We start from the raw sequence: 129,064 nt of genomic DNA on the forward strand, positions 1-129,064 counted from the left end.
AATTCTTCTCAGTTTGCAAACTTGGCTGGGGGAGGAGAAGGGGGAGGCTGTCATTATAATCTGGTGTTTATTCAGCCCCCATTGTGGTGGGCTTTGGGTCAGAGGGAGGGTCACTGCTGCGGTGGTGACACGGAAGGTGAATAATTGGTGACAACGGCGCGAGCAGGCTGACACGCGGGCGAGAGGCGACAGATGGTGCACAAAACAAGTTCCTGCTGCTGGAGAGAAAGAGATCTGTTCAAATCTGTAGGGTTTGTTGTCTAAGGGTAAATAATATGTTTTTACCTTGGGGCAATGAGTTCTGGCAGGATAGCAAGTGCTGTGTGATCGTGTCTCTGGTGTTAAGTGGGGTTCCTTGGACGTTTAATCCTTTTCATTTTTCAGTGGTCCAACTCCAGAGAGGTTTTCTGACTGAGCAAGCACTCTGACTCCTGTTTAGCATGATGACCTGTCCAACCATCAGCTCTCCAGCTCTGCTCATGTCCCTGTCATGCATCTGCCAGCTTTCCAAGGCTCTGTTGCAGGGAGCACAGACCTCAGGGGTACAGCTCTACTTTGTGAGCAGGTTTTCATCAGCAGCCCACTTTAAGGATAAAACACGAGCTGTGTCCTGGCTTTGCTTGGTTTGCTTCTTGACATGACTGATTTTGCCCAGTTCCGTGCTACTTAATTAAGAAGTAACTTAATTAATAAGTAAAAGCACAAAAGTGTAACAGCTCACACTGCAGGAGCCAGGCACTGGCAGAATGCTCCCCAGCTTTTTTTAGATATCGATGACCAAACATCCTGTAGCTCTCTCGATTTACTTGAAGATATTTCCTGACCATATACAATGCTCATTAACATCCTTATTTGCAAAAAAAAAAAAAACAACCAAAAAACCAAAAAACCACAACCAAAAAACCAACCCAAAAAACCAGCAGCAACTAAAAAAGATGGGGCTGAAGCTGATCAGTTTAATGAAGGCCACAGCAAGGAGCAATCATGAATTAAAATAACCCAAATCTTGATTATCAAAGCCAAGAACAAATGAGTGCCAGCTTTTCTATAAAGCCGGAAGTACAAAATTTAAATAGCTAGAGGCTCAGAATGAAAATGGATGGACTTTTAAATTTAGTTGTTGATGCAATGGACATACCAGAAACTTAGAAAGCAATGGGCCATGGGATAGCACAGCTGTAGGCTGCAACTGATAAAGAAATTGCAGATTATGTTGTGCTATTCTGTGCTAAAAAAAAGGCTTGGCATCAAACCAGGTAAATAAGTCATCTGTGGCACACAGGTAATGAAGAATCCCTGCAGTTTGAAATTCTGTGTCTAAGAGGGAGGACAGAGGCATGCTCTCAGCCACCTGGCCAGGCAAGTGACCTTGACTGAGAAATGGCAAGGACAATGAGAAAGTGGGAAATGGCAGAAAACAAAGCAGATTGGAGGTCTCAGTGAGGCCCTGCAGAGTGGGTGAAGCTTATGAGAAAGGATGAGGCAGAGATTATATTGGCAGATGCCATAAAAAAGTGCTTTTTGCAGCACCTGAACAGGGAACACAGCTGAGATAAACCAGTGCCTGGTTCTGACTGAGCCATGAGCAGAAAATTGCTGTGGGCAGGTGTCACCCAAACCTCTGAGCAGGCTGACCACAGCACACTCAAAATGCAGCATGCCTATAGGAAACAAAAAATCCCACAAAGACCCCAGTGCAGAGCTTCAGAAATGACAAAAATGGGGAAATGAGAAAACATTTTAGAGATCAACAGCACAGTTAAAAAAGGTAAATTGCATGCAGGTGCCATAGACACGCTTACTGACATTGGAAGTTCAGAGTAGGGATGTACGTTGTGTTCAAAAAATACTTTCAAAGTTAAAAGCAAAGTAAAAGAAACCACAGGAAAAGAGTTACTTTACAAAATAGAGGGGAAGGTTCAAATGACTAAAATAGAAAAGAATACACGTTCTGGGAAAGGAAATGTAAAAGCATAAAAAAGCAATGGGTAATGGAAAGGTTCTTGCTAGCAGCACACTAAATGCATTTAAGTAATAATAAGAAAATTTTCAAACATGTCAGAAACAGAAGGTCACAGTCAGAAACTCAGTATAGCTGATAAATGATCAAAGTGCAAAAGGAAGGCAAAGCAATAGCAGGAATGCCAAATGGGTTATTTGTCCTGGTGTTTGTTCCCATTTAGGAGGTCAATGGAGTTGCCACACTGGAAACTTTAATTGGGCAAGTCTGATGAAAGGTCTCAAACTGAAATGACATTAAAAGCCTTTTTAAAACAAACCACTAAAACAGATAACAACAGATCAACAGGACCAGATGGCGCTCATGCAGGAGCTTCAGAGCAGCTCTGATATGAAATTGCCAAACTATTAACTGTGGTGAATAACCTACTGCTGAAATTGGCTTTGCTTAAATTAGCCTCAAGGTCAGAGGAAGTGGGACACATGATGCCCACTCCTAAAAAGGTCCCTAGAAGAGCCCAAACAACTTCACAGACATAACCTTGATTTGCATTTTAAAAAAGAATTTATTTTTTAATTTGTGAGAAGAATTATGAAAATGAAAATTAGTGGGCATATGGAGAAACACAAAATAATGGACAAGCGTCAGCACAGCTTGGAAACCATGGCTCATAAATCTGTTGTTAAGGGGTTTTTTTTTGAGAATCAGCATGCACGTGGATGAAGTTGATGCAGTAAACTCCATGTACTTGGATACCTCAAAGCTTCTGATGAAGTCCCTTCCTTAAATAAACTAAGTCTTCACTAGGATGAAGGTTGTCTTGTGGACTAGCAACCAGTTTAAAGACAAGAAGCTAAGGGCAGGAAGACCTGTCAGCTGCACAACAGGACAATGTCACCACCCAGGGTCACTCAGGGATGTGTGGCGGCCACATGGCAGCTCCATGTACTCAGAAGGGGCCTGAAAAAAATATTGGAGGTGACGAAACTTGCCCAAAACTTTCAGTGAGTTGGAGTAATCAAAATGAAAACTAATTGTAAAGAGTTACAGAAAGATCTCACGGTGCTGAATAGCTTGAGAATCAAATAATGGTTGTCACTGTTATCAAGTGCAGAGGAGTGGATTTAATTTAGTGCATGTAACTCTACATGCACAGTGGTGGGCCCTGAAGAATTGCCACTGAAGGAAACCCTCTTGGTGCTCAAGAAAGTTTCAGCCAAACCCACAGCAGCTGTCAGAAAGGTAAATGGATAATTAAAAAGCAGCAGGAAAGAAATGAGGGAGTGAAGCGGGATGTTTTGTAGACCCACAATGTGCTATCACTTTGAAAGGTTCACATTGGGCTGCTCGTGGCTCTGCAGGAAAGATGTCAGGAGAACCAGACAAATCAGAGAAAAAAGGGGCAGAGCTGGCGAGAGCTTTGATGCAATTGCTGCAGGAGTAGAAATGAAAAAGACAGAGTTCAGCCTGACAGAGACAGCTGGAGAGAGAAGCCATCACAGGGACGGGAAATCAAACACAGAGAAGTGATAAGGAGCCATCACCTGCTCTGCCTGCACTTGGCAGCTGAATCACTCAGTGCTGCTGCCCCTTCCCAGGGTGTGGGTGGGTTTGTCAGCCCTGTGCCCTGAACGAGGGGAGCAGCCACTCCTGTCCCTGCACTCAGAGCATCCCACCCCGACAAATTTACACCGTCATTCCCAGCAGCACTGCAAAGGTAATTTTATTTTTCCTCTCTTCTTTTTTTTTTCCTCTTCTTGCAGTTCAGTGGTGCTTTAACTGGGGCTGTTGAGCTATGAAGAGCGCTGTGACCACCACAAAGTCATGGCTCACTAGGTCACCACTGATTTTCCTGCATATTTTCAGTGTGATTTCTGCCCAGTGAGGAGAGAACACATTTTCTAAGGAAAAGATTTCAACTACTATTTCTACTACTATTTCCATTACAATATTTGCTGCAGCTTGTCTCCAGAATGGGAGATACTTTTATTTGTTCTGTTAAGGTTCAGTGATTTATAACTCTTATTAAGCAGGAACAGTAATCTGAAATCTAGTTTAAGCAGAGTGTCTGATGGCATTTGTGCTCATTAGATGCTACCTTGTGTAGTCTTGAAGTCAGTGTTTCTTTTTTGACACTTTGGGGGCTTTTTTCATGCTGCATTTTTGTTCCCCATTCAGTAACATTTTATTTGTGCTGCTTCAGCCTCCTGAAACTAGAAGAAGGTTTCCATAGCTGGAAGGGATGAAGCATTGTTGTGTGAACAAAACAGATTTGAGTGGCCTGCTCTAGTGGAAGGTGTCCCTGCCCGTGGCAGCAGGGTGGAATGAGATGATCTTTAAGGTCCCTTCTAACCTAAATCATCCCCTCTCTGTCCTTATTTCCATTTACTCTGAAAAGGGCCTTACTCATTCAGGATTCCATTCAGATCAGCACAGCTCTGTGAGGGTTGAGACTCAGTTCAGCTCAAGGAAAGGCAGATTTGTGCCACTTAGAAATCATGTCCAGGTCCCAGACTCAGATTTTCAGGCACTGAGTGATGCTCACGCTTTTGAATGAGGCAAATCTTGGGCACACAGAGGGCTGTGTGCATGGTGAGAGGAGTAAGGAGCAGTCAGAAGCAGATGGGCTCCCAAGATACCCTGCAGGTTATCCTTTTAACCAATTTTGGTTGGAATTCTCAAATTTCAGTGCAGCCTCTTAAGAGCTCTGTGACTTCAGATGTAAAAATTGTGGGATGCCCAGAATCAAAAATAAGTTCTGACAAAGATTTTCCTCCAATAATTCTGTGAGTGGATGACACACTCACACACTGAATGTGAGTGTGTAATTCCACACTGATCTTTGTTGCTTGTATGATTTCCTCTCAAAGAAGTTATGGCTCATTATAACGTATTAATATGATAAGAAATGGAACTAGAGGATCTTAAATCTAATATGTAAAACATAGAGAACTCTGAATAAAAAGTAGTTTTGGAGAAAAGGGGCAAACAGTTCAGTTTCAGATTAAGCCATATCACTTTAGGGATGCAGGGAAGTGTTAGAATAATTTCTGGGGCTTTGCTGGAGAAGTTCCAAGGAATAAATATCCCCAGGTTTAGACCTGGATGAAGCCAATTGTTTCCCTAGGATTGTATGGATTAATACTGCTGAGAGCTGTTGCTAACCTGACAGATTAAGGTACATGTTGGTAATTGTAGTAGGATCCAGATATTCTGGGAAGTGAGAATCAATCTATTATTTCCCACACAGCTACTAAACAAATTGTGTGGATACCTTGAAATTTTGATTTGGTGAAAAATAAGAATATCATAATGCATTAGTTTTAGAAAATAACTTTGGATCAAGTGATTCAGTCAAATTAGACGAAAGGAGTAACAGGCTTATCAACAATGCTTTTGATTTTAAAGGGCAAATCTTGGTGAAGTTGGCTGTCATGGTGTGCTCAAAAGCTCAGCTGAAGAGTGGGCTTCGAAAGTTTTTGCATCTTTTATTTCATGACAATGGGGACTTTGGATCTGAGTAGATGGGGAAAGGTGTTTAGGAAAAGGCTCAGGTCAGCAGGACAGAATAACAGCCAAAAGGCCAAGAACCAAGCTGAGATAGACACTGCAAAGGATATTAATAAAAATAGTAAAAAACCCCAAACAAATAACAAGCCAACCAAACAAAACTCAGAAAAAAACCCCAATATTAAATACTTTTTGCATCAGAAAAGTGAAGAAGTGGGTCTGTCACATGGTGAGGGCAGGACAGAAATGAATACAGCCACTTTGTCACCAAAATGAGACAAATCTTTTGCTTTTGTTCTCAGAAGAACCAGTGAGGTATACAGAGAAGAATAAAGCAGGGTCACTAGAGGGAATGGGAGCAGAAGAATGACATTTCTCAGATGAAAGCCAGTTAGAAGTTCCTCAGCATGCCTATTTCCAAAAAATGCAGGCAACAGTGGTGTCTGAGGTAGGTGAAGAAATTGCACAAACTCTGAACATCCCACCCCAAGGCAAAGACAAACAAAAAGAAATTATCTGACCTTACAGTGCTCGGGACCTGAGGTGGCTCAATCCAGCAATGGGCAGGGTGGAAGGGGGAGCTGGGATGCTGATGCTTTTAGAAGTGGTTTTGGAGGCTGGAAGAATTTCTTCCAAGAGCCATAGTTTTTGAGAGCCTGATGCTCCAGCAATCCTCTTTGCAAGAGTCTAAAAACTTTGAAGAAATGTTTTACCATTGCTTCACATTTGACTTTTTTTTTTTTTTCCCAGCACTTTGAGACAACTCTGGAGAATAAATAGCTGTCAGAACAGGGGCCACACCACAGGGGTCACCACCAATCCCTAAGAGCATTTATTTACAGCATGAGGCTCTATGGTTTGCAATCACCTTGGCAAATGTGATAGCAGAGCTTTTTCCTTTCCCAGAGGGGAGGAAAGCAGTCCCAGTGTTTTGCTTTGACTGGATCAGGCTGATCCTGCTGGGTCTCAAGGTTCCTGCCTGGTGTCCCTCTCACTGGCTGTTACCCAGCTCAGCAGGATCTTGAAATGTTTCTGCTGTTCCATAATATGCAGCAATACCATACATGATTTGTCTCTGCTCTGTTGTTTGAGTTGTTTTTTTTTTTAATCTAAATGATAAGACTAGTCCCTCTGCCCAATGCCAAAGGTGTTCATCTTCTAGGCTTTAATCAATTCCTGATGCATTTTAAAGAAGACAAAAATATCTGTAATGGAGAAAACACTCAGAGGTTATGTAATGAGTCTCTCCTAATTTTCCTTTACCTGAAAAAAACCCCTTATCTTCTCTACAGAGAATATAATTTTGCAAAAAAATAGTGACTTTTCTGAGGTGCCAGTTTAACTGATCACAGAGGAAACCCAGCTGGTGTAAGGGGAAGCTTTCTGTGAGGGTGTTGAGAGCTGGAGCAGCCCACTACTCATTTTCTTCAGAGAATTGTGCGTGGCTTGCACAGATTCATTCTGAGAAATATTCTGATCGTCTCAAAGTTCAAACTGTGAAATGGCCAAATTGTATAAATCAGTGGTTTCAGACCAGGTCACTGGTGGGTGATAAAAGGTGCTGAGATTGAATGGGTTTGGTTTACTTAAAGTCAAATAAAGCATGTACACACACCCCCATGTCTTTTAGTAAGTGTAAAAAAACAGTGGGGAAAAGAGAAATAGGCACATTTTAGTTTTGTTGGAAATGAAAGATCCTGCCCAGGTGCTTGTTTGGTTTTTCGTTGTTTGGTTGGGTTTTTTCTTCCCAGAAAGTGAAGAAGACTTTTAATTAAAAAATATTGAGCGACACCTGTGTGGGTCTCCACTGAAAGAAAACTGATTTGGTTTGCAAATTAATGTGGAATATTCTGTTGCTCAGTGTAGCACACGGAGAGCAGGGAGGCAGACCATGTTTGTGTTCTGGATTTTTAATGTCACTGACCCTCTGCTGTACAGATTTTCCTGCAGACCACCTGTGATTTCTACAATAGCAAAGCCACCAACAACTCAGCTGCAGAAAACATTTCTGTCTAGACTTCTTCCATTTAGCATCCAAATGTTGCTTGGCAGTTAAAAAAAAAAAAAAAAAGAAGAAAAAGAAAGAAACCAAAAACAACCCCTCAGACACAGAAGATGTATCTCATTGTATCAGCAAGCCCACATTGTGTCTCTGATATTTTGAACAAGCAACTTCCTCTTGTGTGGGTTTGCTCACGCATGGTGTGAAACAGTTGCAAGAAATTAAATATCTGTGCTATTATTCCAGAAATGTGAGGGCTGAAAGGATGATTCTCTCTTTTGTGGTTCAGAGGAGTTCTCACCTTCTAAAAATTATTGGAGAAGCACAAAGATTTTATTTTTGCCTTCCATGCAACATGAATAATATGTGAGGGAAAAATATCTCACTTTAGCCAGAAGCATAATAGCTACCAGAGATGATTGCCTGGTCCAGAGTGATAATATGGATGATGAGAACTCAGTAACTTTATTGTGTAGCTGAACTATTCCATAATTTACACAGGTTCAGATAAAAGGAGGTAGAAGTGCCTTCAGTTTGCTGATGCATTATTGGCCAAGTTGAGCACTTGCCATACCCTGGCTTTATAATATTTATCAACTTTTCTTCTGAAGTGATGTATTATTACACATACATATAAATATTTGAGATGAAATGTGAAAGTTGCCATTTTTTCAGGAATGTCTATCATTGTTGTGATAGAAATACTCCTCTTCTTCTTTGCAGAGACAGGAATTTTCAAGGCCAGAACTTGTTCCTACAAAGCCCCTGGCAAGTAAAGCCATAAACCATTTCTTGCTGACTACTGTGAACCAGAAGTTTGCACTTACACAACCTTTCCCTCAACCAGGCTGCTCACATTTCTGCAAGCTCATGCTGGTTGCAGACCAAACAGCAGCTGAATTATTTGTCTCTTCTCACCAAAGAGGTGGCAGAAGGGTGTGATTCTACACAACCACAAAGTAAATCTGGGAAATAAAGGTGGGATCAAATCAGGAGGCTTTTCCCCTGCTCCTAGTATTTTTATTTTAATTTTAATGAAGCTGCAGCACAGATGTAGAGCTTAATATCCCCCAGCAGGAACACAAATAAGGATTTGCACAGGTGATTTTCTGCCTGGACTTTGGCTCGTCTCCTCGCTGTTGTACTCCACTGGGCAGCAAGAGGAACCCTCAGCTTAAGTTCACAGGTAGGGCAGGAAACTGCAAGGTCCCAGATTAGTCATGGAAGCCTTCAAGAGGACAGGCAGGGATGGGGAGATGGCATAGTTCCAGCAAAAAAAAAGGAGAAAGATGGTAAATTTTGGATCATCCAGGGGCAGGAGGGAAGAGGGAAAGAGCCATGAAGAACCCAGGGAGCTGTGGGTGAGCAGCAGGGCACTGCACAGTGGATTTTTACAGTTTTGAGCTCTGCTAAATCCCTTTGCCCTGCTCCAGCAATGCCATGACTCTGCTTTAACTCCTTCATTGTAAAAATCCTTTCATGCCTTGCATTAAGATATGGGGGGATGCCCAGCAAGATGGAAGTTGTGTCTCCAAAGGCTTTGAATTTCCACTTCCTGAAGAACAGAGAAGGGCCACTGAATCTATGATTACACTGTACCCATTAAGTGGAGGAAAATGACTGATAACCAAATAAATGGGATTCATGTCTCATATGAATGGAATATTGGAAGTGACATTAATCATTAGTAACAGTCAGGTCAAAGCAGAGAAGGAACTGAACATAAGAAGGGGCTCTGCAGAAGTGCTTGTTTTGAAGACAATGAGAGAAGGTTCCTGAGGGATTTGACAGGTCACAGATGGAATTCTGGCTTCTTGCTGCTCTGTTTTTTTGCTGCTGCCACCAGATGAAGGCAGGAATGGGAAGTGCTTAGGAGAAAAGGATCGGTTAGGGGAGAAGGATCAATTAAGAGAAAAGGATCAGTTACCCCATTTCTGTGACACTTCCCCAGCACAGTGGTCTGTCTGTAGCTGGGATCAGGGAAGAGAAGCAGTAACAGGGGACACAGCTCACCCATTCCAGTAAAGCAGCAGGAGGAGAAGGAAGAGAAGACCTGGAAGATGAGAGAGATGGATTTGGAAAGGCACCAACTGTTAAACACTCTCCACCTGCTCAGCTACTTCAGATAAAGGTAAGTGCTAATGAAAAAAATCAGCTGATAAGTGCAATCCTTTCAGGAGCTCATAAAACTATGAGTGAGGGGGCTGAGCTGTGAGCAGATCAGGTCTCAGAGCTATGAACCTTTTTATTTGTTTGTCTCCACGCTTTCAGGTGCAGGAAACCAGAGCAGCAGAGCCCAGAGTGATGTCTGAGGGAGATGAGAGACACAGGCAGCTCGTCTTCATTGGTGATGGCCAGTTGGGTCTGAATGGGCCTTTAATACCTTTTAGAAGCCAGAAATTATGGCTAGCAATTACTTGCCTCAGAATTTTGCTCATTTCATCCTTCGTGGCTGTTAGCAAAACCTGCTGTGCTTTGTCTGTGCTTCCCTCTTTTGGGATTCTCAGAGGTATCTGTAATCTTGTTGCCCTCCTCCTGTGGGATCTGCTGTTGAGGAACCATCCCAGCTGTGCCTTTCTCTGAGCACAGACCTTCTGGTCTTGGCATAAACATCTTCATTAATGTATCATAGCTATCTGTCTGACCTTGGCAGAGGCTGCTCTTTTAACCCTTGTTTTGCTGTTTTTTTGTTGTTTTGTTGGTTTTTTTTTTTTTTTTTTAATTTCAGGAACTCATTTCCATTCTTGCTTTGTTCCAACCAGACTTATTTCTGTTACAAATCTCCATGTAGGAATAACTTTTCCTTGGTGGCAGACATGCTGTGTACACTTGGTTTCCCTACCACTTCCCAGCAGATCTTTTAAGATGTGCGTGGGCTTCCTGTAGGTTGTGTGGGGTTTTGGGTTTTAATTGTTTGTTTGTTTTGTTGGTTCATTGGTTGATTCTTTTCCCCTGGTCAAGGGTTATCACCTCAGTTTCAAGCAGTGATTGCAGTCCCCCTACTCTGAATTCAGGGCCTGTCAGACAAATGTCTTCCTAGAAGTGGTGCTGGTTTAAGCATTACTGCCACGAGCTCTAATGCTGCCATGCCTACCCACATTTTGTCTTTTTTTTTCCCCCTGCAGTCAGATCAGTTTGCAGTTTCTGTCTCTCACGAGGCTGTGAGGACACTTGAGTCAGCCCTGCCTGAGGGGCTGCTCCAAAAGGACAGACAGCACATCGAGGGCAGCTTGTGCAGCCATGGCCTCAGAGGTCTGGCAGTTTTTTGGTATGGACACTGGAGTTTTATAGCAAAGAGGTGAACAAGAGAGGCAAAAGGAAGCCAGAGAGATTGGCTCCATGATGTCCCACAGCCCTGGGCCTTGGTGCTGCCCAGCTGTACCACCACAACAGCAAAAACCTTACTGCTTTCTCCACAGGTCTCCCAAAGACCACGAGATCACACTTGTCTGCCAATATCGCCCTCAAAACCAACCAGTTTTGCCCAAATTTGAGAGGTGAGTTGAAGACATGGAGATAGTGAAGTTCCCATGTGTGTCCTCCTCTGGGAAAGACTGCAGCCTGGGCTGGCAGCCACTGGGTCTGTTGGACCTGGGGAGGGTCAGTCTGGGGTCAGATGGCCAAACAACAGCACAGCTGTGGCCACCACAGAAACTGCCCCTGCCTTGGTACACGGGGACAGGTTGGAGGTAGGATGAGCACATCCCTGGGATGCAGGGATGAGGAGATTGTGAGGGATGCTGGAGAAATCAGAGAGAAAGTGTTCACCTTTTCAGGAGATAAAGGAAGGTAGAAGGGGACACTGTGTGAAGAGTAGAGAGAAAAGATGCAGGATGCAAGGCCATAGAAAACTGAGCTTCCTCAGCTCTGCTTCTCTCAGAGCAGGGTTCATTTTCCTTACTGTCAGCTCAGGGAACTGCAGCCACACAGCCTGTGCCTCATCGAGGATGGCGACTCAGAAACACATTAAAATGGAGCTGTTTGGTCTCTAACATCACCAAGGTTTGTCCAAATGTGTGGAGGCACCATTTGAGCTCCTGCAGAGGAGTGCTTGTCCTGCTTGCAGTAGGATGGCAGGCTTGGAAACAAGTTCCTGCATTTTCATCTTTCTGAGGACACTTTGCTACCTTAGGAAAAAGAGACTGACTTGTCAGGGCTTGTGCAGGACAGGGTGGGTATAGAACTACCACTACACACCTTTATAAGAAGGGAGTGATGAGATTATGGTGTGTGTTGAAGAGCACAAATTATCTTAAGGAGAGCAGCCTTAGAGCCTGCCAAGAAAGCTGGAGAGGGATTTTTCACAAGAGCATGGAGTGATAGGACAAGTGGGCATGAATTTGAGATGAAAGAGGGAAGTTTAGATCAGGTATCAGGAAGAAATTATTTGCTGTGAGGGTGGGGAGGCCCTGGCACAGGTTGCCCAGACAGGTTCTGGACAGGTCATTTTTGCAAAGGTTGTGAGTGTCACTGTGTGTTGTCACCCAGCCTCCACTCAAACATTTCCAGTGTTGGTAGTTGTTTTCTTCGATGAGTTATTGATTCACTATTAGCAGCACAAATTAATGCTGCCATTTTGGAGATGAGTGACCTGCTGAGAGTTAGAGTCAAGTTTTCTGCAGTTCAAAGTTTCTTGCTGCCAACAAGATGCACAGAGAGAAATATTACAAATATATAGAACATGATACATTGCCTGCACAGATTAACTGGTCTCCAGGCATCAAAAATACTTACATTTCTTATTGGCACTGTTGTGTTTTTATGACATCCTGCTCAATCTTTATAGTCTCACAGCAATTACTGTCGCTGCTTTAGACTTGAGGCTAATGAAATTCTTGTGGTGGCCTCCACCACATATAACTCACCACAAAATTAAGCTGGACATTTATGGAGTTATACCATCAGGGCTGTAAATAAGCAGAAATTGGAATGTGCATGCATGTTTTGCCAAACCAGGTGAATTAACTCATTAGAAAAAGAAAAAAAGCAGTTAACCAGTTAGAGAAATTAATGCAAAATTATTTTGATGCAAAACAGGCAAAGTGTAGAAATATAATCTTACTAATTACTGCAATCCTTGCAGTTCAGAATGGGTTTGTAGTTTGTTACTCAGATTTGGGAGTATCTGCCACCAGGAAGTCACCATCACAGGTGAGCAAAAGACCAACACATATCATCCTGACATCCATCAGTTTTGCAGTTTGATAACTTTGGTGCCCTCGGGAGTCCTCTGATTTCAACAGTCCTTTAGTATCTGTTGGCACAAGGATGAACTATATATACTATATATATATATGTATATTATATATAGTATATATACTATATAAAACTCCCTGATGGAGTATTTCATTTCTAGTCCCAGTGCAAGATCTTTTTGGATTAACAAAGTCCTGTACGGTTTTTACTCTCAGTGAATTATAAAACCTCCTCCTCAACATAACAGTGTGATAGCAGGGGGGAGTCTCGTTTCCTGGGCATCAGAGATAAGACACCAGATGTACTTGTGGGAAGAGTCCAATGTTTTTAGAAGCAGGTCCACGTGCAGCCTAAACAAAACTGAGACTTGTGACCTTCAAGCATAAAACCAAAAGTCAAGCCAAGGTTTGTTTGGATTTGGGTTGAGTAGTATCTCTGGAAAAGAGGAGACACCAACAATATCCCACCATTGGATTGCTTTCCCTTCACTCAGTCCCACAGAGGTAGTGGAGAGTTATTATTGACTTCTGTCAGGCTATGGTTGTACCTGGAAAATTTATCCAAATTATAAGCTCTCTGCAGTAAATAATAATACTAAAAAAAAAAAAAAAAAAAAAAAAAAAAAAAAAAAAAAAAAAGTTCCCTGCCCTTTTTAGCTAGTGTATTTCAAAGCTACTTTGCAAAGGAGGGAAATAATATGCAGCTATAGCAAAACTAAAGAAAAAAAAATCCCACAGCAGTGAAATTGTTCAGATATGTTTTTCCTTTCCTCTTGTGACTGCATTTGAAAAGCAAAGCAAGGAAATTCTCTGAAGAGCCTTGAATAAAAGCCAGTTTTAAAGCAGAATCCTCCATATGGATCTACTGAGTTGTAGGCAGTGAAACCCATATTACCTTCAGAAGAAATGTCAGAGTAACCCCTTCTTAGCTATTTAGCCCTCCCAATTCCACCCTCTGCAAGACTATGAGTGAGCAACCTTATGCCAGGCATGTTAAACTCGAATGTGTGACTCTGCAACCCAACAGCAGGCTTACATGAATATTATTAAATTATTATTTACATTGCAGTAATTCCCAGGTACTCCAGTCGAGAGCAGAGCCCCCGTAGTGCTGCTCAATTGTAGACTGAAGTTCAATTTAAGCCCTGGAGAGCAGCTTTCTAAAGCTAAAAAGAGAATCCCTGCTGGGGTACAGAAGGAAGTTTAATTGCCTTCTGCTTGGGTGTGCTGCATTGTCCCTGCTGAGGGAACAGCCCAGAGGAGCAGGGACAGAGCAGGGATAAATCCAAGGGCTTGGGCTGCTTCTGGGCACCAGCCATGTGCATTTCCCCATCCTTTTTAACATGCCACAGCAATCTCCTCCCACATCAGCCCCCATTCCTCTGTGTCCTCCTTGGACCTCCCTCCTGGGGGTTCAGGTTGACCTTTAGAGGTCCCTTTCCACCCAAACTGCTCTGTGATCCTGCAGCTGCCCCTCGTGGGTTCATGGGCTGCCCTCTTCTTATCCACCAGCTCCCAAAGGCAGGATGTCCTACCAAGGCCTCCTCCAAACAGGTCTCTGTGCCTTGCCCACTGTGGGAACCCTCCCCAGCCAATCCCTTTCCCACCAGAGCTCCTTCCAGCTGGGATTTTCTGCCAGCTGGGGCAGAGGTTCCCAAATCCCTGAGAAAGAATGGCTCATACCCTAACAGCAGCATGCTCTAGGGACATCCAAGAGACAGGGATGGTGCTTGGGGCAAGATTTGGGGCAGTGAGCAGGGAGGAACTTGCCCTCATCAGCAGGGATTGCTGCAAATCACCTATTAATTGTGCTGAATGAAAAGCAAATGCCACGAAGGAGTTGCCCAACAGGCTCTCACCCTGGGAATCACAGCATTTTTAATTGAGACAGAAAAAGGGGAGTTTGACTTCACTTTCCCCCATCCCCTCAAATTCCAGAGAGCTCAGACATGACTGCTTCCACAAGCAGTAACCCCACTGTTTCAATGACAAGTTAAAGCTCCAGGGCTCAGCAGTCAAGGGCTGCTTAGAAGCACCACAGTGCTTGATTTTCATTCATGTGAGCCTTGCAAATGGAGCTGGTAGAAATGTCTTATTCCCTCCTCTCTCCTTGGCTGTTGATGTGTAATGCTGACTGGTTTGATGCAATTCTGGGAGATGAGGAAAAAAAGATATGTTAGAAAATATCCCAAAATACAGCAGAGTGTACTAGGGTAGAAAACGAGCTTCAGTCTGATACAATGTTCCTTCTCAAAATCTGACTGCGATCACATTTTTTGTTTGAATTTGTGAAAAGTGCATCATTTTTATTTTCCTAGGTGACACAACAGCAGTTTCACTACTGTCCCAGCAACCCTGCAAAATCCTAGCTATGCTTCTGGCACGGCTGCTGCTTGCTGTGGCTCACACAAGAGCTCTTCCACCAGTGTTCTTCATTATCAAAGTCAAAAATAATTCTCTCTAAAGAGGAAAAGATGTTGTCACATAGGAAAAGATTTGATTAAGCAATGGGGATTTATTTTGTTTTGTTTCCTTTTTTTTTTTTTTTTTTTTTACTGTAGAGATTTGCTTGGAGAAACATCTTTTGTACACAGTTTTCCTGGGGGCAAATTACTGCATTTAATTTGATTTTAAAGCCTTGCTACACAATCAATAATGCCTCAAGTCTGGAAGCAAATCTCATGAAGAGTGACTTCAACCTGAGATTTCAGATCAGTTTCCCTAAAATTCAGGTGTGAAATCCTTCTCCCCCCTCAGAAAACCCCAAATAAAAGCAGTTTGCTTTCGACCTAAACCATGTTAAGAAGAAGGCTATTTATGTTTGTTAGAAGTGACCAAACTCTGCTGCTGTTCTGAAAAGCTGCAAAAATAGGGAGTGGAAATAACACGAAAAATTCTCTCCATGTCCTGGTAGTCTATTTTTACATGTGGACATGTAACTCATATCCCAGTGATGGTCACTCATGTTTGCCCAAACCCTTGGGCTCCAGACTCTGTAGCAAAGTTCTTCTACCTGCCTTGAGTGGAGAGGGAGAATAGGAGCAGAAATGGTCTTTTATTGGATCTCTGTCCTGATTTTTTAGAAATTGAGGCAGATCCCAGAGAGGTTCCCACTGTGAGTGGGCAGCGCTATTGCTCCATCCCAGAGTGCGACTGCATCATCCACAGGAGTCCAAAGTTGTGCTCACTTGTACCAGGACTGGACCAAGCTTCCTTCCTCTGAAATTCTCTTCTTCTAAACCACCGGATGTGGAGCTTTTAGAATTCTCTTCACTCTTTGCCCAATTTCATCAGAATTCTCTTAGCACTCTCATTATGGTCTGTTTAGCCCAGACTGTCAATTCGTGACTGGTGGAAATCTGGAAGCAATTCTTGCTTAGTGTAAAGTGCCAGGCTTAAATCCAAGATTTGATGGATGTGACAGTTAATTTCAACTGCAGATATTTCCCTTTGTCATGTGAATCATTTCAGTTCCTTTCTGTTTAGATATACTTGGGAAAAAAATCTCTCCAGAACGTTGTCGTTTTACTGGTGCTGCTCTGCGTAGCTCTGGGTCTTTTTCTCACACACATTTGTGATTTCAAAGTGAAGATTCCATGAGGATGCCATGGTAGGGGGCTACCAATGTTTTGACAAGCAGTTCCCACCAAAATTTACTCCTTTATCCTTGTGATTCATCCTGCTAAGCACCTTGAAAAAGTAAGTTTGCAGAAAAGAGGTATTTGCAGATTATAAATAACATGGAGTTTTGATTATGTAGGGTAATCATCTCTACAACACAATCCACCTTCCCAAAAATCTTGTTAAAACCACATATTTTGGGGAAAGCCCCACTTTAAAACCCCAACAAAGCAACAAAGAAATGTAACCTTTTATTTTTTTAGTTTAAAGATTATCAGAAGTAGGAAATCCACTATTCCATTGCTATAGCTTCACTATGGATTCAAGAAATGAGAATTCAGCATTAGTACAGCTTGGTGATAGTTACCTATCCTCACATTTCAGACTTTGCATGTCATTTTTAGTTTGAGTTTATAGCTTCATCTAGACAATTGGACTTTTTTGTTTGGTAGGTGGAAGAGCCTTCACTGATCAGATCTCTGCTCCCCTGTAGGTAGATATTTACAGCCTATGATACAATTATCACTCTCTCCTTATTAAGCTAAACAGGCTGAGCTACTTAAGAAATCCCAAATCTCATTTATTACCCACTCATCAAGAGCTGATTTATAGAAAATGAGACATTCTTCCTGTCATGTCCTTGGTGCCTTGATTAAATTTCTCTTCAGACATGAATTTATGCTGACCCAATGCCTGTTTGGTGGTTCTTCTTTGCCATTACTTGGTACCATGTTGCCCTCCTAAACAGTTCAGGCAGGTTTACTTCCTCTGGGGACAGGTTCTCCTTCAGCTGCAGTGAAGCCACTCTGCACAGGTTTTCTGTCTGCAACTGAATCCTTCACTTGCTAGGTGTGCATGGCTTCCAGAGCTTGTGGCTGTCTGCACTCCAGTTCCTGATTCAGAAATGATTTTTATTCAGTGCCTCTAAAATGGTCAAAAGTCTCAAAATTTTGTAAATGTCCTCTGAGACTGCACAGTGCAACTTGGGAGGCTGTATGGAAGAGTTACCCCATGAGGCTCAGCCCCAGGAGAGGGACAGCAGGACTTCTGTGGTCCCTGTGTTTGTCTTGGGAAGGAAATTGGTTTCCTGATTCAGATAGTGAGCTTTGCAACACCACTCACCCCTCTTGGGTGGTCAGATTGCTGTTTGGAAAGGAGTTGTGACTGCCTCAAGGTTTCCCTTGAGCAATCAACAGCTTTATCCCATACCACCCTCCCCTCTTCTTGATCAAATGTGTAATCAGTTTTTATTTGCTTCCTAATCATGACTTCTGTGCAGAATTCCCCAGACCACCTCAGCATGTGGGCCTCTGGTCACCCCCACCACACAAAACACCCCCTTGTCCCCTTGGCTGCCAAGGCCACCTCCCTGCCCTCCTCTCTTTGTGATTCATTCCTCTGCACCTTGAATTTGGGAAGACATTGGTGCTTAGAAAGGATCTTCTGCCCTTCCATTTAATGGAGATTTTATCTTGATTTTAACTAGTGGGCAAATTTAGGGAAATGGCAACAAAACTGCCATATACTGTGTAGATTTACTGTAAATATTTTTGCATATTTTCTGACGTGTTATAGGATATAACACTACCATGCAAAGTGCTCAATGTAGGCAAAATGGAGAAGAAAGAAAGGGAGAAGGTGTAAAATTTTCAGTGGAGTGAATTGTACTGGAGAGTTCCTTGGAGCTGCCTCCTGCACAGCCTGTGCTGTGTCATGGCAAGGCAGAGATTAGAGCTGCCTGCTTGACACAGCTGCACAAACACAGCCAAATCAGAGCCCTGATTGCATCAGTTTCACCTAATTCCATTTCTTGATTTAGGGGAAGAGGAAGCAACATGAACATGACATTCCCTTCCTCTCTCTGACAAGGCAATTACACTGAACTAAGCTTTCTTAAGACCTGTCTTAATCGTTTTCTGGCTGTATTGCTGGGGTTTAGTTGCTTTGTTTTGTTTGTTTCTTTTTTTCTGGACAGTAGCTGCCCTTAAACCCTTGACTTAATAAATTCAGACTGCTTTGAACAGCACATTTTGCAAGCAGCAGCTGTAAAATTTAATGCTGCAAAGGCAATAGTTAAGTGTGTCTATTATGATCATAAATGCTTATGATCTTGAGACAGTGAGGATAAAAACCCTTTAATTCAAGACTGCAGGAATTTTCCCTTATCTTGGTGACATTTAAAAGCATAACTTGAGGAAAACTTCTCTCATCTCTGATGGTGATGGCCAGAAACTCCTGACACAGGTACAGCACTTGATAGTCCAACATTGATGCTGAACCTTTGAAAACCTATTAAAAACCCAAGCCCAAGCCACAATGCTGCACCTCAATGCCAAGGAGCAAGTTGGGGTAAAAACCAGCTAAAGGAAGGGGGAAAAAAAACCCCTTCCATGCAGACATCCATGGTTAGAGTGTCTGTATCCCCCCTTCCCAATAAACAAGGGCTGTCTGTATGGACTGGAGACAGGACCAAGGCTGTGGGGCACTGCTGGGGGACACAAGGCAGCTGGCAGCAGCTAGAAATGAAAGGCAGGGTGGCTTCAGCACTCTGAACATCCTTCAGTTGATGTCTTGTGAAGGCTGACCTAGAACAGAGACTGGACAGAGCTAAAGAATAAAGCAGGGATTTATCAAAAAGCCTCAATAGATCCACCTTGGGCAGCACAACCCAAAATGGTCACAAAATGGACAACAGGTCATGGGGTCTCTCCCTTGGATCAGTTCTGCTCCATTTGCACCTTGCAGTTCATTGTCCAGTTCCAGCTTTAGCCCAGGCACTCCCACCCTGCTTGTTTTTCTCTCTCCAGCCCACGCTGTTTGTGCTCCTGGGCTGAGCTTTGGATCATTTGTCCTTGGTGCCCAGCTGGAGCAGGAATTGTTTTGTCTCCCTGCTCTGTGCAGAGAGCTCAGCATCCCATAATGTGAGGCTCAGACCCACAGAACAGAATCTGAAAAATATAAAAACTAAAGCAGAGGCATCAGAGTGAATTTAGGATTGCCTCTCCATTTAACCAGTGAGGCTGCCCCACCAGGGAGACGTGGGAGGACTTGGTGAGCAGCCACTCAAAAGGAACAGGAGGCATTTTTTCAGGCACAGACCCTCACTGTGCTTTACAATCAAATAATTAACACCCACTAAAACCTAGAAAGATTTTTTACCTTCCTCTGACCAAGTTCAGAGGTAGGTAAATAAACATTGACATGTTGGTGAGCATCAGTCACTGATTTAGAGACTGCTACCACAGCAGAACCCCAGAGTCCTGAGCAATTAAATCCAAGGAAAAATTACAGAAAGCAGAGTAGATTTATTTTTAAAGTCTCCAAGGAGTAACAGAAAACATTTCCTTTGTTAAATAAGTCTTAAATTTAAAGCAAGGCAAGTGATCCATACTTATAATAGCCTACCTTGGGATCTTTTTTCCTTCTTCTTTCTCCCTCTTGGCATAATTTGAGCTGATCTCATGCCTTCTAATGAGTTGTCTCCCAGTTGGAAATGGCAACTTTTATAGTTTTTCCCAAAAACCCATGTTCAGACTGTCTTATGAAACACTCTAATCATCAGTACTTGTTCTGTAAGCTGCGTGGTGGATGGGATGTATTGTAAGGAGGTAATATCTTGTTGATTGGAAAAAAAGAAAAATCAAGATATGAATTTCTGCTCTCTTCCTTTCCCATACTTTCAGTTAGTTCCATGACTGGAAAGCTGGTCTGTACATTCAGGCACCAAATGCATGCTGATCTATGACATAAGGATTTATTTTTGTTTCAGGTTCCAAACCAGAAGGATTTCCTTCTCCTTTGTGTTTTGTTGCCACTGAAATACATATTTTTCCTCTCTTGAACAGTAACTGGGCAGCTGAGAGTCAGGCAGAATGTACCTGCATATTTTCAGCACTCTGTGCATGTCCGTATCCTATCTTTACATTTCAACAGCTAGAGTTTTAAAAGCTCTGCTGTGGGGAATATTCCCTTTTCAAATTCTGGATGAGGAAAACAAAACCCTTTCTTATAGGTAAAAGTTTATCATGGATTGGAAACTGTAGTACCCAAGAATTCTAATTTTGCATCCATAGTCACTTCAATCATCACTTAAGTGGTTGGATATTCACTGATTTATATACTCAATCTTAAACTTTTTTTTTTTTTTGGCCCTTCATCCTTTTGCTATTTTCATTTGGAGAAGTTGGTTATTATTGCATTAAAGTCGTTAAAGCAGGTTGCTTTGCAATCATACATAATTTTACACTGTCAGACATTTCTCTTGTAAACAAGATCTGTGTATGTACTTACTAAATTAATTACCTGCTCTAACATACATTTATCCAAATGCTTAATTTTTGCATTCCTAATGTGCTGAGTGATATAATGACAGTAAAAAAAAAGAAATTTATTTTGATATGAATTCATGCCAAGCACTTTTGATAAAGAATTAAACTGAAAAATATGTGGGAATTCAATATTTCACAGCTGTGATTTATTTGCCTAGAACCTTCTCTGGTACCTGCCTGCACTTAAATTATTAGACAAACAAATGATTACTCACTCTCTTCCTCTAACTTAAAATCTTTAGAAAGTATTTTTCAGATATTCTGATTGCTCAAGTAATTGAACTTCTTCATATTTTTAGAATTTTCCAAGACTTTATTCAGCTACTGGGTAAGAAAATCTTTCAACTACACTTATTCTAGAGCTGAACAGCTGCTGATTTTAATATTTTCCACCTTTTTTACCTGTTTCATGTTTTGATGACATGGAATTCTGTTGAGATGGCAACACATCTGCAGCAAAGTCAGACCACGCTGCTTCTTTCACTCTTAAAAGGTCATGCAGCCAGTGAGACGAGTTTGGAAATATCAGCTCTTGGTATCACTAAAGGCAGCAAATTCTAGAGATGCTTTTTGGAGACATCTATACTTTTAGGCTTGTTTTAGATATAACCACCTTCTCTTTGTAGCAGTCTATCAGTTAGTAATTAATGCATTTATGGCAACCTCCTCCCGGCACTGACAAATGTATTTGGTGCAAAAATGCTTCAGCTTCACACAGTCATAGCTAGAAGATAAAGTTGCAGTACAAGTACCAATATTCATTGCTTAAATGCACCACAAACAAATGAAATATTACTCTTTCTTGATGAATGCCCATGATGTACACTGAAAGACACTACTATGACACAAGATGCATAATTCCAGCAATATTATTGATTTTCTTCTCCTCCAAACCTTAACTGGAAATGCACAGTGCACTCACTACACAGCTGTCTCCAGATTCTCACTTCCAAGCACCCATTCCAGGCACGCTGGTGACTGCTGTGGGGCAAAAGGTGTCTGGAGTTAATCCCTGTCTCCTGGCTCTCCCTGCAGCCACATTTGGCACAGATGTGGGAATGCCACAGTTCCTAGTGGGAGCTGCCCTGATAGCCAAACCTGCCAGAGCCTGTCAGTAGCAGGGCTCCCGAGGCTCTGCTGACTGCAGAAACACCTACAAGCTGTGTCTCATCCCAAAAGCCACTCACCAGGTACTTGTATTGCTGTTGTTGTTATTGTTGTCAGGGAGTCTTGCCCAAGACTACGTTTCAGAAAACCAAGAAGAAAGCAGCAGCAGTTTCCCAATATTCCAGTGCAGCACAGCACTGCTGAATCCAAGGCTTCTGTGCCTTTAGTGAGGCTTGGTTTGGTCCCTCATCCTGGAGAACGTGTGAAGCAGCACATCTGTGAGTGTCCTGTGCTGCTTTTGGAAGCTCAGTTTCCACTCAGTGGTTTCTGGTGAGGTTCCATGTCTGGGACAGTGGTCTTTGCCATGCAGCTTCTCACTGGGATCTTCTCCATTCTCAAGTGATAATTTGATAAATCTGGATTGTAACTAGGGCTATACAACAAAGGTCTCTGTTCTCAGACCATGTGTCTTGCAGCAGAGGAATTTCCTTTGCTTCTTGCAGTGCCTTTATTGGTATCTCCTGGCAGATATCAAAAGCCATGTGAAATCTCTCACTTCCCTTCTGGAGTGCTAATACACTTCTGGAAGGTCTGAACCTATCCACTCATGCTTTTGATTTGATTCAGTTTGTACTGCACAGAGATTTCCTGGGATGGTTTCAGCTGGCCTCCTGTTCTCTTCTCCTCACAGTGATTCACAGGCTGTTACTAGAGAAGTCAGCTCTTTGCCGTGATGCTGCTCTGCTCAAAATCTATTGCCTCTGTGTTGCTTTGTGTTTGCTTGGTTTGAGCTCTGAAATGTCAGCTCTGTTTTTACCAACAGATTTATCCATAGCAAACATTTTCCAAACAAGTTACCTGAAGGGAATTTTTTTTTTTTCTGTCTTAACAAGGATGTTTGGTAGTTCCTCAAATTCATTCTCTCAATTACAATGGGAAGTGTTTCTCCCATGAATTCTCTAAATACTGACATATATATATATATATATATATATATGATTTCACAGAGGCATAAGTCCCGTTGTGAAGTCAGTCACAGTTCTTCACTTGGATTAATGGATATCCTATTTCTGACCCGTAAATGTTTGCATTAAGGGGCATATTCTAATCTAGACTCCAGACTAACAGTCCCACTCTTAGTTTTAGCAAACTAATCATCACCTCTTCATTCTCAGTGTATACATGGGAGAAAGTAAAATCATAGCAGGCTTTTACAGCCCCAGTCTCTCACAGGAAACTTGGGAAGCACCAATTGTTCCTTTCCTTGCCAGCTGATTCCTTTACTTGGGCATTTGGTCACTGTGCATTACATTCACCAGCACTTGAATAATCCCTGGCTCTTTCAAATATGGTTGCTTTTTTTTTTTTTCTTTTTTTTTCTTTTTTTTTTTTCTTTCCTTTGAGAGGAGACAGGCTGCTTCATGTGATGATGCACTTGGATGTGCCTCAGAGACTCCCTGTCAGTAATTGCTGCTTTTCTCTTCTGACACAAATACATCCAAACATTTCTTCCCAGCTGTAGATTGCTGAAGCACTGCTGGTGACACCAAATCTGCCATTCCCAGCTCTGGCAATCCAGGCTGTAACGTGATGGTGGAACTGGCATTTCTCCAAACTTGCATTTTGTGAGTGTAGATTTTTCAAGCAGCAACACATCAGCCATGGGGTTTCTAAGGCTGTGTGAATTACAAATGCCTGCCATGCTCTTGCAGGGAGGGATGTCCACTGGCTCTTTTCTCTTCTCCTCTTAGCCTCAGAAATGTGACAATGATGCTGAAATCTGCAATAAAATATGTAGATAAATGCACCATTCCGCAAAACAGAGCACCAGTAACAGATGTACAGACCCAACAGACAGTGTGACTTTCAATTTTAATTTGATTGTGTGGGGAAAATTACTCATGCATAGAGATTAACACATAGAGAAAACCATACAAACAAGCCTGACTAAGAGAAATGTTGCCACAACCTGGTTTTGTGGAAACTTAATGTAATAACTAGTTCCCACCTGAGCTTGGGGGCTTATCTATACCTGTACCTACAACATTAATTGATGGCAGAAATAGGGGCTGGTTTTCCTCTTGGGTGTTTTGTCTCAATGCCAGTCTGACTCCAGAAGCATCATCAAACCACACCTGACAAGGAGTCAGGCCCATAAATCAGGGATTGTAAACAATGATGGCAGATAATATTGGACAATCATCTCTGGCCTCATTCATTCATTAATAAATCAACAGAGATTTATGGTGCAGACTGCAGCACCACTAAATCTTTGCCCTTTTAAAACCATGTTTATTGAGTTTCAGGCTGGCAAAGCAATCGATTACTCCAGAAAAGCATTTTGAAGTGAATCAAAACCATGATGGGAAAGCACATCCCCTTCCATGCAACAGCAGCTCACTGAACTGCAAATGCTTCCAAAAACTGGAAAAAAAGCAACTTCTTCCTCACGGAGGTAAGCAATCAAGTTTTCATCTATATTAGGGATCTGGCACGATGAAGCCTTTTATCTTTTTGTGGTTTACATGTTTATACATAGCAGGGCAGCCTGCCAGCAGCTCTGGCCAAAAGAGAAGAGACAGCTGAGCTCTGAGTGAGGAGGCTTTTATTGGAGCAGTGCATGGAATAGGTGTGCTGGTTTGTCAACACTCAGCTGTCAATCTGGAGGCTCTGCCTGCAGTGCTGACCAGCACCATAAACACAGCAGAACCCAGCAGTGTGGGAGTGCCTCTAGAGAGCAAGGTACTGTGGCTGGCAGAGAACCTCTCCTGATGCATGCCCAAAGCTGAGGGACCTAATTTGCACTCACATTCTGGCCCAGGTCCACATTCTGGCAATGCGAAGGGAAATCAATTGACTAAGCTTCCAGAATGACTTCAGAGACTCAAACAGTGTCAAATCAATTTCCTGTGTCTGTGGCAAACATCAGGAAATTCAGAATTAAGAATCCCCAGTGAACTCCCCTCTGTTTCCTTGACCCCATGTGTGTAGTGGGGTTTTCATTACCCCATCCTACTTCTCTGTATAGATGTTTTCCACAGATGAGCTCTGTTTTACTCTGTGATCTGGGGACTGTGCACAGCTCAGAAGGTGGGTGATGGAACAGGACACTAAAACTCAGGATCAAACCTACATGCATGCAAGCAAGAAAACCAGCTCATTAAAGGAAACCAAGTAAAGAGTCACTCAAAGCTGAACCCAAGGCTTTCTATTGATAAATGAAAACCTTCATGGGTGCATTTCAAGACTCCTTAATTTTATCTGAAGTGGTTATGTAGCTCCTGGACCAGATAAATGAGCACTGGGCTAAGTGATCTCCAGGGTCCCTTCCAGACCCAGGCTTCTGCAGCCACACAACACAGCATGTGCTGGATTCATTTCCCATTCAGCAGCCAAAGTACAGCTGTTTGCACTCCCTGGGCTGCCTGTGTTATCAGTGGGAAACAGGCCTGGCTGGGACAGTGAGCCCTGCTCAGGCTCCTGAGGCTGAAAATAAACTGCTAAGAGAGGGGGTGAATAAATACAGCTAAGAGGGGTTAAACCAAAATAGTGCTTTTCCAGTATTTCCTCAGGTTCAATGACATATAGGATTGTGACTCTGCTTCCTTTGTACAGAAAAGCTCCTACTAACATTAATGAGTACTCTTTTTTTCCTTAAAAAGATGTACAAAACACAGTCCCTAGACTACAGGCAAAAATATGCAATTTCAGTATAAATCAAGAGTGCTTGGTTCAGCTCCAAGTGCTGTGTGAGAAGAACAGAACTAAAATTCACCTCAGGGCATCCAAACGCAACAAATGAAATTTTGAGAGAAAGTGTAGGGATTGTAGTTACAGCAAAATGTGCATTGTGTGTTTGTATTGTGCAAGGTTTTGTTCTTCCCTGAGCAGCATGACCTATTTCCCAGCATCATGTGATTTTTGTATTGGAAGACTCTTCTGTAAAGAAGTAGAGTTAATTTTCCAGTGGAAAAGAGACAATACTGATTATCCTTAGTTCTGCCCAATGAAACAGTTTAACATTACATTACTTTTTATTTACCTTTCTAAACTTCATCACCCTTTTAAAAGATACAAACAAGTAAAGCATATGCACATACTTATCTGTTGCTGGCAATATATATTTTCATTAAGATTTCATTCAAAGAAATGTACAAGGCATCGGGACAATCCAAATTAAAGTACACTAGGATTTAATATGATTTACAATCCATTTCCAACCACAACAGCAGCTAAACATTAGGCCTTTAAAGTGCACAAAAGGAATTTAAGCTGCCTTCCACACCTCCCACCTCACAGAGGGGCCTCAGTTTCCTGCTTAAATTCTGCTTAGTTGCCTGAAGTGTTTTAAACTCTGTACATGGAGATGGAAATCTAGGGATGTCACCTCTGGCTAAAATCATCTGGCATTCCTAAAACAGGAATTCCTGTGTTCCAGTCTCATAAGCAACTCTATCAGACTTTCTGAGTTCATTCCTAATTGAGCTAACACTCAATCTGAGAGGAGAGAGAGAGAAAAAAAACAAGCATATATATAAGAGACATCTGGAAGGGAACTGTTTATACAAACTCAACAGCTTTTGAAAAGCTGGGCCCTTGAAGTGTACACAGGCACTCCAAATCAGCAGTCCCTTCTGAAATGCCCTCTATATATGTATTTTTAGCTTGCAGCTTCTTTATTTCTAGTCATTTCTATTACCATTCTGGAAGCCTTTGTAATTATGGTGAGAGGACTTTTTTTAATGTTTGTGTAACTCAAAAATGGCCAAATGAAAGCTGACTACACCTTCCCAAAGGAAAAAAAAAAGTTTTATGCATTAAGAAATTTCAGCTCTGACAGCAATGAGTTTTCAGGTAACTGGTAGAAAGCTGTGCTCATGTACAGATTTCTGTTCATTTGTCATTAACAACAGCACAACCCTGCCAGGAACACAGCAAAACAGGGAATTTTGCAGCAACGAGTGGAAGGCAACGCTGAACATTTGGCAAGCTAAGCAGATATTGAGTTAGGTTGGATTTAAAGCACTAACCACTTCGGGAGATGAATTCTGGCTTTCACCATCTTTTGTCTCACATGCACATTCATGCATTGTGTCAGCATGTGCTTTTTCTTGAGACCTCAGATTAATTCCAGCTTAAATGTAGGGCAGGATGTGTCAACACTAGAAAATGAGTGCTGTTGCTGTTGTGCTTCACACGTGTGACCAAAGCTGGGCATCTGTGCTTGCTGGAGCACCCTTGAATTTTTAAGAATAGATGAGCCCCAGTCCAGTGCCAGCTTTAAGTCTCCTTGACCCTTCAGCAGCTCGTGCAGGACCTGCTGTACCAATATTCAAGTGGTTGTCTGGATTCTGCTCACTCCAGATGGGAACTGGGGCTTCTCTGCACTTGACTGGAAATAAGGAGCTGCCTTTGCACCAGGGTGTTGAACATGCCTTAGACACAGCTCAGGACTGAAAACTAATATGAAAACCTTCTCTAGTGATTTCTAACCAATGGTTTGAGAAGCCAGAATGAGATCTGGGAAGGGAGGGGCTCTCGCAGGTGAAATGGGTACTAAGAGAGTCTCTTCAGGTGGAAAGAAAATTTGATTCTGATTATATTCACACTTTCAGAAAAATTGACAAGTGAAGATAAGTGGAGGAGAATTTCTTTCCAGGATACCCTGCAGACTTGTTGGGGTTCTCTGAAATAGCTGCTTCACTCATGCTCTTAAGTAGATTTTAACTGCTTTGATGTGTTAAGGGGATTTTGCTCAATTGAAAAGGTTAGCAGTGCTTTATTTGAAATCTTGCTTCATACACACAGCAAACTCCTCTGTGGAAGAGTTTATTTTAATCCTGGAGATGATAATGGATGAATATCAGGACAGCTGCTCTCAGCTTCACCCCAGAGGTAATGGGCAGAACTTCAGAGAGCTCTCTTAAGTGCTGAGAAAGAGAAGATGTCATTTGCCAGGAGATGTCATAACACAGCAGAGCAGGAATATGGCAACTCATTTCTTGGCAAACTTTGTAAGTGCTACCTTTGGGGATTTTAAAAAAGCTGTTAAAGCTGTTTCTGTGTTCACCATTTTTATTTCTAAGCTTTAAAAGTACTTTTTTTTTTTTTCCCTTCTCTGTCTTATGCTAAAATACCCCGTGAATGCATTATTCTTTCAGGTTTTAGTTTTGATCATTTGATTTTTAAGTGCACAACACTCTCACTGGACACAATAAGCACTGCAAAGCAGGACTGCCAGTATGTAATAATATAGGGAATTTATACTTTGCTGTAGTTAAAATTTGGGCAGACCAGAAACAGGTCAGGCAAGCTTAATTGTCATCCTGTTGGTGATACAATCTGAGTATTTTTCTGACTGAAGAATTACATCATGCTCCCTTTCTGCACTCAAAACTGCCATGAGCCACTTCCATGAGATCATTTCTCTGAATGAGCTACTTCTTATCTGGAAAAGGATTTGTGAGGTACACTAAAATTCACACAGAGAAAAAAAAAAAAAAAATTGAAGCACTACTCCATGAGCATCCTTCTCCAAACACAAAAGTTGCAGGAAAAAATGAGCTGCAAATACCTGTGTGGAAAATAAAGACAAAGAGGAGGCTCAGCACCTCAGAGGAACCTCAGAGGACTTGCCTTTGTCCTGTCTCCATTCCATGGGAGGACTGAAATACACCTGTGATGTTCTCCAGGAAGCCAGGGAGGATTTCATGGCAGCCTCCTAGAGAGCCACATCAGCACAGGAGATCAGCCAAAGGGTTTGTGGTTGGCCAAGGCAGCGTGGGCTGAGCAGCATTACATGAGACTGAGCAGAACTGCCAGGGGGAGGCTGTGCTGGAGCACAGAGAGGGAAGGAAAAGCAACACACCCACCCGACCTAAGGGCAGAAATCTCTGCCTCCAACTACAACTGGAAACCAGTTGAGAGCTCTGGGATGGCAGTAAAGGCACAGCAATAAAGGGATTTAATGGCACTTCAAGTAAACACAGAACATAAACAGTTAGATATTCCTTGTGTGTACTTTTCTAAAGTAGGTCGAGTTATGATATTCTGTATGTCATATATCACAGGCAAAAGAGGGAGAACATTTGGAACCTAAACCACAGTTAAATCCAATTTTTTTTTCTTTTTTTTTTTAATATAGGTCTGCCACAGCTGCTGAGGGTAATATTTGCTTTATTGTGAAGATTCACAAAACATTATGACTCTTTCCATGTTACTGCCTAATGTTAATCTCAAAATCTGTATTCTGGAACTATCTTTTAGTGGTAGTGAACACATGTCATCTTGAAGAAAAAGCTTTAAGAGCTACAAGCACTCACCATCTTGGAGATTACACCTAATTATTTAGTGGAATCAGTAAGGCGTTTAAAGGGTAACACTAGGAACTGGTATTTAAAAATGTTGTTCTGATTCAAGTTTCATTTTTCTTTTCTTTCCTTTTGTTCTTTTCTTGTTTTCTTCTTCCCCCCCCCCCCCCCTTTTTTTTTTCCTAAAGGGAAGGTTTTGGCTTCCAAGCTTTGACACTTGCCATGCTGCATCCAAGAAAGCAGAGGAAGACTTCCCTATCTCATCATTGCCCATAAAAACCTCTTCATGCTGAATTTCTCTGACCAGGACAGACCCTACAGGCAATGCCGTCACACCCTGAGGAGCACGAGTATGAGTCCAAACAAAACCATCATCTTTTAAAACTTACTCTGCAAAACGGAACGAACGTGTACAGCCTTTGATGCGTTCAGACCTGCTCCTTTGTGTTTATGTGTGGGAACAAAAGGACGCCGTCAGTCGCTGGTGTCACACTGGCACCAATCAAACAGCCCAGGTGAGGTCCTGCTCCTCTCACGGAGCGCTTCCACCACGCCCGGGTCTCGGCAGGGCACGGATTCACAGCGCGTGGAGCGCCCGCAACCGAGCGCCCATCCCTCCATCCGCGCCGGGACTGTGCCATTTATTAACACCGCTCCGTGCCCCTTTCCTGCCTTACTGCGACTTTCCTCATCGATCCTCCACGGCTCCATCTCCGCCTTTCCCCACTCGCATCCCCCTCGCCCGGGAGCTTCGCCCCCGCCAGCCGGGCGCCGCCCGCTCCCTCCCAGCCCCGCGGGGCGGCTGCGGCGGGGCCGGGCCCTTGGGCACCTCCCTCCCCGCCTGCCCGCATCCCTCCCTCCCTCCCTGCGTGCCGCGGGATGCGCTGCCGGCCGGGCGGGCGGGCGCACACGGACCGCGCTCCGCGGGGGCAGCGGCGGGAGCCAGAGCCATGTCTCCGGTGAGCGGCGGGGCTGCGGGGGAGCCGCTCTCCCGTGCCCAGGGCTGGGTAATCTCCCCACGGCCGCCACCGGCACGGCGGAGCGCGGGGCGCGGGCGGGGCGGCTCCGCCGCATCGCGTCCCGCTGCGGCGCGGGCAGCGCGGAGCCCCGGCCGGGCGCTGCGGGGCGGAGCCGCGCCGGGCGGGAGGAGCGGCGGCGGCGGCGGCGGCCGCTGCCGCCCCCGCTATCTGACCCGACCTTCCCCCTCTCCTCCTCCTCCTCCTCCTCCTCCGCCCCCCGGCTCTCCTGCCCCCAGCGGCCCGGGAGGAACTGAACCATCGCCGCACAGGAAGTAGCGGCTGCGGGGAGCGGCGGCAGCGACAGCCGGGGCTGCCGCACTCAATGAGCGACGCTCCCGCAGCCGCCCGCCCCGCTCGCCCCTTCCCCGCCTCCCGAGGGCAGCGGCGCCGAGCCAGCCCGCCGCCGCCGGGGGCTGGAGGCTGAAGCGGGCAGAGGCAGCTCCGGCTCTTCCCGAGGAAGAGGAGGAGGAGGCGGAGGAGGCGGCGGCGGGGACTGCAGGTTGGTGCCGCTCCGCCGGCGAGGCGCGGGTACCGGGATGCGGGGGGAGGCGGGCGGCGGACTCTCGGCGGCCGGCGCAGCATCCCCGCCCGGCGCTGCCGACCGCCGGGGGCTCGGCCGGGAACCCCTTCGGAAAGGCCCCGGCGCGCCGCCCCCGCTGCGGCGGCCCGGGAGGAGCCGCGGCGGGCCCAGCCCGGCTCGGTCCGGCGGTGCCGGTGCCGCCGGCGGGGGCAGCGCTTTGTGCGCCGGCGGGCGGTACCCGGGGCGGGGGCACGGCGGCGGTGCGGGGAAGGGCACAATGGTCTCGGCCGGAGCGCATCCTGCCCATCCCGGGTGAGATGGACGCCGTCCCGGGAGGCGCAGGCTGGCCGCTCGCTGCCGGGAGGAGGGCAGCTGGGATCCCCGCCGAGTGCGATGGATGGATGGACGGACGGATGGACGGATGGATGGATGGATGGATGGGCAAGAAGTGGGGGAGCGGTTTCAAACAAAAAGAAAGAAAGAAGGATAGCCCGTTTCGGAAGAGCCGGGCTGTGCCTTGGTGCACAGCTTGCGAGTGCAAAATGGAGAAGAGCAAACCCTATTGATCTGAGAGAGGCAACCAAATGGGATGCTGTTGTGCCTGGATGCTGCTCAGAGGATGCTGATGGATATCTTAAGGTCTTAGCCTAACGTGTAGGCATCTAAATAAATAAGCACGCTGATTATCCCCTTATTTAATACACTGTATTCTGATGGAAATTTTTTGTGTTGAGGTGGTTACCTGTTTGGTGCCACACTTGTATGTTCTTCCCTTCCAATATTTTTTCCTCTTTTAGTTTTCATATTTCCTCATTGATTAGGCAGAGAGCCTGTGTGGTATGAGAAAGGAAAGTGTCAGAGTTTCCAAGAGTTTCCAGTCTTGCTGCTTATTCAAAGCAGCATCATATAATCTCATTAGCTCATCATGTTATCTTACTCATTAATTTCAAGGCCAAAATAAACTTCATGGCCTTTCCCCCTCTCCTGCTCTGAGGGAAACAGGCTGGAGTCCAAGATGGCATGTTTGCTGTCAGTGAATTGCTGATGTGCCAAGCGTGTTTGGGAGCAGAGTGGTAAAGCTCTCCTCTTGACTTGGCACTGTTTCTCTTGTGATGACGCTCTTCACTTGAGACTGTGCTTGAACCACAGGTAATTTAGGTGAAGTTCAGTGTAAGCTCAGATAGATGTGGTTTTTATTTCAAGTTTGATTCTACAAGCAGTAGGGCCTGTACAGTTTCCATTAATTTTCTTGCAAGGCTGCAGCTGTGTAGGAGATGATGAAGTTGAGTTGTAGTTGAGCACTGGGCTGTTACAGGACTCCTTGTGCTGCGAACAGTTCTGACCCTTGGATTTTAAACGTAAATGTTCTAATATTTCCTGTAACTTGCACAGGAGCCTTGGCTTTTGGTTCCCTTCTGTGTACTCTAGTCCTCTTTCCCTTTCACATCTATTGTTACTGAGCCTTAATGACTGAGATGATGCTCATTACTTTTCAGTATGGTTTTCAGCCTTTTCTAAGAGCAGTTTTATGTACTCTTAAGAAAGTCTCGTTATCTCTTTCTTGCCTGATTCCCACCTTCACCTCTCCACCCTTATACACACAGTTAATTGGAGAAAGCAGGACAGAGAACAGTTGGTCTCCAAATATAGCTGGAATTCAACAGGCACAGGAAAAACACCTGACCAGATTGTCCCCGCTGAGCATGATAAAAATGGCAGGACCACTTATCAAAACTTTGTGGTGCAGTTTAACAATGCATTGCAGATAGCTCTGCTGAGAGTGCTCAAGTTGTGCCTGACAAGGGCTGAAATCAGAATGGGCTTTAGTAATGAGGTAATGTTAGACAGAAAAAAAAGAACTTCCTCTTCCCCTTGTGGTTTCTTTTATCTCTGAAGAGGTGCATTAGCAAACTGGACAAAATTCCACTTACAGGGAGCTCTACTAGCACAAAGTATACGTTCTTTTCCCAGCCAGAGCTAGAGCTTTCTGCTTTGTGTTAATCTTCTTACAAAATGATATTATTGCACAGTCTTGTGCTGGCTTCATTTTTTTTTTCCTTTCTGCCTCTGTTAGCAGAAAGATGCATTGTTTTCAAATCCTAAATGGTGTTTTGTTTACTTACAAAACTATTACAGAATAATTGGATTTGAGGCTTACATTTTGTGGGGAACCAGTGTGAATAAAGTATTGCTGTTAACTGTAATGAGTTCACCTGTTCTAAATTCATGATAGCCATAAATTTTGGGAGGCTGCTTCTACACTGCAAATTAAAAAAAAAAAAAAAAAGGTCGCATTCAGTGTTGCTGCTTTGGCTTATGAGAACATAATTCTTCATAAGAATGGCCAGAGTACTGATGAAGAAACTTAATTATCATCTGCAGTGGTTAAAAATGTCCTGTTCTTTCACTGGGTTTTTTAGTGTTCATCCCTGGCTAGTGCATGAGTAGCTTGGTTATAGTCGGTGCCTGAACAAAGACCAGGTGTCTTGGCAATTGGTACCCAGAGTGCTGGGAGATAAAGAACAAAAGAGATGACAAAACCCAAAGATAACCTAGGACTTGATTGTTTCTCAGACTGTTCTACCTTCTGGTGCAGAGACATCAGTAATAAGTACTCTCTGTCTACTCTTGCATTCCACATTAGGGCCAGGGAGCTTTTTTTTGTGGGTAGCTCTTAACAAGTAATTGATAACATTTTTTATTACCAAAATGAAAAGGAAGGGCATAGAGAGGTATTTGAAGGCATTATCCAAATTTTTTCTCTACCATGATATTAACGAAGATAAAATAAGAAAAAGGAACACTAATCCCCAGGCCTGTGCTGCATGCTTGATGAAGATACTCTTAAATGTGTTGCATGAAAATCAGCTTGCCATCTGATGCAGGATCCTGGTAGGATTCCAGGCGTGAGTCAGCACCTAAGTTAGGGACTGATTATCACTAGGACACAGGCACCTGTGGGAAAAATCAAGATCTCTAGGAAGTGTTTATTTTGCTGGTGTACCAAACTTGGTTTATTAATTCCAGAGGTCCAAATTTCAGATGGTTAAAAAGGAAGTGAACTCTTGCTTATGTATTTTTTTTGATGCCTCCAAAGTCAGTATACATTTATGATTTATCTGCAACATTTCCTTGTGCCTGTGAGTCTGGACACATGCAGGAGTATGCAAGACGTGACAGTGATAAGAAGATGAACACTTAGGCGTGTGACACACAAGTCATAGCAAAGATGAAAGAAATATTTGTCTTTTTTGCAAACACCAATCTGCAAGTGCTGCCTTTGGTTCCAGTCCTTTGCAGCAGCTCTGCCTTCTGCTGTGCATGTATTTGCAGCTGTCTGACCAGCATAACTGTGCTGGGTGGGACATTTGGCTTGGGAAGCAGGAGACTTGGGTTTTGTTCTTGTCCAAATGAGTATTCAGTGTTACAAGAAAGAACTGAGAGCCCATGGGGCTCTTTTTTTGCAGGTAAACCCAAGTAAAACCCAAATAGCTTTAGGAGTTCAGTGCATTGACCGAGGAAGTGCTGGATGGCAATTACGATGAAGCTTTCCTGGCCTTTTCCCTGGAAGGTATTGAAATAATTCACACTCAGGGTACCTGAGGATACTTTGCACTGGACTGATGGGCAGAGGAGACAATCAGAGTGACTTTTCTGTTTCGTGCCTGTTTTGTGAAGGGGTCAGTGTTGTCTTGCACATTGAACTTTCCAAAGTTGTTGATCTTTACAAGACAAACCTGGGGAAAGCAGGAATCGGTAGTACAATCTCCTTGCTGTTGGCAAAACAGCCCAGTTTCTCCTGTTGCTTTTTTCTCTCTATTTTTTAAATTTTTTCTTTCTTTCCCCCCAGCCCTTGTAGCTATTCTGAGGCATGCAACTTTAGGGACAGCAAGCATGTAGCTTTGGGCTTGTTCCTCCCCTGGGAATTGGGGAACTTGGGAGCTGGGCTCTGTGAGGCTTGCTACTGCAATGCTGCATTTTTTGTGCACCCATAGGTGTCAGTTCCTCTGTAGGGAGCCAGCATGAAATAATGAGAACAAGCTTTCTGTTCCCTCTTGGATGGGGAATGAAAGCTGGTGTGCTGACTAGTCTTAATACTGTCATTTATCTTGCAGTAGTATCAATAATGTGGTGTTTGCTTTCCAAACAAAAGATGTGGTTTGTGTCCCAAAGAGTTGAGAGATCGTTTGAAGCTTGGTGTAGTGGAAATCCTTCGTTTTCCCTGCCAAAATGGGCTGTGCCCTGGGTTGCAACCTTGTTGCCTAATTGTGTGATAACTGCTGGAGTTTCAGACTGCTCAGGAAAAAAAAAGAAAAAAAGAAAATGTTTCTCCTTGAAGTAGATGTTGATTTCCCTGTATTTTATGAGAAAGAAAAGGCGTATAGATTCCTTATACATTTGGACTGAAATGGTGAAAGTTTTCCATACCAATGAGGTGGATCCGAGTGTATTGCAGAACGTTTAGAATCCAACAGCTCCTGTGTATTCAGGAAGAAAAAAAACACTTTTTAAAACTGCTACAATGTTCTGCATCAATGCTAAGAGCTATTTAATGGTCAGGCGTAAGCAGTATGTGACTCTGTGTGTAGCAGCTCTTCTCCATGCAGACTTTCTCATTTGCTGTAAATGAAATGAGATTTCAGTGACATTTTTAGTTCCTTTTCTTCTCCTCTTGTTGTTCTTGTGTGTTAGCATTGCTTAGGTAATTATAGTGTGCTCGCTGGAAGCCCTGACAGCCTAAACTGAGTTCTTTGCAAAAAACCACGGTGTTTCCCTTAATTAGGAGAGACTAGAAACAGCACCTGAATCTATTAATTAAATAGTCAGAGTTGATCTCTATTTAGGGTATATTAACAAGCAAAACAAAATACATTTCTGACTGAAATGTTGCTCAGAGTAAATGAGCTACTGTGAGATGCTTTTTTTTTTTCTTTTGGCGAAGAAAAATAATCTATTGGTGCTGCAACTGTCACACATGCACAGTCATGCAAAATTCATGTGAGATAGTTCCCAATTCTATGGTACTGAGAACAATAGCCACTATTTCTTCTTCAAAGCTCTTCAGAGATGTTAAATAATCCTTGTGACAGCCCTATGAAGTGAGTATTGTAGTAATTTTGTATGGATGGCAAAACAATTAATCGGCATTGTCTCCAGCTGTACTGAGAAAGTGGAATTTGCAGCGTGCCCGGGGCTTGGCCTGCTGCTGGACCTCCTGCTTGTGGGAGCAAAGGGTGGGTGAGCTGTCCTGCTGCCTCTTCTTCTGTCTCTATCTGTGCTGATGAAAACAATCTGCAGAAGCTGTGGTCAGCAGCATGAAGATGTGTAGGTCAGGGTGGAGCGTGCATGTGCTGATAAAGGATGGATTTAGCTCGCTCTAAATTATTCTGACCACGTCACTGGCATCACTTCTTGGAGGAGAGGAGGTGTGTGGAGCTGTTGGCTGTGCTGTGATCTGGAATGTCCATCTGGATGTGGAAGTTGGGTTGCTCAGACTGGCTCCAGAGCACGAGTTCCCTCATTCGTGGGATGAGATTCTGGCCAGACACTTCCCACTGGGGTCTTGCCAGCCTGGGCTTGCTTCGTGTGACTTGAGGGTGGTCTCCTGATTTCCTTTGACCTGGAAAGGGTGCAGATCCCACTGTTCCCTCTGCTGCATGAACACCAGCTGTGTCTGCCAGCTGAAGGAGAGGAGGTCTGGATAACCAGGACATCAGTTCCTTTTGGGTCAGCCCAGTGTCACAGCTTTCCTGTGGCTGCTGAGATACTCGTGTCTCCTCTTCTCCTCCACCAGCTCTGCCTGCTGCCCTTCCAGGAGTTATAAATGCCACAGCAGATGGCTTGGGGAGGCAGTGTCTGTAATTACTGCTGCAAGATTCCTGAAGCTTGACTCTGCACAAAGAATGCTTTTTTTCCCCCTGGAGATTCAAGGTTGTGGTACTTCAAATGCAGATTTGGTCTTTTCAGGGGAACACGATGGAAGAAATGTGTGATTTATGTGCTGGCTCAAAAGAAGCCTGTCTTTCCTCTTGACATAATTCATATCGTGCTTTAGTTTGATATGAATTTTTCCAGTTTTCAGTCTTCTCTTGCTAGCTTTCATGTTCCTGGTAGTGATATGGGCTAGAGTGCTTATGGACCCAAGTTTTGATAACAGCTGACATACTGCTAAATAACACAACCATGATCAGTTTATTTGGTAGGTAGGTAACCTTCCAGCAGGTTTCAAGTGGATGTTGCTCTCCCATCTGAGCAGGGATGTGCAGCTCGAGGTTTGACACCTTTTTAATGCCCAATGCAAGAGCTCATCTCCCAGCTGTGATTGATTGACCCAAGGTTATGCTGCACAGTGTCTTCTTCTCTGTGGGCTCCTTGCTCCAAATACCTTTCTGAAGTCTTGACCTCCTTACCAGTGTGTCTGAGCTGAATTTTCTCCTCTTGCATCTCCCCGATCCTGATGGCCCTTGGGTTATTAACTATGTAGCTAGTCAGGAGTCAGGTTTGAATTATAAGAGGGCTGAAGCAAAAGGGAAAGAAAGGTTTTCATTTCCTGAGGTCAGTGAAGAGGCTGTGACCCAAATCACCCCCTGAGCAATGTTTTTTCCTTCTGGTGGTCACAGCAGAGGTGGCGCCTCTGGTTCCTCAGGCAGCTTGCTGTGGTTACTCATAGTACAGAGGGTTGGAGCCCCTCTCTTTCTAGGGACCACAGGAGTCTCCTCTCTATTTGAGTTTGTTTTTTGGTTTGGTTTTTTTTTTAAACTTGCTTTGTTTGTAAAGTACATTTGGCTAAATGTATAAGTAGCAATGGGACTTTGGGCCAGACTGCAGATTGTTATTGATCTCTGTTTTCAGTGAGATGTCATCACTGGGATCATGGGATTGAGGTGGCTTTTGTGTTTTGAGGTTTTTGTCTTGTCTGTTGCTTTCCTGGCTACCCCATGGCAAGGGGACAGGGCCATGCCTTTTTGCAGTCTCTGCTCACAACTAGCTCTTCTGAAACTTGTAAATGGTTTTCATGTTGAATTTGCCTGTGGTATTGCTCTTACTTGTGGAAAGGACAACTACTTGCAAACAGATGTAGATCATATTTAGCTAGCACTGTAGCAATTATATAATCTTCTAGGAATTGAGATGGCTAATCTGAAACAGGGTGTACTTTTAAACTTGGTTTGCTTTTTATTGTCTCAAGTTGAGTTGTTTCTGTCAGCGGGAGCTGAACTGGCTGGCCTAACACTCCAGCTGCATTTTCCCCCAGCGTCTCCTGTGTTGGTACAAGACCTATTGCTGCCAAACACTGCTGATTCCTTTCAAGCCTTCCTGCCCAAATATTCATTAGAAAACACTCCGTGAGCCCTCTGCCTGCTCTGCAAAGACCGAGTTTGCATTCGTTGCCTAACAGCAGTGGTGCCTTAAGCTGAGCTTAGAGGGCAGCAGCAGAGAAGCGCCTTGGCTGCAGATCCCTGGATGCTGGGCAGCAGCAGCAGGGTCACAGTGTGCTTGCCCTGGTCCTCTGCTCTTCCCTGGCCATCAGTGGCTGTCTGCTGCCAGGGATGTGTCATGAGGTGGGCTGGACCTTGGCTCTGACCTGCTACAGATGTGCTTGTTTGCTGCCTGGGTCCAGCTGCTGCCTGCTCAGCCCCCAGAAAAGGCATTCAGCCTCACCTTTAAAAACGGGTTAAAAATGGCATTGCTTCAGCTTGTCTGCTGCAGCTGGAGCTGCGAACTGAGGACCATAACTTATGGTAAAGGTTTTTTGGAGCATAGAGTCTAAGAATGAAGACATGTCCATTAAAAATGTATGTTTATTGTGTTAGATGTGTACTGCTGCTGGCAAGCTCTCCTGGGTGCAGCTCTGCCTGTACCAAAACCCTCTTGATGGTAATTCTTTTTTTTTTTTTAAACTTTGAAGCTTTTGCCAACAACTTTCCAATAAGAAGTTTCATTTTTGTCTGTATACTGTAAGTTTTCTCTGGTGTATTCCAGTGCACTGCTGGAGTGGTGTGTTGGCTTTTCAGAAGCAATACCATGCTGGAGAGCAAGAGCTGACCCAAGTGGTGGTGATGAGTCCAGGGGCACTCACAACATCACCTCAGTTATACGTCACAGTAAAAACCAGGTAGACACTGTTTATCCTTGAAAAAACAGGACTGCTGTATGCAACCCACTGTGAGCCTTACTTCATTCAGGTAATGAGCATTTACCTTTCTCTACAGCAAAAGCAAGTGGTATAATCCTTTCTTACCTTTCTTTTGTCTCGCACTGTTTGTATTTCGTCATTTTTTAATGTCCTAAACCTTAAACTTTTTCTGTTTCTGCAGTGATCTCAATGTTTGTTGGTAGATCTGGTCTGGAGGTTGAACCTTTGCTTTTCAAAACTTCAAGGCACTGAAGGATGCAAAGGCTGTACTTTACATCCATCTACACTCCTCCAATGCTAAACCTGTCCTGATGCTCCCAAAGGAAGCTATAAACTGCTGTGAAGGGTTATCTGTGGGTAACTTGGCTTGCTGGGCCTGAGAGGAGGAGGATGTGGTTTTGTACGAGGGAAGCCAGCAGAAGCTTTACTGCACTTGGCATTTTCATTGCATATGAAACTAGCACTGGTTGCTCTTCACACCGTTGCTGCTGTGAAGGAAGGCACATCCTTTGAGAACATGATTGGGTTGATAATGGCAGTGAAGACTTCCTTCTCAGTGAAAGAGCATCCAAAAGAATGTGGTTTCACATTGGTTTAACAGGCATTTCCTCTGTTGATTTATTTTAATAAAATTTTGCCTAGATGGCTTTTTTAATTGAATGTTTAAGCAAGCTGAAAGCAGGCATTTTACTGCCTCTCTTTAATTTGTGCTGATACATGGTTTAGCATAATTATTTTTTAATGCCCTTTTTTAAAGTGTAGTGCCCTCATCCTCCTGACCCCTCTTCATTCAAGAAGAAGTGGATTTAATTTGGAGAGAAGTGTCTGTTGTATCTCTGCCCTGTGGCAGGGAGGTATGTGGGAGGGGTGGGCTTGGTTAAAAAAAAATAAAAAAAAATTGCTGGCTTTTAAAGAGATGGGTTCAGGCCAAAAAGCAATAAGAATGGTCTGAGGCATACTGTGGTGTTTGCAAGCTGCCTTTCTGAACCTCGTTAATTAGTTCTAAATGTGAACCTTGCAGCATTGCACAGAGGCCTTGGTTTTACTGGGTGACCTAAAACAACCAACTTGCAGTTTTTCTCCTTTTTTTTCCTCCCCCATTCCTCTCACAGGCCTGTCCTTTCTTGTTGGCCAGCATTAACTGTCCTGGATCCTTAAAGAGCCATGTTCCTCTCTTTTGAGGTTTCTGCCTGATCCAGTGTGTGGAGTGGTGGAGTTCTCCTGGGCAGGAGGGTTTTGTCACTGAGCAGATAAAACTGGCTACCTCCTGTCTAGTTAGCTCCTTGCTCTTCCCCAGTGCAGTATGAATACCAACACTGGAAAAAAAAAAAAAGGTTGGCACCATCATTTGTAGTGGGATTGCCATTTAGTCTGGAATGTAGGAGTCTGCTGGTAGTCTTGAACCCTCTCTTTGATTAAAATTAGTCACAACAGCCTCAGTTTTTGGTGATACCATTGCCTACATTCATTTGTGCCTCTGTGTTTGCTCTGGAGGCTTTTCTTCAACGCTGTTCATTAACACAGCAAGGTTGGCAAAACTTCTAAAGGGGAAAAAAAAGCTCTAGGCTGTCTTGTATTCCTACCAAATACCTGTTTTGATAGTAACCAAAAATGCAGTGCATCCACTTAGCAGTTTGAAACTTGAATGTGGGTCAAGATGCCCAAGAACCCCAAACCCTTCCTTTCTCTCTGACTCCAAAAGAAAAAAGCCAAGCCCCCCATATGAGGGTGCACACACACACACACACACACACACACTTGCAAAATGGTTCTCCTTGGCATGAGCTGGACTGTGTCATGCAGCTGACGACACCTTTTCCTGTGGACCAAGCTGTAAGAAAAACTGAGTGGGAAAAAAAAATCATAGAGATGTCTAGAAACATTAATAAAGGGATGGTTCTATGTAGAGAACACCTGAAAGCCTGCTGCAGGAGCAGAAGGAAGTGAACTGCTGTCTGTGCCTGCTGTAGAGAGCAGAAGTTAGGGATTTAAGATGCAGAACGGAGAGCTGCAAAACTTTGGAAGAAGCTTTCTGTTGCCAAGCAGGAGTTGTAAAATCGATGTTGCCGGAAGCGACTCAAAAAGAAAAGATCCTGGCAGATGCTGGAGAAGAGTTGGAGTTTGGTGTTTCTGGGTACTGGATTGACAGGTCACTGCTGGGAAATGAGCCCTTATGAGATGTGGCAAGGGGCAGGGGAGATCCAAAGAATGTAAGAATGTGAGTTCTGGCCTTCCCTACTCATCCCTTATGTTGCTGTGCAAAAAAAAAAAAAAAAAAAAAAAAAAGCTAGGAGGGAGTGGGGGCAAAAAATTAGTAGTCATGGTGAAGAGAAGTAAAAAGATGAAGAGAAGTAAAAGGTGATGGAGAAGCTTTGCTGTCAAAGGTTGGGGACAGCTGGGTTAGGTGACTTTTGGAAATCTCCTTTAGCTGCACGCTCTGAAATTTTATACTGGGAGAGACTCGTGTTCCAGCCCTGCTCCACTCTTGGAGCCTCACGTGCTGTGGATTCCAGCACAGGGCAACACTGCCCTGACTGTCCGATCAAATGACCCTGGGAAGGATATTGGTATTTTTACTTTGCTGTCAAGTGCTCCTTTCAGATAGGGGCTGCTTCTTACCTTCCTCTCTGAGAACGTGAAGCAATTCACTTGCAGTCCGTGTGTGTTCATGGAGAAGGTGGAGCAAAGCCTTGGAGGTGGTGACCTTAGAGATCAGCCTCAAAACAGGTGCACCAGGAAGACCATGGTGCCTTCAGCTTGCTATTTTTTTTCCAGCCTTTGGGCTCTCAGTAAGTTTCTGTGGCCACAATGAATTCCTGATGACCAGCCAAAGGAGAGTGGTAACTACCAGGAATGCATGGAGGTCATTAAACAAAAGCTGAAAGGCCGGGGAAGTGCCCACAGAATTTAAATGCAGGTGCTGGTTCTCTCTACAGCACAGTCCTGCTTGCCTTTTTGGTATTGCAGCCATTGCACCGAGCTGGTGGGTGCTGAAGGAGTTTTGCAGAACCGTAAGCACTGAATTAAAATCTGAGTCAAGTTCCTGGCTCCCTGCACCAGCGAACGCTTCGCCAGCAAGCATCTGAGATGAAGTACCAGAAAATTTATGGACTGTGATGGTCTGTCACTCTGTGTGAGCAGAGGAGAAATACCATCCAGCTTCCTGAATTGATTTCTTTGGTGCGTGGTGAGCCTAAAATTATTTGGCAGGACATATGGTCTTGGTGTGTTGGTGAAACACAGGCGATCTGGGAGGCTCCATGCAAGAAGTGCAAGTGGAGCATCTTGTTCTTGGAGTTCTCTTCCCAGCAATGACCAGCATGTCACCTTGGCAGTGCTCCCATCAGCTGTGTCTTAATAAAGCATCAAAAATGTGTGTATCTCTAATGTAAATGAGGCCCAGCTTGGCTCCTGACCACAAGGAAATTCAGTTTTCCTGTTGCTGGCTATGGGGCCTGTGCCTACAGAGAGCAGGCAGAACTAAGATTAACTGAGCCTCCATTTAATAACTCAGTAGCTGTTGGGGGAATCTGTAATTTGCTGGTTTTCAAAATACCAGATGCTCTTCTGTGAGGGGAGCCCTGCTATGTTTCTACCATAATTCCAGGACAACGTTAAGATGGGATTCTGTCCACTGGAAGCATTTTGGATGTTATTGTGAGGTAAATGGACCCTCCACCTTGGAAGAATGCCTTTTGCAGATAATGTAGTGTTTGGAGTTCACAAATCTCGTGGAATGACATGTATGAGAGAGGGTATGAGCAGCAGAAAGCCAGTGCTTCTAAACCTGCAAATGGTTGTTACACAAATTAAAGTCCCCACTACACTGGTACGGGTCCCCTCTGCAGGGGTGTGTGGCTGACAATAGTATTTAACAAGTTCCAACAGCATCAGGAAGATACAACCTGATTACAAAGTGGCGATTTTTTTTTCCTGCGCTGAGCTTTTTTTGCTTGAAATTGTAACTTGCATGTCTTCCAGAGAGGGGTGGATCTTCTCAGACAGGTGAAATTGTGCATCTCAAACTTATCTTGGTATAATTTTCTCTTGTTCACCTCCTCCTCCTTCTCTTCCTTGCTTCATCCCACTTATTGTGGGTTTCGTCAGGGCCCTTTTTTAGGCATTTAGAATCAGTTGCCAAACTGCAGTAACAAGCAGGTAAGTCTAATGCTGTGCAGCATGGCACATGCAGTAATTGTACTAGCAATGCTTCATCTCTGTGGGCTTCATTTCTGTGCTTCCAGTATACTCTGATCGGGTTTTCTTTCCTGCACCTCTGACCATTTTTTGGTACAAGCTGTGTGTGGGGGAAAGAGGAGGAGCACGAAGAGGGTGAAAATGGCCTTTATTCCTGGTTTTTCTTGGATTTAACATTTATGTTGCTGTGGGGTGGGGGCTGCTGTTCTCTGTCGAGTCCATCTGTAGGCATCCTGAGTGTAGCAGGTCCACATTTGGGCAGCCACTGCTGTTTTTTCAGCTGTGAACTAAGCCAGCAGGTCTAGGGAGTGGTCTGAGTTGGAGGAGAGGAATGTGTCAGGGAGATGCTGTAGGGCCTGTGCAGCATCATCTGTTCAACCTGTTGCTTTCTGGGACTCCTTATTCTAAATTCCTGTGGCACATCTCTCCTGGCCTTGCTTCCTTGGGATCTGTCACATCTTGAACGTGCTGTTTGTCAAATTCTTAGTTTTCTCCACTAGGAACTCATGAAGTTGTTTCTGCTGCTGCTTCCCCCTGTGTCCCACCAGGGCACTTGGTGCTGCTTTGTCAGAGGCTCAGACTGCTCCCTGGAGGGCCCTTACAGCCATTTAAGAGCTGCTGCCCATTTTTTTAGGATACATTATCTCTTCCTTTTTTTTTGGGAGTCCTAGTTTTCTGCCTTGGGTCTGGACACAGTCCTAATTTATGTAGAAATCTTATCTTGAAACTTGTTCAGTTGTTAACTTATCACAGGCAGCTTTGCAGTTCTTGTGATGGAAGTGAGAGTTTCTGCATGTGGAGGGGGCTGTGCTAACCACTAAAGATTTTGGTTATGTTGGCCAGTTCTTGACTGCTGCTTTTTTAGCTCTTTAATGAGAGGTTATTTTGGGAGGAAGAATGTAATCGGGTCAAAAATCAAATTTCAGTCAGGGCTGATTTATTTTGTATGGGCATGTTTTGGTTGCTGGGCACTGCTCACAATAGAAATCAGAAGAATTGGAGTGTTCAAACTAATTTTTACTTGGTCTTTCCCATTGGAGTGATTGGCTTTCCTGACATGGTTTCATTTCAGACTTCAGAACACTAATTTCTGTTTTGTATTAAATGTACTTTTGACTAACAGAAATGTGTTGAGGAAAGTAATAAAGCCCAAAGGGGAACAAAACCATTTCCTCTTGGCATAGTGTTTTTTCTTTAGATCAGACATGGACATATTTTGTTTTGACCAGTTTCATTGCTAGCATGAACTTTAAATTTCAAGTTCTTACCACTGAGCAGAGTAAACTTCTAAAGCATTCAAGTAAATTAAGGCAGAGTATTTGGAGTCTGACAAGATGTCACCTTTGTTCACCATATCGTGGTGGTTCCCATTAGCAATCATTGTGGCCTCGGAGAGCAGGATGGCTCTGTGAAGTTAGAAAACACTTTGCAAGAGCATGAAGTGTGCATATCAGGTAGTTAATATCTGTAATGTCTGATATCTAAAACCTGGAGGGCATTTGAGTTCATAATGTATGCTTTTTCATATTGGAGCTTGATTGCTTTTCTTTTTTTTTTTTAAGAGAAACTGCTATGATCTCTCACAAAGTAATAGAGGGAAATAATGTTATAAATCCCTTGATGTGTTGTGAAAGCTTAGACCTTTCCTGTTGCTACTTTCTATTTTCCCCCTGTGCAGCTCAGGTTTTTATTATGTGCTCTCTCTCTCATGATCACTATTCTCAAAAGTGTATTCAGACAGACTGATATCAGGCAAAATATTAAAAATATTTACACTAAGACAGCAGCTTTTTTCCTGCACACCGAAATCATATGTCCATCCACCAAATGAACTGTCTGGAAGGGAACAGGATGGAGGGACCAGGCTGGTTTAAACTGTTATCTCTGCTTTAATTAGATGTTGTAGATACTTGTGGAACAGCTCGTCTAGCTGAGCATCTCCCTTTAGGTAGTTTGGGGTATTTCTCCTGGCCTGGAGCCACGACTCTCAAAGGGCATTGGTTTCCCAATGTTCTAGTGTGGCATCTGCCTGCGTGGATGTTGTGGATGTGTGCTGGAAACATCTAAAAACGTCTCTTGGTGCTATGTTTAGAAACCCAGATCCCTTCCATAAATGTTGGTTACAAGTTCAAGGAGCAGCTTTTCTCTGGCCTTTAACCTAGGAGCCTTTTCCTCAAACCTCAGCCACCTTTTCATCTTCCTGCCTCCCTGTGTGTGTTCAAAGCCAAATGCTTCATGTTCCAATATGCAAATACACCCATGGGTCAGTGCATGAATTCAGTTTGAGATTATTTGACTGTCTTGGAGATGTGATTTCATGGCTGTAAGACTCTAAAACCACTCTGAAATTAAGGTCTCTGAGTAATCTATTATAAAGGAACATTGCAAAAATGCAGGTGCACAGGAGTAGGAGTACTCTGCCTTGAAAGATAGATACTTATGGAACTGCAAGCACTGTAAGCCTGAGTATTTTCATTATTGCGGTGATCAAGTTTTTTATTATGCATGAAACAGTTTATAGGCAGCTGAGCAATGCCTATAAAGTGCTTGCTTGCTGTCTCCCCTGTTTCTGGCCCCCAGTGTTATCCCCATTTCAGTGGAATATAATTCCTCTGCTATGATCAAGGCAGGAGGAATAAAGCAGTGATTGGTATGGTGAGTTCTTTTTTCCCCCTACTTTCCCATTGTCTTTTAACACAGTACTTCCAAACTAAACACTGTGTGATAGCTTTGGGGTAGCTCTGATGGTCTGAAGAAACAAAATAAAACAACTGTAGTGATTAGCAGCTTTGGAATAATATTTGTCCTGTGAAGAGAGAAGTCATTCCCTAGCAAAAATTACTTGCACCTCTGTGCTTTCCAATCCTCTGTTAGCCAGAGGACAACTCTCTGATAAATGTTGAAGTCCTTTTGATTTCAGGATTCCTATGTGTCCTGAATGAAGTTGCTTTTTTATTTTTAATTGTATCACCATTCCTAAAGAGTGATTTGGACTTACAAAAGGGGCTGTTGTTGCAAACTGCCTTAGAGCAAAAAAATATGACAACCATCCTGAGCTGTGGAAAGAAAGATGAGTGTAGATAGTAGGGGAAATTGGGGTAAGGTTCAAGGAGTCTCTGAATGTTGTTCTTTTTGTCTGAATACCTCTCAGATGTTAAGGTGGTGCAGGTTACTTGGTCACAAAGACTCTGTTTTTGTTATGACTCCTCTTATATAGGTCTGTATAGATTCAGTTGTTTAGTATTTTGAGTGTTTCCTATTTTTGAATACCCTTCTGGGAGGCAAGGCATAGAATGGAAGGGGAGAAGTTGCAGGAGGGAGGCAGTTTACGTATATATTCCTTTTCTCTTAGTTTTTTTTCTATGTCCAAGAGAAGGACAGGAGCAGAGTTGGCTGTTTTTAAGAATCAATTGCTAAGCAGAGCTTTAAACCTAGAAATTAGTAACTAGAAATCTTCCCTGCAGATCAGTAACTCATGCCCATCTCTCTAGTGACCAGCATTTAAAATGATGCTTCATCCAGGTCATTGCACTGTTGGAAGTAAACATTCTTTCCTTTGAAGTGCATCAAATGCTCATTGCAGTAGTGGTTAATGGAAAAAAATTCACACTTTATTTTAAATAGGTTTATATGTTAAGTATGTTATTGAATTATTAGTGAATCCAGCCTAAGTGTTTACTTCTGTATATGTAAAAATATAGACATATGCTTTAAAAGGAGACAAGATTTTTAAAAGTCATCTAGTCTAAACCCCTGATTCCCAAACATTAGAGGGGACTTTTGTGTTTGAAAAACACTTGCCAGAAGATAATGATTACTTCTGACTTGTTTTATCTTAAAAGGGAAAATATCATTCCTCAGATGCCTGAGATGGACTGAAACATCTCTCTATGTCCCCTGCATGTGATTTGTGTGATTTGTGCCTGATTTCAGAAAGCATTCTGCTTATTTTCACCTCGTTTTCTTTGTCTAAAATTCAGCCACTACTTTGAATATGAGTCAAAATATATTCTGTTTGCCAGTATCTACATTGAAAAGAGTCTCACAGCAGTGTGTTATAGAATTATAGTGGGTAAGTAATACTGTGGTTCGTGCTTTCTAAATATTTCAAATGATGTTTGAGGGTTGTAATGAAATGCTGCTTTGTGGTGTGACAAATCACTGGCAGCAGGGCTGGTAAAGTTTGCAGGGGGTGGATTTAGCTTGGGAAGGGGGTGACAGCAGAGCCTGCAGGGCTGTGGTCAGGGCTGGGCAGCGGGGCAGGATTCAGGGTTGAAAAGCCAATTCTGGCTCTTGGCAAAATGCACTCGTGAGGAATCATAACCCTTCCTTGTGACCATAAAAAAAAAACCTGTCAGAGGTCCAGAGGGCGGCTGTGTGTTTGCTCTACCTGTGCCCTTTGCCCTGGTTGTGTGCCTTTTCCGAGGGGTATTTATATTTTAAGCAACGTGAGATTGTGGCTGGGCCCCTGAAGGACGTGAGGGGTGGTTTGCACGTGTGGGCAGAACTCGCTGGCTGCAGCGGGGCCGTCCCAGCAGTGCCTCCCCCATCTCCTGACGTGCAGCTGGACACATCTGGAGGGAGCAGGGTGTGCAAACACGCAGGCAGCCGTACCTTGTGCTGGGGATACTGTGGGGCGCTTCCTCGGAGGAAAAAAATCCCTGGATTTGGGAGAGGGCTTGAAGGTGGAGCCGGCCATCCCTCTGTGGCACTGAAGCTGAGGGGAGCTCTGAGCTCTGGCGAGCTGTGTGAGCAGAAGGTGTTGCTGAGGCCAGGGAAGCTGCTCCTCTGGCTGTGCCTGAATTCCTCCTGTGGTTCCTCTCTCCTGCAGTGGGTAAGCCAGGGGTGGTTTCTGTGGATCTCATCATAGCAGGACTTTGGTGGGAAGAACGGGGCAACCTCATTTCTCAGCTTGCTAGAGGTGGTTTGGGGTTTGATATTTCAAGGTGATGGTTGTGCTGGAGGGCAAAGTGAAGTCGGGAACTTGTTAAAGAAGAGCTGTGATCACAGAGTCATAGAATGTCCAGGGGCTGGAAGGGACCTTAAAGATGGGACCTTAAAGGGACCTCTTGTTCCAAACCTTCCTGCCATGGGCAGGGACACCTGCTGCTAGGCCAGGTTGCTCCAAGCCCCATCCAACCTGGCTTTGAACACTTCCAGGGCATCCACAACCTTCCCGGGCAACCTGTTCCAGTGTCTGACCAACCTGACAGTACTGAATCTCTGCCTAACATCTAACCTAAATTTCTCCTCTTTCAGTTTGTACTGGTTACTCCTTGTCCTGTCACTACAATTCCCTTACGTGTCACCTCTGGAGTGTGTATGAGGTCTTAATCTGTTTACCACTGAATGTGCTATACTTGGGATGCTCTGTCAGCATGGAATTCTGTTTTCCATGTGCCAGTAAATATTTGAACCTTTTGTTACTAATACTGTTTTATGGATTCCATATTCCAGAAACAGCCATTACTTTTTAAATTTCTCATCTACTTAAGAAAAGTTGTCTTTACTCATATGTTTCTGTTCCCTCTGAGGATAATAAGGAGACATCTATTGCTTCCTGTATGGAAATAAATGAATGTGATGGATGTGGAGAGGCACCTCACTTCTTTTTGATTTCTTTGTGTAGGAAGTGGCTGTACCGTTCCATTTTAGCCTCTTGTGGCACCTGAAAAATGAGAATCAGGGAAAGCTTAACCCTGTACTCAGGCTCACAAGGAGGTGTGAAAAGAGGCCACTGATATGTGGGTGCAGTTGAGTCTTTTTGGTGAGCTTGAAGGCAGTCAGTCTTACTGCAGGACCCAGATCTGTCAAATTTAAATGACAAGGAGAAATCTGGTTTCTTGGGATTTGACTGTTGATTTATCTTTTTTTCCCATTGCCTTTCTTTGTATTTAGAAATTCTATACAAAGAAAGGGGAAAAAAAACCCCAACTTGCTTATTTGGGTAGTGTTAGTTTCCTATGGTCAAATGTTGCGGTTTCTTTTTTTTTTTTCCTTTGATTTTAAAACTTTAAAATCCATGTTGTGAAATGAGTCTGGAAAGCAGTAGGTAGATTAAAAAGGAGTACCCTTCAACACAAATAATGGAGCTCCCAGGAGCAGAGAGACTGGAAGCACAGGGAGACAGGCACACGCAAGAAGGAATAAATCTCTTTGACTGTGCTGCTGAATGCTCAGAAGTCTTTCTGCATGTGGTGTGAGTAAATTGCCAGCTGTCTGTAGTGCTCAGGAATAATTATTCCCTTCTCCTTGAGTCATTCTGGAGTCTTTCAAGTCTATCTGTACATGAGCAGAGATTTTTCTGCTTCTTCTGATACCGCCAGAGTGAGCACTGCTTGGCACCACCCCGTGCAGTGTGAGGCTCACTGAGCTGATCCAGGCTAGTATTGCACCAGTTGCAAAGAGACTCTGTAGGATTGATGGGAGGGAAAACACATTTTTGAATATCTCTGCCTATTGCAGGGGTTTTTGTCTTTTGGGTGGGTTTTTTTTTTATTTTGTGTTTTGTTTTTCTCAGTTTCAGGTAGAAGTTGTGTAGATGAAACATATAGGTGGAAGCAAAAGAGGATGTAGTAAAGCTGCCTGGTTTTACTTCCCTTAGACTTTTAGCAGACTTATTTTCCCTGAGTTAGTTTTTGCCTATGGCTTTTTGTGTGCATGTGATGCCGTGTGCATTTTCTGCCTAAGACAGGGCTCAGCTGCTGTTAGCTTTTATGTAGGGTTTATCCACTTGGAAGTTTTTGTGTTTTGCTGGATGTGATTTTTAGAGCAAAGATAGGAGTAAACTTGAATCTGGTGAGGGAATTGATCCCTCTGTCCAGCACCCTTGGAAGTTGCCATCCCATGCCTGGCAGAGGTGAGAGGAGCCTGCTGTGCTGCCCTAAATAAACTTTCTTGCTGTGTTCAGGGAGGCTGATTGGTTTCATTGATAGAGCTGTAAACGAGACAAACCAGCCTGCTTTGAAGCCTCTGTGCCTAATGAATCAGGCAGGATGTTTTGATCTGTCCTGTACAGTTTTCCACCTGAGCTGCTGTTGACTATAAAGACCTGAACATCCACCATTATGTGGCAAACCCTTTTAATTTGGTTGTTGTTACTGGATCCTGTAGCTGTTGCTTAAAGAAGGCAGCAGAAAGAGCTTGGCTGGGCAGTCCCTTGCTTTTGTGTCCCTGTTCCTGGTGTCCCCTTTCCCTCTGCATAGATCACAATGCCTGCACACATCTGATCCCCCCCAGAGCTGGTGTCCAGGTAAAGTTTCGCTGCTTTCCCTTGTCGTGGAGCTTAAAAAAAGTAAATGAACAACAGCTGTATTGATCAGAGTGGCATGGAAAGGAATAAAGTGAGTTTGAAGGAGCGTCTGCTCCCACATTTTGCTTGGAACAGGGGATTTGTCACCCAGAAGAGTCAGGGTGAGTGCAGGTGAATATGTAGCATTTTTCTGGCCCATTGTCATGTGGCATTGTGTACTGACTGCTCAGCTCAACACTGCTCAGTGTGTTGCATGGCCAGCTGGACCCAGGCTCCCTGTCTCTGGTGCAGGAAATTTTGTGCTTGGAAAAGTCATCCTTGAAATACTCAGTGATCTGAGAGAAAAAGCAAATAAAGTTGTCATTTTTTTCCTTCATGGCCCCTTCTTGCTCTGCTCCAGCCCCAAAACTGTTTCCTGCACAGAATTGTTTTCTCTTATTCCATTTATTTTCTCCCACACATCTTCTAAAAGAAATCCACTTACTGCATACATACTTTTAGTGTATCTTTTTAGGCCGCTTTTACTTATTCTTCTTCATGATCAGTATGGTTTCTTTGTTTCCCTTTGTATCTTTTCTGTACTTGCTCATTCTTTCTTTTCCTTCCCGTTTTTCAGTCCCTGATCCCTTTGCAGAGCCACCCCTTGGCTTCTCAAGTCACAAGCCAAAATTAGAGGGTGCAGGAATTACCCCAGGTATGAACCCATGTCTCATAAATCTGTGTGCAAACTGTAATTTCTCTCCAAGGAAAGCTTCCAAACTTGATTTAAAAAATTTTTGGTTACAAAGACTATCCTGGCCCTTGGGAATTTGTTCCAGGGGATGCTGCTCTTTGCTGAAGTATGTGGCTTGTGACCTCTTTATTTTTTAGTTTCATTCAGCATCTTTGTTCACTCCCATTGCTTCTCCTACCTCTCTGATGGAGTTTCCTTTATCTGCTTTTCCTCCCCTCACTCAAGAACTGTCCCAAAACCTCATGTGTCTGTTTTTTTTCTTTACCATTTCTTCAGGAGTTAATTTTTATGCCTTTTGGGTAAAGTTACTGACTGGTTTGAAAGCTATTGAATGAATACTAGAAGACTGTTAGTGTGGTTCTACTCTTGAGGCTGACTTTGGAGGAAGCAATCATCTCAAGTCCTGAGTCTCACCAGGCTCAGGAATTTGCTGTGCATGTAGAGCCCTCCCTTAATTTTCAGTGGCTCAGAATTTAAAATTTTTAATAAATCTGCTGCTTTGCTTTTTTACATTCCTGTCAAGGCTTTTGTGGGGGAAAGTAGACCTTTTGGTGACATGGAAAGAAACGCATGAAAAAACCAGCAGGACTCCTACAGTGGACTCTGTATTTTTACAATCCTGATAGGCAGTGTCACAGTTGTATTTGTATTACAACAGCCAGGCCCTGTTTGCTTTAAGCCCTGTGTTTTGCAGGACTGGAAATAAGTCCTTGAGGCTGTTGGTTTCTCAATTCATGAAGGTAGTGCTGGGAGATATTTGAGGAGAACAAGTGGTTTTTTTACCACCCTTCAGTGTGACAGTCAGATCAAGGCTTTTCTGTGGAAAACTGGTGCTTGCCTTGGAAAGGTCAAATATGTGTTCAAATAACAGTGTGCAGGAACAGAAAACCCTTTCAGAGCAGGTGTCCAGAGATGCAATAGAAGTTATCTGCTTGTCTCTTATTATACTTGTCACCAGAGAAATCTGGTGAATGAGTCTCCAGTTTCCAGCAGGAGAAATAAGTTACAGTGAACAATAAGAGGGCCCATGGGGAGTGCCCACGGCATCGTCTTTCACACAGACTGAAAGCTCTTTTCTTCTGTGCAGGGAAAGAACAAATAAGGAAAACGTTAGTCTGCTACTGATGGGACACATGTGAAGCATTAGGAGAAATTAAAAGGTCGAGTTACTTGCAGTTCTCTGAAGTTAGATCCTTATCTCAGTGCTGACAGAATTGAGAGAAGGTTTTTTTTTTACTTCCAAGAAAAAGGAGAGGACCAGTCAGTCTGGCGCAGCAATATAAACCCACTTCTGTTCCTCACAGTATAAAAATTGCTTGGTGGAACAGATTGAGTTGTGTGAAGAGCTCTTGGAGTACGTGTACATTTGCAGTTGTAATTTTCTGTTACGTGCTTCTTAGAATCATCAGTAGCATCTTGGAATGGGAGGAATTGGAAGGGGACCTTGAAGATCATCTCATTCCTACACCTCTGCCATGAACAAGGACACCTTCCACTAGACCAGGTTGTTCAGAACCCCCTCCAACCTGGCCTTGAACACTTCCAGGGATGGCTTTTGCCTTCACACGGAGAGGAGGAAATTGAACTGCTGATTCTGCATCCCTTACCTGTAGAAGCCTCTCCTGGAGATGTTTTTTGCCGATGAAAGTAAGGATGTAGAGGGTATAGAGGCCCTACCTGGCGCTTCATACTCTTCTTTTATTCTGAGGATTTTTAAGAGTTTTATAAAATAATTTTATAGAAAAGACTTGAAGTTCATTTTGCATTTAGCCTTATGAAAGGTTAGTGAGTGAAGTTAATAGTACAGACCTAAGGCCAGTGGACCTCAAGGTGCTGTAAAAACTATCCTCAAACTTGTACAGGTTTCACGAAATACAGATGTGGGCATGTGACAAGCTCATCACTTTTGGGTGCACACAACTGCAGTCCTTTCAAGGATAGAATCACGGATATGTGTTTCCCTTGATATCTGCCATGTGTTACAGAATATTTTCTGTCTTGTTATTACTTGCATGTGCAGTACCAAGAGCCTTGGGTTTTGCTGTGCCAGCACTTTGGAGCTGGAACGCCTGTGAATTTCCTAGGGGAATGTGCTTGTTCCTTTCATGCTGGAGGATGTGCTTGGCTGGGGATGAGGATTTTGGCCAAGAACACTGCACCAAAATGTTCCCCACATGATGGGCTGCTTCTGCATCAAATTCAGCAGCTGTTTCCTTGTATTGCTGTCTTCTGCAGTGCTGTCCTCTGCCAATTCTCCCTTTTCTCCCTAAGGAGAATGCACACTGGAGAGCTGATTCACCAGCCCAGTGAAGAGCCGTGCTCAAATTAGTCCTTTCCCCAGGCTTCAGAGTATTGTCCAGACATGAACAGGAATGGATGGCACTAGGTATGAGTGTACAGCTCTGGTAAGGATTTATCTGTCCTGTGTGTTTCCGAGGGTCCTGTTATCCCATTTGGAAGTAGAGCTGTTTCTGTCCCCTTTTGCAGGCAGCTGCAGATCTGCTTAGTCTGTTCCCTACCCTGACCTTTTTTATTCTTTTCATCCCTGTCTCCCCAGTTTGGCTGTTCTCTGCTGTCCAACCCCTGCAAGAGAAGTGAACTGCCTGATAAAGAGATATATTCCTTTTGTTCTGCAGCTGGTTCTTCTCTAATTGGGGAGCCAACACTGAGGATTTACATCTAGGTGCCAATAATGTGAGTACCTGAGAGATCTGCTTTCTCTCAGATTTCAGTGGCTCAGTGCTTACAGCTGGAGAATGGGCCAGCATCTATTATATACAGAGCAGGAGCAGAGAAAGCAAGGAAACAGAGCAAGAAATTACTGAAAAATTATTTCAGTCTCGAATATCTTCATGAAGATTTGGGATTTCCCACACACATCTGAGATAAAATATTCCTTCTCACGTTGCTCGTGTCAGGATGAGCCTGGATGTAAGGAAACCTTCCCTCTCTCCTTTGATATCTCCTTTCTGTAGGTTCTGGGTACTCATCTAGAATAGTGAAGACAGGGAGGGTCAGGGTAGGAGACACCTTCAGAGCATTTCTGGAGCAGTGGGAATTGGTGGTGCTTCATGGCAAGCTGTGGAAGGGAGATGTTTGGAAAGCAGTGGTTCAATGAAGCTCTTGGTGGTGTTACTTGCTGCAGCGCTCTGGTTGCTCTGGGACACAAGAAGGCAACTCTGAAAAAAAAAACCCAGTCAGAAAATGATAGTAAGGACTGGCCCCTTGTCATCCACCCTGCTTAGACCCTTTTAGGTTACCCCCTGACTTATTTTTGACCAAATTTGGCCTTCTGGCCTTTCTTGTAGCAGCACAGGTCAAGCGTAAGAGTAGAACTTCCAGGAGCAGTGGCTGCACTGCCTGGCAGGGTGCCTGCCAAAGTGGAGTCCTGCCCTTGCCTTGAGCTCTTCATGTGCCTTGTGAATCAGCACAGAGTCCACTGAAGAAGAAACAGGCTTCTACAGCAATTTGCCCTGAGCCCATGGCATTCATATCCTGAGAGGCTGGTTAATGCTAGCTCTGTGTGTGATAACCTCTGGGTGTTTGAGTGTCGTGGTTGGAGGAGGAAGGGGGGAAAATACACCCATGTGAAATGTTCAGACTCAGGATATTGCTCAAACTGGACATCAAAGGACTCGTGTGGTGTGCTTTTCTGTCTTTATCAGTAGTTCAAATAGACATGCTAATCCCTGGTTTGTTTTTTTTTCTAGTAGCTGTGGGGATTATAACCACAGTGAGAAAGGTACATATTGTAAGGAAGATTGAAAAAGAAAATTGAAAATTTACCTGTCCATCTGAAGCAAAAGTTTATAAAGACATACAAACCCCCAAGCAACCAAACTGGACTGCAGTAGGGCACATAATTCTCATAATGCTTTTTAGCAGAAGTCCTCTCCTCCCCTCAGTGCCAATGCTGGGCTTTGGCTGGGATTTTGGAGCTGTTCTCAGTGGTTTTTTCTCCACACAGGAGAAAAAACCTTTGCTAGTGGAACTGAGTGGCTGCATCTGCTTTGATCCCATGTGCAGTGCAGTATGAGGAGGCCAGGAGAGCAGATTTCAGTTTTACTTGCTTTATCTTCTTCATGTTCTTCACATTGGAGGTATCCTACTCCCTTGACTGCCCATCCTTCCTGTGCATGTGCTGCAGAGCTCTCTGGAGGAAACCTGTCCCCTGGATCTCTGCTCCTTGGACTGTTGCTCCAGGAGGTGTCAAATTATGCTCTTCCCTGTTTCACAGGGATGAAGCTAGAGTGTCATTTCCCTGACAGTGGTGTGAGCCCCTTCTGGGAACAAACTTTATTTCTCTTCCTGCTCACTTGAGTGACGTATGGAGCCTGCTGCCCGAATTCTCGCTTGATTTCTGAGATTAGGGTGGTGTCAGGGGCTGGGTGTTTTTCACCATCAGCTCTCCACAAGCCCACCCAAAAGACCAGGGTCTCACCTTTCTGCACATCCTGTTGTTTGGGGAAGACAGAAAAGGAGCTTTCCCTCCAGTTTTGCAGCTGCTTTTTTTCTTGCCCGGTGAAGAAGCTTGATCCAGTTGGATGCCATTCCTCTCAATGTGTGGAATGATAAGGAGCAGGCACAGAGTTTTGCTGTGAGAAGAAGCCCAGTGAAAGCCTTCTTCTACCCTGTGGTACAGCATCTCTGCTGTCCTTGAATGGAATTTTAGCAGCTCAGGCCTTGCTCAAGAGAGTGACTGTCACCTGTAAAGTCTTGTGAACCTCAGTCCCTAGAAGTTGTAAGCTGATGTGGGGTAGGTATAGTTATGGTCAAGGTTTCCAAGGATGTCTTCCAGACTTTTTCCACCATGTAGTGGGAGTTATCAACAAGGTAACCTGGGCCTTTGCCTTCTGTGGATCCCCAGGCAGCGTGAGCAGTATTGATTCCAGCCTGGTGCCTTGACCAGGACCGCTGTCAAATGAAGAGTGGGGGTAGTTCTTTGCTAGCCCTGCTGACTGCAGGCCATGGAAAGGTATTTCCAGGCCAGGACCTCATGTCCTGCTTGATGGAGGTGGCACCTTCTGCCTGGTTCTGCTGGCACAAAAGGCTGGATGCAAATATCTGCAGGGCCCTGGGAGTCACAGGTGGCTGCTGTGGACACTGAGGATGTAATTTGCTCCAAAAAGTTGGAGTCCCAGCATGGGTCTCATCTAAGACACTTGACACAGAGGGAAAGCCATTGTGATCAGTGTCTTGGAATGGACATAGTGGAACAGGGGAACAAAACTTTGTACAATGACTTAAGTGTGTGAGCACTGATGAATAAAAAGCAAGAGGTGGATCCTGAATCTACTCAACCTGCCCTCCCCATGTTTTCATGCCTGTGCATGCACGTGTGTGTGCACACTCCCCTTTTTTCCCTTTTGATTATCCTATACAGCATTTTTGCTGGGCTTCCAACCCTTCGGATCTTCCTCATTTCCAGATTTGTGCCTCTGCCTCCTGTCCCCTTCCTTGAGGAGACCTCAGGGGGAGTGGGCTTCAGGGCATTGAGACACTGCGCTTGGAGTGGGGTCTCTGCTTTGCTGGGCTGGGGAAGGGAAGGCAAATTTAGCAAAACCTCTGTTAGCATCTCGAGGGAAGGAGTTGCTGAGGGAAGGCAGTGGTGCCTGGAGTTTTTAGGACTAGGATAAGCAGTGAATATAACAAAGCAGCCAGGTGTGCCATACCCCAGGTGTGCCTATGGGGGATTTAGGCCAGGCTTATTTGGAAGGCAGTATAAACCAACAGACCATGCTTCTGTGCTCATAAAGGGGATTGATCTTTGTCTTGGGAAAGGACATTTTGAAGCAGAATGATACCAAATAAAGCTGAAAATAGTGGTGGTGTTCAGCAATGATGAGGAAGATGACAGAAGGCAGGGCAAATATTGAGGAAAGAACAGTGGCACAAGATGCTGGAGGGGTTTCAGCAGAAGGCAAAGCTGATCTCAGAGGATTGAGAGCTGCAGAAATGGTGGTTAACATCAAACATAAAAGTGCATTACTTATAAAAGTGCAAAGGGAGCTACTTAGCCCTGTGTTTAGCTACTGCCTTTGATGCTGGCTGTGTCTTGGGACTTGGATGTGTTCTTGCTGGACTTCCCTTGTTGCTTTTTCCACCTTCTCATAGCAGGGGCCAGAGGTCATGTTGCAGTCTTAATTCCTCTGAAATACGTTATTTTTGTCCCTTGTGTGCTCATGGCTGGTCCAGGGAGTGACTCCTGAGTTTTTTGTGTCCTTGGGAGCTTTGTGTTTGTGACCTGTGTTGAGGAACCAGCTCAGATCTGGAGGGTGTCTGCTCAGAGGAGCACATCAGGGCGCTGAGCATGATGTGTGAGCAACTGTAATTACAAATGGCCTATACCTGTGTGTTGGCTTTTCAGTGCACAGGTTGTATGTGGTCACTTTGACACCCAAATGCTAAAAAAAAATCCACAGAACAGCTAATTGGGGCGTTAAGTAATAGAGGAAAAGTGAAGATTGCCAAGAGGCAAACCCCATTTCATTCACAGGGCAGGTTTCTGAACAAACTTCTCCTGACGTGCTTATTCTGGGATTTAATCCATTTTGAAAAAGGGATTATCTAATTCACAAAAGATAGACAAACTGCCTCAGAATTTTCATGTGAACTAAACAGCTTTTAATCTAGGAAATAAGAATAAATCAGATGTGCTCCTTCTGCCACAGATGAACTTTCCCTAAGCAAAACTAACTTGATTTTGCTTAGTGTATGTGTTTTGTTGTTTGTTTTTAATAATCAGAGAGGATAAAAAGCTTCTGATTTCTCTCTAAGGTTTTGCATGCTTCTGCTTTCTTGCTTTGGGATACTTTACAGTGATAAAGAAACTTTTCTTTTGTTAGTAGAGGAGGAGTAACAGTGAGAGAATTGCCTTTTTTGGTGAATTTTATGTTGCTATGAGAAGACGGTCCTTGAATTCAAACTAGATATTTTCTTGTCTTCAGTTTTCTGCAGAAGACTAAAATGAAATCACAGCTACATGGCAAACATTTCAATCAGCAGGGAAAATACTTCACAACAAGATAGAGTTAGGTGGGTTTGCTCAGTTAAAAGCTTTCAGAACAGCTTGTTTTTACATTAACTTGGAGTCATTCTGGCTTCCATAGTGCAACAGTTAAGTAGTGCAAGGTCTTTGTAGGCAAATATACAAAGGTCAGTCTGAGCTTGAGGTAATTAGGGCATGTATGTTTTTAACTCCCAAAGTGTATTACTTTTTGAAGATCCACACTTTTACCAAATCTCTGACTTGGGTGATTTGCACTGCATGAAGGTAGCAATAACCAGCCACTGACCAAATCTTTTTGTCTGATATCAGAGTGTGTGCTGAGCATGGTTTCAATACTCTGGAGTCCCTCAAACATTTGTGGTTACCCTGGGGTCAGAGAGCTGTCAGTGTGTAGGTAATGCCAGTTGGTAAAATACTTACAGGGCACAGCTGAGTGATGGGACATGTCTGTCTTATAGGTAGGGAGTGCCTGGAAGGAAAACAGAGTTCTTGAAGGTCAGAGGAGAGAGAGGTTTCAAGTTAACACACAGAGGTATGTATTGTCTTTACCCACCTCATCCCAACTCCTGCAGTTTCAATGAATGTGTTGAGAGATCTAGCATAATGCAAAAATCTAAAACAGCTGTGGCTAGATAACAGCTATCTTTCTAGAGCAGCAAATTAAAATACTGTTAGCTTCAAAATGCAAGTTTTCTTCCCAGTTTTGTTAATGTAAGACCCTGTCTTAAACGGTTTTCTTCTTTTTGTGAAAGTTTGCTGCAACTAGCAGAAAGTTCCTTGACACAGCTCTGCTTTTCCTGTTCATTTGACATATCCCTTCCCACACAAATAAGCCACACCACACCTTTGATTAACTGTACCTTGTCCTTGAAAATAAATCTTCAGCTAATTTGCATAAGATCAGAGGCACAAGGTTATTGGGGAAAATATACTGGAGGTGGAGGGCTAGGAGTCTTCAGGGCAAGAAGGTAAAAGCTGTAAGGGAAGAGGATAAGGAAGAAATTAAGTAGTCTTTTGTAGTTTGAGTATTTGTATGAGCTGAGCTGCTGCTGTTCCTGCTACCTTAAGGGTTTGTTGAAGTATGGTGTGCCCTGGAGTTTGGGGTTTTGGGTTGTGTTGTTTTTAACAGGTAACTGACAAGGTGTCTTGAGGGTTTTTTTGGGGGGGATTAGACAATTAGAAATACATAAAAGTGGCAGTTTTTAAGCCTGAGTCTGAAGAGAGCATCTCATCAGAATGACAGATTATACTGAGGAGTTTGCTTTCTGTGTGGATGGGTTGGCTTGGTTTTTGGGTTTGGGTTGTTTTAAGCACTTCTGTGGAACTGAAGGAGCATTGTTCTGTGTGCAGCCTTAATCCTGTGTGGTTGAATGGGTGGTGTGATGTACTTGTTGCAGTGCTCAGTAGCCAGGAGTCATGAAGCAGACTTCCCAGTAGGGTGTATTTTATGGTAATACTTCATCAGAGATTGTGCTTCTTTTAGAAAGACATAAAGGAATAAATATAGAACAACTCAGATGCTAAAAATAACCACTTGCATTGACGTCTACTTTTTTTTTTTTCTCCTTTAGAAGAGACCTTTTGGATATTTAGCAAGATGCATCATATCTGCTCAGAATCCTTTTGGCTCAGGTGATGTCTTGAGGGACAGACAAGTCAGCTGATCTTAGAAAATAGCTTATCTCGATTTGATTGAAGAGTGCAGTGTGGGAATAGAGCAGATGCTGAGGAAGAGACTTGATGTGGGTAATGGAATGAGAAGTTGGTTTAATTACTGCAGCTGTGGAAGCTGGGCATTTATGATCTCAAAGATTAGAAGACTGCTCAGCTCTTGTGTTTATGGGGAAAAAAAAGGATACTAAATACTTCAGTCAAACCCTGAGATATGTAATGGATCTCACTGGAAAGATGGTCCCTTGATAGGAAAGCTGCTTTCACTGAATGGCTTCAGCTACAGTCTGGGATATAGTAATTCTGGCATCCTTTTAACTGTGAGATGAGGGAATGAATAATCTTCCAAAAGGTTTCTAATCCTAGAAGCTGAGATTTTTGTTGCAGGAGGATGACTTACTTGAAGTGGATTTTCAAGTAATTCTCAATTTGCGGATGAACTGTGGGCACGATTCCTTGCACATACCTGGCCACTTGATTCTGTTCCAAATAGGGAACTCTGAGATCTGTAGTGTGAGAGTGAACTGGTGAATCAGTTAACACTTGTAAATCAGTTTAAGATTAGATTATTACTTCAGTGCCCTTTGAAATGTATGAATTCAGTGCCACTCTCCTTTATTTACAAACTGTGCAGACATTTCAGTATCCACTCACCCTGAGATCAGCTCAGGCTCACCCCCATTTCATGGTGCTGTCAGGGGTGGGTGCTGTGGTGCAGGGGGATGAGGGCTCAGGGATTTTGGGCATCTCACAGGTTGTGCAGCATCAGACAGATGCTGGTTTATGATGGTTGGAGCAGCCCATTCCTGCAGACCATTCCAGGGCTCATCCACAGCCCCCTTCCTCCATGGCTGAGCCGGGAGCTCATCCCTCTGCATTCCCAGGGGGGGTTGCTGTGGCTGCTTCTCCCTTTGAACTTGGGAACAGGGCAGATGTAAAGTGCAGTTTAGACATAAAAATAGCCAGCACCTGCTTCAGTTGGGCTGGGCTGGGCTGAGCTGGGGCCCGTGCCAGCCCTGGCTGGCCAGGCAGAGCGGTCTGGTGGGGATTTCTCTGCCTGTCACAGGTGGAGTGGGGTGGCATGGGGAGGAGCGTGGACAGACCCTTGGCAGAGCTGCTCCCTGGGCTCTGCAAGATTAATAAAACACCCATGCTGTGTCACCCTTTGATCACAAGTATTTTTGTCTCCTCAGCTGCATGCTCTTCTGTTTGACTTGGTTCCTTTCCCCCCCACTCCCTGCTCTTAACCAAATTTACTCTCTCGTTGTGTTTGACCAAGGAAGGGCAGTGTAAAGACAATGCTTCCTCCTAGGAATTAATTACTTTGTTATTTTAGATGGCAAGCCTCATCAGGCTTCTGGAAATCTATTATTTATGTATATTTCTGGTTAATTAAAAATGCTATTAAGATCGTATTAAAAAACTTTCCTTGTGTAAACATGGGGAAAAAAGATGGTTCAAAACTCCAGTGTACAGGTCCCCCCACAGAAGATGAGCTTGGCCTTCTCTCCCTCCACTGTTAGCTCTATTGAAGATTGTATTTTGAATTTTTTATCATCATTTTATTGTTAGACACTGTTCCCTGGTATGAGTATGAATATCTATAGTATGAGTATGCAGATGTATAATTTTTCTGAGAAGCCTGAACAGGTGATGCATTCACAATTACCATCTCATTCACTATGAAATGACTTCACTCATAACAAAGAATAATACTATTTTTCTCAGGATTGAGGTGTATTAAACTGTTTTTTCTTTGTTTCATCCTGAAATGAGATATGATAGTAAATGCAGCTTGTTTCACTGTTGCCTCTTCAGATCTTACCTGTGGCAGTTCAGAATTTTAAAGGTTTCTTTAAAAGACTTTTACCTTCTTAGTGCAGAGTGCTAAGGACAGGGAGCAACCTTCTTTAGTTTAAGTGCTTTATAATAGATTTTATATCTAAAGTGCACTTCATTAAAGTTCTTAACTAGATTGCCATTCTAGAGCCTTTTAATTTCACTCGAACTTGAATTATGACTAGTGACTAAACAAATATTGCGAGTTAGTTCAATCTAACCAGGGGCAGTAAAGTAATTCCTGAGGAGGAGGAGGAGGATCCCTGAGCTTCACGGCGGTTTGTGCCCAGTGCTGGGATGTGAGTGTCTCTTGGATGATGTCCAGGGTGAGGTGGATGACAGTGAGGCAGACCAGGGACACTGCTGGGGGATATTTTTAGCCAAGCCTGCTTGACTTGTGACCCTGGTGACAGCCTCTTGCTAAAGGGGGCTGAAAGTAGGCTGGAAAAGGGTGTGGGAAGGCTCAAGGTGATGTGAGTCTGGCATGCTGGGATGTACAGGTGGCTGAGAGTTTTAATCCTGATGTCACTGCCACGTCACCTGCAGATTTTCATTTTGGAACCTTGCGGATTCAAAGCTGGTAAAGGAAAGGTATTTCTGCCAAAGATTGCCTGCAGTTCTCAAATCCCATGAGACAGCTCCTTCCTGTTACCTTTGCCTGGGAGTTCCTAAGGAAATGATTAATTTGGAGTAACTGGAAAGTCTGCTCGTGGAAGATCAGAGCATGAAAGTTAATGATCAATTGCTTCTTGTTACTGGGTAATTATGAAGAATAATCTTATTCTTTTCCTGACTGAAGTCCACTTAAAGACCTACAGCCCTAAAAGCTACCTATAAATCTATTGCACACCAAAGAAAACATCACAGCATTAGGAGAAAAGCTGATGCAGCACCTGGGGGCAGTCCAGGGACCCTCAGCCCCAGGGTTTGAGGCAGGGCACAAAATGAAGCTGGCAGAGGACCACTGTGCTGAAAGAGATGTGCTGGTGAGCCAGAGGAAATGATGAGGAAGGATGGAAGCCAGAGGAAGGATGTTTGCAACTGATTTTTTTTGTTTGTTATTTAAGACAAAGTGAAAGAGTGGGAGAAATTAGCAAGTTAAGCTTATCCCTTACTCTGCAGATCACTCCTGTGTATGTGTCCCACGCTCACTCCACTCAGGTCTTGCTCAGTAGTATTTCAGTGCTGATTACAACACCTCTGCTTGATTCTGTGGAAGGCTTTCCATAGCTGTGGTGCTTTACATAGCTCTGTGTTCTGCTATTAAAACATTTTCTATAATGGGCTTATTCTAAGGAAAAGAATATTCCAGTGTTTAAAAGAAAAAAAGTGATTCTTGGAATTACTCTGGAAGTGACAGACTATATATTGCAATAAGAAGAAAAAAAATTGTACGATTAGTGGTCATTTAAAAAAATAATTTAGGTCCTGTCTCAGAGTGTACTTCTTCCCAGAAGTCAGTTTAGGCAACTTATGGATGAGCTTGCATCAACATTCAAGATTTATTCACTATTTAAATTTCATTAATAAACCCATCTGAACCCCCAAGCATTCCCAAACACAAGGAAATGCAGGAACCTTGGCTAAGCCTGCTCAAATTCCCCTCTTACACTTACTCTCTTATGCTGTTTGTCATGTAGGCCTTTAATCTGGGGTAAGTCATGGGAAAACCTCAGAGGTAACCAGGCTGAAAGAAATTGCCAGGCTGTAAGAATTTACTCTTGGGACTAAATCTGTCTGGACTGAACCTGGGATTCGATTTCCCAGGACAGGGCACACTTCCCCTGGTTCAAAGATGTTCTGCCCTGGTGCTTAGGGCAGCTGTGTGTTTCCCAGCTTCATTTTCACATGGCCATGGTTTCCTGTCCTGTATTTGAAATTCTGTCCCATTTCAAACTCGGAGTGAGATGAAAGTTTCCAGCACTGTAGGTGCTCTACTGAGTTAACCTGCTCAGGACTTACCCTGATTCTGGGCTCTAGCAACGGGAGGATTACAGCCTCCTTCACCAAGAATAATTCAACCTCTTTCAAGCTGGACCTGAGTTGTATCAAACCTGCTGCAGTGACCTCAGACATCACCTCCTCCAGGTGTTGCCAACCACTGCAGAGAGGACCATGTGCAGCCGCTTCAGCCCCTGCAGTTCACAGCTGGAAAATAACACAGCAGTTTCCCTCTAAAAAATGAATGATGGTAAGAACCCACCTTCATCAGGGGGTTAAAGTGACACTCTGTGCTGTGGATCGGCGCGGCTGAGGTGGGTGCTGTGGAGCAGTGATCCCTGGCAGAAGGCTGGGATGGATGAGAGGGGGCAGTAATGTTTTAGGCTGCCACAGCCGAACCTGCTCCAGGATGGTTATCCATCACAACCCTGGCTCCACATGGTTAGGGACAGAGTTGGATGAAACTGATGGGCTGCTGGTGCTCAGGTTTTCCTGATGAGTGAACACAGAACTTTGTGGAATTATGAGGCTGCAGATACATTCACCCATTTCATTCTTGCTTGTCTTTGAGAGGAGCTCAAAAATGAAGGGTTTTGTTGCAAGTTGCAATGGAAAATGAATAGCTTTTTTTGCTGAAGAAGACTAATTTCCATCTTGGGAAGGAGAGAATTTGTCTGCCATTGGTCCATCTAGGTCAGTAGCCTGGCTTACAATGGATTTCCCTACTGAAGGATTTACAGTCAACAGACTGGCTGGTATTTGCTCTGTCATTTCTGTGTCATTCAGGATTCCAGTTCTCTTTTCTCTCTATGTACACTACCTCTGACAGCTGTGGCAAGAAGGTTCATAGGTCAGTTATGGATTATGAGGGGGGGAAACCACTTCTGATTGTTGTTGTACACCCATCATAACTTACTGACCTTCTCTCTGATTTTCGTGCTGTGAGTGAAGACTTCTTTTTCTGAAAGCACCTTCCAGTCAATCATTTCCAGTTATCTTTAGGGCAGTGTTTTGTTTTTAGGGGCTCTCTTTCTGAGAGGTGATGGTCATAGTTGTAGGATGGTAGCAGGAAGGAATTTGTTGAAGTCATTCTGTCAGTGATGGATGATTCCATAAGACATTGAGAAAGGGGCATGCCATGAAATCAGCTTTGCTATCTAGGGAGAAATTCAGCTTGTGATTAAAAATACATTATCATTTCTCCCCCTTTTCCCCCTGACATTAGTCCATCAATATCAGGTTATTATGTAGAATATATGGCCTTTGGGAACCAGGAGGGTAACCAAGCTGTGGAACTAGGGGAACCAGGGATTTAAAGATATTGATGCTTCCTGTAGTGAGGAAGAAAGCTGACCAGAAAATACTTTCAGTAGTTTTAATGAATTATTTAAGAATAAGAAAAGAAAGGGTGGAGGAAATAGAAAGGAATGAAATGTTCTCCTTGTGAGATGATGCTGAAGATAGAGTTGTGAATGGCCACTTTAGAGTCTTGTATGCCTTGATTGTTGGAGCACTGAGAATATTTTCAGAGCTGTGGTATCACAAAGTAGCTAATGGAAACATGGGTTTGAAGGTTATATTGAATTCAGTACAAGGTACTGTGCAAGAAAGAAACTGTGTTTAAGTGCATGCACATTTATATTTAATTGCAGGACTGTTTTGAAATGGAAAAATACTTGTGCGTGTATGCTTAAATGTGACTCTCATCCTCAATGTACTGCCTAAATCTGTTTGTTCCATTTTAGAAGACATCAGAAAAGCAATTTGATGCAGCTTGCAGTGTCCAGTACATAGTGTTTTATATATATATATATATGTGTGTGTGTGTGTGTGTGTGTGTGTGTGTGTGTATATATATATATATATATATATCAATACATTTTTTTTCCCAAGTGAGAAAGGTGAGGCTCTCAAATGGGAAGAGCTTCTTTCTCATTCTTTGGGGCTCAGGAACCTCTTAGCCAGCAGCAGTACAATAAACAGTGCCAGATCAAAGCTTGCTTTCAGATCCTGTTCTCTTGCATAACATTGCTGTGCTTCAGTCTTGAACCAGAAATTATTCTCTTACCAGTTGCACTCTTTAATTCTGGGAACTTTGACCTCAGTTTTATCAGTTTAACTAAAATGTCTGCATGAGACTTGCTGTGCACAGGCAGTGAAAATGGCAAAGATCCTTTTGATAGCCCATGGAGGAAGTTTTCAAGAATTGCTTCAGGACCAGGGAATGTGCTTGCTCCAAGGAGCAGCTCAGCTTGTGTTGCATTGATTTTAGGGATCCCTTTGTTGTGGGATAATGGGAGGCAGGATGAGATGCTGCTCGTGACTTGCTGAGCTCTTTTAATGAACACTTTTTATTGCCATACTTGTGATTTTAATGAAAACAAAATGGCTAATGTTGTTATTTTAAATTTAACAGTATTTGTCATACAGGTATGCAGGAATATTATGGTAATTTTTTATCGTTTAGCCTATAAGCTAGCTTCCCCCCAGCTCTGTAATTCACAGTATCACCTTCCCCACCAGCACTGACAGCTGAACCACCTGCTTTTGGTGATACTTTCATAGACCCTTTGATGAATATTTAGATGGAACAGCTACAAAACCAGTCAGAGCTAAGGAAAGCTGGCAATGTGTCATAATAGGGCTTCCTTAAGCATGCTGGTTTATTGTCCCCAAAAGCTTCTCCCAGAGATTTGCTGTTCTCAAGGGTTCAAGGCTGAACTTAACTCTGGACCAGCTGATACCTGTTTGTTCTGGTTTCAGCAGCCTTTTTTGCTTGAAGTGGTTTATTTCCCTTCCTAGTTGTTGTTTTTACTGTCTTAGGAGGAGCAATTGCATCCCAGTCCTGTGGCTCCATTCTTCATGGCCACGGTGCCTGTGGTGTTAACACCTCAATGCACCCTCATGTTCAGGTTGCTTCCCAGCTTTGTCACCAGCTGCCATAATTACTCTTTTTTTTTTTTTTTTTTTGTATGCAAGCCATTAATCAGTTAAAAATGAACTAGAAGATTGATTGTTGGAGTTTGTCTTTTCATCAGTTACTTCCAAGAAGCCTGCAGATTTTTCCTTCTGTGCTGTCAGGCACCATCTCTTTTGGGCAGAATCTACTGCTGTCACAATTCCTCTGTCTCCAAGTTAACACTTTTGATGTGACACCACATGGAGAAGTATGTTTGTTGAATATCCAGATAGCTGCGACTTACTTGGATTTATTTTGAACGCACTCCCAATAACCAACCTGTCTTGTTATGATCTCCTTGTAGCTTCATGTTCTGATTCTTCTTTGTCAGTCTTTGCTGAACTCTAATGTGCTGTTGAGGAGTTCTGCAGCCTTTCTTACAGGTGGCAAGTCAAACTGGTTTGTGAAAGTACTGGCACTAAAATCTTGAAATGAATCTGCATCTTCTGCGTTTTTAGAGATTTAAGTATAGTTGACTTTGAATTGAATGAGCAGTTGCATGTGTTGGTTTTGTTGGATGATTTAGAAGGCAAAAAGTTGCAAAAAGCACTGTGTGTTTTTCAAATATTTGCCTGGCCATGTTTTCCTTCTCTTTAATGGCAGTGGTGGGAGGTGATGCCCTTCCAAAAGCCAGAAATGTGTTTTGACATAAAACTGGCCTTGGGCAATGTCCCAGCCTGGATGGACTGGCATTAACTGTCTGCAGAACAAAAGCTGAGCTGGGTGGGTTGGAGTGTCCAGGGTAACTGGTGTTTCCTGGTGCAGTTTGATTTCTAGAACACAGTTTTGTCTGAAGTAGGTTGGAATGGAGCAGTTTTCCAATGGCATCATGTCCAGGCCCAGTATGAACCCACCTGTCTGGTCCCTGTTTCTGTTCCTCTGGTAACACTGTCACAGAATTCTTTAGTGTTTCAGAATTCTGTCACAAAATTCTCTTCAGTGTTTCATCACTGGTTACATTCTGTGGCAGGTACCTGCTGGGTGTCCCAATCAAACATTTATATTGCAGACTTTGCATCCTGGTTAAATTAAGTTATAAACGAAGTCATCCGTGTGAGAGGAGCACTCTTGGTTCTAACAGCTTGCTAGAGGAGTGGTGGGTTATAGAAATGCTTTGTGTAAGCTTTTGTGATACATTAACTTGCTGGGCACATGTTTGGAGAACATTTTTTCTTTTTTTTTTAAGGGAAAACAGGTTTGCAGTCTGGTAAATCTGAGTGTCTTCGGGGCTTTTCTCAGTTTTGAAGTTTGGGTTGTAGATCTCTGCATGAAACTTTCATGATGTGAGGCTTGTGAAATTAGATAACATGCTTTAAACAAGCCACCTCTGGGTAAAGTACATCTCTAATTACTGAGACTAAATTATGTGGAAAGTGAGCTTGTGTCTGAAGTAAATCTCCAGTTCAGTAATCTAAAATTAAATAATGATTAGCTTAATTGCTTGAGGATCATAAAAAACACTCTTAATAAAATATAGGGATTAATTGTGTGCTCTCAGAGCAGATAATTGCTTCTGCTTCATTTTCAGTAACTTCTCTCAAGACAGGGTTTGGAGGTAAGAGAAATAAAATAACCTTTTGTTATGCTGATTAGTAAAGCCAAGAAAAGTAGGCTAGTTCTTATGTATGCAAGCCCTTGCTCCTGTCTGAATAGAAGCTGCAATTTCACTATTAGTGGTAAATTTGGAACCCTTGCTTTTTATTTCATAGATATGTGCCAGTTAATCCCTCTGAAAGCAACAGTAGTTGGTACCTGTGGAGCTGAGTGTAGTAATATATATGTGAAGAAGGATCAAGTAGGGTTTGTTTTTTTCTTCAGAGAAAGGAAAAAAGACTCATAATTTTACTAAGAAGTGTTTGGGTTATTCATTACCTGGGTCGTCAGCTGCTTGTTTGCATTGCATTTTGCTTCTAAACAAAATATTGTTACCTTCATTCACTGGAGAATGTCTTTTTTGCTTATAGGCAAATGAGAAAGCAAATCTCTTGAGACATAAGCAGTGGTACTTCCCTGGAGGGAGGAGATGGGGATTCTCCTGTTGCTCTGAGTGTTGCCAGGTGCCAGAAGTGGTCCCCAGTGGTGGTGGTAAGAAAGAAATCTTCCCCCACGTTTCTGTATTTGTGTTTTGTCTGTAGCAATATGCTTTTGGGGGAGGGGGGAAACGGGTGTGCAAATCCTGTTCTTTTCATAGAGCTGCATGAACTGCTGGGAGAGGTGTAGATGGCTCCCACTCAGAGAATTTTAGTTTAGGAATGAAATCAGCACTTGAGCTTGTTGCTGCTGCTGCCTCGTGTATGCTGTGTCTGCTGGTGATCATTGTAGCAGAGATTGAACCACAAATAAACCTCCCTGGGACTCCAGAAATACTTACCTGTCTCCTCCTTCCTTAAATGTAGAAGAAGGGGAACTAAAACCTTACAGTACTTGAAGGACCTCCTTGATGGGGTTCATAGAAATCTCATCAGTGCTCACTGGGGTCATCCTAGGCTGCCTTTAATCTGAACATCTTGAAATTTTATCCAGTAACTGGCTATGAAAATGTTAAGTATCTCAGCAAGCTTCCTACTTTTTTTTGTGGTCTGTCCTACAAACAGTGACAGGGCAAGTGGAAAGCTGCTGAGACCCTCCTGGCACAGCAGTGGAGCAGGTTTTTTTCAGGACAGGATCTTAAAACCTGTGGTTACTGTCAGATGTTGACATTCTAATGGTGATCTCTGATACCCTGCCCCTTCAGGGGCTATTAGTAGATTTTTTTTTTTTGTAAGAAAATAATTTAATCTTGGTGGTTCTGCAAAGACTTGAATTATTGCTTTGGTATTCTATCACCTTTCGAGGTCTATTGTAGCACAAGTAGTCTCCCTAAAAATGCTGATTTCTGTGAGATATTTCTCAAAGCTGTTTTGAGAAAAGCTGTTTTGTTTCATAGAGCAGCACATTCTGGAACAGCCACAGTCTGTGTTAAGGGCATGTACTGACCCTGTGCAAAGTTACATCCTTTTAAGGTGTACATTTTCCTGCTGTAAGGGAAGTGAAAGCATTGATCCCAGCTCGTCAGGTGGGCAAACAGACACTTCCTGCAGGGCCAAAATATCCTCGGGTCAAAAATTTTACCCCCAAAATTAGCCATTGCAGCTGAACCTGGCTGACTGCCTGCAGCTTGGGTGTGTGGAGGGACACCCAGTAGTTGATTTATTAAAGTAGCCTTGTCCCAGTGTCATGGTAACCAGCTGCTTTCAAAACTGGTTGTGTAAAATGTTTTTGCCTGTGCTCGTTGACACTGGTGTGGGAGCAATGCCCCAGAAACACAAGAAAGCCCTTTTTTATCTAGTTGCTGTTTTGTAGGATACTTTTCAACTTACATGGCTGCAATCTTTGCTTTTCTTCGTGTGTAAGGCTTGAAAAGGCCATTGATGAGTTACTGAGAAGCTAAAATATGCTGGGGTGGGGGGGGGGGAAGCAAGATTTTGAATTGTGACAGCTCTAGAATTCTCAAGCTGTGCTTCTGTTCAGAGAAGAGAAAAATGTGAGTTTCTCATACCCAGCCCTGCAGGATGCCAGGCCTGTTACCTGTGTGGTGCTGCCTGGGTGTCCTGTCGTGGGTCACTAGAACCTGAGGAATAATCTGGAAATTAAATGTTTTCTGAGTGAAGTGAATGGCCGTGCTGGAAGCTGCATGGATTGAACAACCCCCTGAACAATTCCCTCAGCCTTCACTTTCTTGATTGTCACCCAGATGATGGGAGGGCTGGAACACCTCCAGTGTGGGGAAAGGTTGAGAGAATTGGGATTGTTCAGTCTGGAAAAGAAAAAGTGACCTTATTGTGGCCTTCCAGTGCCTAAAGAGAGCCTGCAAGAAAGATGGAGAGAGACTATTTACAGGAGCCTGGTGTGACAGGACAAGAGGGAATGGCTTCACACTGAGAGGGAGCAGGGTTAGATCAGATATTGGGAAGAAATTCTTCCCTGGGAGGGTGGTGAGGCCCTGGCACAGGTTGCCCAGAGAAGCTGTGAATGTCCCATCCCTGGAAGTGTCCAAGGCCAGGTTGGATGGGACTCTGAGCAACCTGGGATAGTGTAAGGTGTCCCTGCCCATGGCAGGGGAGTTGGAGCTAGATGATCTTTAAGGTCACATCCAGCTCAAACCATCCTGTGATTCTGTGCTCTCAGACCTATCAATGTTATAATTTGTAGAAATTGCTGGAAAAGTCAATTTTCATAAAAACTTAGTTGAGACCACAAAAAGGAAAAACAAAGTAATCTTTGGATTCATCAGGCTAGACCTGAAAGCAGCTCACAAAAGCAGTCATGGCAGTCACAGTTTCAAAGGTTTCTACAGTTCAAGCGAGGTGAAATGTAAAGTATATTGGGAGACCAGTTACAGTCCCTGTTTTCATATTTAATTTACCAGTGTGGAGGCTGTGGCTAGGTTTCAAAGCCTGTAAGACAGGCCTCTCCACTGGCAGAGTGATGCTCTGAGAAGCTGCTCCCAGAGGTGTGATCCTGGCTGTTGGTCTGGTGTAGTTTTTAGGCAGAGTCAGTTTTGCACGACTTGCAGAAGTAATGTTCTCCCCTATCTGTTTTTAATAAATAGGCACTGAGTTGTTGCCCCTTCTATTTTGAGGAAGGGAGCATCTGCTGGTGGAGCTCAAGGACCAAACTTGATCTCCTGGGGATGTTTATTTTGAGAAGAAAAAAGTAATCCAAGCTGAAAGTGCTTGCTTAGAAGCCATAATGGCATTTACTCTTTCATAATTGTTTTGAAAATGCCAGAGTTGCTGTGGGAGCAATTGTTTTCACACGTGGAAGTTGTGAAGGCCGCACATTCAGGACCTTTGGCAGTACTTTCCAAAGCAACAGAAAGCACAGATTTAAATACAAATACTGTCACAGGATGTGCTTCAGGACAATATTACTGTGCCTTAGCAGCCAGGCCACTTTGGATTCAAGGCTTCATTTGCCCAGTCTCTGCACCTGTGTCTCCCTCTGGAAAGAACCTCCCTTTCCTTCTTGGTTGTGGTGTTCCGAGTTTTGTTGTAGTTGAGATGGAGACAATACAAAGCAACACACTCCATTTTCAGAAGGCTTCAAACAGTTTTTATACATTCTTACGAAACTGTAAGTTTGCACTTTACTCATTGGTCACGAGAGACAAACAAAGTGCTTATTGGGATAGGCAGTTGCAGGTTTCTCTTATTTATCCTTCTTTCTTTCTTGGTTTCTGTGTCAACGACCTTGGTGGAAAATTCTTTCGGGGTAAACATGGATCCTCTTATCAAATATCTCTCTGGCTCTCACAGAAGTCACTGTAAAACCCCTTCCACAAAGTTTAATGGGGTAAGTGATGCACAAGAGTCAATCAGCCTGAGACTGAGGAGTTAAAGGTTGCACGACCAAAGTGTGATTGCAAAGGGCTGATGAGGGACACCCTCTAAAAGCTGAACGAGGCCCTTCTTGGGATGCATGAAGAGGACAGAGGGAAGAGGCTCAGGGCAGTGTGAGCTGGTGATGTGGCTGCTGGGCCCTCGTGGCACTGCAGGACCTGGCTGTGCTGGGGCATTTTGCAGGTCACTTCTGGATGCTCTCTGCCATGGCTTTGTGAGCTTTCAACTTGTTCATTTCAAAGTCATCTGGATAATTTGGATCCATGTTGCAGGATGGGAACAAAATGCCTAAGCATCACTTTGTGCAGTTCTTTTTCCTGTGCTGAAGATGTAATAATGCCTCTTATTACTGTCCTGTGTGTCCTGGGTTAGCTGTTCCCTAATGTCTACTGAAATTATCTACTTTATAGAATACAAAACACCTCAAAACCCAACCCAAACCTAAACAAAAAACCTCAAACCAACAGTTTAGCTTAAGATATATCTTGTTGGTAGAGATGTGGGATGAGTAATAACTGCAAAAGCAGTTACACAAGCAAACCTTGAGGACGTGCTGACCTTAAGCTTGAGTTTAGTGAGCCTGTAGTAGTGCCTGGGAGGAGAAGCTTATGAGCAGTCAGTCAAACCAGGCATAGAAAAAGCTCCCCAGTTGCCTGGAAGTAATGAACTTACTGACAGTAAAATACTTCTGATTAAGGCAGTGAAGTTTCAATTATTCCAGTTATTTAGAAATCTGGTTTATTACAGTTAAGGTAAAAAGAATTTAAATAGAACTAATAAAAAGTAGTTCATGTTTAATGGGCTTAAAAGTGAACAAAATCTGCAGATTCAAGAAGTAATTATACATTGCTGTGTAAATAGCATTAAGTTTTTTGTTCTATGTCATGATTTGGGAAGTATTGATTATTTTAGATTAGTTCTGGTAAACAGACCAGGCTGCTTGTTTGTTTATTTTAAATGAAGCTAGTCTGGTTTGCCAGACTCATTGTCTATAAATGTGTCCTATATTACCACATTGCACTGAACTGCAGGCAGTTTGTAATACCCTTGAATATCTGATTTTTTTGGGCATATAATTGCAGATGAGCTGAGGGTTATTCTGGCAGATAAAAATGAATCACAAGAGCATAAATGCTGCTTCTCAAACTGCTACTCAGCCCGACTGAGGAGCTTTTGAAGAGCAGTGCCAAGCTAGCAGTTGTGACATCCATAATTCCAGTTTGGCACATAGGGTCTTTTGAATATGAAGCTTTGGTACAGTGAACACCTCTCTTTACTAATTAGCTTCTAATTTTTCGAGTGATGGGGAGCAGTTTTTGATTTGGCAGTCAAGCTGTTCAGAAACGCAGCAAGCTCCAAGAGAAGTGGGTGCTCACTTTTATACCAGTAATTTCACCTTCTGCATTTCTTCCAGGACTTTATAACTGTACCAGCAGGAAACAATCTCTGCTTTGGTGGGTTTTTTTTTTGTGTCTCTGACAGAAATGGAAGCAATGCAGAGGAATGTATGGAGATGCAGAAATTTCCACACAGGCAGCTGTCCACCTGGCTGGGTGAGAGATCTCCTGTGGTCAGATTAGTGTCAGTATTTGTGGCACTTGTAGGACTGGAAAAGTACTCACAGTGGCAGAATATTTGAATGTCCTTTTGTCTGGGTCTGTCAGAGCTAGTTTAACATGAGACCATGATAAAGAGAGCATCTGTGAAAACTCCCAAAGTTTCACTATAAGCTGCGTTGCTGTCTGAACGTTGCTGGTGGAAGGCAAGTGTGGATTTCTAGTGGGCCAGTCATTCCTGAGATTCCTGCAGTCCTCAGTGAAAGGGTATTTAGGTCATGTCTCTCTCAAACATTGCATTAAAAAGCCACTGTTCAGAAGAAGCTGAACAAGGGACACTGAATCGTGACAGGGCTGACCAGTCCTGGGTTTGTGATCTTTGCTGGCAGCATATTCCAAAGACTGTGTGTTACCACAGAAGGGTCCCCTGCTCTGCAGAATCCAGATGGCCTAAATTAACTATATTTGCTGCTAGAGGCCTGTTTAGCACTAGAATGCCAAAGCCACCCAGGAGATGGGAGATATTAAGAAAAGGTGAGAGCTGTAGATGTTTCTTTTCAGGGTTTTTGTCTGACGTGGATTTTAAAGTCAGATGGGATGTTTACAGAGTGGCTGCTGTTTAGTTTCCCAGCTGAATGGTCAACAAAAGCCTGAATTTACACAATGAGCAGCCTTCCCACTTACAAGTTAATTTTTTTGAGTTGTGGGCTACTGCATTTGTAAAGAATTCTGGTTGTAATTTATAAATATTTCACCGCGAGCAAAAGTGCACATTTATGCACATGCAGTTCAGCTTTGTCTTCAAAATGTGATCTTCAAATTCACACAGGAGAAGGTTTTTTTTTTTCTTTTTATGGTGGCTTGTTTGGGGTTTTGAGGGGGTTTTTTTGTTGGGTGAAGAGGTCAGTGTAAAGGTTGTGTGGTGAGTGGCTGCTGCCAGTATTGGTACAGAGACCAGAAGGGGCTGGTGTGATCTTGACAGAAAACACAGAACAATCAAACCTTGTTCAGCATATATTTGTTTTTGCTATCAGTCTGCTTGATAAGTCTGGTCTATCTTTGTACCTGCTTTTTGTGTATATGCAAAAACAGATCTGACCACAGGGGTAATTATGGATTCAGGCTGATAACAGCCTTGTGCAATATTTGTCAGTGAAATAATCCAAAAGAAGAACAGATGTTTTATTCAGGAATGAACACGCTGCTGATGGCAGTCAGGGTGACATCCAAGAGAGGAGAAATTGGATCCCATAGAAGGAGGAAGGGGATGATGTGGGTTCCTGCCCTGCTCTACAGCCCTTCCTTTCTTGCTTTTTCCCCCTTTGGGCTGTGGTAGGAGATGCACAGCTCTGTGCGAGCAGTGTGAATGCACTGAGCAGGATCAGCTCCCCACCCACTGTAATTCAGGCTGCCAGTTCAGCTCACTGAACTTTCTGAGAAACTGTTTGCTTGTGTACCTGCTGCATTTTCAGGTCATATTTTTCACCTATTATTTGTTCTTGACTGCACAACAGTGGGTTTTATCTGAAGCTGCCTTGGTGACAGTCACTCAGCAGAACATTACTATTGGTGTTGGTATTTTTGCTTCTTTGTCTCCCCTGTGATGAAGATCTGAAACATCTGGATTTGGATGAGTGTGATTTTTGTCTTCTCACTCTTCACATGGCCTCTGTCTCCTTCCAGGCTTAAACCATGGAAAATTTAATGGTGAAAAATTTGTGTATATAAAAATGTACAGACAAGGTGTCTTTGTCCATGTGACAAATGTCAGCCTGGTGACAGGAGGCTGGTTGGTCTTTATCGCTTGTCACAGATCTGTCAGAAAGACTGGAGACTATAAAGTCAAAATTGCATGACATATATTCTGCTTCTGAGTTCTAGAGCTGCCTTTCTTCATTGCTGGTAAGCTGTGGGCAGTTCCTGGTTTGGAGGTACCTTTGCAGGTGAGATCATGCAAATGCTCTTCTGGGGATTTTTTAGGATTAGTATAGCAGGGCGCTGGCATGGGAAAACTTGCCTTTGCTTTGGCCTGTCCCTCTTACTTACTTATTAATCTTAAAAATAATAAATGATCCTATTTAATCTTTTCTACCCTGGCAGTACAGCTTGTTGTAGCAAACTCTGGGGCAGAGGCATAAATGAACAAAGGGGATGTGCTGAGCCCTGCTCTGTCTCCAGGCTGGCTCTCAGGAGGTGGTGGCTTTGCCTCTGGGCACACTGGTTCAGGAGGTGGTGGCTTTGTCTGTGGGCACACACATTCAGGAGGTGGTGGCTTTGCCTCTGGACACACTGGTTCAGGAGGTGGTGGCTTTGTCTGTGGGCACACACATTCAGGAGGTGGTGGCTTTGCCTTTGGGCACACACATTCAGGAAGTGGTGGCTTTGCCTCTGGGCACACTGGTTCAGGAGGTGGTGGCTTTGTCTGTGGGCACACACATTCAGGAGGTGGTGGCTTTGTCTGTGGGCACACACATTCAGGAGGTGGTGGCTTTGCCTCTGGGCACACTGGTTCAGGAGGTGGTGGCTTTGTCTGTGGGCACACACATTCAGGAGGTGGTGGCTTTGCCTTTGGGCACACACATTCAGGAAGTGGTGGCTTTGCCTCTGGGCACACTGGTTCAGGAGGTGGTGGCTTTGTCTGTGGGCACACACATTCAGGAGGTGGTGGCTTTGTCTGTGGGCACACACATTCAGGAGGTGGTGGCTTTGCCTCTGGGCACACTGGTTCAGGAGGTGGTGGCTTTGTCTCTGGGCACACTGGTTCAGGAGGTGGTGGCTTTGTCTCTGGGCACACTGGTTCAGGAGGTGGTGGCTTTGCCTCTGGGCACACACATTCAGGAGGTGGTGGCTTTGTCTCTGGGCACACACATTCAGGAGGTGGTGGCTTTGCCACCAGACAGCCCCAGGAGCTTTCCTGCCCCTGCCCATTCACTTGCATCAGGGATCCTCCTTTAGTGTGAATCAGAGAGCAAATCACACTGCTCCTCTTCTGCAGAAGGCAGTGTTTAATACCTGATATTTAAAGCAGCTCAGCCCTTCTTGGAAGACAGAGTTTCCATTTCTTCCCAATTAGTGCTCAGGACTTCAAAGGGAAGCTTTGAACCTGGGCAGGGGCTTGCAGGCATGAATATTGTGCTTGCTGAGACTCTGTGCAGCAGCAGAGGTTTCTCCTTGCTCAGCCACAGCACATTTGCATGCAGACAGATGTCTCCTGCCTGGCTCACTCTCTGTCATGTGTTTGAGGCTTTATTTTTTTTTTCCTGCATAGTTTTCCATCCAGAAAGCAAAGTGTTTAATTTTCCATATAACATCTCACAAGTGAGACTCTGTAGTGTATCCTTTATTTTGCATCCCTGTTTTAGCAAGTGATGGGCCTGTGCCACAAAGCATTTTCCAGATTCACCCAGTCTGTCTAGCAGGTGGCTCCCTAGGTTTCACAGCTTGGTGTGCAAATGCATGTAACACTCCTGAAGTTTCTTTTGTAGTTTATTTTTATCTGAATACAAAGGATGAATTCCCATTTGTCTTGAAAATTCAACCACTTGGAGTGAAGAGGAGCATTGTATGTAGTCTTAGAGATGAGCAGACATTAATGAGGTTTTTTCTTAATAATCAGAGGCTACGATTGGCAGCATTTTGTAATTACATAACATTGATCTATTTTATACATTGCAAGAGGCCTATTACTCAAATAATTTTGCACTAATAGGGCTTCTGTTAGATAACTCTTTTTCTGTTTGTTATGTAAGGGCTGGTATTATAGAATTGCTGTTTGAATACCAGCACTATAATTTTAGAATAGCTTTTATAATAGATATACCAAGTAAGCCTTGTTCCAAATATAGGCAATTATTCCAATATCGTAATTTTTTTTTTTTCCAAATGAGGCCTCTTGATAATTGCTACTTTGGGTCCTGTTTTCATTATAAAATCACAATGCTGTCCTGTGCCCAGTCATAATCCATTATGTGCATTTTCTCTAATGAATGTTGTGCATTGGAAGAGTATTGATCAGCAGTCCTGGAAACTGGTGATTGAGCTTCACCTATGAAAACATTGCAAGTGCCAGTTTAGTGACTCTGCATGTCTGAAACCCTCCTGTCATCTTTGAGCTGTGTGTGTGTTTGTTTCTTGGGCTTTGGGGTTTATTTTGGTGTTATTTGATATAACCTGCTTTCTGCAATTGAGAACAGAAGCAGTGTGACCAGTCTCAAAATGGGATTGGGGAACACAATCAGTAAAAATTCCTTTGGAGCCCACAGAATCTGATTATTCCTAAGCAAGGAATTGAGTTGCAAGCTATCTTCTTTACTGACAAAGATGTAGATAGTAGTAAGACTTTTACCTTGGAGTTGCTTGAGAAGTGGGGTTGAGCTTTGGTGAGGTTGCAAAAGGTCTTTCAACAGACCTGGACTTTGTGCAGGATGTAAGAGGACAGGAGGACCTATTGACTTGGTGCATGGACAGCACCTGAAATTTTCCTTTATTTTATGAATGCTGTGGTGCTTCTATCCTGGTTTCCCACTGGACCCTTATTCACCACACTTTCTGAAGTATGTTGTATTTAATTTGTGTGTGCTTTAAACTCAGAGGCAGCTTTTACATTCTTATTCTACCCAGCTCTGCTAAATCAGATCAAAGTTCCTGTTTGTCTGTAACTTTTACATTCACAGCCTCCTTTTTTTTTTTCCTTTTTGGCCAAATAATTCCAAGCGTTGTCTGTTCTTTGAATGTAAAAATGTTCTTATTTTTTTCATCTTAAGTGGTTTTGTGCTGCCTCTTTCAACTTTATTGAAATCTTCTAATGTGACTCTACCTCCAGGGCAGTCAGGGTTTTAAGAGGGGCTTACACCATGACTTTGCTCTCTTTACTGCTGTTGCTGAAGTTTAGTCAAAAAATGGGAGTGTCAGGGGCCTGTGACTACCACTTAAATTTTATTTTTGGTATCTAAGCTAAATTTTGTTCGGATTTTGTTCCTTTAGAGACTTAACTCTGACCAGGTGAGTTATGCTGCATCTTCACAGAGGGCTGTGTTGATAAACGGGAATCACTCTTCAGTCCAGCTGTTGTGTCCTGGTACAGATGTGCCCTCAAGCCTCTCTTTACCTGGACTGTCCAGATTATGGTGCAGAGCATCTGGATGGGGCTGATGCCTTGTGAAGGCTGACCTAGGACAGAGGCTGGACAGAGCTAAAGAATAAAGTAGGGATTTATTGAGGCCTCAATGGATCCACCTTGGGCAGCACAACCCAAAATGGCCACAAAATGGACAACAGGTCACGGGGTTTCACACTTTTATAAGTTCTGATCCATTAGCATATTGGAGCTAATTGTCTAATTACAGCTTTAGCCCTTGAAGTCCCATCCTTCTTGTTTTCTCTCTTCGGTCCATGTTGTTTGTGCTCTTGGGCCTGAGATTTGGATCATTTGTCCTTGGTCCCCAGCTAGAGAAGGAATTGTTTTGTCTCCCTGCTCTGTGCAGAGAGCTCACCATAGCCTAATGTGAAGCCTAGACTTGCACACTAAAGCAGAACAGAATATGAAAAATATAAAAGCTAAACTTGAGGCATCAGGGCCCTGAGCTTTACCACCCCATCAGCACCGTGTTCCTGCACAGGCTGTAGCTGCTGCCACCTCATTTCTCCCCTCTCCAGGCTCCGATATCTCCTTTTTGTTAACCAAACTCCTGGACCGTGCCTGCTCAGGCCTTCCGAAAGCCCTGATTGTGGAGCAGGGAGAAGAGAGAGGAAACACCATTGTCATCTGTTGGGTCCCGTGATGGGAGGTTCCTTTGTGCTGAGATCTAGATTCTGTTAAAATCTTTGTCAGGTCCTGCAGACACAAAAAGTGTCGAGTGGCCGTGCTGAGCACACGCACGACCTCGCGAGCGAATCCGGGTGATTGTAGCCTGGTAATTTCCTGTAAGGAGCTTATTGGATTAGAGCAAAGGCTTGGCTTGCCAGCAACACCACCTGACTGTAATATTTATTGAGCAGTATTACCTGTTTTAAATATTAGTCCACTTCTGCCCCATTCATGCCTCCATTCTTGAGGTAAGAGGGGCTTTTTTAGTTCAGTGGCGTGCAAAGCCATGTAGTAGAAAGGACACCCGACTGATTTTTCGGGCTGCTGAGCAGGCAGTTTTAGTAGCTGAAGCACTTCCAGATTTACCTCGATGTGCTTTTGTCACTATAATCCCTCCTCCATGTCAAGACTGATTCGCTTTCCTAGCCAAGACTCACATCGTGCGTTTTTGCCGTTCCATTTCTTCTCCCCTTTATTTTTTTTTTTTTTGTGTTTCTTTGTTTATCAATCAATAACAAATTGGGAAGATGTTGGTAAACCAGTCAAGTATATGCTTATTAGCTGGAGTCTGCGCCACACTGATTGTCCTGGCTTTAGCCTATTACTTGTATTGGTAAGTTGGATTTTCGTACTGCAGCTGTGCTGGTGGTGGCTTGTCCTTTAAAGTGCTTCCCTGGGGTGAGCTGGAGAGTGGTGATCCTTTTTGAAGTGCTCTGGAAGGCTGGTGTGTGCTTACTAATGTGTGGCTGGGGTAGATATCTTCCCTGATTTGCTCTGGTGCCCTTGTTACTTGTTATGGGCTCGGTTTTGTTGCCTTCTGAATTTTTGTGTTTTTATTCAGCTGAGAGCATAGTGGCTAAGGATGCCACTTGGGCAAGGTGGTGACTGTGTATTCCCATTTTTTCCTGCAAGCCTTTATAGGGCTCTTTCACTCTTATTTTGTGCTCTTAGTGTTCTCACAGCTGTCTCTCAGCATGTAACATGGAAATTAGGCTGACAGGCTCACCATGTATTAGGGTGTTTGTGGGACACATGCATCTTCAGCATGGAAAAGGGAGGATTCAGGCAGGTGAAAATTAAGATTCTACCCTTTGGGGGTGAGCTGGCCTTGGAGTTTGGTGGCTGTGAGCAGCAAAGCCAGGAGCCCACACGTGCCTGGGTGTTTTGGCTGGGTTTGGGAAGGGTAGGAGCAGGGCAGGGCTGCACTACATTTCTGGGCTGGCCTTGTTTCTCTGTGTCTCCACATGTGTCCAAGATGTTCAGCCAAAAGAAGTCTTGAAACTTTTGAGAACCTTGTCTGGAGCAAACAGTGACTTTTCAAAACACAATCTGTTGACTGGCTTTAGTGAAAAAATACACATCAACTGTAAAAGGAAGAGCTTGCTGGAATTGGAATTAATATGGCTGTGCCTGGAGAACTTCCCAAGGAGTGTGACATTGCTGAGAACAAGTTTCCAGCATGACACATGAGTTTGTTTGTTTGTTTAATAAAGTGTTTAAAAAACAAAAGAATGAAAATCTACGTAGGATCATCTTGGTTTTACTTTGCCAAGTTTTTCCCCCAGGCAGTTATGCCTGTACTGCTTACAAGCCTACAATCCTCTGTGTGTGTGTGTATGCACACACTAGTAATATTAATGAGTTTATTTACATTTAAGCTTTACAGTGATTCTCTGCAGATATGTAAACTCTCAGCTATACAGTGTGGCAGCTCAAATTAAAATGTGTGTGATTACTAGTCTCTATAGTTCTCAAAATGTGCAATAAAACAGACATGTGCAAGTGACTTTACAGTTTTATTGTTAAATCAGGAAATCTAGAGCTTAAGGACATCTATAGCTGTCCTGCTAAATGTTATTTTTAACAAAAGAAAGTTCATGTGTTAAGTACATACTTGAACCCAGGGTAGTTTTTCATTAATTCTTCATGTCTTAACTCAATATTGGGGTGTGACGTGTGCATCTGACAGCAGTTAGATTTTGTACTGATGCAAATATAAATTTGTGTGCATTTTGCATACAGAATAACATGCACGCGTATCTTAGAATTCATTCTTTCCCCTTATTTTGTTCCCTCTTAAAATTCTTGACTCGAATCCAGGTCAAATCTGGTTTGCAGGAGAGATTACAATTCTGCACACAGCAGGAATTAGCTGGTATTAGGTCAGATCCTCTTCTTCGACAACCTCAGGGTTCAGGAGAAAATTAATTACATCACCTGCTTGTTTGTGAGAAGAGAGCTCATTCACCCTCTTGATTAGATGTAGATGAAACTTAATGCAAGGACCTTACAGCACTTTTTTGCCTTTGTTGGTTTGGGTATTTTTAACTCTTTAGTTTGTTGCTGCTTGAAGAAAGCCGACTTTGATAAATATTTTAGTTCATTAATTTTTAACGTAAGTCTGCCCTGTAGGAAGTAGCTAGAAAGACTAATTATTTCCTTTTTCTTCTTAAATATGTTAGTTTGGCTGCTGCAATTCCCTTAGAATATCCTCAGATGGAGCTGGGGTGATTAAGATCAGAGATCACCAGATCAGCAGGGAATCAACTTTGAATATTGAGAGATTAACTCGGGGTTGGTTTTTTTTCTGTAATTCCATCTGATCTTTTGCCTCTCCTGGGTTGGAGCACCCTTATTAACTTGCTGGACCAGATGCATTTTGGTCACTTTCTGGGCTAAATTTTATTTGTCCTCTCTAAGGAATTCATCTAAGGAAGTGAATATTCTTTGCTCCACTGGAATTGTGGCACCCTCAAGGCTGAGGCTCCCTTGCTGCATTTCTCATGCAGTATCACCCCAAGCCTTGGAAATCAGCATGTCCCTTCTACTTCCCCCCAGGAAAAAAAATCCCAGAAAGAGAAATATGCATTTCTTGGATATGTGGAGGCTGGTGCTCAGGCAGTGGTGAAAAGGGTGAGGGACCAGCAGAGTCTCAATGTTACAGGCAGCTGTATAGAGAATAATCCAGAGGGCTCCCCATTACCCAGCCACGTTCCTGCATGCAGGCTCCTTCTGATACCAGGTGTGAATCCTCACAGGATCCACTCAGCAATCCAGCAGTGCAGAACCAAAGTAGACAGAAATTATAACAGCATTAGACATCATATTTTCTTCTTTGCTCAGTCATTGCCGCTTCAGAGAGTTTGTTTGGTTAAATTCTCTCCACCACATGAGCCCCTAAAAGAATTGTCCTTTTTCACCTATCAAGAAATCCCTTAGCCCATAAATAATGGATTTATATGGATTTATCATTGTGTGTAGGCTTGCCATCACTTAATATATAGGATAAACTCATAAGAATCCTCTGTACTTTTTTGGTCTGTTTGACCATTTCCAAGCTACAAAATATTTGAAACAAATGTTTTTTTCTTTCTTTTTTCCCTGCTGCCAAGTCTGCCTTCTGTTTCAGCTTCTGGCCACCAAAGGAACCTGGAATATTAACATGTATTTAGTGTGATTAATTGGTGTACTTTGTATTAGAAGTGAAGATAATTTGACACAGTGACTTTACCTCATTCCTAGGGCTACCTTGTTGCTTGAGTCAGGTGCCCAAATGGCTGAAGCTTGCCATGAATGCTTTGATTTTATTAATGCACCTTAAGAGCAAAATAATTCAGATCACAACATTTTGGCTACTGTAGTATTTTGTGCTGCAATAGATTAATGTTTTTTGAGAAGGGACACCTATGCTACACTTCTAGTTTTAATGAACTGCATCATTTCACTGCCTCATGTTTGGTTTTTTTTTTGCTCATTGGCTGAAGTGGTGCTTTGCCCTCTCTGTTTCTTGTGTTTGAAGCAGTAGTTGAGCACACGATGTCTATCTTCACTTGGATTTTATTAGCAATTCCCATAATGGTGTTTTTGGACTGAATGTGTTATCTGTTATTTCAGCCACAAGAACCTGGAGGTTCCTAATTTCATGTGCTGGGTGGATGATGCACAGACAATGGGGCCGGGTTGTTTCCATGGGAAGCCCCTGGCCATGGGAATGGTGTGGTGCTCTGGGAAGTGCAGTGTGAAAGCTAAACTGGTGAAATGTGAGCACTGAGCCCTCTTCCTGTCACATTAGGGCTGGGTTTGTGTTATCTGTCATCTGTGGATAATGCAGCCATAATCTAGCAGCCCGTGCTTGAAATATAGCTGTGTTTGTGTAAAAGCCACTGTGTGCTCTGCTGCTTTATTTAGGCAGCTTAAAGAGAAGCACTGAGCTGATAGGTGTCCTACATTGACTGAGCAGTTGTCTCTGAGATAAATGCCTGGAGATTAAAGCAGCCTGTGCCTTCCTAGCACGCCCGTAGCACCAAACCACGCACTTTGAGGAGCGTAGAGTATTCCTCTAAATCAGGAGTTTGCAGAGAAGTTGGAGCTTTGAGCAGCATTCTCAATGTGGATTTCAGGGTGGTTGTTTCTGTGGCTGCTGCTTGTGGAAAATATGGAAACCTCGACTGTCTAAAAGCTCATTACCCAAAGAATTCATTGACCATGCCCACGTGCCTAAACCATGAATTTATCTGGGCTAACGTAGCATTGCTGTGTCTTTAAATGTGATGAGCTGAAGAGGTTGAGCTTGGCAGGCTTTTCAGCTGCTGTGCTATGGAAAAAAATACTGAGTGTTGTCCTGTTCAAATACATTTATCTGTCTCTCTCTTCAGTGATATGTTTTGAACTCATGGAGGAATTTCCAGACACACTTGGCTGGCTGGCAAGTGTCTACGAGGGTGTCTCCAAAATAACTGCAGTGCTGCAAGTTTCATGGAAGTAGCCTGGGAGAGGAGAAAGGGGTTGCTAAGAGCCTGTTGTGACCAAGTTGGATGTTCTTAGCTACCCATGTCTCTACATGGATGTGAGCACTGTCAACACTAAAATCCAAGTTCGTAAGGAGCCAGGCTTTTGGAACAACATGCTAAATTCCATTCTCTGGCAGGCAGCTCTCTAAGCTACTTAAGCTCTTCTCTGCAACCAGAGCAATTGTTATCCAGGAACTAAACAGAGATTCCTATATATGGGTCTGAGTTGGAGGTTAGATAAAACATGAGATATTAAAGGCTGGAGGAAAGGCTGGAAGAGCAGCTGTCGACACTGCACAGGCTGCTTTTTCCTTTTGAACACAAACCAGGTTGACCTCAGGGAGCTGGCTGATCTGCTCTGTGCAGTGGTTGCTCTACCACAGACCTCTGGTCTAGAGAGGCAGCAGTTCCCTTTCCACAGAGATGTGCAGAGTTCCCCAGGCATTTGGTCCCCATGGCTGATTTGCTTGCCCTTTGCAAACAGATGATGTCAGACTGTGATGTGAGAGAGATGTGATTTAGTGCTGTGAAATCTGGAAAGACACCACGAGAGACACCCATCATTTCAGTGCTAGCAAAGGGATTAAGAGGAGCAACATAAATGTAAGTAATACTTAAACGTAGGTCTGTTTTAAGAAGGATGAATGTGTTTCAAATCACATCTGAGATTTAGCTGGTAGAGTTAAAAATGAATCTGTGGCTGAGTTACCTGGTAGGGTGTGTCTGTACTGGGATGTGATTAGTTTTAAAGGAGGGGTGAAATGCTTGTAATAGTAGCCATGACAACGTAAGGCTCATTGCAGGCTGCAGAAAACACCTGGGAAGTGGAGTGAAAACTCAGGCAGTTTGGACTTATTGTTGCTCCATGTGCAATGCCTGCCTTCCTGTACAGCCCCCTGATGATATTTCAAGGAGAGAGGTCTCAGGATGGCTTCACGTGGTCAAATGAGAGATCTCAGCATCTTTTTTGTAATGGAGATTGCCACTGTGGGCTTGTCATTAAAAAAAAAAGCAAACATAGAATATAGTTGGGTGGGTGTGATTTGAGTATGAGGCAGCTTTCAGCCAAGCTTATTTCAAAATAGGTTGGTTTGCTCAGGGCTTTGTCCAGTTGGGTTTTGAAAATATCCAAGGATTGTGTTTCCTCTGCCTCCTTGCACTCAGCTCGCTGCAGTGCTGAACCCACTGTTTGTGTTGTTACCACAGCTGGCAGTAAGATAAATTGGTGTCATCTTTTAAATAGAATCTTATTCATCCATATCCAAAAGTGAACAATGAGTCACTTTTTCCAGAGGTGGCTGCTTGGGACCGGCCATTTGAAAATGCAAACATCTGAAGTTTGGTAGACTTCGAAACTGAAGTAAACCTGGGAGAAGCCTGTGGGTTTTCTTTTTTTGGTGGCCCTTTTTTGCCTGGAGACACTCAGATCAACGCAGGTGTCCATTGTTTGACCTCATCTGTGTGAAGTGCTGATTTCTTATCCTGCAATAGGAGTGAGCCAGGGAAACAGATGCTGTCAGCCCCTGGAGTCACTCCCCTTCTCCTGTTTGTCCTATAGTTTAAAATATATGTTCACCTGCAATGGTTTGAAGATGCTTTCCCTCAGATTCCTGTCGTACATGTATTCTTTTTGCTTTTACACAGCCCAATACATTTACAAAACCACAAGGTGAAAGCAAAACTTTGATGTGTGTAGCAAATATAAAGTGGTCATAGGAACTGTCACCCAGGGAAGGATTGAGGAGACCAACTGTGTACATGGGAGCAGGTAGGATGACAAAAATGAATACATTAACACAGAGGAGAGGAGGAAAGTTTGCAGATAAAAATAACTAGAAATGATGGTATGAAATGTCAGGAAAAAATATGAATATAAATAAAAATATAAATTAAATTATAAATTAAAACATAATAGCCTTATTCGAAACTTCTTTTGAAAGGAAAACAGAAAAGGTGGCTGGGAAGTGGCCTGTAATATCAGAAAAACTAATGGGTACTTGAGTTCTTGTGAAATTACTGTAAATAAAACTTGCAAACCATGAAGATACTGTTTTGTATCTTGAGTTCAGAAATAGCATCAAATGCACTTTACTAAATAGACCATCTTTCTACTCGGTGCACATATTGCCATGGTGAGGGGAGAATTGAAAACAAATCATTTGTTCTCGAGAGATCAATAATAGAAGCTGCAATTCTGAAAATAGATGTTTACATGGAGAAGGAGATGAAGCAAGGATATTTTAGGTTTACTACCCTCTTGATACGTCTGGGAAGTTTTTGGATTAGCTGGTGATGGCTTTGCTCGTCCAGTGGGAGCAGGTCTGGTGGCAGGAAGCTGCTGAGCAGGGCAGAGCTGCACCAGGGTGATGTGTGTGAGGATGGACACAGCTTCCTTCTGTGCTCAGTGGATTGGGAAACAAATAGCCCAGTTCAGAGGGCTTTTTCTGGCAAAAAAAACCCAGCTCCTCTTGTCTGACTGAAGCCAAGCGTTATAGTGGTTATGGTTATTAATATAATACCATGTCTCTGTGCCATGATAGTAGTTAGCATCAGATTGATGGTGTCAGGACACCAGATTGGCATTTTACTCTGTGGATTCAGCAAATAGAGGGAAAAATGAAGTCAGGAGGGTTTCTTCTGAGGTATAAATAACTCCTGTAGTTGCATGTAGTGAGGGGAGGGAAATAGCATGCTGAATATTCTGGCATGGAGGTGGAGAGTGATGGATGGCAGATTTGTTCATGTTATGATTTTGGAGGTCTGCACTCCTCAGTTTCTCAGCTCTTCAACCATGTTCAGTTATCTTCCCCTTTCTCTTCACCTGAGCAATTGTGAATCAGGTTTGGGCCCCTTGCTCCACAGGGGTGTGGGGAAGCTGCTGTTTTGCAGGAGGTTTGGCTGTCCCTGTGCACCCCTTGGATTTAATTTACTGGTGATGTTGGTAGTGGCAGCCCCACGGGTCAGGTTTTTTGTTCAGCAGTTGTGAGGCTCACTTTGGAAATTGTTCCATACACTCAGTTACTCATACAACCATAGACCCATCTGGAAACAGGCAGCATTTTCTAAAAGATGCCTTTCTATGTCATATTTAACTTTTTAAAAGCCGTTATATTGGCTCTGTGGTGTTACAAAGTTTATTGGGGCAAGCTGGAAAAAAAAAAACCAGTATAATTTACTGTGTCTAATTATTTCTTACGTTCCAGTTCATCTGGTTGCTCCACAGCTCTGCTCTGGCCACTGGCTGTCAGTGAAACTCTGTCTTCAACAAGGGTGGAGAAACTGAAAATTTTTGCAACCTGGGAGTTGTGCAAAGCTGAGCAGGTGACTCAGGAAAGGGCACTTCAGCAAATCTACTGTCAAACTGAAAATCCCTGCAAAGAAATACAGAAATGCTGAAGTTAGAAATGCTAAAGTTTCTCTCTGAAATAGTTGTATTTCAGCCTGGTTGGTTTTGTTTGTCTTTTTTAACAAAGAAAACTTTTTTTACCTGATTAAACTTCAGAATTTGGGACTTAATGAGAGGTTTAATTACCAGATACAAGGCAGATGTTAATCTCAAATTAGAAATTAGGAGTCAAGGGGATGACATATTATTTAAGCATGTTACTCTTGAACTATTTCTTAGTATTTTTGCCACAGTGTTCAATTAATGCTTTAGAAGTGTCATTATCAGAGTCTAGACATAAATCTGACTAAATCCTGTTTTATGGTGCCAGTTGTAATTGTGGTAGCTTCAGGTTTTTGTATTCATAAAAATGCATTTTCACCCATGCAGTCAAACTATCAGTCTTAATAACTTCAGAAAGAATGGAAGGCTTTGGAAAGATATTGAATTACTGTGAAAATCCACTCTGGATGGTATCCTTCTCACTAAAGAGCAGCCACAGCAGAATGTAAGGGAGGAAACAAGACCTAAGTGCCAAGGAAAGTCTGGCTGCTTTAAAATTCAGAGACCTCATTTTCTCCCACCTGCTTTTTATTCAGAGATTGCAAGAGGCTCTTTTTTTTTCAACTCCCAGTTGGGTTTTCAACTTTGAATGAACTAGTTGAAATGAAGAAAATACTCACTACACCTGCTAGCTCTATCAAAACCAGAAGTAATTAAGGCAAAAAGTCTTTCTTTGCAAGAGAAATGGAAAATGCTTACATTTGAGGGGGAAAATGTCAGTATCAGCATTTGCTCCGTGGGAAAGGCTGAAAATAATAGAGCTGCTAGATGCAGAATGGGATTTCCTAGTGGTTAAATCTTGACATGATTTCCAGTCAGGGGGTGCAAAACTCCTGAGTTCTTCAAAATTAAAAAAAGTATTCATATTTCATTCATTTGAGAACTTGCAGAGATAACTTACAGCTCTAGCTACTTCTGAGAAATAACATGTTTAAAAGTTTTGGTCTCAGTCCTCTTTTATAATTTTAAGCAGATAGAGTTTGTTTTGCTTTTTTTTAGTGTCTGGTGTGTTGTGTTGTTTTGTTTTTTTAATCCAACTAAAATCCTGGGTTGTATTTTTGGCTCACAATATGTACTTTATTGCTGGATTTCCTCACCTTCTTGTCAAGTGGAGCAGAGGTTGTAGCTCCTTCTGGCCTGTCACAGCCATGGGCATTGTGTCAGCACCTACCTTGGTCAGGATTTCACAATATTCAAGGTGTTTGTGCAGAAATAACAGTGACCTGCATGGGGAACAAAAGTGGAGAAACCAAATATGTGTCACATTTTTAGCATTTGAGAAGCTAAGCTCAGGGCAGGAGTCTGTTCCCGTTGAGAACTGGGAAGAATTGCTTCCTTTTGCCTGTTCTTTTTGCAAGAGTGTGTCTAAAATGTTCGTCTTAACTTTCTTACTACTCTCTACTGGCTGATCTATGCATTGACTTAACAGGAAAAATTCAAATGGCAGCAATCACTTTTGTGGGGAGGAAAGAGATTTGATGCTCTTGCTTGTAAAAAAAGAAAAATTAGTGCTTCTGTCCAAATGCAAATTTTATCACAGATTTGTGGGATTGCTGATACAGTGTGGCACTTACAAAGGTGTTCAGACTGCAGCAGGATGGAATAAATGAAGAGCTGATTTGAGAAGAGCATTGATTATGGCCAGCCATAATTGTGGCATTACTTTTCAATCATGAGATCCATGCTCTCCTGGTTTCCACTTCCCACCCTTTCTCTGATTACAATGCTGATTTTCTAAAGGTAATTTCTTATCAAATACCAGCATAACTACTGGGTTAAAATGAAGTTCCTTCAGGCCTTCAGTTCCTATCCTGGAAATTGCTAGACCTCAGCATCTTTTTGTATCTGTGTGTATATTGATAGATGAGCAAAGTGGTTTTCAAATTCAGGGATTTCTGCCCTACTAGTGAGACCTGCCTTTAGCTGAGGGGCATTCTTTGGTGTGTCAGTACAGTGCTACCTGCTGAATCTCTGAGATCTCCAGAGTACCCACACTGTGAGCACTACACATGTCTGAAATTGGTCATCCCCTCCATCCTGCTCCTTCCAGGGAGGAACATTGCTTCCACAGCTCCATAAACCTCAAAGCCACATCAGAGTGGTGCTGAACACAAACTGATCAGTCTTGGCTTGGCTGCAGAGAGCAACACGAGCACAAGTGGACAATCAACAGATCCCTCTGGGGATGTTTTACATCTGAAACCTCCTAAAGGTGTGTTGTCATTAAGGAAAGGATTTCCCATGCCTTGGGTACAACTTTGGGAGTAGGAAGCATGCAAAACTCTGTGGTTATTGGAGATATGTTGGCTTATTTTTCACGATGAGCATTCAAGACTGCTTAAATGTCTTGTGGTGCCGGTGGTGATTTTGTTCACTGCAAGTGCAGCATTAAATGGTGTGTGGGCTGTGCAGGGAGCTCCAGCTGGCTCCTGGCTCTCCCAGGTATCCCTCCCTTGGTGCACAGGGTTAGAGGGGTGCACTGTGTTTGCCAAAGGTGCTCTGCTTGCCTCTCCAGCCAGGATTTTCAGCTGGAATGCTGTGTCCAGTTGTTGTGCCCCCAGCACAAGGAGGATATGGAACTGTTGGGGTGAGTCCAGAGGAGGCCACAAAGTTCACAGGAGGACTGGAGCACCTCCCCTGTGGAGACAGGATTAGAGATTTGGGGCTGTTCAGAGGAGGGGAGAGAAGAGAGGAGAAGGTTGTGTGGAGACTTCAGAACAGCTTCCAGGATGTGAAGAGGCCTGCATGAAGCCAGAGAGGAACTGGAGTGACAGAACATGGGGAATGACTTCAAAGTGGAAGAGGGTAGGGTTAGATTAGATGTTGGGAAGAAATTCTTCCCTGTGAGGGTGGTGAGGCCCTGGCACAGGTTTCCCAGGGAAGCTGTGGCTGCCCCATCCTAGGAGATGTCCAAGGCCAGGTTGGACAGGGCTTGAAGCAACCTGGGGTAGTGGAAGGGTGTCCCTGCCCATGGTAGGAGGTGGAATGAGATGAGCTTCAAAGTGCCTTCCAACCCAAACCATCCTGTGATTCTGTGATGTCCTTTCTTATTTACCTCTGGTGAGTAAACCTGTCTGGGGAAAGAAAGGGAGTGTTCAACAGCAGGAGCATCCCAGTGCTGCCATAATCTGCCCAGTTTTACCTCAGGGAGACACCCTGCCATTGCACTCGGGGTGAGATTCTAGGAGCAGTTACCAGGACTGAAAATATGTGCCTGGCCTTTAAAGAAGTGCAGTGGACCTGCTGGAGTGTGCTGAGTTCTCCAAGAGCTTCTCCCAGCCTGCTTTTGCTCTCAAAGCAACCTTGGCAGTTTTTCAGAACTTGGGGTTGACACACAAACTGAGCCCCAGGTGGGCAGGCAGTGCCTGCAGCACTGTGTGCAGTGATGGGATGGGCTCAGGTCCTCTGTGGCACAAAGCAGGGCTCTTGCTCAGGCTGGGAAGCTCTTGGTGTGTGTGAAAGAGGAGAGTATGACACAAGGGAAGGAATAGGGAACTGAGGAGATGTGGCATTCACATCCTCTGAAAAATCCCTTCGCCCAGGATTTTTCTCCTGGGAAGCTGAGGAGCCTTGGAGAAAAAGGAATACAATTCTTATCTCATCTGCTTCTCCTCTGTTTTGCTCCTTTGGAATGTGTTTGGAGATTGTTTACACACAGGTGATTGTTTTATTGGATTCTGGTGTGAGCTGTTTTGTCTCGTTGGCCAATCTGTGCCAAGCTGTGTTGGGACTCTGGAAAGAGTCACAAGTTTTCATTATTTTTAGCCTTCTGTAAGTAACCTTTCTGTATTCTTTAGTATAGTATTCTTTAATATAGTATATTATCATAAAATAATAAATTAGCCTTCTGAGAACATGGAGTCAGATTCATCATTCCTTCCTTCATTGGGGCACCCTGCAAATACAATTAGGAGCTAGCAAGGATTAGCATCCTGCTTCTCCCTTGAGGGAGTTTTATCCAGAGTGGCAAAGTGGGGAGAGTAGCTGCCACCACGCAAACAAGGCCAGGGAGAAGTTTAAAAGTTCCCAAGAGGAGGAGCAAGGCTGGCAGAAGGTGTTTGACAACCATTCCTGGGTGAGTCACGCTAAGCTGTCTGTCTGGAGCCAGGAGGAATTTGCAAAGCTGAATAATTGTTCCTATTTATTTCTTAAAATATACAGAATATGACAGTGTTCTAGCTCGTGCATTTCAGTGTAAATGTCTTGCAGTGGGCTGGTATTTTCCCCTGGTTTTAATCCTTTTTTCTTAGAAATTGCAGCCTTACTTATCTTCTGCTGCTCCATCCTGCTGTGTCTTGCTGTGCTGGTGGGAGCATGGATTCCCCTTGCCTTGGCTCATGTCTCTGTGCCTTCTGCTAAAGATCAAACCAGGAGTAATCTGTGTCTGCCTGATTTTGGTTTTCAAAATCAGGCTAATTATGTGGTTGTATGGTTTGTGGGACAATGTAAGTTACAGGGTGTTCATTTTTCCTCCTGATAGCAAGCAGGTAAAAGAAAACTTGAGCTCAAATGCTTGCAGTTGGGTAAACCTTGGTGATCAGTAATATGTGGGACAAGGTTTGTTAAGGCTGAGTTCTGCAAGAGCTCTCAAAAGTATCTGTAAGTATGTATATATCCACAAAAACCCATCTGAACCTGTGAGAAACTAACCAAACTTGCCAAATTCACAATTATTATCTAATCTAAATTTAACAGCAATTAAGGTTTTGTAATTATAGTTCTAAGAAAAAATGAATTTTGCGGTGCTCACACTGAAACAAAAGTGTGAGACTGCAGACTGAGGGATGCCAAATGTGTGGATCCAGGGCAGAGGCAGCACGCAAACACCCACAAGCAGTTGTGACATACTCCAATAGAAACTATTGTAAGTTTATTAAAACATAAGGCAGTGATTGTCTTCCTGAAGTCAAAACAAGTGGGGTGCACAACCAGGTGTTGAAGTTGTGGGGTGCCTTCCCTGGAAAGCTCAATGCAGAGCCCTGGGATGTCTTGTGAGTATGGCAGGCTGTTCTGTGGGAAAAGTGATGTCAGCCTGCTTTGGGGAGACTCAGCCGTGACATCAGAGTTGTCTGAGCTGGTTTTACCCAGGGAACTCGTGACAGAGTCTCTCTAGTTTCCCTGTTGTCAACAGAAAATCCCCTATGAAAATACCATTGTTTTCTTTAATAATAAATAAAGAGGTGCTCGCGGTGAGAGAAAGTCTGCAAGGAGTTTTGCTTCCTTGTGGGGGTTGTCATGCAGCCAGCAAGTCAGGGTTCATTTTGGTTATCCAATCCATTTGTTTAAATAGAGGCAATGTTAGCTGAAGGATGTAGGCTGAGGAGAAATTGAATTTGTGCACACTTGCTGTCTCTTTTTTGTGCCAAGTGTTATACAAGGAAATGGTTGAAATTAAGTTTGGAAAACAGCCATTTTAATATTGCTGGTATTTTCAGCTGTAATATTGTAGCAGAAGTTAAAGGAAATATAATTTCATCCCTAGTGGCAGCATAAGCACAGGGCTTTTTTGCAGCTTTTGAGGAGGCTCAGCTATGGCAGTAACATTGCATTTAGGGCAGGGAAGAGGGAAATCTGCCCCTCAGGTGCAGTGATTTGTAGTATTGAGAGCTGGTTTTTTTCCCTTCTGGTTGCACTGAGTTGTTTGAATACTTTGCTTTGTTATTGTATTCTGTGGTCTTCTCACTATAAAATGCAGGTTAAACAACTGATGGTCTTGGTATTTTTTCTTAGAGCAACCTGTATCTTGAAGATAAGAATGAAATGTAAAAACTTCTCATTAAGTCCAATTCTATATGTCTGTGAAAAGATCATGAATGTCACATCCATAAGCACAGCTTTTTTTCTTTCTCTTTTTTTTTTTTTAACCTCAAAGTACTGGTATCTCATTAGGATGATGAGTCAAACCAAAGGCTTTTTATTTGATGGAAGTAGTCTTATCAAAAATCTCTACAGATACTGAGCCAAACCTATTGACATGAGTGGAAGTTTCTGTGGCTTGAATGCCTTTAGATCAAGCCAAAGTAAGGAATATATTTCAGACAGATAGTGGCGATAATCTTTCACTCTTGACCTTTTCTCTCTTTTCTGGAGATTGGCTGTGGTGCTGTTTCAAGGCCAAGATGGACAACATTTCAAGGAATGAGTTTTCATCTGATTTCATGATGGTACCATTTTTTCTTTTTGAGATCTTGTTCCTAGTTCTTACAACTCAAAACCAAGCTTACATCTCTGTGACCTCAGTTTAGCTCAACGTTCTTTTCCATACCCTTCAATTTTAAAAATTCATGACAAGCAGGATTTTTAATGAACTCTGAATCAGCCTTGCACCTCACTGAGGCACTTTCAGGGAAATTAGACCTGTATTGTGTGAGAAACTAAGATAATCTTTCTGTCATGCTTAGGTTTAAAAGGCTGGCTCTGTAGTAGACACTTTGTAATGCTGTGTGGGATGCAATTGAGTAGCTGTCTATTTTTACAGCTTATCTGGAGAATCCCTGGTACAGACTGTTCAAATGGGTACCAAAACTGTTGTTATACCTTATTTGCTTATTTGCTTATTCTCTCTGACTCACTGCTGTTGATCTAAGCTCTGTTTTCCAGCCTACTTAGACACCTGTGGTTGCCAGTGCTGGTTCTAAAATAAATGAGGCCTGAGTGGAGATTGCTTTTGGCAGAATGGGCAGGAGTCCTGGGATGCTTTTTTAAAGCTGGGGCAAAGCTCTGGGTAAATACTCTCTCCATGGTTTTGTGTGGCTTCTGCATCAAGGGTGTCAAGCTCCCAAATTCCTCATCCCAGAAGGAGAGGTGGGACAGTGCAGAAAGTGGGAAGCCCATCAGTGACCTCTTGTCTTCCTGAATATTCTCCTGTTATCAGGGTTGTTTGCTACGAATATTTCATTTAGTTTTTAAAAGCTAGATAGCCACTGCATTCTGTCTTTCAGCTAGAAGAGTATTGTGTATTCTGCAAGGAAAAATTATTTCTTAGTGGTAACTGATTACTTCTAAGCGTTAATCATGAGATGATCAACATATTTTTGTGTGGAATGTCCCAGAAATGTCCAGGAAAATAATTTGCTACCCCAATGTGGTAATGTGGTGTTTCTGAAGGATTCTAAAATAACCAGATTGGGACCTGTACTTTTATTTATCTGATGAAGAAGTATAGGCAGGGCCATTGGAGGCTTTCCCTCCTATCTCTGCCCTGACTCTTGGATAGTTGCTGAGTATTCTTGGGTTTTCTGATCTCAGGAGAGGTGAGGGAACAGACACTTAGGCTGGTGATTTTCATGCTTTTGAAAGAGAAGTAGCCTCAGCTGGGTCACCAGAAAGGTTGGAAGGATAGAAAGTACACTCAGAAAAAGCCATTTTCTTGAGCTCCTGGTTTCTGCTGCTTTTATCTGTCCCCATACTCATGAAGCAGCTCATGCAACAGGTAGATCTCACTTTGAATAAAAAACAGATTTTATTTTCTTTGTGTGTTTTTGATGAGCAGTGTTTGTAGAATTCTGAAAAATCCTCAGGAAACTCTTGATGGGCAACAAAATGCCTTTTTTGTACTGCTTCTGACTTCCAACATCCTTAACCCTTCCTCACAAGCAGGGTTTGCTAAGTTTATACAGACATCAAGGAGGCTTAGAAAGCTTCATCTGAAAAATACAGTATTTAAAAATGTGGCAGTAAAAGGTAGAATTCAGTCATCTAAAAGTTTCACTCATTTCTCAAATAGAAAAAGTAAGTAAATTACCAAATTTCAGGGTGGAGGCAAGATATTCAGGGCAAAAGATATCTAATTGGTTTCATGGGTGGAGGTAAAAATGGCACAGCAGAGGTGGCAAAAGCATGTTCAGAAAAACTGAAGGTAAAGGTCTGGAAATGTAAATACTGCCTGCCACAGTTTTTGTTGTCAAGCACATTAATTCTCACTGGGTTGGAATATTAGCATCAGTGGGCCAGTCTCTAATTTCATGCTCATATTCATGCAAACATCATGAGCTTCAGAGGGATTGCACACACATGACAGCAAGAAATTAATTAAAATCTGGAGTTCAAACTGAACATACTGTCTTACAGAATGATTAGTGGCTTAATTTTTAATTTTGAGTTCATAAATAGCTATGTGTCATGAAATGCTGTAATGTGCATGTTGTGCATTTGACTGATTTCTTAATTAATGCAGTCACACTTCTCTGTCATTCTCCCTTCTAATGGCTTTGAACTTGGTGGCAAATGCCAGTGACATTTGGCAGAGGTAGAAGTCTCCAGGCAGTTTAATCATTAGAACTTCCTTGAATGTAGAAAGCTGGGTAAAGCTTTCTATTCTGTATTCTGACTTCTACTGAGAGGCAGGTTGTATCTTTTGGAAACCAGAGAATCCATGTGAAGTGGGGCTTCAAGATACAACTCTGTCTTTGAGTCCAGGACAGAGCCACTGGCCAAGGCTGAGCCCATCAGAGATGGTGGTACCACCTCTGGGACAGTGTACTGAAGAAGGCAGGTGAGAGAGAACTCCACGGCAGAAATGTGGCCAAAGAGAGGAGTGTGAATATGTGGGAGAAGCCCAGGAGGTTCCAAGGTCAGTGCAGAAGGAGGGGGCAGGAGGTGCTCCAGGCACTGGAGTGGAGATTCCCCTACAGACCCTGTCGAGGCAGCTGTGCGCCTGCAGCCCATGGAGATCCATGGGGATGCAGAGATCCACCTGCAGCCCCTGGAGGAGCCCACGTGGGAGCCTGAAGAAGGCTGTGACCCTGTGGGAAGCCCAGGCTGGAGCAGGTTTGCTGGCAGGACTTGTGGCCCTGCAAGGGACCCACTGGAGCAGCCTGTTCCTGAAGGATTTCACCCCATAGAAAGGAACCAGGCTGGAGCAGCTGGTGAAGAACTCATATTGGAGAAGTTAAGGAAGACTGTCTCCTGTGGGGGGGACTCCCCTCTGGAACAGGGGAAGTGTGTGAGAAGTTCTCTCTCTGAGGAAGGAGCAGCAGAGATGAGTAGTGGACTGACCACAGCCCCATTCCCTGTCCCCATGCACTGCTGGGAGAGGAAATACAGAAAATCAGGAAGTTGAGCCCAACAGAAAAAGAGAGGGGAGAAAGTGTTTTAAGATCTGGTTTTATTTCTCATTACCACACTCTGCCTTGATTGGTAATAAATTGAGCTGTGATTTCCCCACGTCGAGTCTGTTCTGCCCATGACAGTAATTGGTGAGTGATCTCTCCCTGTCCTTACCTTCACCCACAAGCCTTTGGTTGTGTTTTCTCTGTTCAGGTGAGGAGGGGGGTGATAGAGTGGCCTTGGTGGGCACCAGTCCTCCAGCCAGGGTCAGCCCACCACACCAAGACATTTTTCTTCTTGCTCTTTTCTTGAGAGGCACAGAAATAAGGGAGAGAGCCCTGAAGGATGCAAAGCATTTGAGAACTTTTTCATCAGAGCAGATAGACAAGAGACCAGGCTGGACTGGGCTCTAGTGGGAGGTGTCCCTCCCCGTGGTGTGGGGGTTGGAATTTGGTGATATTTAATGCTTCTTCCAACCCAATCCATTATCTGATCCTGTGAAAGCAGGGAGAGTACTAAAATTCCCCACAGTTCTCAGTGTGGCTGTACAGGAGGAAATGAAGGTTTTTTGGTGAAAGGTCAATGCTGGGAAGTTACAGTGTTTAAGGAAAACAAGGGCAAAAATAAGATTTTACCAGCAGGTCTTTAAAAAAGCAGATGATATGGATAGGTAAAAAAAAAAAGAAAATAGTGCTGAGACTTTGCTGTCTTAGACTGAGGCAGCTGTTTACTTCCTAGATACTTCACTAAGCTGATCTTCATACACATGTCAAATGCAGAAGTGGTGCTTTTCCTCGTTTCAGCAAATACTGATTTCCCCATCCTCCCCTGACCCTGCCCATGGGATACAGCAGAACAGCTGCTCACCACCTTGTGCCTGTTGTCCTGTCCCTAAGTTGCCTGGCTGTCCTACATGGGCAGGGATGCAGAAAAGGAAATAATTCCTAGATTAAGGTTAATTTCTAATGATCTTAAAAGTCAAATAACGTTAAGGGAGGGATTGTCAAAACAGACTCTGGCAGGTTCTGTATCCAGCAGTGAAACTAGGAGGATCAGACCACAACAACAGGACCAGAGGAAGTGGTCTCAAGCTGTGCCAGGAAGGCTCAGATTGGACAGCAGGAATTTCTTCATGGAAGGTGGTGTTAAGCATTGAAACTGCCTGGGGGAATGGTGGAGTTGCCATTCCTGAAGGTGTTCAAGAAGTGACAGGATGTGAGATTTAGGGCTGTGGTTTAGTTGATGAGGTAAGGGTTGATCAGAGATGGGACTCCATGATCCTGGAGGGCTTTGCCGACCTTGATGATTCTATGGTGCCCAGCATGTGGGGCAGGATGCTGGTGCAAGAGTGATAAATCCTGTTTTCCATGTCCAACAAAGCTGGAGAAAGCTGCTGCTGTGCAAGGAGGGCTGTGTCCTTTGGGGTCTGTAAACCAGCAGTGTCCTTAATTGAAGAGACAAACCCCAGCCACAGACTCTGCTCAAAGCCAAGAGGCTGCAGAAGTGGAGCCAAACCATTTGATTTGAGGTGAGATAATACCTGGCATTCCTGTTTCTCCTTGTGCCATCTGTGTGTGCTTTGTGCCCCTGTCTGAGAGGGGCCAGGCTGCGAGGAAAAAGGCTGTAAGTGCTGCTCTAGTGACTGGCATAGATAGAGTCATGTTGGAACAGCTTCCAGGATCCTCAAGTCCAGCTTTTGAGTGGTTTGACACTGGACAGTCATCAGCAAAGCTGCTCGCACGTGGCTCTGCAGAGGGCAAGCAAGAACTCGAGAAATAGCTTGCAGTGGTGGAGGGAATTGTTCTTTTCTTGTTTGTTTGAACTGGCTTTTGAGATAGACCAGATGAAGAGAATGACTCTTGGAAGTGAAGAACTTGGTGTTTAATGTTTGGCAGTATTTATTAGAGCGTGCCAGCGGAAAAGACGGACAAGCCCAGTGCTGGGGAGTCACTGGATGCCACAGCTGCCTCCCACTTGGCAATGTGTGAACACTGGCGTGGTGTTTTGGCTGTGTGAGACAACTGCAGCCTCTTGGGGAGGGAAGAGGAAGGAGGGCTCCACTTGTTCCTTTTCAAACAGAAGTCTCTGCTTCCTAACAGCTGTTCTTGAAGTAAAATTTATTAGTGGAAGAAATGTTTCTTTCATCCTTACAGGAAAACACTGGGAGAATTTAGATTATTTATCATGAGCTCCAATACTATTCCTCTTGCTTTGCTTTGCTTTCTGTGGTAGGCACAATACTGGCTGTGTTCAACCAGGCTTTTTATTTTTTTTGCCTCCCTTATGTGCTTCTGAAGTGGGTAGGTTACTAATGATGCAAATGGATGTTAATTCTGCAAAAACTAGACACTCTGTGCCTTGAAAGGCTGTACCTGATTGCCAGAAGAGAGGATAGAAAACAAGGTTTCACAATAAAATTGCTGTAGAGTTTTATAAATAGCAGCACACTGTAAGCAGGTGGTAAATGAAAATAATTTGATTCCTCACAGCTGGCAGGGACTTTATTTTCAGACAGTGGGTCTACATCACCTTGGGATGCCTGTCAGAAGTATTTGTTACCATCTACTGCTTGATCTGGTCATTTGCCACACTTGTAAGCTGTGGCAGAAAATCAGGGTCAAGCTGTTATTTTTCGGGTGAGACCTTGAGGCTGTGGCTTCCAGTACCCAACAGGTCAAACAGGCCGGTGCTGGATAATGTGGGGTTTGCAATAAACTCAGTTTGGTGGCTTGGTGTGAATGGAGTTTAGGGTTAACTTTGTGCTGGCAGGATTTGTAGTGGATCAGGCTTGTCTAAGCTCCTGTGGCATTCTGCTGGTTCAGACCTTGCCAGTCTTTCTGCACCTGGTATAAATATGGGACATGCTCAGAGTTGAGTGCTAATTTGGTGGGATCAATATTCTACACCAAAGCCCATTCCAGATTCCAAGTTTGTACTGCTACATAGCCTAAGGCTTTTTTATCATTTTACATTTTTCCTCCCCACTAACTGGTACATTTGATCACAGAACTGTGGCTTGACAAGGTGAGAAGTTATTAAACCTGCTCCAGCATGGGTTTTGAATGTGGGAATACCTGATTTCCATTTCCACGCCTTAGTGCTGGCCAGACTGATGGGGTGTGTGACCAGCCCTGCTCTTTTCAGGGTGAGGCTCCTGTTCAGGACAGCATCCCTAAAGACAGAGCCCCTGCATGCCCACTGCTCACTGTGATGCAGGGCTCTCTGTTCTTCCCAGCATTAACTCCCAATTATGAGGTATTTGTTTGAAGAGAGGTGTGAGATTAGTCTCTTGGCAAACAAGAATCTTCCTGGTGGGCTGTAAATTGTAAATAATGATTCCTTCCTATTTCGGGCAGGGATTTGCACCATCACCAGTTTATTGTGTGAAGACCTGCATGAGGCAGGCTTGGAGAGCACAGTGTTTATTGGGTTGGGTTCCTCTTGATGAGTGAGCCTGGACTGTTTCAGGGCTTTTGCTTTGTCCTTCCTCAGAGCTTGTAAATCCATTCCATTTGACTCCTTTGTTGTTTTTTTTCCTGTTTCAGGACAGTTATTCTGAGTGACGGCCCTTGCACACGCTTCTGAGTGGTTATCATGGGCTTCATTGCCTTCCTGAAGACCCAGTTCATAGTTCACCTCCTCATTGGGTTCGTCTTTGTTGTCAGTGGACTGATCATTAACTTCATTCAACTATGCACGCTGCTCCTCTGGCCCATCAACAAGCAGCTGTATCGCCGAGTAAACTGTCGCCTTGCCTATTCCCTGTGGAGCCGTGAGTATGATGGGATGGGATGGGATGGGATGGAATGGAATGGAATGGGATGGGATGGGGCTTTTCTTGGTTTGGCCTGTTAACCAAAAGAAATATATATATGCATATTGATCCAGGATGACCCCCAGCTGGGGAATAACTGTGCAATGACTCCATGATTCAGAAGGCTGAACAAATGCTTTATTAAGCTATAATATATTATATTAAAACCTATTCTACTATTATACTATACTAAACTGAAACTATACTAAAGAAAAACCCGTGACCCTTTACAGACAGTCGTGACACAGCTTTGACCTAATTGGTTACTCAATCCAAAACACCCATCACCAGTGTCCGATTAACAAATCACTTTTGGTAAACAATCTCCATAACACATTCCACATGTGCCAAACGACAGATGCAGCAAGTAGAGATAAGAATTGTTTTTCTTCCTCTCTGAGCTTTCTCCCTGCTTTCCCCAGGAAAAATCCTGGGGAAGTTGTGCCTGCTGCTCTCTGTGAAGAGAGCTGCAGCCACATGTGCACATGTATCTGTTTGCACACACAGACCAGAGAAATGGTAAGTTAGACGTAGATTCTTTCAGAGCAGGTCAAACCAGCATTTTTTTTTCCTGCAATACTGAGAAACCATACTGAAGTCTAAAGTGTGTTGTCACTCTGTCATTCAAAAAAGTGGGAAGTAAAGCTCCTCTGCACCTCCAGCCTTATCTGGACTGACAGGAGTTGTTACTTGTGTCTCAATGCCACCTTCATCCAGTATCAGCACCTGTGCTCAGGGACAGTTGTGAGACTGGCTCAGGCACTGAGCACGTGAGCAGTATTGATCATGTAGGAGCCCAGGTTTATTGTGGGGGCTGCAGAGGGAGAGGTCTGTCTTAAAGCACCTCATGTCTCTGCAGCTGAACTGTGTGACAAACTTCAGAATCCACTTACACCTTTCAGTGTCCATCTCTGAGGCCAGGGTCTCCTCTTGTGAGCACTTTCTCAGTGGTTCTTCTTCTGCCTGTGGGTCAGCTCTGAACTAAATGCAGCTTCTTTGTTCTCCTCTGTCAGACCTTTGCAAAACTTCCTCCCTGCGGAAGCCTTCTTCTTCTCCTCACAGAGCTTAACAGAGAGCTGGATTTCTGAAAATGTTTACACTGTTTAGAAGGCTCCTTAGCCCAAATGTCACCTCCTGTTTCAGCAGTGAATCATCTAATTGGTTTCCATTCTCCATCCCTTCCCAGTATGCATGGCCACTTACCTTAGTGCTCAGCTCAGCATCCAACTCCCACTTTGGGTAAATGAGTCACCAGAATGAACACTGAAATTACAGTTCAGCATCCACTGACAGGCACCCACATTTCCTAAATCATCCATGTGAAGTATCACCAACAAAAACTCTCTGAGGTGTCTGGTTCAGTCTCTTTTTAAGCTTGTTGTCCCTGCCTTTACTGTGCTTTTTGTCCTGCCTACTGAGAAGCACAGGAGAGAGGAAATTAAATAGACTAGCAGGCAAATTGTCAGGAAAAAAAGATATTGTAGAGCTTAGTAGTAACTTCAAAATGAGTTTGGTTGGATGAGAGTGGGGACATATAGCAGTTTTTATTTTTAATTTGCTTGTAAATTTTCTTTGTGCTTTTAATAGTCTAGAATCTGATCTCATGCTGAAAACTATTGCTGCATTAATAGTTAGGGTTTTCTGAAGATATGAGCTGCTTGCTTCTCTAAGGCTTTAGGCTCAGCCCCTAGTTAGCATTGTGCATGAAAAAAAAATCACACTTTAAATGCTGCTTACATCCTCTAAACACTGGAAATAGCCCACATCATTGTTCAAAGAGGTTTGGAGAAGCTGAGGGGATAATTGGTTGTACATAGGATAACTCCTGATGTGTAGCCTGTTATAAATTAACATGTTGGGAAATTAAACTATGAAAATCAATGTAAATGTTATGTGGGACTGCAGAGAGCTGATGGCCTGTAATGGAAGAGCTGCCAGAATATGCTCTTCAATTGTGATTTATACCAATTTAGGTAAGCTGTGTAAATGCAGTAGCTCCAGTGTTGCCATTCATAATGAAATAAATACATTTCAGTATGGAGAAGCCTTTTGGCAAGGAACCTGTAGGCTGGTGTTCTGCTCTAGATGCTATGTTTTGCTCACTTTCTCCGAGCTGTTTGAGGTTTTAGGCTGAGGGTCTGTAAGAGAAGCTGCTCTGCCCAGCTGGCAGAGGATCAGTGCGGGGAGGGATACACAGGTGATCCTGTATGTGGCTCTGTACTGAAAAGCAAGCTCTGTTCTTACTGTATCTCCTCTCAAATACATAAAGCCCAGCTTCCAAAGGGGTGGGAAAGATACTCTATCCAATGTTTCTGACAGACATTTGGGGAAGGAAGTCTCTCAGGCTCTGGCCCCATCATAAACCCATAAATTCATGACAGGTAGTCTGTACTCGCAGCTCTCCCACGTCAGCTCCTTTCAGATGAATCACACCCTTGGAGAGTGCAGTGTGTTTGGGTTAGTCCTGTTGCAAAAATAACCTCTCAAATGTTGGTACTTCCAGCTGAGGGATGTGCTGTGCCCCTTGTTTGCTTTGTTTCTGGGGGGCTTGTGAGGCTGTAAATGCACCTGCTTTGGTGTGTGGGACCCCCAGCTGCAGGGGATGGTTGGTGCCAGGTGTTGCTTATTCCCTGTAGGAACTGTCCTGGGCAGTGCAAGTGTTGCCATTCCTTCATTCAGGATTTCTTGTGTAGCATTGATAGGATCAGTGCCACGCAAAGGAGCTGTAACCCACACACTCAAAAAGGAAATGAGCCCACTCCTGGTTATAATTACATCATTTGTCAGCACACTTGTAAAGGACAATCTGTTTCCTCATGTTGATCCTTTGGCTCATCAGCCCTTCTCTCTCAGTATGAACTCTGGCAAATCCTCTACTGTTTTAGGGAGAAAGGTTCTGTAGAGAAAGGCCTCTGCAGATTTTTTTTTTCCTGATTTTGAAGAAGAAACACACTCAGGTGATTATAATTTTTATAAGAAAATGTAGCAGGTCCTGGAGATGTTCTTCCTTGGTACACAGCAAAGGAAAGGGAAAATTGCTCAGAGTACCACTGTGTTGGTGATGGGTTTGGTACCACTGCTCCATTGTCCTGGCCACCTGCTTGGAAGGTGATCTGAGGACACTCTTGCTGTCCTCTTTCCCCTTTTACTGAGCCAGGATAACCAGAGAAAGGAAGGTGAGTGAACACAAAGCATGCAGAGCTGGGAAGCAGTGATAGAAACCTGTACCTAGTGTGAAGGAACAAGACAATTCTGTCTTTCCTCTGCCATATTTCCAGTTGAGTGGGGTTAAGCTCTCTTGGCCAGCAAGGTGCATAACTTTGTCATTCCTCCAAATGAGCAAGTGCTGAAAGTGATGCAGGGGAATAACCTGGTGGGTGAGTAAGTGGTCATAAGTGAAAAAAACAGTGCTAGGTGAGCTCTGTACCCTGAGCAGACCAGGACTGGTTTTCCCCATTATTCACCTAAATCCTGTGTGTGCTTTCTCTCTGGTGTGGTGCAAGACTGGATCCCAAACTCCTGTTTAGCAGAATGGATAGATGACCTTGTCTGATCCCACTGATCAGAAACCCTTGGGCAGGAAGGTGCTGCCCTGTTTGGCAAAACAAGAAACTCCCAATGGGAAGGTGAAAAACCTCCTGGCACAGCCTGATAGAGGGAACAGAGGGGGAACCTGCAGGTGTAGTCATGTGGGAAGGGTTGGGCTCTCTTTAACTGCCGTATTTGTGCAACCACATTTTTACTTCAACCATATCTCATTGAAATGAAAAAATACCAATGGCTACGGTTTGCAGGGAAGCAAATCTTCCTACTGGGAGGATGAACTATTCTCATACTTTTTATAGTTGTCCCATGATGCAAGCAATGCCTTCCATCTGCCTCGAGGTACTGAAATGAGGGGAAATAAGCTAACCATAGCAACTACAGTCAGTGCATGCTGAATTTAAGTGGAAATGGGTTTTATGATAAGAAAAGGGGAGGTGGAAAATAAAAAAGGGTAACAAATGTTCAGGGTGGAATAAGAGTTGCTGTGATACTTTAAAGTTGGAATAAATGGAGGGAAAAGGGCTCATTCTTTTGCAGTAAAAGAAAGACAAAATTTACCATTCCTGTCTTTGCCCAGGTATTTTGATGAATTAGCTCAATTTTCTGCTGTTTTTAACTCTCTGTTGATGATCATGATGCAGAACAATTAGAGCCCTGTGTTTCAATATTAAAATCTATCACAGAAGATCTATGTCTCTGCATCCCTTTAAAAGACCTTTATTGGTCTGTTTACCTCCATAAGGCTTGTTTCATGTGGAGTAAAAACATTAGGCTGCATCTATGCATAATTTCTATTTCACCTGGGAGGAACTGTGCTCATTTAGTGGAGCAATCAACAGCTCCACTGTCTGTTTTCAGGCATAAAAGTCTTTGGGCTTTTTTTTTTTTTTCCAGTGGTCATCAAATTTTGCATTTGTAATGCAATGCCCAAACTTGTCACTGTTAAAAACTTGCTGAATTATCCATAATGCGTATGTCTGGTGCCTTAACTACTGCTTAGGGATGGTAATATGGTGTGGTCTGTACCCTTCCAAGCTTTTGTTTCATCTCTGCTGGCTGGGTTTGGGAAGGTGATGGTGTTGGGAGTCAGGAGAGGCTGGGCAGTGAATGGGGCTGAGCAAACTCTGAATATTTTCTGTAAGGGGTACCCCTAACTCCTCTCTCCACCTTCATCATGTTTGCTAGAGTTGGTAATGCTGCTGGAATGGTGGTCAGGCACAGAGTGCACCCTGTTCTCAGACGAGGCCACGGTGAAAACCTTTGGGAAGGAACATGTCATCATCATCCTGAACCACAACTTTGAGATCGACTTCCTGTGCGGCTGGACGATGACGGAGCGCTTTGGAGTGCTGGGGGTATGTGGGCCGTGAGCTTTCCCTTCCTCTGCAGGGTGACAGGTCTGTTTAAAACCCATCTATAAACAGCTTCTTTGCATTTAAGTTCCCAGATGCAACTCCATCATCTTAGCTTTAATGTGTTTGACCTCGTTGCACAAAACAGCAAATGACATTTTTGGATTGTCACTTTCGTTTTCTCTCCAAGAGTTCCAAAGTTCTTGCCAAGAGAGAGCTGCTATACGTGCCCCTAATTGGCTGGACGTGGTACTTCCTTGAGATTGTTTTCTGCAAAAGGAAATGGGAAGAGGACAGAGACACAGTCATTGAGGGATTGAAACGTTTGTCTGATTATCCTGAATATATGTGGGTAAGTGCTGAGTCCCTCCTCTGGTATTGGCTGCTGGAAGTGAAATGGTGACAGACGTTGTGTGTGTCAGGAGAAGGCGTGCTCACTTCCACGAGCTGCACAGAAAAGCCATGCTCTGTTTCTGGAGGTCTTTTGGGATACGCTGGTAGAAAAGTGCTGTGTGCCTGTTGGTAAGGGAAACCTTTTGGGAAACAGTTCAGAAGCTTGAGAATCATTTATAAATCAGGCTTGTGTGATGCTAACGATTCTGTCCAAACTTATTTTTGCCTATTTAAAAAAAAAAAAGCTTATATTTGATTGCTACATCTGTATAACATTTTCTGAGGTAGGCTGAAAAGACACATCAACAAAAAAAATCTTTTTTGGAGAAGTGAGTGAATTTGACTGCACAGGCCATGGATTTTGATAGAAAGTTCCTGTTAGTGTGTTTGTTGATCTGTGAAATTGCAGGTTTCCCAAAAAGTCTCTGTGAGAACATATGGCAAGCTTATATCTGCTTCTGCAGTTACATTTTTTTCCTTTTTATTTTGACATTATTTAAAATCAAGGCTGAAACATCTCTGTTTCATTGTGTGCAATGCTGTTAAACTTCACTGCAGCAGCACAGTGGTGTAATCAACCCATTAACCTTCTTAGAGCTTTGAATGCAAAGGTTTTGATAAATTCTCAGTTTTGCTTTTATAGCAGCACATGTAACGTACAATTATTTGGCTTATAAAACATTAAGAGGCTTTTTATGCATTTTAAGTGAGTTTTCAGTATTATCCAGTACAGCTTGTTAAAATGAATAGTCAAACATTAAACCTTGGCACGAACATTGTGAATGCATTGTAACTTTCTACCATTACAAAGACAGAAAAAAGTAAGAATCTGGAGAATGTATTTTAAGCTACTTAATTGCTTGAATACATGGATATGAATTACATTGAATATATCTTCCTGATGAGTGTGGGGAAGAAAAGAAAAAACAGAATAAACCCTACCAATTAGAAAATCTTCAGACTGAACTTGAGCTTTAAATCTATACATTTTAATGATTCTACCACTGAGAACCAAGGATGAGTCTCTAAGGGAAAAAAAACTAGAAAATATAAGTGCAAAATGTAGTTAGCATTGATTATTTAAATCAAGACTTCCTGCTTGGAAATTGAAATTATGATTAAAATTGACTTGAGTGGATCAATTTCCTAATTTCTTTGCATTCTAAATGCCACAGCTAGGGCTGTCTTTTTGTCACCTTAAATTTGGTACAAGTGTTGGTAAATGTAAAGGTAATGGTAAACGAGCTGGGAGTCAGTGCTTACGCCTAATACTTGGTGAAGAGATGAGACAACTGAAGTGTGTGCACATGTATGTTTGTCTTGGATAAATTTTCAGTATACTGCTGGATTTCTTTTGACATCTCAAGATATCCTTGGGGTTTTTTTTTTTTGCTTTTGTCTTGCACAGTTTCTGCTGTACTGTGAAGGAACTCGTTTCACAGAGACCAAGCACCGCATCAGTATGGAAGTAGCTGAATCCAAGGGGTTGCCTAAACTGAAATACCACCTGTTGCCCAGAACCAAAGGTTTCACCACTGCTGTCCAGTGTCTCAGGGGAACAGGTACTGCCAAGCTTTGCAGCACTTGTAATGTGTTATTTAGTCTGCTCTGTTGTTCGTTACAATTAGTGAGCTGGCAGTGATGAGGATCCAGCGTGTCAGCTGGTAATTTGTAAATTGCCACAGAACTGTCAGATAACCAGTCTTAAGAAATACTAGAAACCTTTTTATGTTGCTTAGTTCATCAAGTCATCTGGTGTTTTACAGAGCTGGGAGTGTCAGGGGGCTGGTGCAGATAAATGTGATGTGTAAACACAGAATAGTGGAGGACTCTGACACATCATTAATGCAAGGCTTGCACAAGGCTCTGTTGCTGTCTCAGGCAAGGATGCCAGAAGGTGCTTGCTAGAATTGCTGCTGTAACAGCCCTGTTTTATTTTTTTTTCCCCAACAGTTTCAGCAGTGTATGATGTAACACTAAATTTCAGAGGAAACAAGAACCCATCTCTATTAGGAATTCTTTATGGAAAGAAATATGAAGCAGATATGTGTGTAAGGTGAGCATTTACTGATGGAGGTGAGCCCTAAAATGCAAAGTTTAGCATGTTGAAGTGTATTCAGATTTTACAGGGTAATTTCCTTTCCTGTGGTCCACTTCTTGTCCTTCAGCTTCAGTGGTCCCTTGTAGTAAATAGTCTAAAGCTCCTTTACATGCCAGCTTCTCTCCCTCACTCACATGGTTTGATCAGCAGATTAAAAATTTAAAAATGCTGAAATTCAGACATCCTGTGAATGAGGTGGGACATTGCTCACATTCCTCACTGTTCCTTTGCCTCAAAGAGTAGCTGTTAACACCTAACCCCATGCAGCACGTACACATTTGCATGCACACACACCCTCCCCTTTTCTTTCTTGCTTTCTCCTTGCTGCCTTCTGCTTCAAAGGCTTCCTTGTGATCATAACAATGACCAATCCTGTTGAATTTCTTCTTTTCCCTTTTATATTTGTACCTGAGACGTGACCTGGTTATTCTCTCCACAGTTCTTTAGACAGTTTGCTTCTGCTTCTCTGGGGGATTCACCCACCCTTTGGAAAACATTGCTGTATTCTGGTGATGAGGTTGATGCTTGGTTTTTAAAAGTTAAAAAAATAAAATAAAAAAGCCTTTCTGCTACCCCCACACCTTTCCCCTCTGGCCTTGGGTGTGTGTGTTGCTGCAACATCAACAACATTTTAGTCTCTCAGCTGAAAAGATGATTGTGGAGCTGTCCATGGAGAGGTGGAGTTGCTCATTTGCAAGGGGTTTCATTTTCACTATTCACACTTGCCAAACATATTCCTGATGAGGAAAGGGAGCAGACAATTTGCCAGCCAGCAAAACAGCTGGTCAGGCAGTTCCACCTGTAATTCCACACTGATGGCAGGTGCATGTAGGATATCTAGCTGGATCTGAGGTGCACATGCATGGATGCATGTCTGTATAATTATTAATTATACACTGAATTGTGGCAGCCTTCAGTTAAATACCCTTTTTTGCTAATGGAGGGACAATTTTCTTTCATTTCTTGGAGGGGTAATGGGAGGAAAGAAGAGAAATGTAGTTTTCAAGAGTTAGAAGAGGTTTGGGTTTGTGAAAGTCTGTTGAGGATGATGTTGCCAGGTAAAATTACTAATTGTACCCTACAAATGGCCGTGCTTAGATAATTCGATTAAAAATATGTTTGTGGATGGAATGAATATTCTCAAGGTGCTTTTCTACACTTCTTTTCTGTTTTGGGGAAGAAGCTATAAGAGTAAGGAGACTGCTTTTACAGATGTTTTGCTGAAAATGGAACATGTCCTTGTTGTGCCAGCAGACTTATTGTAGCTCAGAGAAGGGAAGCACATAAGCTCTTGTTCTTGGTATGTGCAGACGTAGTTACCTGTGTAGAGGTAAGCAGCTTAGCTCTGCAGTGGATCCAGTCTTTATCCCGACTGCCTCCAGAGGAAATAATCAGGACGTCACCAAATGTGATTGCTGTGAGTCCCCTCTAGTGGTGACAGCAACACCACGGCAACTTCACCAGAAAGCTTTCAGCAAATGACTTTTCACTGAGCTTTTACTGAGCATTATTTATGTGAATTGAGCAGTTTCTCTTGTTAGAGCTTGTGTAAGTAAATCTGCCAGATCCGGTGTTCACTTGGCTTATGGCATGCGGAAATCATTAGAAATGTGCTAGAACAAATTCACAGAATCATAGAGGGACTGGGCTTGGAGGGGTCTAGAAGACAGAAGAATGCAGGGGAATGGTTGGCTCTTCACCACTACAGGGAGGCTCTGACAAAGCCCCTCTTCTCAGTGAGGTCAGGTCAGGGGTGGCACTGGGCAAAATTGTCTCACACCCCCAGAACTGTGTGCCTCAGTCTGTGGGGCTGCAGAGGCAGAAAGGGAGAAGTGCAGTCACTGCAGATGTTTGCCTTTGAGATGGTATAAAGCGAATGTTTAGTTGCCTCTCCCATTGCTTCCAAAATTTGGTTTTCACTACCAAAATGTAACCAACAATTATCCTTGGGTTTTCCACTTGTCTTTTCCCAGCTGCGAGTGCCTCAGTCTGAGCTCACTGGGAATCAGCCAGGCATGGATCTGGTCAGGGAGGAACAGTGTTTGAATGGAAAATGCTTATTTTACTGATGTGCTCTGAAACTGACAGGAGCTTTTACAGTTTCTTTTGTCTAAAATAGCACCCGATTCCCAACCTAAAACCTCAGATTTTAAGTCCCAGTTCACTGTGTTTAAGACCTCTGCCATCAGTGACACTATTGGCAAAGATTTCTGCCCTTTAATGAATGGAAGATCTTCCCTAGGAGAGGCATAAAACCAAATACCTGGCATAATACCAAATTCCCTTAATTCTTTTTTTTTTTTTTTTTGTTTCTTCTTTCCATTTTTTAATCTCTCTACTAAACTAGGAGATTTCCTCTGGAAGATATCCCTCAAGATGAAAAGGAAGCTGCAAACTGGCTTCATAAGCTTTACCAGGAAAAGGTAAATGGCTTTACATTTTTTTTCTGCCTTTTGGGACTTGCACGGAGGAGTGTATTAAGGCAGTGAATAACACACACTCTTGCACTGGATGGAGAGGATATTATGTGTAACTAGGCAGCCATCCCTCAAAGTGCTGGAGGCAGCAGGACCGAGGAGCCCCTTGGCAGCAGAGGGCTGGGTAGTGAGGTCTCAAATTGCCAGGAAGCACAATGGAATTCAGAGATATGCCTGAGCTGTGGAAGACTAATAGCAATCCACTGTCTTTTTACATTTTTCAGCACTTGGATCTCTGTCATGCATTTCTAAAAGCTGCATTTTCCCTGTGGGTGTTTTTAGGCACTTGAGAAGAGTGATAACTGTCTGTCAGGGACAGCCGGTCCCAGCTTTCAGCTGCAATTGTTCTTTGCTTTCATTTTTCTTCCACTGTCACTTTCCTTCTGCCTCCTGCTAATACTTCTGCAGTGGTGTGTGACATGGGACAGACAGTCCCTGGGATCTGCTGCCAGGGACAGATAAAACACATGCCCAGCATGCCTTCAGATGGCTCAGAGCTTTTCTTTGTGTCATTTCTTTTTCTAACTGTAGATGGTTAGAAAAATCCATTTTTCTCAACCACAGATTTAACACTTCTGTGGGGAGTAGGAGAGAGCTGTAATTGTCCAGCTCTAAGTGATGGATCATTGACCTTGAAAAGTGTATCTTGATTTCCGTGTTGCTGATCTTTGTGGGAGGACAGCAGAGCACAGAAAGTTAAAGTATCCTGGGCTTTCCCCAGCTATGATGACCCGTGCTGCAGCATTGCCAGGCTTATGCTCAGTCTCTAGGTAGGCAGCAAATTGTTCTGAGTTTCATTACATTTATTTCAACCTAATTTGTTTGAATATCTGAAACCTGATTCAGTTAAAGAGAGAGGTTATCTTACAAAGAGCAGTAGCTCATCATCTTTTCCCCCCACCTCCCCTTAGCAGGTCTATAGAGCCAAAGAGTCTTTGAGGTTGAGAAAGGCTTCTAAGAACAGAGAGTCCTACTGTCAACCCAGCACCAACACCATGTTCACCCCTAAACCATGTCCTCAAGTGCCAAATCCATAGGGTTTTTTTGAACACTTCCAGGGATGATGACTCCACCAGTTCCCTGGACAGTCTTACTGCTTTACACCCTCTTCCATGAAAGTATTTTTTTTCTAATGTTTAATCTAACCCTCCCCTGGTGCAATGTGACACCATTCCCTCTCGTCCCACCTGATGTTGGCTGTACCTCTGTTCAACTTTGTTGTGAGATGTTGACGGGAAGGCATTGCTGATGGACATGGGTGTTACACACATTGATCTTAGTGTTAGCAATACTTTGTAACTGGAATCCTCTCATTCCATTTATTGCAATGACTTTGTAACTGGAATCCTCTTCCTGCACAGAGGGTGTGTCCTCCAAAGGCTGGTTTTGGCAAGGAATGCCTTGCACTTCTCAGCCCTTTGTAAGGGAAATTAAAAGAAAAGAAAAGAAATAAAACCAAAAAATAACCAGACTTGAGCCATCCTTGATAATGGCTTGGAAACCTTACAGAACAATCTTACAGACTGAGGGAAGGTGATGGGCACCTTGTTTCTTTGAGTGACGTGTTCCAGGATTGCACCTCTGCAGGCTCAGCTTGGGATGCAGTGGCTCTGTTGCAAGGCTGGGATTAGGGCTGGTGTGGTGCTGTCTCTGCTCTCAGCTCATTCCTTGCCCTCTCCTCCTGGCTCTCCATACAGAATTTTTCTGCTGTGCTTTGCTGAATCATGCTGACCTTTCTGGAAGTAAAAACAGGAAGGAAAAGCACCCAGCTAAAGGGTTGCTAGTGTCTGAACTGGTCTGTGGCCTGAAGCTGCCCTAAATTCTTTAGCAATTAACAGGCAGGATGAAGGTATTTGGTAGTGGAGAGGAGGATAAGGTTTCAGTTTTTGATGGTGCCAAAATTGCCTTCAAAAGGCTTAAGGGTCACTTGGATGGTCAACAGAAATGCCCAAATAAGTGACAGCAGATGGAATTGGATGCTGTGCACTCTTGATGAGTTTGTATCACAGATACTGTCCTTGATGTTGTTCTGGAGCTGACTAATCTTGGGCTGCTTGGTGCAAACATTATGAACCCGTTTTCTTTTCTCTTTCCCCCAGGATGCTTTGCAAGAGATGTATAATCAGGAAGGTATATTTCCTGGCAAGCAGTTTAAACCTCCTAGGAGACCATGGACTCTCCTAAACTTTCTTTTTTGGGCCACAGTTCTCCTCTCTCCTCTCTTCACATTTGGCTTTGGAGTTTTTGCAAGTGGATCACCTCTCCTTATCCTTGCATTCCTGGGACTTGTAGGAGCAGGTAATAAAAGCAGAGAAGATGCTAAGCCCAGTGTGACACATAACAGGATCCTTTACCTCCAATAACTTCTGTGTATTAATTAATGAGAATGGGCCTTGCAGGAAAACATTTGGAGCTCACTCAATAGTCTTTCTGTTGTACAGCATTTTTATTGTTTCAAAAGCTTTAATCTGGGCAAATTTGCCTTCACATCTTAAGCAAAAACTGTAGTAGTAGCAGGTGAGTCTTGTAGCCCATTATTATGGTGCCTGAAGGAAAAAATACTTTCACTGGATAACTTGTCTGTGAATTAAAAAACCAAAACAAACAAAACCACCACCAAAACCAGAAAATACAGAAATACCACCAAATCTTCCCTTCCCCCTCAAACAAAAAAACTCTAACAATAAAAGAAGGGGAAGTAGAGGGAGGGGATATGCTTCAGTGTTCATGCTACATGTCATGTTAACCAAGAGAAGCAGTAATCATATTTTTAAATCTGGACTGTCCCTCTCTTTGAGTGTCACTTGACCTGTGATCCCTGTGCAGCCTCGCACAGTGCACTGTTGGTCACTGCTGAGTGGGGATTGGGTTCTGCTTGTGTGCTTACATGTTAACTTCCTGGATGCTTGGACTGGTTTTAATGTGCCTCTCATTTCTCTGTTATATTTTCAAGCTTCCTTTGGAGTTCGTAGACTGATAGGAGTAACTGAAATAGAAAAAGGCTCCAGCTATGGCAACCAGGAATTCAAGAAAAAGGAATAACTGATGGCTGCAGTTCAGCACATATAACCAGACTATGGTATCCAATTAACTTCAGTTAAAAAACAACAACAAACACTTAGAAACTATCTTTTTCTTAATAACTGATGACTAATATTAATGAATTAAACTTGAGCCAAGAATGAAGAAGTTGGAGGCATCGGCTGAAGAGAATGCACCAACCTTCTGCCTGTTCAAGGATTACTGTAGTCAAGCTGTGGGAGAAAATCTGGGGTGGGGTGGAAGAAGAAACTAATTTTTCTTGCTTTGTTGGGGGACTTGGGGTGGGGGAGAAAAGAGGGCATTGGCCATGGCCACGTGTATCTTCAGATGACTGAAAACTGGTTTCTGTCAAGAGCACTACACTCACTTTTACCACAGGAGCCATTGAATGTTTCCTCTTGCTAAAGCCAACGTAACATTTATTGATTTCCAACTTCTCTTACTAATGAGCCAGGAAAAAACACCCTCCTTAAATGAATTGACAGGTATTCATTGGGTTAGAGTCTTTTTGGCTGTGTTGTCATGGCTACAGATGAAATCCTGTTCATATGTTACACTGACATTTTTTATTTTCAGGCAACATCTTAAGACTTCTGTAACACAGGAGAACGGATAGTGGAGTTTGGAAGCAGCGTGTTATCCATCAGCACATCCCATAGAACAGATCCAGTAGGATAACACTCTCATCCTATCTCCTGCTAAGTGCTCAAGGCTGTTTAATTTCAAAATATTACTTCAGTCTTGAGTGCTGTTTGCCCTGTTTCACATCAAATATGTTCCATAATTTCGAATCTGTTTGGGCTTGTTTGGTTGTTTTTTTTTTTTTAATTAGTGGTTGGCCGTGGGATTTAGAGTTGTGCAAAGAAGGAATTTTTTTCAATTTTCCTTTAATTTCTGTTTGCATCTCTCATTACCAAAGTCCAGTTCAGCCAACCTCTCTCAGTAAACTGGGAGGCAGCACTAGAAATCAGCACAATAGTTTTCAAAATGTCTTCTTTTGTAAAAAATGTGAAAAGGAGAGGTCTGTAGCAGTCAAATTTTGAATGCTGGTATCTCTTGAACTTCTAATGAGAGTTTCAGCATGGATTCAGATGGGGCCAGGACTTTACCCTGTGTGTGTCAGGATAGGGTGTGCTGCTCTTTTGACTTGATCATGCTTTAGATGTTCATGTGAAGTTTTTGCAAGGTGAGCTGTGCTGTTAAAGCATTAGAAAGAGTGTAAGGTCTCTTCAGGGATTTTAAGTATCTTTAGTTTTGCTTCTTGACATTTTAGTCTTTTTCACTGAAAATTAGAGCTCGGAATCATGTCTGTACCTGTCTCCCTTTCTTCCTTTCCTTCCCCTTTTTTACAAACGCACATTTGGAGGTTTCTGTGGGTTGCTGCTGTATGCATAGCTGGGGAATTATTTGCAAACAGATGGTAACTATACCTGTATGTTCAAGTCTGAAGGTCACAATCTGCATTTGGCTGCTCACAGAAGTGGGTGAAATGAGTTGCAGATCTACAGTTGAGGGCAGAACCTAACCCTCAGGGTCTGTATCTTTAACCCAGCTGCCACCAGAATATTTATCTCACTTTTGTAAAGAGCAGATTTTATCAAAGCACTGGTTGTTATTTTCATCTTTGCTCCAGTAACCAAGATAAGAGAGTAATAATTTACCTTCTTTCCGAATTTGCTCTTAACTGTTGGAATGTAACCTCTTCTCCCACAGGTTTTTTCTGTTTTCAAACACTGGAAGAGCAATTTTGTAACTCAGAAAAATATTTTACTTGGGGTCATTAATCACTTGTTCTGTCATGCACTTGATTTTTATTTGTGGTCTTTTCAACAAGAGCATTTGAAGGCTGACCTGAGTTCTGTCTGTCTCCTGTTAGACTCCACCTTGCTGAATCCTTGTACCCAGACCCCCAATGTTAGTGTGTCATTGTCCCCTCAATAAATCTTCCCTTAGAGGGGCTGCAAATCGGTTGCAAATGTTAGTGGGATTTGAAATATGCTTTGGGAACTGAGGAGAGCAGAGCCTAGCCATAACTCTTGTTTTCCTTGCTGGATGTTTTTGTAATTTGTCTTCAAATACAGTCAGACATCCAAATGTTGATAAAGTTAACTCTGGCTTTTCCCTGTTTTTAACCAGAGGACTGAGAACAATGGGGGGGGGGGGGTTCTTTTTTTTTTCTTTTTTTTTTTTTTCTTAAGTAATTCAGTAATGGGTATAGTTCTTGCTTCCTAGAAAGATGTTACAAATGCTGTATACTTGCTTCCTGAAGATGATATTGAGTATATATAAATTGTACTGGCTTAGCAGAAGAGGCTTGCTAAGCAGGCTGACCACTGACTATGTTTTATACTTACATTTTGAGCAGTATATTAATGGGCATGACGAGAATTTCACAAAATAAATCCCTTCTTAATGCTGAGAAGAGGGGAGCTGCTTAGAGGAGAAAGGAATTAATAGCCTTTCTCTTTACAGGATCCTTTTCTCCTCTTAGTGCATGTAACTCCCTATTCAGGATCATGGGATTAGTGCATGTACATCAAGGGGAGAATAATCAACATTTCGTATTTTCTTATCATAACTTATTGGTCATGCTTTCTTTTTGAAAATATAATAAATACATCATCAGATACTTAAATTTTGCTCTTCTAAACAGACATATCAGTAACCACTTGAAAAACTGAAACCTACAGCAGTGCACAAAACAGTACAAAACCAACACGAATCTCTCTTAATTTTGAATTTTGTCTCTCAATTAGGGGTTTTTATACTCGCGCGCGCACACGTACACAGAGTATGTATAAATTAAAATGACTGGAAATAGCTGAAGTTAATGTCACTAATGAAGATTAGCAGGTGGATTGGATTGGAAAAGTGAGCATAGATTTTATATCTTATTTTCTTCTGGTTTAATAGAGCATAGCTTGTATATTTGACTACCAAGCCCTTTACGAGCAATAATAAACAAAAATATATCACGTTTTTCGTCTTTTGCTTTTCAACCATGCTAGGTTTAATAAACTTTCAGCTATGGGAGTGTTTTTTCTCTCCATCTTTCAGAATTTTCATCTATTGCTTATTTGTTTGGAGTAAATAGTTTTTTCCAGTATGGACTTGCAAGCTGACTGCCATGGAGTTTAGCATTGACTCCGAAGAGGAATGGTTCTCAGGCTAACATGGACAGATGATAGATGTGTGCTCTTGGCCTTGGCAGCACTTGTCATTGTCACCAACAGCAATGCTGCTGCTCTCCAAGTGGGATTTGCAGTTCCAAAGGAGCATCATGGTGACCTACATCTGAGAACCTGGTGAGAGAGCTTGGGGACTGCTGGCCACAGGGCATCTCTGAGTTAGGAAGGCACAAAGAGCTGATGCTGAAGAAGGATGTGGTATCCAGAGGCCTTGGCTCGGTGGGATTACAGTTCTCTCTTGCTCATTGTGGGCTGAATGTGATCTTACGATTGACTTTGCATCACTGAGCAAAATATCTGTCTCTGGCACAAAGAGCATGGGCAATGTTCCTTTGTTCTGCTTTAACTTACCTTGAAGGGCTCTACACTTAATTGCTGACCAATGAATCTGACTGCTGCCTGTGTCCTAATTGCCTGGTATTCACGGGAAAAGTGAGTGTGACTGCTCACTTCCAGGTGGTACCTCTTGTCTCCATCACCGATGTCTGTATATTTGCTCACCTGTATCTTCTGCAGATGGTTTGGTTACAACCTCTTAGCAGGAACTCTGAGCTCTCCAGTTCAACCAATCCCAGCAGCTGTCTCACGTGGCTGGGGTTTTCTCTTCCTGAATTTTGGCGCTGGTTGGCAGCTCTAGGTCTGAAGTGACAGGGTTGTGTTTGTGTTACGTGATAATGCAACTTTGCTGCTTCAAAGCATAACTTATAGCAGGGAAGAGAAGAGGCCTCCCTCACACAGGCCTCCCTACCTGGTAACAGGTCCCTCTGGTGAAAGGGAGTTGGGACAAGGTTTTTACTAAGGGTTGGAATAAGGAGAAAACAAGGGAGTCACTGTCCATCGGATGTTTGCTGAAAGTACTGTTTCTGTCTTGGGACTACCACAAAACCTGGTTTTGCTTCATGTACCTTTTGAAGAAATGTGGGGTTGGAGGCTTTTAATAATGCTGGCTTGACACCACACTGAGCATTTCAGATTGAAGACACAATCTGATGTGTTTTGGCATCTTGGAGAAGTATTTGCTAAGAATCTAAAGCCAGACTTGGGCAGACTTCGCTCAAGTGTTTCATGCAGATGCTGGAGGCCAACACAGATCAAAGTGAAGAATCCATTCCTTGATCTCCTTTGAAGATGGGATGCAGCAGGATAGCTCTCAGCATCTCCTGGATGCCATGTGCTTCTGTCCCCTGGTGTGAAGGTTCTGATTCTTAGCAGACGATTGCTGCAAGTTCTGCTGTGTGCCCGCACAAAGAAGCTCATCCCTGTGATGGGAATGCTGAATTTGTACTCCCACCCAGTGTGTCACAGCTGCTTCTTCCCCTATTCCTGAACCTTCTGATCATAACAGGCAGTGCTCCAGGGCTGCTGGTGCTGAGTGAAGCTGGGATTTGAAGCAGGTGACAGCCCTGCTGGGAGCTGTGAGGGAGAAGGAACACGGCAAGGTGCATCGCTGGGAGGAGCAGGAACACTGACAGGTCCGGCCAAATTCTTGCTCTGAGAAAACTGAGTGATCACCAGGAGTTTTGCAAAGCAAAGACAACTATGTGGGAGGCAGGCTCTGACTAATGTGGATGTGAGACCTTCATGTAACAATTTACAAAATAACCCTTGCCATGCTCAAATGATTTGGGTCAGAATTCCTCCTAAGGGCTTGTTTCAGATGGGGACTCTCATTCTGCCCTGTTTATCTTTAAGGCTGGTTTATCTGATTGTCTCTACAGCAAGATGCTTGCAGGCTGTTGGTTGTTTGTTATTTACCTGCTGTGGTTTGGAGTGAGAACATTCTGGAAGTCAGCATTACAGGGTCTGTGCCACGTGTGTTAGCCACCAGAAAAAGTCATGAAAATATTTCATACTTCAGAATTGGAAAGACATGGGATTGGCATCTAAGAGAAACATGTGTTTCTCTGATCCTTGGCCTCTCTAGGCTTTTAGAAAGCTGCCTGTGTTTCTTAAAATGTTATTCCTGTAGTTCCATGCCACTGTTCAGTTTTTGAAACTGTAAAGAAAGATTATTTGTGCACTTTCACTGTTGAGAGCACTTGAGTGCAGATAGTCTATTTCTATAAACCACTAGCAGAAGCAGCATTTTATCTTTTTAGGAGAAAAGTGTATTTTAAAATTAGACACTTCAGCAGCAATCAGAATATAATAGTACTTTTAAAATTTAAATTAGAAGTATTCCTTAGTGTGGGGGCTACCACTACCAATTTTCAGTCTTACACAACTTTTTTCATTTTGGCCAGCGTGCATTCTTAAGGGAAACACACTGAATTACAAATGACTAAAATAGAATTTGCGAAGGAAGGAAGAGTAGGTAGCAGAGCCTAATCAGGAATAAAATTTTACACCCCAAGGCATGAGCGGGTTCTGTGTACCTCCTTTAGTCCGTGCATGTGCATCTGTGCAGAGAGCCAAGCTGTGTCCCTTCGTGTCCCTTTGCTTCAGCTGTGTCCGAGCTGTCCCTTGTGACATCTGAATGCTGAACTCGCCTGAACGCCCGGCGGCCGCTGCCGGCCGGCGCCTCGCTCACTCTCAGATCACCAGCAAGTACTGTAGCTTTAATCAAAACCTTCTCTCCGAGGAAAATCACCCTCCTTGAGCTGATTGATGTGTTGCAAACCTGGCATTCGGAGGGAAGCGTAAGTCACCAGATGATCATTATTAGCCAAATCTAACGAGTAATAAAACTGTATACAGGGTATGCATTTACTGTGCATGTGTATATATTTTTGTACATTTTTACAGTTGTTTCCTACACTTGATTTTATGATGTTCAGAAGAAGTGTGTCTGAATCTGGTGAAAAACAAGAAGCTATTAAGAAAACCTGACCCTGCCACCTACTGTAGTTTTTACAGAGAACTGTGCCCAAACAAACACGCAGATTTACAGTGCTATGCAAATTTTACTTTACTTTGTAAGTTGTCTCTTAAATTTTGCTTAAGTAGTTTACGCTGTTTTTACTGGGCTTTCAGAAAAAAGGATGAACGCAAAAGCCTCGTCTTGTAAAATAAAATAGCTTTGGCTGTGTGAAAGTACTGTATATTAGAATTTCATTCATGCTTTCAGTTGTTTATTTAACTGTATGTGATTTTGTACATACTATGATGGAACAGAGGGGGTTTAATTGTGCTTGAATGAAATGGTGAGTGCCCAGCATCTGGCTTTTTTTATTGAGCAGCCCATAATGTAACTGGGAAATCTGCATCCTTTTCCTACTTACCACTCTTGATTTTTGTAACTAAACGTGTACTAAGGGCAATTTTATTTTTGCTTTGGTTGGTTTCATTTCCATTTATGCTTTTTGGTCTCAGTCCTGCAAACTGACCCATGTGAGTGCCACATGTCTGCAGCAATTACCTTGATAGTTTTGTGGGGATGGGCGGCAAGAACAAGACTAACCCTATGTGCATTCCCTGCACAAAGCCAGTCCTTGAGAACTGCAGAAGGATGGTTCACTACTGAGGCACTTATAGCTGCAATGTATAAAGTTTTGCATGGCTCCTCCAAAAGATCAGAACAGGGAGGGAGGTATCTTTCTTTCCTGAAGAATCCTCCAAAGTAACCCCAAAGCTGTATAATCTAAGAAGTTGAGACTGCAGCAGGGTAGGGTGGCTGTATACAGTGATGTTGTAGATTAAAACAGTTTTTCAAATCTGACATCTTTAAAGTTTTTATTTTTCATTAGAAGATAAAGCACTTCCTCCTGTGTACACCAACATCATACACTGTACCCTGGACCATCAGCTCTTTAGCCTATGTGATCCTTTAGCAAATGACATTTTTGTCACAATACCACATTTTTGTCACAATACCACATTCCTGGGCCATCTTTTTGCTAGCCTGCAAGGACTGCATTCTTGGTTTCTCCTGTAGGTTTTCTCTTCCCTGATCTGTTCCACTTTGAGCAGTCTAGCTTTGAGCTGCCTTAAAATGGCAGATGAGTGGTGTCATGTGTCACTGTGTGGGAGGACCTATTTTTTGTGGAGAGGACAGGCTTCCATTCTAAGAGTATGCAAGAAGAAACTTTTTTGTCTTCCTCTTGAGTTCTCGTGAATACAGCTTTTCTTACCTCAGGGCCTCTATTGGATCTCCTTGCATCCATAATTCGTTTTTAGAGGATGATGATTTTGATCTGGAACCAGCTGGTGTCAGACATCACAACCACACCTGTAAGAAGCAGCCAGCAGGGTTTATGGGCAAGGGGAGGTCAGTGGGGCAGTGTGGCACTGCAGTGTTTGACAGCCAGCACTGCGTAGGGGAGCTGTGGAAATGGAAGAACACGTTTGCTCTGTGGATGAAGGCACAGGGAATGTTGTAAGGCGGTTTGTTTCTGTAATAAGCAGTCCACATCACAGTGACCTTCAGGCTGTGGCAGCTTTTACACACCCTCTCTTTAAGTTGCAAGCACTGTTGGAGGCTGCTTGCGGTGGTGGCATTTTCTGTATTGACTTTCATCTCACTAATTCCACTCTTTTTCTTCCAATACTGCATTTAATGTATTTGGGAGAACAGCATGGAATTCCATAAAAGCAATGCTGTGTTCTCAACACCAGATACAATCAGCTGCTGCCCTGGGAGCAAGTTCATAGTTCAGATGTGCCACCCTCCTGAGTGCTGCTATGTTGGGCAGAGGGCTTTTGGGGTGAGGAACAGGCTGATGCACCATCTACCCGCTTCTAAAACTGGAATCTGTTCCTGAGAGGCTTGACAGAGTGCCTCGGTGAAACAAAACTTTGTGTAACAGGATTTTGTAGGTAGATAAATGTTAATAGCTGTGATGTGGGTTAATGAAACGCTCTCCTGGATTTCATCACATCCTATATTATATGTCAGAGTCCAGTGATCTCTGCCCAAGTTCTTTTAGCCATCCCCCATGTGGAGGGGATAATGTTCAATTCCTGCTCTCCTTGTGTGACTTGGGGAAGTATTTAGACCACCAGCTGATCCACTCAGCTGTTGGCAGCTGTTGACCTGAACCAAAGCTGTTGATCTGTGCCACAGTGTGGTGTGTCACACCCCACAGCAAGGGACCTGGGCAGGCTGAGAGGTGGGGCTGGTGGGAATTCCATGAAGTTCAACAAACTGAAGTACAAGGTCCTGCACCTGTGTTTGGGCAATCTCAGACACACCTACTGGTTGGAAGGGATTGAGAGCAGCCCTGCAGAGAAAGACCTGGGGGTGATAGCTGAGGAAAAACTCAACATGAACAGGCAGGGAGCACTCACAGCTCAGAAACCAGCCCTGTCCTGGCCTCCATCAAAGGGAACATGGGCAGCAGGTCCAAGGAGGAGATTCTCCACCTCTGCTCTGGTGAGACCCCACCTGCAGTGCTGTGTCCAGGTCTGGACATGAGAAGGATGTGGAATTGTTGGAGCAAGTCCAGAGGAGGCACAACATTGATAAGAGGACTGGAGCCACTTCCCCTTTGAAGACAGGCTGGGAAAGTTGTGGCTGTTCAGCCTGGAGAGAAGGTTGTGTGGAGACCTCAGAGCATCTTCCCGAGTCTGAAGAGGCTGCAGGGAAGCTGGAGAAGGACTCTTTGTCAGGAACTGCAGTGACAGGACAAGGAGTGACGGGTACAAATGGAAAGAGGAGAAGTTTAGGTTAAACAGGAAGAAACTCTTTGCTGTGAGGGTGAGGCCCTGGCACAGGTTGTCCAGGAAGGTTGTGCCCATCCGTGGCAGTGTTCCAACCAAGTTTGGATAAGGCCTTGAACAACCTGGTCTAGTGGGAGGTTCATCATCAGAACTAGATGATCTTTAATGTCTATTCCAACCTCTTAAAATTCTGTGATTCCGTTCATCCTCCACACGCTCACCCCCACTGGTCTCCACTGAGACTTCTCTCCTGCTAGGGGTTACAAAAATAACATATACGATACCAACACCTTATATGAGATCCGTGCACATATAGAAGTCCCCTGTACTGCCAACATCATTATGTCCTGCTGTGATTGAGGTTTGTGCCAAAGGGACAGCGCTGCTACAATGAGGCTGCTGGGGCTGGGGCTGGAGTTGTGACACCTGAGCTGAGAGGACTGGAATAGGCATTTCTGCTCTCCGCTGGAAAGACAAAGCACGCTGCTTCCCAAGGCATTTGCTAGAAAGCAGAGTGCCAAAAGCAGGTGCCCCTGTGCCACCTGTGATCACTGCCTCTGAGCAGACATGGCATGTGACTGACGGGATACAGAGAGCTCACTCTGAGGACAGCTTCTTTTACTTTGCTGTGACTTGTGGTGTGAAAATGAACTGCCTTTGTTTTTCATCTTGCTGATGTCAGGCAACATTTGTAAAAGTCAAATTCAGCACTGACCTAGTTGTGACATCTCTTTGTTTTTTTCACTTCTCCAATGAAGTTACAAGTAGTTAAGTGCTAGTGGTTGCCCCATTTATAAGGAAGATCAGTAGAAGAAAGAAAATAATCAGTTTAGGAACACATACAAATCTCCTCCCACCTTTGCCACAATGAAATATGAATTCCAGAATGGGAAAATGCTAATTCTTGTTTGCTTCCTATCAGGTCAGAGCTCCTTGTCAAAGGTAGGAGACTGCTGCCCTTTGTGCAGCAAAGCTGCTTTGTAGGTGATAAAAGTAGGATCCACTCTGACACAGAGCTGAGCTGATCCCCCAAGGCTCCCTGGGGGAAAACCCTTCTCTCTGAGGTTACTCCTCTCTTCACACAACTGCTGCAAGTGTTGTGTTTGACCAAACAAGGCTGACTTCTTTTAGGCACTTCTTTCTCCCAGCTGTGAAAGGCTTTACTTTAAGCAAGTGCACAAACCTGAAGTATAGGGAAAATACAATTGATGCTGAATGGGCAGGCAAAACTCTTTCTTGTTTTGCTACCTTCTTCTCATGTTCCACCTAGCACATCATCATGTAATTCCCATAATTTACAAAGTTTTATGGCAAAATTCTGATTAAAAAAAAATTCTTTTCTGTTATTTAAAAATTTGAATGTTTTCAGTACAGAGCATTTACTGGGATTATAATTGCAGAAGGATGCCAGAAAGATGCACAGTTTCCTCTCTGTCAGCAGGTAGGTTCAGAGCAAGACTAACTGAACACAATAAAAGAGTTTACCTGGCAAATCCCATACTTCCTTTCTGATTAATTTAAGGATGGAGAAGACCTCAAACTGTTCTTATGAAAAAGCTTTTGAGTATTCTTCAGCTGTGAAGACACAAGACACAACCCTGTACTGCAGACTGGAACTCTGTGTTTTGGGGGAGGGAAACTTCCTCACACCAGGGTTAGTTCCCTGCTAGATGGGAACAAAGAAACCACATCCCCCCAGCACCCCTGGCCCAGAACTCCAGTAAGATTAGAAAGGCAGGCAAGGGAAACCTGCAAATTTGTTATTTCCTGAGAGTGTGCACTCTTGCTGGCAGCCACGCAGGAAGGCAGCTGGCCTATCTAAATTAAGTACTGCACATAATGGAACATAAATTATTGCTGTTAACTCCAAAGCGATAACGTGGTTAGGGAGAACAAATTGCACAGAGGCAATATGGGGGGTTTTGCTTACTCTCAAAGGGATCTCAGTGGAGTAACCTCTGGAGCTAATGTTAGGTCTGGGAATTTTACAGGCACTAATAGGATTAGGCACATGACTTCCTTTTCAGTCTGATAGGAGTCTGTTTAATTCCCTTGGGCTTCTCAGAGATTTCAGCACAGGTTCAGAAGTGTCGCCCAAACAATCAGTACCCAGATTTTCCCTTCTGTCTCCCCCAGACAAGGAGATTTGCTATTCCACCCATCAGAAGGGTAAAGGGCCTTGTACTTGGTGTGCAACCTGTGACAAAACAGTATTCACTCCCACTCAAGATACAAAACAAAACATCCTAACTATATAGCTCCTTTACAAAAATGAAATATCAGACTTTTGTTGTTCCACTTGCAAGAGGAAACCTCATTTCTCAACAGCTCACTGTGGAGGGGTCAAGCTCAGTTTTACTCAGCTTCAGTTTGGTGCTCAGGGCGAGGCTCAGTAGCTTTGTGTCTTCAGGCACAGCTGAAAAGGACTAACAAGGTGTTAAGAGCAGTGAAGGTTTGTTTGCAGTGCTGCTACAGGACCTGGATCTGAGCAGCATCATCTGTTTGAAATACTTGCTGCTGTATTATTTGGGGGGTCAGAGCAAAAACTGATGACAGATTTCATTGTCCTTTCTGTCCCATCAATGATATATTTTGTTTTACAGCTGTCTCAGTAGCTTTATTCCTAAGAGCACCAGGGTCTAATAGGATCAAAGCCTGGAATAGAAGCCTGTAGTGGAAATATCCTGTGTGGCCTGGATGTCTTTATGATCTCAAAATGTACAGTCCTGCTGAGTCTCTGGATTTTAGCCCTTCTCCTTCTCCATGAAATCACACATACCCTGTCAATTTTACCCTCTGAGAGGGTCCTGCTGCCATGGCAGGACACAAAAATAAAAATAAGCATTCTGAAGGGGACGATTCTCATCAGAATATTTACTTCTATGCTTATTATGAATGGCTTTCTAGGCCTCTTCTTCAGACTTCATTATTCTTGTAGTACTTCAATTTTGCCACCCAGGGAGGACCTGCCTAAGATGAACTTGCAAGGGAATCTAATTTCTAATTAATAATGCATTTTAATTTAACAACTAATAATTTTACATTCTAATTTGGAATTGAGCTTTCCCTTGATGAATGTAGAGAAGAGTATTTAAATAATGGCATAATTCAGTCTAAGATTCCCTTCTTCCTTATTCCCATCAGTTTTACATTATCCCTTGGACACGTGTGAGCTCTTCCTCAGGCTGGTGTGATGGGCAGAGATTAAACAATCATCCTCAGACAATCCTTAGAATAGATCCTTATTGTCTAGAAAATTGAATTAGAAATTTTATGGTCTCCTTCTTACCAACTTCAGTATTCTTCAGAAGCTACTCCTAAGGATAATAAATGAAATAACAACCCAGAACTACTATGATTTGTTTGCACAAAAGCATAATTAATTAGTAAAGGTGTATTTTAATAATGTTTCCTGTAATGTCTTTTTTAAAGTGACCACACATCTATGTTTCTAATTGTGTAATAACTAAAAATGAATAGAAATGAATATATTCTGGAGGAAAGGGTTGTCAGTCCCCAGCTGAGAGAGTCCAGTTGCAGACTGCAGAGTACAGCTGATAAAAGGACAGTGAATTACCTTGTGAGCTGGGAGCAGGGAGCTCTCTGGCTGTGCACAGATTAAATACACCATGCTCTCTCCAGGCCCTCCTGGCAGGCCATGACAGGTTTCCTGTGTCTGGTGATGAAATCACCTTGCTGGTGGCGGTACCAAAGCCCCTGCAGGTGAGTTGTGCATGGAAACATCCCATGGTGATGTCCCTTTACCTCTCCCTTTTTCAAAGAACAGCCAGTGGTCAAATGTGTATCTTCCTGTGCTTCTAACTCTCCCCAGGATAGGGTAACTTTCCAGACAAACAACCCTTTTCTTCGAAGGTCTCCAGTCTCAGGAAGTTCAGAATTATGTTGGGGTGTGACTGTCCTGGGACTCTACCTTGGGCTCTCTGCCACTCATACTCGTGGCACAAATGAGAATGAAACTCCTGACACAAACCTCTCTCATGAGTGAGGAGAATTGATTTCCATTTTCACGCAGTTTGAGCTGATGTTCTCATGACAGCTACTACAGCTCTGTGCTCAGCAGGGCTGGATTTCAGGGAAAAGGTGGGTGCTCAGGGAGTAGAGACAGGTGATACAGAGAAATGGCATCCATTTCTCTAAAATCCAGGGAGAGTGCTGGATGCTCTCAGTTGGAATCTTGCTGTTCAAGACCTGCTAATTAGCCCTGTGCCTCCCTGCTGGCAGATGAAATGTTTCTGTTTTGCAGCTCGGGTCTATCCTGAAAATAATCCAGAGCTGCAGGAGCTCCTGGGGCTTGAGGGCCTTCTCTGCCTGCTGGCACCTGACCTTGTTTCTGCCCATACTGGTTGAAAAGTTGTTTGGATTTCAGAGAGCTGTGAAAGGCTCCAAGATCACAGCACTATTTCTGGTTAATTACCAAACATGTTTGAGTGGCTTGGGAAATGGATCTACATGACGTACTGGGGGAGAAGAAAAGGAGGCAAGGGCAGTGGTAGCTCAGCTGCAGATTGAATTCCTCTGGTCTTCAGAATTAGCTTGGAGTAAGGACTGCCACATTTGTTTTTCCTCTTCTTTCTTTTATGTGATTCATGCGGTACAGGGGGAGCAAGAGCAGTTGCTGACACCATCAAACACGTAACATTAACATCCTGGTAATGATGTTTATACTTTCCTACTCAAAATTTCACTCTTTGAACTTGTTCCTCTTTACTGAGGTGGGTTGATGTGCTTGTAACACACTCAGCACTTGATCTGAGCCCAAATGCCTTTCTCATGTCTGCAGGGTAGAGCTGCTCTGATAACTCAAATGCGCTGCCTTTTTGTGGCATCCTCCCTGGATGAGTAGGATTTTAGAGAACTATTCAAAGCAAACTGTTTGGAGGAGGAGGAAAGTCTGTCTCAAGAGCTGCTAGAAGAGGCACTGCCAGAAAAGGAGGTTTCTTGGAGTCCCAGAAGGCACAGGCTGATGTTGAAAAGATTGTGAAGATTATGCTGGACAAATAGCAAGGTACTGATTCTCCCATCCAGGCCAAGGAGCATCTCCTCCTCCTTGCTCCAGCTGCTCTGCTCTGGCTTGCTGGCCAGTATTTCTGTAGACAGCTTTCTTAAATATTTTCAGCATTTCTATGATTTCTCTCTTTTTCTCTTCCCTTCTAAAGGCTCTTCACTTTTTCTGACCCTTTTTTGCACATTTCAACCTTGTACCTCTGGTTTGTCTGTGGTCATTTACACGTTTCAGAACAGGGACACACAGCAGCTCTTCCACAGTTACTGTCACCTTCTCTGCATTCCCATATTTTCCTAACTGGTAATTGGCAACAGTTTACAATACACAGCAGATTCTGCTGCAGAAATCTATGGATGGAATGAAAATACTTTTGAATAGAACTTCTATGGAAATAGGTTCCCCACGCTGGTTTTGTCGCTATTAAATACATTTTTGCTAACGATTCGTTCCCAATAATATGAAATAAAAAGCCAGAATTCTGATTATTATGTACCACTAATGATTTGTGGCTGACATACTAATTCAAAAAGGTGGCTTTTAAAGTACTCATTTTGAAAAAAGGAATTTACAATCTTATAAAATTATTTTCCCAAACATAAAAACCTTGTCATTTTTTTTTCTGTTTCTGCAGGTGGCTGTGATTTCATGAAATTAGTTAACTAAACAGAATTCCCTCAGTTAAACTTTCTGTGCTTTTTGGTGACAGTTCTCTGACTGCTGCCACAAATCAAAGTGAAAACATAGAACTATGCATTTGCTTCTCTCCTGACCCCTTGAATAATTCTTCCTTTGGGGTAAAGTTTCCTTCACTAATTCTGTAAAACTTATAGTTATTATGTTGTTTTATCTTTAATCCCAAACACTGAATAGAGTGATGGTCATCTCAGTGGAAACCCATGGACTTCCATATCCATTTCTCCCCAAATATTAATTACCAAAACTATCAAAGAAAAATGTAAGAAATCCCTACAAGCAAAGATTTATCTTTTAACTTCACTGGAAAAATTTGTTTTAAGTTTCCCCAGAGGTGAAAGTTGATGCTCAACCTGAAAAGAGAGGCTTTCTCTAGAAATTCCTTCAGTTTTTCATTCCAAACCTTGCTACTGTTGAACATTCAAATATTCATCTTCCTCATAAAGTTTCTCATCTGTAATCATTTTCAGGTCAGACAGAACTTAAAACTTTGGTAAAAAAGCACATCTGTAAGCTCTCTCCTACCATTCTATCTAGGACTGTCCATCTACAGGCTCAGTTTTAAGTAGTGGTGACAATATGTCAAAGTCTGGATGTCATTTCATTAATATCCCTGGCATAATCCTACACTAAGGCATCACAGGGAAACCAACACAATCTGTTAAATGAGATTATTGTAAAAACAAACAGAGCTGGACACTCTTCTCCTCCAGCAAGTAGGTTGGGATAGGCAAGAGATTGTGAGGGGACTTTGCTGGGCCAGCTGACCCCAACTGGCCAAAGGGCTTTTCCTTACATACAATACAATGCCATGAGGTCACAGTCACCAGTAAAAACTGGGACAGAGAATGGGAAACTTCTGGCTTCCAAGGGGGCTGCTGCTTGAAGAATGGCTGCTCTGCGTGTGGGAGGTGGTAAGTGATTTCCTTTGCTTCATTTCTGTCTCTTTCCTTCACCTAATAAACTGTTTTTATCTCAAACCATGTGCCTTCCCATTCCTGTTTTTCTTCTTTTCTTCCCCAGTCCTACTGGAGTTGAGAGAGTGATTTGTTGTGTGGCTGCTGGCCAGGCTCAACTCACTACATCCAGCAGAAATGTTAGAGTGTGGCCAGATATGAAGAATATAAAAGTAAAATTTTTCATGGCAAATCTTTACTTGGATTTTATATGAATAAGAGGATACAAGAAATTCATGACCGCTATTACTAGCAAATCCTGGGATCCTAGGATCTACCATGATACCCCTTGGGCCCTGGTTATCTTACAGACAGTCAGGTGACACTGGAGAAGGGGAATCAAATTGTCCTGTAGACACTGCTGGTTTTGTCTTCATCCTGACTGAAACCTGGCATAAGAATTTTACTTTCCTCCTATCAAGCTCTCGCCTGCTGGTGATCATTTCCTTTCATCAACACCATTCTTTCTCTTATCTTTTCTCTCCCTGCCTCCCCAAAACAGGATGGTTGTCATAATTTTCAAACTCAGCAGGAACATT

At 43.3% G+C, this 129,064-nt stretch overlaps 1 protein-coding gene across 9 annotated transcripts; it reads left to right on the top strand.

The window, feature by feature from the left end:
• The first annotated feature begins 29,902 nt into the window (after positions 1–29,902).
• On the top strand, positions 29,903–116,039 carry AGPAT3 (1-acylglycerol-3-phosphate O-acyltransferase 3). 9 transcript variants are annotated; one of them, XM_038150244.1, is made up of 12 exons: positions 47,348–47,740; positions 52,292–52,538; positions 53,449–53,585; positions 68,275–68,395; positions 99,885–100,111; positions 104,885–105,054; positions 105,242–105,403; positions 106,853–107,006; positions 107,398–107,500; positions 109,893–109,968; positions 112,122–112,320; positions 112,976–116,039. In XM_038150244.1, exons 5-12 carry the CDS (start codon positions 99,934–99,936, stop codon positions 113,062–113,064), a joined length of 1,131 nt encoding a protein of 376 aa, XP_038006172.1. In that variant the 5' UTR covers positions 47,348–47,740; positions 52,292–52,538; positions 53,449–53,585; positions 68,275–68,395; positions 99,885–99,933; the 3' UTR covers positions 113,065–116,039. The 9 variants fall into 9 exon arrangements, with proteins under 9 accessions (XP_038006195.1, XP_038006230.1, XP_038006181.1 ...); XM_038150258.1 differs by lacking the exons at positions 52,292–52,538; positions 53,449–53,585 and adding an exon at positions 58,359–58,432; XM_038150267.1 differs by lacking the exons at positions 47,348–47,740; positions 52,292–52,538; positions 53,449–53,585 and adding an exon at positions 29,903–29,992.
• Positions 116,040–129,064: the final 13,025 nt, after the last annotated feature.

The sequence above is a fragment of the Motacilla alba genome, chromosome 1 (genome assembly GCF_015832195.1).
Source record: "Motacilla alba alba isolate MOTALB_02 chromosome 1, Motacilla_alba_V1.0_pri, whole genome shotgun sequence".
In the NCBI taxonomy this organism is placed as follows: Eukaryota; Metazoa; Chordata; class Aves; order Passeriformes; family Motacillidae; genus Motacilla; species Motacilla alba.

What these genes read in the sequence shown, in the direction of transcription:
- AGPAT3 (XM_038150267.1), top strand. Translation starts at nt 99,934, where the DNA reads ATGGGCTTCATTGCCTTCCTGAAGACCCAGTTCATAGTTCACCTCCTC. An exon ending in AGCGCTTTGGAGTGCTGGGG is followed by an intron (nt 105,055 to 105,241) that starts GTATGTGGGCCG and finishes TTTCTCTCCAAG; the next exon opens with AGTTCCAAAGTTCTTGCCAA. An exon ending in CCTGGGACTTGTAGGAGCAG is followed by an intron (nt 112,321 to 112,975) that starts GTAATAAAAGCA and finishes TATATTTTCAAG; the next exon opens with CTTCCTTTGGAGTTCGTAGA.